Here is a 113,350-nt window from a genome sequence, read left to right as displayed (position 1 = left end):
CCCGGCCACGTAGTTTTACCCGGGCCCGCTCACCATCATGAAGGTCCTAAATGATCGTGAGCAGAGGGTCAGGGACTCCGAAAGCACGAAGAACAACCCAGAGCCCAGGCCTACTGATGGTATCATCGGCCTTGACCAGGTCAATAAAGCAGAGATGTAGGTCTTGTTGGAATTGCCTACACCTCTGCTGTAGCAGACGGACAGAAAATATGGCATCTGTGCAGGACCGCCTTTTCCTGAAACCACATTGGGGCTCCGCAAGCCTCTCCTCAGCGTGCCTAGCAAGGCGATGTTGAATAATCCTTGCCAGGACCTTTCCCGGCACACTGAGGAGTGAGATGCCCCTGTAGTTGTTACAGTCTGTGCGGTCCCCCTTCTTAAAGATGGGGACCACCAGGGCATCCTTCCAATCCTGCGGAACCCATCCAGTGGTCCAGACTGTTGTTATGATGTCACGTAGGGCAGTCTGTGCACAAACGCCACCGTCCCTCAGCATTTTGCTTGGGAGATCATCTCTGCCCGGTGCCTTTCCTGGTCTCAGACTGGATCGCCTTCAGTATTTCCTCAACAGATGGCACCTCAGCCAGCCACTCACAGGGGGTGACTTCTTCTTCAAATGTTTGAGGCACCGCAGCCTCAGCAGGGTCATCCCACTTTGTGCCACGACTTTTCCTGGGCTGAGGGATTTCCCCTCCCCCAAGACTTCACATAAATGCTCAGGAAATCTGAAAACCTGTTCCTGGGAGTTGGAGATTGGATCATATTTATTTCCCTTAATGAAGGTGATAGGTGTGGTGCTGCAAGTAACTTTTTTTATGGAGTTAAAGAGTGATTTGTGATGGCGGGCCACTGAGGCAGACTCCATCTCCTCAGCAACCCGCGACCACCACCCATCCTTGCAGCGCCTCACGGCTCTCCGAACCTCCGAGCGAAGGCTGCGGTAAGCCTCCTCATTCTGTAGACGATGAGAGTGGGCCTGTCGCTTTTTTCTCAGCCAGCCTGAACACCTCCTCTGTCAGCCAGGGTCTCTGGGGAGGTCTGGACCATGTACCCAAAGTAGCCATTGCAGCTGCATGAGTCACAGTCCTAAACCTCGCCCATTTCCCCTCGGCATCAGGAAGAGTGGGGGACGATGCCAACCCCAGCCGCAAGCGATGATGAAATTCTCGTTTGCAACTTTCATCAGCTAACTGAGACCAGGCCACTGTCGGTCCTGGGTGTCCACCCACCACCACCGGAGTGGAAGAATGGCAGGCGCATCTTACAGATGACAAGTCGATGGTCAGAGGGCAGATCAGCTCCACGGTAGGTCCTGGTGTCAAGGACATGGGCTCGCATCCGCTGTTCCGTCACTATGTAGTCCAGCAGATGTTCTTGCTTGGACCCGGCATGCATCCATGATGTTGTGTGGATGCGCCGATGCCGGAACAGCGTGTTGGTAATTACAAGCCCATGGGCTGCACAAACATCTAGCAACCTCCTACCGTTGTTATTGAGCTGATCTGGCCCATGCCTTCCAATCAATCCAGACCAGGTGCTAACATCATGACCAACTCGGGCATTAAAGTCGCCCAACAAGATGAATCTGTCCCGAGGGGCCACTTTAGACAGCACCTGTGACAGGAGGTCATAGAAGCCACCTGACTCATCGGCTTTGCCTGCATCCCTCCGCTGATGTTCATCTTCGATGGGGGCATAAGTAACCACTACCACCACTCCTCGCCTTTGGTTGATGGGAAGGCGAGCCCAAAGTAGCCTGGGGCTTACAGCTTCCCACACCTCACCGCCACGCTCCCACGCCCCCTTCATTCTTTTGTTCAGAAGAGCCACACCCTGTTGTTTAGCAGTCTCCTGCCCCGAGTAGAAGCCAGAGCCGGTCCACCGGACCTCCTGAATACCACAGAGATCCAGGCGGTACCGGTCCAGCTCCCGACAGAGGAGTGGCAGCCTCTCCTCCGCAGTGAGCGTTCGAACATTCCACGTGGCCATCCGTAGTGGTTTTTTGCTGTTTCTGGAGGAGCCCCGAGGGTGAAGATTCAGTCTCCTGGCTCCGCCAAATGGGGTTTGGCCAGGAGACGTCATAGACGCCTGTCCCCCCGGGGCTTCCCACACCACTGCCTCCACTCCCACCACCTCCACCATCTCCACCACCTCCACCACCATGACCACTCTCACTCACCGCCACCACCACCTCCACCATCACAACCAGCATAACCACCATCACCTTCTCCACCACTCACACTCACCGTCACCACTGCCACCACCTCCACTACCACCTCCACCACCTCCACCACCTCCACCACCACCACAACCACCATCACCATCAACACCGTCACAACCACCTCCACCACCACCACAACCACCATCACCACCGTCACCACTGCCACGACCTCCACCACCACCGCCACCACCACCACCGCCACCACCACCATCAACACCACCACCATCAACACCACCACCATCAACACCACCACCACCACTACCGCCACCACCACCATCAACACCACCACCATCAACACCACCACCACCATCACCACCACCATCAACACCACCACTACCGCCACCACCACCATCAACACCACCACCACCATCACCACCACCATCAACACCACCACCACCATCACCACCACCATCACCGTCACCACCGCCACCACCACCGCCACCACCATCAACACACCACCATCAACACCACCACCATCAACACCACCACCACCGCCACCGCCCCCACCACGTGACCGGTGACGAGAGTGCTGTAGGCACCGTCCCGCTGTAGGTCCGCTCCGTGGTAACTCTCCGGCGTCTGCCCGGCGTCTGCAGGACCCAGCCGGTGCCGATCTTTGCCGAGCCGGAACCAGAGGAGGAGGCGCCGGAGGAGCCGGCCTGGAAGAAGAAGAAGATCTGAAACGTCGGACAACTCACCAACCCTACACTCACCACACTCACCACACTCACCACACTCACCACGTGACACTCACCACTCATACACTCACCACCCCCACACTCACCACCCCCACACTCACCACCCATACACTCACCACCCCCCACACTCACCACCCCCACACTCACCACCCCTACACTCACCACGTGACACTCACCACGTGACACTCACCACCCCACACTCACCACGTGACACTCACCACCCCACACTCACCACCCCCCACCTCACCACCCCCACACTCACCACCCCCACACTCACCACCCCACACTCACCACCCACCACTCACCACCCCCACACTCACCACCCCCACACTCACCACCCACACATTCACCACTCATACACTCACCACCCATACACTCACCACCCATACACTCACACACCCACACACTCACCACCCCCACACTCACCACCCCCAACACTCACCACCCACACACTCACCACCCATACACTCACCACCCACACACTCACCACCCCCACACTCACCACCCCCACACTCACCACCCCCACACTCACCATCCCCACACTCACCACCCCACACTCACCACCCACACACTCACCACCCATACACTCACCACCCCCACACTCACCACCCCCACACTCACCATCCCCACACTCACCACCCCCACACTCACCACCCCCACACTCACCACCCACACACTCACCACCCATACACTCACCACCCCCACACTCACCACCCCCACACTCACCACCCCCACACTCACCACCCCCACACTCACCATCCCCACACTCACCACCCCACACTCACCACCCACACACTCACCACCCACACACTCACCACCCCCACACTCACCACCCCACACTCACCATCCCACACTCACCACCCACACACTCACCCCTTACTTAGAGGGTGGTGATGGTGGTTGTGATGGTGGTGGTGGTGATGGTGGTGGTGCTGGTGGTGATGGTGGTGATGGTGGTGGTAGTGGTGCTGGTGATGGTGGAAATGGTGGTGATGGTGATGGTAGTGGTGGTGATGATGGTGGTGATGGTGGGGAGTGGTGGTATAGTGGTGCTGGTGGTGATGGTGGTGATGGTGGGGAGTGGTGATGGTGGTGAGTGGTAGTGGTGGTGGTGATGAAGGGGAGTGGTGGTGCAGTGGTTAGCGCTACGCTGCGCTATGAACCTGTTGACCCGGGTTCGATTCCCGCTCACGGCCAACAGCAGCAGTGACGATTATCTGAACCGGTCCAGGGCCTCCCCTAGGTCGACTCAGCCTCAAATGAGTACCTGGTGTAGCGGTGGTGGTGTAGTAAACATCGCAGCACTGTGGAGAGACAAAGGCCGGCCGGGCGTAGTGGCGGCCTTCGTAGGTGCTGCTACTCGCTCGCCGCACTTGCCTTCGACATTGTCCAGGCTACCCGGGGGATCTTTGTCTTCGGTGGCAATCTTCAGGACGTTTTATACGGAGTGCATCCATAATAAACTAAGAGGCTCTGCTGATTTGTTATCCCTTTTCAGCGTGTGTCACTGTGTGTGTGTCACTGTGTGTGTCCGTGTGTGTCACTGTGTGTGTCACTGTGTGTGTGTCACTGTGTGTGTGTGTCTGTGTGTGTGTCTCTCTGTGTGTGTGTCACTGTGTGTGTGTGTCACTGTGTGTGTCACTGTGTGTGTGTCACTGTGTGTGTGTCTCTGTGTGTGTGTGTCTGTGTGTGTCACTGTGTGTGTGTGTCTGTGTGTGTGTCTCTGTGTGTGTGTCACTGTGTGTGTGTGTCTGTGTGTGTGTCTCTCTGTGTGTGTGTCACTGTGTGTGTGTGTGTGTCACTGTGTGTGTGTGATTTGTTCGGCAAAATTGGCCTTTCCCCTCAGGGCGTTTGTGACCACCGCAGCAGCCAAATGGGGGCTCTGGACGGGTGCGAGGGGCTGGTAACCCCTCCACCTTCAATTAACTACCACTAAACTACGATGTGAAAAACTATAATTAAGCTTGTGCTGGAAGCCACGGGGGGACAGGCGTCTATGACGTTTCCTGGCCAAACCCCATTTGGCGGAGCCAGGAGATTGAATCTTTACCCTCGGGGCTCCTCCAGAAACAACAAAAAGCCACTACGTGTGGACACGTGGAATGTTCGAACGCTCACTGCGAAGGAGAGGCTGCCACTCATCTGTCGGGAGCTGGACCGGTACTGCCTGGATCTCTGTGGCATTCAGGAGGTCCGGTGGACCGGCTCTGGCTCCTGCCACCATGAGGGGTGGACAGTCCTCCAATCTGTTTCAGTTTCTTTTATTAGGTGTAGCCCTGTGAGCCATTCGGCTCTTGAATCGGGTGCAACCGCAACAAACAAAAACATGAACAAGAAAACACCTTAATGTGACTGAGTGCAAACATAAAAATCCAGGAAAAAACTGCAAAGTCTTCCAGAACAAAAGCACCGTACACCAACGCTGTGTGCAAAAATCCCAGTGCGATGCAAGTCAAACAAGAACAACCATAAGACAACTTAGATTAAAGCCATCATTCTAACTCCGTACTACAACAAACAAACATGGCCAAACCAAAAAAACTTTTCGAAATCACCAAAATAAATCCATAAAAGCAACGAACCAGTGATCATAGGAACTGTGACCGAAATTTCACAATAAACGACATAAACAACATGTACTACCAAACCCTGCAGCCATAGCTGGCTGCATGAGTCACTCCACAACAGCAGGAGCATCAATAGGAGTATCAACATTTTTCAAATGTACCTTTAAGATCAGCACACTAAATCAAAACACAGATCATACTTTGCAGCAGTCATCCGGAACAATAACATTTGATTTTAGGCCACTGAATAGCAGTGGCAGCTCGGGGTGTACAACTCATCTAGAGCAGTTTGGAGTGAAGATCTCATAGGTAGTGATTCAAGTTGCAGTTTATTGGCAATTGCATTCCAGACCCTGGGGGCCTCAATAGCAAAGGCCATTCCTCCGGTATTTGTACGGCAATAAGGAAAGTGAAGCTGGTAAATGAGCGAAGACCTTAGGTCACATTTGTTCTTCGAAACAGAGAGGAGATCCAGCAGGTAGTCTGCGGTACATTGTGAATAAATAAGATCTGGTGCACAAGCCGTCGAACATTGAGAGAGATGTTAAGTTTGACCCAATGTAGAGATCACAGTGGTGAGTTTCCTATATGGGCAGTGTAATGCAAATCTTAAGGCCGAGTGATAAATTGAGTTAAGCTTTCTAAGTACAGTGCTTGGGGCTGATTTGTATACGATGTCACAGTAATCAAGTAGAGGCAGTATCTTCTTGGTTCTTTCGGTAAAGTCCCTTCTACGTGACTTTACCGAAAGAACCAAGAAGATGGATCTCTGCAGTCACGAAAGCTTTAAATAGAGGCAGTACGGTAGCTTTTATCAATTCCAAACGGAACATAGGGGGGAAGCAGTGCTTGTGTCGATACAGAAAACCAATTTTTATTTTTGTCTGTGTTTGAATCCAGGATAACCCCAAGATACTTATAGATCTTGACTTGCTCTATTTGATCATTATTTAAGGAATGTAATGGGGGAAAAATAACTTCCTGCTTTAGTCCTGGTGAGAAGCATAGTACCTTGGTTTTGGAGGTATTCAGGACTAGTTTAAGAGCAACCAGCTGATGTTGTAGTTTGTTGAAATCACTGGAGCTTAGCAATCACGTCATCCAGAGAGCAACCAGCGGTAATCAGTATCGTGTCATCTGCAAAAAGATTAACCCTGGAATGATCCAGGTCAGTGCACAAGTCGTTGACATAAAGATAGAACAAGAGGGGCCCGAGGATTGAACCCTGTGGAACCCCTTTTGTTATCTTGACACTGTTTGACCTCCAACCATCTGTGAATACAGTTTGGGTGCGAAAAGAGAGGTAATTTTTAACCATTCTACTGCGTGTTTGGAGAAACCGACGCATGTTAGTTTACTAAGCAGGGTGCTGTGGTCTACTGCATCAAAGGCTTTGGATAAGACAAGAAAAAGACTGGTGCAGTACTGCTTATTATCAAGGCTACTGTAAATGTGATTCAGAGAGTCTAATACAACAGATATTTTAGATGTAATAGATTGTTGTCGGACAGGAAACTGCTAATTTGGTAATTCCATAATTTTTCTAAAATTTTCATCAACGGGGACAAAATTGAGATAGGTCGGTAGTTATTTGGATCATCTTTAGGGCCCCCTTTATGAAGTGGACGAACATAGGAATGTTTCCATTCTAAAGGTACTGATGCTTCTATGATGGACAGGTTGAAAATATGGGCTATAGGTTTGTATATTAGGTGACCAACAGTTAGCAGAGCAAAGACGGGAATACTATCTGCTCCGGTAGAGGAAGACCCTTTGAGGTAGGACAGTTGTTTCAGAACATTACTTCGTGGATTGGCTGAAAACTAAATTCGTTTAATGTTCGGACAGGGGTGTAGGAAATTGCATGGGCAGGGGTGACTCCCAATACATTGTCAAAAAGGTTTCCAGCTTCAGACAAATGAAGGTTAAAATTGTCAACTATTTTTTTGGGCTCTGAAAAATATTCCCCGTTTTGGTTAAGCTGAACGGGCAGATTATCTGTGTTGGATGCCTTTTCGATACATTTGATTGTTTTCCAGAAGGTCCTGGCATTGCCATGTAATTCCAGGAGAGTGGAAGAGAAGTACTCATTTTTTGCATTCCGTATTTTTTTGACGCATCTATTCCTTAAAAACCTGTGTTCTAGCCAGTCATTGACCATATTCTTAGGTTTTTTTCGGTAAAGTCACGTAGGTAAAACATTAAAATTAATAAAAGTAAAATAAAAATCACGACGTTTCGGAGGCAACACAAGCTTCCGTCTTCAGGTGGAACCGTCACAGCCACGACAGCTGTATCAAGTAAATGAGAGATTACAAGAGCTACCACTCCGTATATATAATGGTTGGAGAGGGGGGAAGGGCCAAGTACGGCACACTTTTTATTCATATGGTAAGGTGAGGCTTAAGAGGGTGAGCCTTTGTTATGGAGAGGTACGGTTTGTGACTAAGCCTGGCCTACATAACAATAGTGTGAAAAAAGAAACAACTAAACATGGTAAAACAAGCCTGGCTGTCTATCAATAACCTGTAATAGTTGTCTGTCAAATAAGATGGTCCAAATAAGTGTAGTTAAATCTTTTTTGCATGGTTAATCACATATTTCCAATGATTACTCAGTAGTCATTGACCAATTACTTTTCTGAGCACATGCCCAAGCCTTGTCCCTAGTTGTCATGAGCTTAGTAATCAAAGTATCAACCCATGGTGGACGGTTGCCTTTAGTTGTAAATCTAACCAACGGAGCATGTTTGTTAAGAATTTGGAGAAACGTGTAACCTGAAGGTCTCCCAAGCCGTAGCCAGGTTGGGGACATCACAGACCTTGCCAATATCCGAGTGAAGCACATCATTAGTAGATGCCTGAGAGCTGAAGTATCTCATGGAGTGCTTCTCAACCAATTTCGGGGGGGGGGGGGGCTTTGGGTTTAGCTGATGATCTCACCCCAACTATGAAGGAGTGATCACTAAGAAGGTTACTACCCAGAACACCAGTCAGCGTGAAATCGTGAGGGGCATTCGTCAATAGGACGTCAAGCAGAGATGACTGTCCCGGATTTTTAGGTTGGGTCTTGTGGGGACATTTATTAATTGAAACAGCATTAGAACCTCATTTGCCAGCAAAAAATATGATAATTGTTTTTTTACCATTCTATCTGGCAACAAAACTGACAATGGTGCATTGTCTTTTGAGTTGTGCGCCTTTTGGCGTCATCTGGTCAAACCCATGTGAGACTAGGCTCTAAGGAAAGCTGTCTCTGGTGTTGACCAATCAACTTCAAGGACAGTGCACATTATCAGAGTTGTGTTTTTTGTTTGCATTATGACTGCAGGTATTGTGGTCTATGCAAACACGACTCCTTGTAAAAAAAAAGGTGTCAGTTTTGTTGCCAGATAGAAGGGTAAAAAAACAATTATCATAATTGAAACAGGTTACATTCATCTGCAAAATGTGTGGCCACGGCCGGCAGGTTTAACCAATTTCAATTGAGATCCCCCACTAAGACTAGTTCACCTTTAGGGCAGCCCCCAAGAAGCTCTCTCAGTGCAGATGCAGCTTCAACATCCTTCCCACTTGGCGGCCTGTAGCAGCACACCACCAACATCTGTTGATTATTAGGGAGAGTTATTCTGAGAGACAGACCTTCAAAGCAATAACTTTTTAGAGAAGGAGTGAGCTGGTGAACATGCAAGAGTACTACGAACATAGATGGCAATTCCACCTCCTTTAGACCCTCGGTCAAGCCGTAAGAGGCTGTAGTTGCCAATCGTAATCTGCAAGTCATTGACAGCAGGAGAGAGAAATGTTTCTGTTAGGCAAAGAAATGTCTGGGTCCAGATGTGCCACTTCTAGTTTTAGTTGACTTCATGTAATCACGAGCCCTCTGATGTTGACGTGTAGAACACCGACACTTTTCTGCCAGTGAAATCTAAATAATTAAACCCAGCTTAAATATACGCTGCCAAGCCTGGTGGTGTTCATTCAGACGCTGTCTTTCTGACAGACCTGTTCTTCACCTGAGGACGGATGCTTGCGTTGTGGCCGAAACGTCGCGAGAATTATTTTATTTTGTTTTATTTTTATTATTTTATTACTTCCCTTCTACGTGACTTTACCGAAAGAACCAAGAAGATGAATCCCTGCAGTCACGAAAGCTTTAAATCGAAAATTAAACGAGTTCTTTACATTTTGGCCAGGATGAAGCTCAATACCTCCCAGAAATAAGAAAAGAAGAATTAACAGTTTGCACAGGAACAGCAGCAGCTCACAGATGGTGACGTGTTAAAGAGCAGCATGCAGTCTGGAAGGAGTGCTGGTGAAGTAATGGGGGGACAGAGAGAGGGTTTGAAAGGATACAACGATGGAGTGTAGAAGTGTCTATAAGCTGTTTCACTAGCAGGCGTAGCTGCAAATTTAGCAACAAGTATTGACGCGAAGTAACGCGGGTAGCCGGTGGTAGAGTTGGGTGTGGCACTGGAGGGACAGCAGGAGGATGCACAGCAGGAGAATTGGCATCTCTAACACATCAGCGTTACACAGTTTAACACACAGGCGAGAAGAAAATAAAATATTTAAAAATACTTTTTTTAAACACGCTTTAATGATTATTATTTGGTTCTTTCGGTTAAGTCACGTCTAAAGATAAAATAATAAATTAAATTAAATAATAGCATACGACGTTTCGATTGCAACAAGCAATCATCATCAGGTATAATGAAATAGCAACATAAAATCTAACCAGAAAACTATAGACAGACATATTAGCAGACAGATATCACCAAGATACATAGAGAGAGCTGTTGTATCCTAACCCTTCTTCCAAATTGAGATTTTTATATATTATCTTTTTACTTGTTTTTTTTAATGAGTGGAACACACCAAAGCGCACCAAACTGCAAAACACCAGGTGTTGTTAAGTAATGAACCGGAGGAGGGCTAGGATGGCAGAATTTGCAACCTTGCTTCAAGGCAAAGGCAATGAAAGAAAGCAGAGGCGCCTTTGTCTACATCACAACCACAGAAAGCCAGGAATCATCACTGAGTGTGTGTTCAGGGATTCCGAACTAGTTAGAACATGCAGCTGAGGAGACAAAGATAAAGATAAGTGGGTCAGCTCAAGGCTGTGTGCACAGGGGGGGGGCTGATGTAAACAACCCTGCGCGTCTGAACGTGAGGGGGCCTTGGACCTGAAATTAAGAATAACACTCCCAGAGCAGAAGGTTGGACAGGGGAGAGAGCTGATTTAAAAGAGTGTTGTATATCTCTCAAGGCGGGCAAGACCCAGCTGAATAACAAGGCTGCGGGGGTCACCAGAAGTTCGCATTCGCCTAGTTAAGACAAAAAGCTCAATTATTCTGTATTGCTATTAAAGTAACGTTAAAGTCGGAATTTAACAACAGGGTAGGCTAAAGTTATTGATATTCACACCCACTCCAATTAAACCAGGCCACAAGTTACGCCTACTGAACCATCACCATCATTAAGTCAATATGAAATGTTATTTCCATACTTTAATACTGTCTATACAACTCGACCCGAAGCATATGACAATCAGAACCTTCCTAAGTCAAAATTGAATCGCACCCAGACAGGAGCGAATAGTCGATATAAGGTTGAAGAGGGAAGGAAATTAAGAGCACGGCGAACTGCAAACGTAAGCAAAAAGCCGGGAACAACACCAGCCCAGCAACAGCGAGTGGGGCTTCGACAGGCCATAAAGTAGAATAATAACTCCCGGGGTCAGGGGACACAAGAAGAAGCAGGCAGACAAAAACCAGAACTGACTCCAAGGTTCAACCGCCCTCACCTACTCAGGAGTGACGGAAATTAATGAGGCCTTGAGTTAACGGCTCAGCTGGACGGCAACAACCACGGCGAGCAGAGATAGGGTGGGGCAAAGACTGCGGGGCTATGAAATGCAACTTCGTGTCAGTAAAGCTCTGACAAACAAGTTAAGTTAAAGACATCACAATACATATCGCACATAACATCAATGTTAACGCTATTCACCGTAAACTATATTCCGCTTATATAACCATGCAGGCACCAAGGAATACGAATTCCTAGGATCAAGAAACTTACCCCTTAACCTAAGATATCGGAAATAAATTAATAGTAATAAGCATATGCATGAAAAGACAAAAGTAAAACTTATGGAAAAGCCAGGATAACGGGATGAATCACCACCAGGTCGAATATGAATACATAATAAAAAAAAACGATGTTAAACCCAGGGTCGGAGAGAAAGGGAGATCCCGGCCGTCTTTGTATCCCCGCAGCGCGGGATAGGAGTGTGTATACGCTCGGGGAAACACCTCCACTTGAGTCAAGCACCACGATGGGAAACGACAGACCTTAGGTTACAGACAGAATCATAACTGTGAAATAGTAAGGGACAAATGTTAACTTAAAACTTTTTAACCATTTCTTTGTGCGCCGGGTCGGAGAGAGTGTTGCCCCTCCCTCCAGGTTGTGCAACACGAACAAAGACGCCTATGAGACGATTTGTAACGTCTGTGTTTTGGGTTCATGAAGAAGGCCAGACAAGAGATAATATTGCACCCAGACAGAGAGACGACTTCGAGGCAATTTGTAACATCTGATTGTTTGCTCGTGGGTTTATGGAGGGAGTGTGACAACGGAATATATCGTGGGTGATGCACACAAGGACATACGGACGTACGGACACACACATGGACACACCTGCCTACGGACAGATCCTGACACAGCAAAAATCGAAAGAAGTCCCGCCTTGTGGGCGGGATCCAGGGAGATTTTTCGGCATAAAGGAACGGATCCTGAGCATTGGAAACCAGTGCGACGGGAGGGTCGACTCAGGAGCGAGTGCGACCAGCGGGTCCACTCAGGAGTGCGACGGGAGGGTCGACTCAGGAGCGAGTGCGACCAGCGGGTCCACTCAGGAGTGCGACGGGAGGGTCGACTCAGGAACGAGTGCGACCAGAGTGGGTCCACTCAGGAGTGCGACCAGCGGGTCCACTCAGGAGTGCGACCAGAGGGTCGACTCAGGAGCGCGACCAGCGGGTCGACCCAGGAGCGAGCTCGACCGGGAGGGTCGACTCAGGAGCGAGCTGCGACCAGCGGGTCGGCTCGACTCATCTTCAGCTCGTCAACCTCTGCCGAGCCGGAGGTCTCCGCTGCCGCCGGAGTGGTGAGCGTCGCGGTTTGGCGACGATCCAGCGCTGCACGCTACGAGCGAGTTGTGGGCGCCACCTACCGACCGAGTTCCGAACTGCGACAGCGTATCAACAGCCGTCCGACAGGGGAGCGACTGATACGTATGACGCGCACCGCCCCCTCACCACACGACCACCAGGCGTCTGTTTGACATAAAGAATCGACTCCGAACTCTGACTGTTCAAGACAACTCTTACCACTCAAACACACTCGAACCCATAAGCCATCCGTGGCTGGGAAGGCATCACAACGAGACCGAGTGATGGCCATCCGTCGTTCCGTCGTTTATAAGAGTATTCGTAATTTTTATCTTTAATATTTAGTGGGCTGTACTCTTAATCGCATAAATTCCCAACAGATCCATCAATACGAACTGATTCTTGGCACCTCCTTCCGCCGAGCCACGCTCACGTGGGGAGTGGTGGCCCACCGGATCCTTAGCAGGTGATCTGGTCCCCAATTAGTAAACTTGGTATAAGATAACGATCTTCGGAAAAGGAGCACCGTCGCAGGCCCTCACTCCGAGCCGTTCTGTGGTCAGATAACCTGCCGATGTATCTGTTGAGATTGGTGCCTTTAAGAATAATAACTGTTTTTGATTGTGTTTTCTTATCGCCGTATAATCTTTCAAGTATCTTTCAGTCATAATCGCCGCACGTACTCGCATCCTCTACAGAATATTCAACTGTTCCGTGACCCAAGGTGTTAACAACGTGATAAGGGTTGCGTATGATCAATAAGGAGTGCGGTACTGCGTGAACAATATTGAGTATAATCATTCATTAACGTTAAGGTTTTCTTAGCATAGTATTTGCATATTTTAACGACTCTCTCTCTCACTAACAACCATCGCGTTATGAACAATATTGAGTATAATCATTCATTAACGTTAAGGTTTTCTTAGCATAGTATTTGCATGTGTTAACGACTCTCTCTCTCACTAACAACCATCGCGTTATGCGGGATCCATGTGCCGTTGTCAAAGTGAAATCAGACAATCGTTGATGATACTGTATTGATGCCGTGTTGACGTTCCGGGATTGAGAGTTCGCATACTATATCATAGTTAAGGTTGAATTAGTAATAAATTGATCAATACAGAAGTGGTTGTGTGATTCTTTCCTGAAATCTATGCATAAGATCTGCTTCCGCGTTGAGATCTGAACTTGGTGACCTTAATAAACACACTAATACATACTCAGTAAATGTTAAAGCGATAACGGGGTAAACTTGGTGACCTAAATATAACCACGAATACACACTCTGGGAATGTTAAAGCGAGAATGAGACGAACCTAGACAACGATGCCGAGTTAATCTAAGTTAATCTTGCATACTTACACCACACCTGCATAACCGCATACGATTAATTGCCTTATTCCGATCATAACCCACCCTCGTCACCGAGGCGGGGTCTGGTTATCATAACGACTTGCATTATCATAATTACACCCACTCGCATAATTAATACGATTACCTCTCGAATTGGCATAATTAAAATGTGCGTAATTACATAAATTAACATATTTCCGGATAATTACACATTTGGCCAAATTTCATTTAATTATTATTATTTTCACTGAATATTCATAACCCACATATACAACATAATAATTTCACCCACGCACGCATACAACATAACAAATTTCATAACCCAACATATACAACAGAGCAACACAGGTACAGAGAGGGGTGATCGTCTCTGTGGGGTGGCCTTAAATAGACAGAGGGGGGCGGAGGCAGAGAGAGGGAGGGGGTTGGAGAAAAACTTTGCATATCAATGAGTGGACAACAAACATGATGCTGGCAAGTGCGATGACACGCTTTAATGAAATGTCCTGTCCGAGCTGCCCCTCCCCCTGTGCCCCTCCCCCCATCGCCCCTCCCCCTGTCCCCATCGCCCCTCCCCCCACACGCCCCCCCCCCTGGGCGTGGCTCCCCGAGGCTCCCCGTGACGTCAGGGACCACGTGGTGATTTACAGGCAACGTCAGTTGAGCGTCGACAATTAGAGCCGTTAAAAAGATTGTTTATAAATAAATATTTTTATATTTTTAATGATAGAATATCGTGTTGTCATCAGTATGACATCGCTATACCAAGTTTGCAGTCGACACGACGTTGGGAATACGGTTTAAATTGAGTTACAATATTTTTGGATACAACACATACCGTAAAGTTAGATAAACGTGTGTAAAAAGTTTTAACATATATGTTTTGGACTGTTCATGATAGAATATCGTGTTGTCATCAGCGTGGCACAGCTAGACCAAGTTTGCAGTCGATGTGTAAAAAGTTGAGTTACAAGATTTCTTTTTGAGGATACAACAGACGAAGTGAGTTCAATCTTCTTCCTAGCGTTGTTCCCGCTGTGGCGCAGGGTCCGCTTTTCGGCATTGTCTTCTCCATTTGGCTCGGTCCAGGGCATCTTCAGGGGATGCGTTGACCGTCTTCATGTCTTCCTTTATTCGGTCCATTCATCGCTTCTTCGGACGTCCGCGTGGACGGCGGCGAAGTGAGTTCAATAAAAGCGTGAAATAAAACAGGTCCCTGCGGGGTGGGCTGGTAGGAACGAATAACCAAAGAATATAAACATAATGTATTATTACACTTGTTTAGCCAGGAAAGCCTCACTGAGTGTAAAGGTTTTTGTAGGGTCCTGCCAAGTGTTTGAGGTAGGGGGCGATGTTGCTACACCTAATCGAACGATACGAAGGGAGAGTTTGAGGCCTAGTTCTAGGCTTTAAGCCTAGCTGTAGGCTTTAGGCCGCTGTGAGTTAATTTGTAATTTAAATGTTGTAATTATTTATGTAAAAGCTTTAAATGTAAATGTTTCTATTTAAAAACATGAGGGAATGTAACATTGTTAAACATTAACTCCCTTTCACACACGCGGGGGTACGATACGAAGGGAGAGTTTGAGGCCTAGTTCTTGGCTTTAGGCCTAGCTGTAGGCTTTAGGCCGCTGTGAGTTAATTTTTAATTTAAATGTTTTAATTAAAAACTGATTCTTCGGCCGTTGCCGATCATTGCTACAACTCGGTGGGCTCTCAAGAAAATTGTCTTTTCCGAGACCAAGGTTCTCTGCAAACCTCCCGGCTACCATCAAAGGTTTGTACACGAAGCCATACAAATATACAAACACAGGCATAATTTCAACCGTGATGATGGGTACAAACTTAGTAATCATTGGAAAGATGTTATCAACCACGCAAAAAAGACTTAATTACACTTTTTTGGACCATCTTATCTGACAGGCACTATCTTACGTTACTTTACCGAGTGTTAACATCCCCAGTGTTTAACAGTACTCTCTTCATTGTTCAGCCAGCATTGGTATAAACATGGGCATTTTCGTTCTTTTCTATCATGTGTATCAGGCCTCCCCTCCCCCTCTCTGCCCAATGCGTTGGCGTTGTGCAACAGCAACCGCGTCCACGCCGTCGTGCATCCTTTTGGCCCCGCCCCCCCCTCCCCCTCCCGATGCGTTGTACGTTGGCACTCCGTGCCGTCTTTGAGCCCCGCCCCCCCTCCCGATACGTTCCATTCATTGGCTACCACATTCTGATGAGCCCCCCCCTCTCCTCCCCCCTTCAACTTGCTTATAAGGGATTACATCTTGAATCATTGCCTCACTTGATGCAGCTAATCCGGCTGTGACGGTCCCACCTGATGACGGAGACTTGTGTTGCCTCCGAAACGTCGTGATTTTTGTTTTATTTTATTTATTTTTATTAATTTTGATGTTTTACCTACGTGACTTTGCCGAAAAAACCTAAGAATATGAATCCTTGCAGTCACGAAAGCTTCAAATCTAGAATTAATTAAAAGCTAACTCAGGGAATTATAAGGGAATGTTACACTTGTTTAGCCAGGAAAGTGTCACTGAGTCTAAAGGTTTTTGTAGGGTCCTGCCAAGTGTTTGCAGTAGGGGGCGATGTTGCTACACCTAATCGGACATCGGACGGACGGACGATATAATCTTTTTTAGGCTGGTTCACTTCGTTCCTACCAGTATCAATAATGATGCACTTGTAGGCCGAGCGCGAGAAAACGTCTAGGCAAGCAGAGGGGGAGCGTGAGGACGGGAACACCGCTTGGGGTCCGCGGCAATGTTGCCTTGGCAGGAACACCGCTTGGGGTCCGCGGCAATGTTGTCTTGGCAGGAACACAGCTTGGGGTCCGCGGCAATGTTGCCTTGGCAGGAACACAGCTTGGGGTCCGCGGCAATGTTGTCTTGGCAGGAACACAGCTTGGGGACCGCGGCAATGTTGTCTTGGCAGGAACACAGCTTGGGGTCCGCGGCAATGTTGCCTTGGCAGGAACACAGCTTGGGGTCCGCGGCAATGTTGCCTTGGCAGGAACACAGCTTGGGGTCCGCGGCAATGTTGTCTTGGCAGGAACACAGCTTGGGGACCGCGGCAATGTTGCCTTGGCAGGAACACAGCTTGGGGGTCCGCGGCAATGTTGTCTTGGCAGGAACACAGCTTGGGGACCGTGGCAATGTTGCCTTGGCAGGATCACAGCTTGGGGACCGCGGCAATGTTGCCTTGGCAGGAACACAGCTTGGGGGACCGCGGCAATGTTGCCTTGGCAGGAACACAGCTTGGGGACCGCGGCAATGTTGCCTTGGCAGGAACACAGCTTGGGGACCGCGGCAATGTTGCCTTGGCAGGAACACAGCTTGGGGACCGCGGCAATGTTGCCTTGGCAGGAACACAGCTTGGGGACCGCGGCAATGTTGCCTTGGCAGGATCACAGCTTGGGGACCGCGGCAATGTTGCCTTGGCAGGAACACAGCTTGGGGACCGCGGCAATGTTGCCTTGGCAGGAACACCGCTTGGGGACTGCGGCAATGTTGCCTTGGCAGGAACACAGCTTGGGGACCGCGGCAATGTTGCCTTGGCAAGAACACAGCTTGGGGTCCGCGGCAATGTTGCCTTGGCAGGAACACAGCTTGGGGTCCGCGGCAATGTTGCCTTGGCAGGAACACAGCTTGGGGGACCGTGGCAATGTTGCCTTGGCAGGAAGACCGCTTGGGGACCGCGGCAATGTTGCCTTGGCAGGAACACCGCTTGGGGTCTGTGGCAATGTTGCCTTGGCAGGAACACCGCTTGGGGACCGTGGCAATGTTGCCTTGGCAGGAACACCGCTTGGGGACCGCGGCAATGTTGCCTTGGCAGGAACACAGCTTGGGGACCGCGGCAATGTTGCCTTGGCAGGATCACAGCTTGGGGTCCGTGGCAATGTTGCCTTGGCAGGAACACAGCTTGGGGTCCGTGGCAATGTTGCCTTGGCAGGATCACAGCTTGGGGTCCGCGGCAATGTTGCCTTGGCAGGAACACAGCTTGGGGTCCGTGGCAATGTTGCCTTGGCAGGATCACAGCTTGGGGACCGCGGCAATGTTGCCTTGGCAGGATCACAGCTTGGGGACCGTGGCAATGTTGCCTTGGCAGGATCACAGCTTGGGGACCGTGGCAATGTTGCCTTGGCAGGAACACAGCTTGGGGACCGCGGCAATGTTGCCTTGGCAGGAACACAGCTTGGGGACCGCGGCAATGTTGCCTTGGCAGGATCACAGCTTGGGGACCGCGGCAATGTTGCCTTGGCAGGAACACAGCTTGGGGACCGCGGCAATGTTGCCTTGGCAGGAACACCGCTTGGGGACTGCGGCAATGTTGCCTTGGCAGGAACACAGCTTGGGGACCGCGGCAATGTTGCCTTGGCAAGAACACAGCTTGGGGTCCGCGGCAATGTTGCCTTGGCAGGAACACAGCTTGGGGTCCGCGGCAATGTTGCCTTGGCAGGAACACAGCTTGGGGGACCGTGGCAATGTTGCCTTGGCAGGAAGACCGCTTGGGGACCGCGGCAATGTTGCCTTGGCAGGAACACCGCTTGGGGTCTGTGGCAATGTTGCCTTGGCAGGAACACCGCTTGGGGACCGTGGCAATGTTGCCTTGGCAGGAACACCGCTTGGGGACCGCGGCAATGTTGCCTTGGCAGGAACACAGCTTGGGGACCGCGGCAATGTTGCCTTGGCAGGAACACCACTTGGGGTCCGTGGCAATGTTGCCTTGGCAGGATCACAGCTTGGGGTCCGTGGCAATGTTGCCTTGGCAGGAACACAGCTTGGGGACCGCGGCAATGTTGCCTTGGCAGGAACACAGGTTGGGGACCGCGGCAATGTTGCCTTGGCAGGAACACAGCTTGGGGTCCGTGGCAATGTTGCCTTGGCAGGATCACAGCTTGGGGTCCGCGGCAATGTTGCCTTGGCAGGAACACAGCTTGGGGTCCGTGGCAATGTTGCCTTGGCAGGATCACAGCTTGGGGACCGCGGCAATGTTGCCTTGGCAGGATCACAGCTTGGGGACCGTGGCAATGTTGCCTTGGCAGGATCACAGCTTGGGGACCGTGGCAATGTTGCCTTGGCAGGAACACAGCTTGGGGACCGTGGCAATGTTGCCTTGGCAGGATCACAGCTTGGGGTCCGCGGCAATGTTGCCTTGGCAGGAACACCACTTGGGGTCCGTGGCAATGTTGCCTTGGCAGGAACACCGCTTGGGGACCGTGGCAATGTTGCCTTGGCAGGAACACCACTTGGGGACCGTGGCAATGTTGCCTTGGCAGGAACACCACTTGGGGACCGTGGCAATGTTGCCTTGGCAGGAACACCGCTTGGGGACTGTGGCAATGTTGCCTTGGCAGGAACACAGCTTGGGGACCGCGGCAATGTTGCCTTGGCAGGAAGACCGCTTGGGGTCCGTGGCAATGTTGCCTTGGCAGGAACACAGCTTGGGGACCGCGGCAATGTTGCCTTGGCAGGAACACAGCTTGGGGACCGCGGCAATGTTGCCTTGGCAGGAACACAGCTTGGGGACCGCGGCAATGTTGCCTTGGCAGGATCACAGCTTGGGGACCGCGGCAATGTTGCCTTGGCAGGAACACAGCTTGGGGACCGCGGCAATGTTGCCTTGGCAGGAACACCGTTTGGGGACCGCGGCAATGTTGCCTTGGCAGGAACACCACTTGGGGTCTGCGGCAATGTTGCCTTGGCAGGAACACAGCGAACCAGGTGACGTGTAGTAAACATCACCACTGGGGAGACAAACGGGCCAGGCGTGGTGCTGGCCACCCACCCCCTCGTGCGCTGTGCCGACCTGTATAAGTGCTCGCTAACAGCACTTGCAACCTGCAGTCTATTAAGGCGATACGGTGGATATTTGTTTCTTTTTTGCCGAGACGTGTTCCATGTGTGTGTGTGTACGCGTGTAGCCCACGTTTCGCTGGAGGCTACAGCCGGCATATTAACTAGGCCTCACTCAGGCTGTGTCACGTGCACTATTAACTAGGCCACACTCAGGCTGTGCCACGTGCACTATTAACTAGGCCTCACTCAGGCTGTGTCACGTGCACTATTAACTAGGCCTCACTCAGGCTGTGTCACGTGCACTATTAACTAGGCCACACTCAGGCTGTGCCACGTGCACTATTAACTAGGCCTCACTCAGGCTGTGCCACGTGCACTATTAACTAGGCCACACTCAGGCTGTGCCACGTGCACTATTAACTAGGCCACACTCAGGCTGTGTCACGTGCACTATTAACTAGGCCTCACTCAGGCTGTGTCACGTGCACTATTAACTAGGCCTTACTCAGGCTGTGCCAGGTGCACTATTAACTAGGCCACACTCATGCTGTGCCACGTGCACTATTAACTAGGCCACACTCAGGCTGTGCCACGTGCACTATTAACTAGGCCTCACTCACACACACAGCTCACTCACACTCAGTCACACACACAGCTCAATCACACTCACAGCTCACTCACACACCGCCGCTGGCCGCCATCTTGTTGGTGGATGATGATGATACCAGTTAGGAGACTGAAGTTTACACTATGGGAGCCCTGATGAGGAGACTGCCAAACAACAGGGAGTGGCTCTTCTTCTGAACAAAAGAATGAAAGGGGCGTGGGAGCGTGGCGGTGAGGTGTGGGAAGCTGTAAGCCCCAGGCTACTTTGGGCTCGCCTTCCCATCAACCAGAGGTGAGGAGTGGTGGTCGTTATTTATGTCCTCACCGAAGATGAACATCAGCGGAGGGATGCAGGCAAGGCTGATGAGTCAGATGCCTTCTATGACCTCCTGTCACAGGTACTGTCTAAAGTGGCCCCTTGGGATAGTCATCCTGTTGGGTGACTGATTGAAAGGCATGGGTCAGATCAGCTCAATAACAACGGTAGGAGGCTGCTAGATTTGTTGTGCAGCCCATGGGCTTGTAATTACCAACACGCTGTTCTGGCATCGGCGCATCCACACAACATCATGGATGCATGCCGGGTCCAAGCAAGAACATCTGCTGGACTACATAATGACGGAGGTGCAGATGCGGGCCCATGTCCTTGACACCAGGACCTACCGTAGAGCTGATCTGTCCACTGACCATCGACTAGTCATCTGTAAGATGTGCCTGCTATTCTTCCACTCCGGTGGTGGGTGTACACCCGGGACCTCATTCAAACCCACAGTGGCCTGGTCTCAGCTAGCTGATGAAAGTTGCAAGCGAGAATTTCGTTATTGCTTGCAGCTGGGATTGGCATCGTCCCCCACTGCTCCAGATGTCGAGGGGAAATGGGCGAGGTTTAAGACTGTGGCTCATGTAGCTGCAATGGCTGCTTTGGGTACACGGTCCAGACCTCCCCAGAGACCCTGGCTGACAGAGGAAGGAGATTGAATCTGCCTCAGTGGCCCACGATCACAAATCGCTCTTTAATTCCATGAAAAAGTTGCAGTGCCACACCTATTACCATCATTAGGGTAAAGAACGATGATGCAATCTCTGACCCCCAGGAACAGGTTTGCAGATTTGCTGAGCATTTGAGGTCTTGAGGGAGGGGAAATCCTCCAGCCTGGAAAACATCGTGGGGAAAGTGGGGATAACCCTGCTAAGGCTGCTGTGCCTCAAATGTAAGTAGTCACCCCCTGTGAGTGGCTGGCTGAGGTGCCATCTGTTGAGGAAGTACTGAAGGCAATCCAGAGTTTGAGACCAGGAAAGGCACCGGGCAGAGATGATCTCTCAAGCGAAATGCTGAGGGAGGGTGGCGTTTGTGCACAGACTGCCCTACATGACATCATAACAGTCTGAACCACTGGACGGGTTCCGCAGGATTGGAAGGATGCCCTGGTGGTCCCCCTCTTTAAGAAGGGGGACCGCACAGACTGTAACAACTACAGGGGCATCTCACTCCTCAGTGTGCCGGGAAAGGTCCTGGCAAGGATTATTCAACATGGCCTTGCCAGGCACGCTGAGGAGAGGCTTGCGGAACCCCAATGTGGTTTCAGGAAAGGGAGGTCCTGCGCGGATGGCATAGTTTCTGTCCATCTGCTAGAGCAGAGGTGTAGGGAATTCCAACAAGACCTACATTATTGCTTTATTGACCTGGTCAAGGCCTATGATACAATCAGTAGGCCTGGGCTCTGGGCTGTTCTTCGTGCTTTCGGAGTCCCTGACCCTCTGCTCATGATCATTAAGGACCTTCATGATGGTGAGCGGGCCCGGGTAAAACTACGTGGCCGGGAGTCAGAGCCTTTCCCTGTACACCTTGGGGATGTCTGCTGACTCCCACATTATTTAACATCTATTTTGACCACATAGTTCGTGAAGCCTTCAATAGCTGTACCGGGGGAATTTCCATTTGGTACAGATATAATGGGAGGCTGATCGACGCCCAGGTGCGATCAAGGGATGGCTCCCTATCGGTCAACCACGTTACGTATGCCGATGATTTGGTAATAGCTGCTCATTCAGAGGAGTTGGAGACGCTGCTGCTGAGACTGGAGCGTGCCACTAAGAGGTGGGGCCTTACCATCAACCCCACCAAAACTAAGCACCTGCCTGGGTATTTTGTACCATCGGGCACCCCCACAACTCCCAATCGGTGATGGGGCAGTTGTGGAGAGAGTGGAGAGTTTCCCATACCTGGGCAGTGTGCTTATGACTGGCTCCAGTTTAACAGCAGAGGTCTCACTCCGAATCAGTCGAGCGGCAATATCTTTTCATTGGTTGCATAACGCTGTGTGGAAGCTACCTGGTCTGACGCTCCGCACGAAGCTTCAGGTCTTCTCGGCCACAGTCATTCCCACCCTTCTCTACGCTTGCGAAACGTGGACCCCCCTAATGGCGAATCTTCGCCGGTTGGAAACATTTAGGCTGGCCTGCCTACGATCCATCCTGGGTTTAACTTGCAGGCTGGATTGTGTGAGGAGCTCACAAATCCTTAAAAGATCTGGTCAAAGTCCCATCGGTGAGCTCCTCCGGCAGGCAAGGCTGCGTTGGCTGGGTCATGCAGCCCGCATGCCCAGCCACCGCATGCCTAAACAGCTTTTGTTCGGCCGGATCTAGGGGGCTAAATGGGCGCGGCACAGGCTAGAGAAGAGATGGAGTGACGTGGTGCAGGAGGACATGGAGCTGAGTGGACTTGCCGATGACCGGTACCAGCGGTGCCAAGATCGGCCTCTGTGGAGGAGGCTCGTGAAGGACGCTACTGGGCAGTTGGAGGTGTCGAGGTCGCTGGCCCCCGAGATCCCTCCCTCGATAATGCTAACGGCCGGGCTGACATCATTACTCGCCCCCCCGCTGCTAGGCGAACCGTTGCTGGGTTCCTCACCCGTGGGGTGGGAGCCGTCGCTCGAGGATTCCCCTCCAGCGCGGGTCCGGGTAGTAGGCATGGTTAGTTAGTTACCGAGTGGTATTACGTCCCCTTCACACTACCACGATACTTCCCTTTCCTAGTCGCGCACCTGTATCCTCCACGTAGTGAACGTACGCGCACACACGCAGCACCCTCTCCACACCTACACACAGCTCCACACGCGACACACCTCTCAACGAGATCACACGAGGCCACGATCAGCTATTAAGGATTTATTGTTTGCTACCTGGGAATCGATGTTAAATCAGTATGAATCGACGAGGCTGGCCTATTCTACTACCCCTGGACCTATTTATCGGCTATGATCCTAATTCACCTTCTTACTCACTGTTAGGTGCCCACGGCGGTCCGTTGATCCCGTGCTCGCAGCGTAACTCGATGCGTCTCACGGACGTCCGGGTCGCTGGGCTGGAGAGCGTCTTGTCGCCTGGTGCTGGAGTAAGGGAGGCAGATCTCCCGTTTTTGCCCCCTTTTATCCTAATTCCCGGACTCAGGCCCCCCCCCCCTTTTCCCACGCACTCTCCACTCCCCCTCCTACCATGTGTGGGGCAGGTGCCGTTCAATCGCTTTCTTATGCAGGATTGTCGCAGTTATGCACATTATGTGGCGGCGTTTCCTCCGACTAGGCTCCTATTCTTGCCCTGTCGATCCTTGCGTGTGTGTGGTGTGCAGGATTGTCGTAGTTATGCACATTATGCGGCGGCGTTTCCTCCGACTATGCTCCTATTCTTGCCCCGTCGATCCTTGCGTGTGTGTGGTGCGTTTCACCCGCGGTGGCCGAAGGGCCCCTCGCTGCGACCTTGCAATCTTAATGCCGGTCGCAGCGCCGCGAAGTAGCATCGGGGGAGGTCGTCCAATTCCCTGGTCACCGGAAACCGTGAAAGTTTATCCCGATAAGGGTTTCTCGGATTAAAACCGGTCGGCCAGGTGACTTCCCCTCGGAGCTCTATGGGGGGGGGAAATGCGTGCGTGTGTGTTCATGTGAGGTGAGGGGGACGCGGGGTTGGCTCCGTCGCTTGGTGGTGGCGAGGTCGTAGCTAGGGCGCCTGCTGAACGGCTTCGTGGCGGCGGCATCACAGAGGCAGTCGGCCTCCAACAACAACGGAGGGAGGAGGAGCGACGCTTACAACAGCGAGCGGAGCGCCGGGTGGCTAAGGCACAGCAAGTTGGTACAGTGGGGGGCACAGGTGGTGCATCAGCCAGTCATCTCGGTCAGTCGACCCATGGCACCTGCTGGGTCTGCCCCGTGACCTCCTGCCAGCGGGCGTTCGACACTTCACGTAGCCTCAAGGTGCACTTGGCCTGGCACAAGCGTCGTGGTGACGTCACTGCCACTTAGTGGCGAATGGCGGTTGTTGTTGTGGGTTGGTGAGCTGGGCGGGTGTGGGTTAGTAAGTTGGTGAGTAAGTTGGTGAGCTGGGTGAGTGTGGGTTGGTGAGCTGGGCGGGTGAGTGAGCAGCTCACGAGGTCTGCACCACGAAGAAGCTGAGCCCAGCCAGGTGCCCTGTGACTCGTCGCGTTTATTTTAACAAAATTCACTCCACCCCCCCCCCCCCACGGAGTAACAACAACAGCAACAGCCTGTCTTGTGGGTGTGTGTACTGTGTGTGTACTGTGGGTGTGTGTACTGTGTGTACTGTGGGTGTGTGTACTGTGTGTGTGTGTACTGTGTGTGTACTGTGGGTGTGTGTACTGTGTGTGTACTGTGGGTGTGTACTGTGTGTGTGTGTACTGTGTGTGTACTGTGTGTGGGTGTGTGTACTGTGTGTGGGTGTGTGTACTGTGTGTGTGTACGTGTCTGTGTGTCTGTACGTGTATGTGTGTCTGTACGTGTCTGTGTGTGTGTACGTGTCTGTGTGTACGTGTCTGTGTGTGTGTACGTGTCTGTGTGTGTGTACGTGTCTGTGTGTGTGTACTGTGTGTGTGTGTACTGTGTCTGTGTGTGTACATGTCTGTGTGTGTACGTGTCTGTGTGTGTACGTGTCTGTGTCTGTGTGTACGTGTCTGTGTCTACGTGTCTGAGTGTATACGTGTCTGTGTGTGTGTACGTGTCTGTGTGTGTGTACGTGTCTGTGTGTGTGTGTGTCTGTGTGTACGTGTCTGTGTGTGTACGTGTGTGTACGTGTGTGTGTGTGTGTACGTGTCTGTGTGTGTGTACGTGTCTGTGTGTGTGTCGAATAACAACAACGACGACAACAACGGTGGTGAGGGTGGTGGTGCCACCACCCTCACCACCACCACCACCATCCGCTCTCATTACCAAAGTAGGGCGGAACCAGAACGGGATCGTGAATGGGAACAGGATCCCCAACGGGATTGGGAATTGGAACTTGAACGGGATTGGGATCCGGAACGGGATCACGGAACGGGATCCGGAACGGGATCACGGAACGGTATCCGGATCAGGATCACGGGACAGGATTGGGATCCGGGAACAGGATCATGGAACGGGATCACGGAACGGGGATCATGGAACGGGATCCGGAACAGGATTGGGATCACGGAACGGGATCATGGAACGTGATCCGGGAACGGGTCCTGCCAGCGAAGGCGATGCCGGGGGGGGGGGGGGAGTTTGTTGCGCTCCATGCCCCCCCCCCCTCGCTCCCCCCGTGGTGCTCAGTCGAAGGCCGCTGTGGGGTCACGCGGGGGGGGGGGGGGGAGACAGCAGTGGATCACCTTGCAAAGAGACGCAGCGCACCACTCACACTCACCACTCTCTCACTGTCAGTGCGCTCGCCGCCGCCACCACCACCACCCCCCCCCCGTCCCTCCACCATCCTCCACTACAGGCCTCGCTCACTCAGCCACGCTCATGCAGCCACATGCTCACTCAGCCGCTCGCTCACTCAGCCACTCACTCAGCCACTTGCTCACTCAGCCACTCACTCAGCCACGCTCACTCAGGCACTCACTCGCTCACTCGCTCACTCACTCAGGCAGCTCACTCAGGCAGCTCACTCAGCCACTCTCTCTCAACCACTCACCCACCCACCCGCTCACCCACCCACCCGCTCACCCTCACATCTACCAGCTAAGGCCCCACTGGCTCCATTTCAGGAGCGACCTGGCCACCAATGACGGCTCTCTCCCTTGCGGCGGCTTCCTGTGCACCAGGCGAGGTCGTCAACATCTCCAGCAGAACCTGCTGCTGCTGCCGCCGCCGCCGCCGGAGAGCTAATCTCTGGCCAGTGGACACCGCACCAAGGCAAAGGTCCCCCCTAGCCCCGTGTAGCCTTCACAGATTTTTTGGGCAAGTGCTGTGAGCGTCTGTGAAGGCTGCCGGCACTGTGGCACACACAGAGGGGGTGGGTGGCCCCAGCACCACCACGCCCGGCCACCTTTGTCTCCCCCAGTGCTGCGATGTTTACTACACCACCACCGCTACACCACCACCGCTACACCACCACCACACCACCACCGCTACACCAGGTACTCATTTGAGGCCGATTCGACCGAGGGGAGGGCCAGGACCGGTTTCAGATAATTAATCGTCACCGGTGGTGGTGACCGTGAACTGAACTCGGATCGCCGGGTTCGTAGCGCTAACCTGTGCCACCGCTCCCCACACACGTGTTCACACACACGTGTACACACGCACGTGTACACACACACACGTGTACACACGCACGTGAACACACGCACGTGAACACACGCACAGATACCCAATCACACACGCGCTAACACACACAAGACACACACGCACAGACATACGCGCAGACACGCCGATACACACAGAGACGCACGCAGACACTGGCATGCACACACACACACGCACGCAGACACACACGCACGCAGACACGCATGCAGACACGCACGCAGACACACACGCAGACACACGCACGCAGACACACACGCAGACACACACACAGACACCGTACACAGACGACGCACACAGACACGCACACACGCAGACACGCACGCACGCAGACACGCACGCAGACACGCACGCACGCAGACACGCACGCACGCAGACACGCACGCACGCAGACACGCACGCACGCAGACACGCACTCACCCTGGATCTCGACTACCTTGACTATTGGGTCGACCTCTGCAGACCCAGCTACAGGCACAGGCAGACACACAGCCAGTCACTTAGTCACTTAGTCACTTACACAGTCACTCGGTCACTCAGTGACTGAGTGACCAAGTGACCGAATGACCGAGTCAGTCACTCAGTCACTTAGTCACTCAGTCACCGAGTCACTGACAGTCACTGACACACAGTTACTGACACGCAGTCACTGACACAGTCACTGCGTCACAACTATTTCAGTGCACACACACACAGTCACGCGTCGCGACAGCAGATACAAGGGCAATGCGCAGGCACCATGTACGTTGATCACAATGCAACCCAACCCGGCAGTGGACACCCAGGGCCATGTATCTGCTTCCACCCCCTCTGCTCAAGGAGCGGAACAGGAGGAGGAGGAGGTCTCCACGGCTGCTGTCTGCCTGATGATGTCGGTTGCAATTACCGACGAATCGTCGCACTCGGCACCGCAAATGTTGTGGATTTGCTTTCCAACACGCAGCCACCGGTGTGGTGCTGTACTAGTAGACTACACTACACTATACACTACTATACACTACACTCTAAACTACTACACTATACAATACACTACACTGCTATACACTACACTACTACACTATACAATACACTACACTACTATACACTACACTACTACACTATACAATACACTACACTACTATACACTACACTACTACACTATACAATACACTATACACTACACACGGGCGCTGTATTAGTAACGAATTGTGAATGTTGTAGTGGGTTAACTCTCCAACACACAGCCAACCAGTGTGGTGCTGTACTAGTAGACTACACTACACACACTACAATGCACACACTACACTTCACACACTATACACTGCACTATACACTACACTATACACACTACACTGCACACACTATACACACTACACTCTACACACACTACACTACACTGCACACACTATACACACTACACTCTACACACACTACACTCTACACTGCACACACTACACTACACACTACACTCTACACTGCACACACTACACACTACACTGCACACACTACACTGCACACACTATACACTACACTCTACACGACACTACACACCACACTGGCGCTGTATTAGTAACGAATTGGCACGTTGACGTGACAACCTCCCCCGACTCTCTACGGAAGCCATCGAACCCCAACACAGTCTCTACGATGGCGGCACTTTGTCACTGACAAAACAAAGGTCCCCCGTGTAGCCTTCACGGACTGCTGGGGCAAGTGCTGTTAGCAGCAGCAGCAGCGCCGCCTGTGAAGGCCGCCGGCGCTGCGACACACACAGAGGGGTGGGTGGCCAGCACCACGCCCGGCCGCCTTTGTCTCCCTCATGCTGTGAGGTTTACTACACCACCACTACACCAGGTACTCAGTTGAGGCCGAGTCGACCTAGGGGAGGCCCAGGACCGGTTCAGATAATCGTCACCGGTGGTGTTGGTGGCTGTGAGCGGGAACGAAACCCGGGTCGCATGGGTTCGTAGCGCTAACCGCTGCACCACCACTCCCCACTTACACAGTCACTGACACAGTCACTTACAATCCGCTGCAGATCGTCACACACAGGATAGTCACTTACGGATGGTTACACACAGACAGTCGCAGAGAATCACACACATTTAGTCAGTCACACACACACACGCGCGCGCGTGTGAATACAGGCATCATATAACACACACACGCGTGTGATTACAGGCATCATATAACACACACACACGTGTGATTACAGGCATTATATAACACACACACGCGTGTGATTACAGGCATCATATAACACACACACGCGTGTGATTACAGGCATCATATAACACACACACACGCGTGTGTGAATACAGGCATCATATAACACACACACACAACAGTCGCCATTTGCCACGAAGTGACGGTGACGTCACCACAGCACCTGTGCCAGGCTAGGTGCACCTTGGGGCTGAGTGAAGTGAGGTGGTAGTGGTAGTAGTGGTGGTGGTAGTAGTGGTGGTGGTAGTAGTGGTGGTGGTGGTATTAGTGGTGGTGGTAGTAGTGGTGGAGGTGGTAGTGGTGGTGGAAGTGGTGGTAGTGGTGGTGTTGGTAGTGGTGTTGGTAGTGGTGGTAGTGGTGGTGTTGGTGGTAGTGGTGGTGGTTGTGGTGTTGGTGGTGGTAGTGGTGGTGGTTGTGGTGTTGGTGGTGGTTGTGGTGTTGGTGGTGGTAGTAGTTGTGGTTGTAGTGGTGGTTGTGGTGGTGGGAGTGGTGGTGGGAGTGGTGGTGGTGGTAGTGGTGGGAGTGGTGGTAGTGGTGTTGGTAGTGGTGGTGGTTGTGGTGGTGGTAGTAGTAGTTGTAGTGGTTGTGGCTGTAGTGGTGGTTGTGGTGTTGGTGGTTGTGGTGTTGGTGGTGGTAGTGGTGGTGGTGGTAGTTGTAGTGGTTGTGGCTGTACTGGTGGTTGTGGTGTTGGTGGTGGTACTGGTGGTTGTGGTGGTAGTGGTGGTTGTGGTGGTGGTTGCACCCACCGAAGTTGCTGTAGCTGCTGTCGTAGTCGTCGCCTGCGGCGCGCTTGGCACTGCCGCCGCTGCTGCCGCTGTGGCCGTGCGACGATCGCTCCCTAGGCAGGGCAACCACACGCACACACACGCACACACACACGCACACACACACACGCACACACACACACGCACACACACGCGCACACGCACACACACACACGCACACACGCACACGCACACACACGCGCACACACGCGCACAGACACACACACCACACACACACGCACACACACACACGCACACACGCACACGCACACAGACACACACGCACACAGACACACACGCACACAGACACACACGCACACAGACACACGCACACAGACACGCACGCACACGCCACACGCACACACACGCGCGCGCACACACGCGCGCACACATGCCACACATGCACGCACACACGCACGCACACACGCGAACACACGCACACGCGCACACACGCACACGCGCACACACACGCACACGCGCACACACACACACACACGCCGCACACGCGCATGCACGCAGACACGCATGCACGCAGACACGCACACACACACCCACGCACACACACGCGCACACACACACGCACGCACGCAGGCACACAGGCACACAAACACACGCGGTGAGCTGGTGGTGAGCTGGTGGTGGTGAGCTGGTGGTGGTGGTGAGGTGGTGGTGGTGAGGTGGTGGTGGTGGTGGTGAGGTGCTGGTGGTGGTGGTGAGGTGGTGGTGGTGAGGTGGTGGTGGTGAGGTGGTGGTGGTGGTGGTGAGCTGGTGGTGGTGGTGGTGAGGTGGTGGTGGTGAGCAGTGAGGTGATGGTGAGGGGCAGGGGATGAGGGGTTGAGGGGGGTGCTGGTGAGGTGGGGTACTAGTGGGGGGTATTAGTGGGGGGTGTGGGGGGTACGAGTGGGGGGGTGGGGGGGGTACCCGTCTCTGCGGCTGCTGCGTTCGTAGCTGCCCCCCCCTCCGTCACGGCCCCTCCCCCCCCGGGACGAGGACGACGACCCTCGAGTCCGGCCACGGGATTCGTAGCCTGGGTCACATGACATCACGACGTTATCACATCGTCGTCATCATCACATGACGTCATCATCACATGACGTCATCATCACATCATCATCACATCGTCGTCACATCGTCATCACCACCACCACTAGCCTCACATCGTCATGATCACATCACCTCTGGGGTCATATTGTCATCATAACATCGTCACTCTCTCTCTCTGTGCCACCAACCCACCCACTCTCTCTCTCTGTGCCACCCACCCACCCACTCTCTCTGTGTCACCCACCCACCCACTCTCTCTCTCTGTGCCACCCACCCACCCACTCTCTGTGCCACCCACCCACCCACTCTCTGTGCCACCCACCCACCAACTCTCTCTCTCTTTGTGTCACCCACCCACCCACTCTCTCTGTGCCACCCACCCACCCACCCACTCTCTCTCTCTCTGTGCAACCCACCCACCAACTCTCTCTCTCTCTGTGTCACCCACCCACCCACACTCTCTCTCTCTGTGCCACCCACCCACACTCTCTGTGTCACCCACCCACTCTCTCTGTGTCACCCACCCACCCACTCTCTCTCTGTGCCACCCACCCACTCTCTGTGTCACCCACCCACTCTCTCTGTGTCACCCACCCACCCACACTCTCTCTCTCTGTGCCACCCACCCACACTCTCTGTGTCACCCACCCACTCTCTCTGTGTCACCCACCCACCCACACTCTCTCTCTCTGTGCCACCCACCCACACTCTCTGTGTCACCCACCCACCCACACTCTCTCTCTGTGCCACCCACCCACACTCTCTGTGCCACCCACCCACCCACCCACTCTCTCTCTCTCTGTGCAACCCACCCACCAACTCTCTCTCTCTCTGTGTCACCCACCCACCCACACTCTCTCTCTCTCTGCCACCCACCCACTCTCTCTGTGTCACCCTCCCACTCTCTCTGTGTCACCCACCCACCCACTCTCTCTCTCTCTGTGCCACCCACCCACTCTCTGTGTCACCCACCCACTCTCTCTGTGTCACCCACCCACCCACACTCTCTCTCTCTGTGCCACCCACCCACACTCTCTGTGTCACCCACCCACTCTCTCTGTGTCACCCACCCACCCACACTCTCTCTCTCTGTGCCACCCACCCACACTCTCTGTGTCACCCACCCACCCACACTCTCTCTCTGTGCCACCCACCCACACTCTCTGTGTCACCCACCCACCCACTCTCTCTCTCTCTGTGCCACCCACCCACACTCTCTGTGTCACCCACCCACTCTCTCTGTGTCACCCACCCACCCACACTCTCTCTCTCTCTGTGCCACCCACCCACACTCTCTGTGTCACCCACCCACCCACTCTCTCTCTCTCTCTGTGCCACCCACCCACACTCTCTGTGTCACCCACCCACCCACACTCTCTCTCTCTCTGTGCCACCCACCCACCCACCCACTCTCTCTCTCTCCGTGCCACCCACCCACTCTCTCTGTGTCACCCACCCACCCACCCACTCTCTCTCTCTCTGTGTCACCCACCCACCCACACTCTCTCTCTGTGCCACCCACTCTCTCTGTGTCACCCACCCACACTCTCTCTCTCTGTCACCCACCCACTCTCTCTCTCTCTCTGTGCAACCCACCCACTCTCTCTGTGTCACCCACCCACCCACTCTCTCTCTCTCCGTGCCACCCACCCACACTCTCTCTCTCCGTGCCACCCACCCACACTCTCTCTCTCTCTGTGTCACCCACCCACCCACCCACACTCACTCTCTCTGTGTCACCCACCCACCCACTCTCTCTCTGTGCCACCCACCCACCCACTCTCTCTGTGTCACCCACCCACCCACTCTCTCTCTCTCTGTGCAACCCACCCACCAACTCTCTCTCTCTCTGTGTCACCCACCCACCCACACTCTCTCTCTCTGTGCCACCCACCCACACTCTCTGTGTCACCCACCCACTCTCTCTGTGTCACCCACCCACCCACTCTCTCTCTCTCTGTGCCACCCACCCACTCTCTGTGTCACCCACCCACTCTCTCTGTGTCACCCACCCACCCACACTCTCTCTCTCTGTGCCACCCACCCACACTCTCTGTGTCACCCACCCACTCTCTCTGTGTCACCCACCCACCCACACTCTCTCTCTCTGTGCCACCCACCCACACTCTCTGTGTCACCCACCCACCCACACTCTCTCTCTGTGCCACCCACCCACACTCTCTGTGTCACCCACCCACCCACTCTCTCTCTCTCTGTGCCACCCACCCACACTCTCTGTGTCACCCACCCACTCTCTCTGTGTCACCCACCCACCCACACTCTCTCTCTCTCTGTGCCACCCACCCACACTCTCTGTGTCACCCACCCACCCACTCTCTCTCTCTCTCTGTGCCACCCACCCACACTCTCTGTGTCACCCACCCACCCACACTCTCTCTCTCTCTGTGCCACCCACCCACCCACCCACTCTCTCTCTCTCCGTGCCACCCACCCACTCTCTCTGTGTCACCCACCCACCCACCCACTCTCTCTCTCTCTGTGTCACCCACCCACCCACACTCTCTCTCTGTGCCACCCACTCTCTCTGTGTCACCCACCCACACTCTCTCTCTCTGTCACCCACCCACTCTCTCTCTCTCTCTGTGCAACCCACCCACTCTCTCTGTGTCACCCACCCACCCACTCTCTCTCTCTCCGTGCCACCCACCCACACTCTCTCTCTCCGTGCCACCCACCCACACTCTCTCTCTCTCTGTGTCACCCACCCACCCACCCACACTCACTCTCTCTGTGTCACCCACCCACCCACTCTCTCTCTGTGCCACCCACCCACCCACTCTCTCTGTGTCACCCACCCACCCACCCACTCTCTCTCTCTCTGTGTCACCCACCCACCCACACTCACTCTCTCTCCGTGCCACCCACCCACACTCTCTCTCCGTGCCACCCACCCACCCACTCTCTCTCCGTGCCACCCACCCACTCTCTCTGTGTCACCCACCCACCCACACTCTCTCTCTGTGGCACCCACCCACCCACTCTCTCTCTCTCCGTGCCACCCACCCACCCACTCTCTGTGCCACCCACCCACCCACTCTCTCTCTCTCTCCGTGTCACCCACCCACCCACACTCTCTCTCTGTGCCACCCACCCACCCACTCTCTCTGTGCCACCCACCCACCCACTCTCTCTCTCTCTGTGCAACCCACCCACTCTCTCTGTGTCACCCACCCACCCACTCTCTCTCTCTCTGTGCCACCCACCCACCCACTCTCTCTCTCTCCGTGTCACCCACCCACTCTCTCTGTGTCACCCACCCACCCACACTCTCTCTCTCTGTGCCACCCACCCACACTCTCTGTGTCACCCACCCACTCTCTCTGTGTCACCCACCCACCCACACTCTCTCTCTCTGTGCCACCCACCCACACTCTCTGTGTCACCCACCCACCCACACTCTCTCTCTCTCTGTGCCACCCACCCACACTCTCTGTGTCACCCACCCACCCACTCTCTCTCTCTCTCTGTGCCACCCACCCACACTCTCTGTGTCACCCACCCACCCACACTCTCTCTCTCTCTGTGCCACCCACCCACCCACCCACCCACTCTCTCTCTCTCCGTGCCACCCACCCACACTCTCTCTCTCTGTGTCACCCACCCACCCACTCTCTCTCTCTGTGTCACCCACCCACCCACTCTCTCTGTGTCACCCACCCACCCACCCACCCACTCTCTCTCTCTCTGTGTCACCCACCCACCCACACTCTCTCTCTGTGTCACCCACCCACCCACACTCTCTCTCTCTCTGTGTCACCCACCCACCCACTCTCTCTCTCTCTCCGTGCCACCCACCCACACTCTCTCTCTCTGTGTCACCCACCCACCCACTCTCTCTCTCTGTGTCACCCACCCACCCACTCTCTCTCTCTGTGTCACCCACCCACTCTCTCTCTCTCTCCGTGCCACCCACCCACCCACACTCTCTCTCTCTGTGTCACCCACCCACCCACTCTCTCTCTCTGTGTCACCCACCCACTCTCTCTCTCTCTCCGTGCCACCCACCCACCCACTCTCTCTCTCTGTGCCACCCACCCACCCACTCTCTCCGTGCCACCCACCCACCCACTCTCTCTCTCTCTGTGCCACCCACCCACCCTCTCTCTCCGTGCCACCCACCCACCCACCCACTCTCTCCGTGCCACCCACCCACCCACTCTCTCTCTCTCTCCGTGCCACCCACCCACCCACTCTCTCTCTCTCCGTGCCACCCACCCACTCTCTCTGTGCCACCCACCCACCCACTCTCTCTCTCTCTGTGCCACCCACCCACTCTCTCTGTGGCACCCACCCACCCACACTCTCTCTCTCTGTGCCACCCACCCACTCTCTCTGTGTCACCCACCCACCCACACTCTCTCTCTCTGTGCCACCCACCCACTCTCTCTGTGGCACCCACCCACCCACACTCTCTCTCTCCGTGCCACCCACCCACCCACTCTCTCTGTGTCACCCACCCACTCTCTCTGTCTCTCCCCCCGTGCGTGTGCCACTCACCGTCTCCCCTGTAGGAGGAGGAGGAGCGGGAGCTGTCGTCTGCCGAGCGTTTCGCTGGGGGGCTCCCCTCCACGTAGCCGGACGAACTCCTCTTGCCATGGCTCCAGCCTAGGGTGGTGGGTGGGGTGAGACGACACTTACTCGCCCGCCCACTCGTCGACTCGCTCGCTCGCCCGCCTGCCGTGGGCGATCGCTCTGGCGGCGACCACGGCTCTGCTCCTTGCTGGGCCCCGTGGAGATGCTGCGGCTGTGTGGGCAAGGGGTGGGGGGGTCGCGGCGGTGGCGACGGCCGGGGGGCTTCTTGCCGGCGAGCCTCTCTCCTTGCCGCTCGTCCTCCGTGGCACGGCAAACATCGATTTGCCGTCGGGAGCGTGGCAACCACCCCCTCCACCCCCCCACAGGGGACACTCCCCCCCCCCCCCCCGGTCTGCGGTGGTGCCGACGCGGCCACTTCTTGATCTTGACGACGCTCACCGCCACGTCCACGTCGTCCTTGTGAGCGGCCGCTTCTTCTGTTCTCCGTGAGGGGGGGTGGGGGGCAGCCGCTGTCGTCCTGCGTCTCAGCTGGGAGCATCGCGGGGGGGGGGGGGGGGGGGAGGGGGTGGGGGCCGAGTTGGAGCATCCTGACGAGGCGGCCGCTCCCATCCGAGGCCGGCGTCGTCGGGCGATGCCGGCGATGTCCGCCCCCCCCCCCACCTCCAGGACCGCCGGCGTGCCCCCCTCCCTCTTCCCGAGCGATCGTCGCGACTTCGTGCGAGTTGCCTTCTTCTTCGTCGCCGTCGCGACTCCCACCCAAAGCGTGCCCCCTCCCGCACGTGGTCCGGGTTTTATTTTTGTGTTGACCTGGGCACGTCGCCGCCATCTCGAAGGGCTCCTTGTCCTCACTCGGGCGAAAGCTCTGCCGGCAACGGCTCCGGCAGAGGCGGCGTGTCGGTGGCGGTGGTGGTGATGGTGGTGGCGGTGTTGGGGGCGGTGGGGGTGGTGGTGGCGGTGCGTTCCCGCGGCGATGTCGGCTTTAGGGGGGGGTGGAAGACAGACGGCCGCCGAGGGTAGGCGGGCGAGGGGGTGGCCGTCGTCAAGAGCGCATCGCTGGGGCCGGCGTTGTGTCGTCTGGTGGTGGTGGCTGGCGGAGGATTTGCGTCTTTATCCCCAACCCACACGGCGTAACGCCGCATTCTGGTACGGGGAAATTTGAGTTTTCAGGTCCATACGGCGTACAGCCATTAAAGTCTCCCATAGACTCCAATGTCAAAGTCTCCCATAGACTCCAATGTCAAAGTCTCCCATAGACTCCAATGTCAAAGTCTCCCATAGACTCCAATGTTAAAGTCTCCCATAGACGCCAATGTCAAAGTCTCCCATAGACTCCATTGTTAAAGTATCTACCCATAGACTCCAATGTTAAAGTCTCTACCCATAGACTCCAATGTTAAAGTCTCCCATAGACTCCAATGTTAAAGTCTCTACCCATAGACTCCAATGTTAAAGTCTCCCATAGACTCCAATGTTAAAGTCTCCCATAGACTCCATGTTAAAGTATCTACCCATAGACTCCAATGTTAAAGTCTCCCATAGACTCCAATGTTAAAGTCTCCCATAGACTCCAATGCTAAAGTCTCTACCCATAGACTCCAATGTTAAAGTCTCTATCCATAGACGTCAATGGTAAAGTCTCCCACATACTACAATGTTAAAGTCTCCCATAGACTCCAATGTTAAAGTCTCTAGCCATAGACTCCAATGTTAAAGTCTCTACCCATAGACTCCAATGTTAAAGTCTCTACCCATAGACTCCAATGTTAAAGTCTCTACCCATAGACTCCAATGTTAAAGTCTCCCACAGACTACAATGTTAAAGTCTCCCAAATACTCCAATGTTAAAGTCTCCCATAGACTCCAATGTTAAAGTCTCCCATAGACTCCAATGTGAAAGTATCCCATAGACTCCAATGTGAAAGTATCCCATAGACTCCAATGTTAAAGTCTCTACTGATATACTCCAATGTTAAAATATCCCATAGACTCCAATGTTAAAGTCTCTACCCATAGACTCCAATGTTAAAGTCTCTACCCATAGACTCCAATGTTAAAGTCTCTATCCATAGACTCCAATGTTAAAATCTCCCACAGACTACAATGTTAAAGTCTCCCATGAACTCCAATGTTAAAGTCTCCCATAGACTCCAATGTTAAAGTCTCCCATAGACTCCAATGTTACAAACCGTGTCAACCCACATGGTGTTCCCTGTATTCTTGTACAAGGAAATTTGAGTTTAGGTCCATACGGCATACAGCCGTTTCAATAAGGGAAAAATAAAATAACTTGTTTATTTGTGTTTCTCTCCTTGAGATGGGATCTACGTTGACATTTATACTGGTAGGAATGAAGTGGACCAGCCTACAATAGATTATATCGTCCGTCTGACCGTCCGACCGTGTAGCAACATCGCCCCCTACTGCAAACACTTGGCATGACCCTACAAAAACCTTTAGACTCAGTGACGCTTTCCTGGCTAAACAAGTGTAACATTCCCTTATAATTCCCTGAGATAGCTTTTAATTAAAACGTTTTAATTCAAATTTTACTCACAACGCCCTAAAGCCTACAGCTCGGCCTAAAGCCTCGAACTACGCCTATCACTCTCCCTTCGTATCGTACCCCCGCGTGTGTGCAAGGGAGTTAATGTTTAACAATGTTACATTCCCTGATGCTTTTAAATAGAAACATTTAAATTTAAAGCTTTTACATAAATAATAAAAACATTTAATTTTATAATTAACTCACGGCGGCCTAAAGCCTACAGCTAGGCCTAAAGCCTAGAACTAGGCCTCACACTCTCCCTTCGTATCGTCCGATTCGGTGTAGCAACATCGCTCCCTACTGCAAACACTTGGCAGGACCCTACAAAAACCTTTAGACTCAGTGGGGCTTTCCTGGCTAAACAAGTGTCATAATACATTATGTTCATATTCTTTGGTTAATCGTTCCTACCAGCCCACCCCGCAGGGTCCTGTTATGGCTTTATTTTGGTGATTTTTGAAAAGTTTTTCGGTTAGCCATGTTTGTTGTAGTACAGAGTTAGGCTGATGGCCTTAATCTAGGTTGTCTTGTGGTTGTTTTTTGACTCGCATCCCACTGGGATTTTTGCACAGTGTTGGTGTACGGTGCTTTTCTGCAATATTTTGCTGTCTTTTCTTGGATTTTCTGTTTGCACATAGTCACTTTAAGATGTTTTCTTGTTCATGTTTTTGTTTTTTTGTTTGTTGTAGTTGCACCCGATTCAAGAGCCGAATGGCTCACAGGGCTATACCTAATAAATGAACTTGAACTTATAAGGGCCACGGGGTGACCAATAAGGTCTGAGATGGTCTCTAATAAGGTAGGGCACCGATGATAAGGGGGTTGACGGCGTTGCCATACACAGGAGCTTGCGATGCCTTTGTGAAGGCATCCAGGATGCACTGCGGCTCTTCCTCCGAGCGGGCAGCGATGGCATTGTCATCGGCATGCCCGGAGGAGCCTCACAATGGAAGTGGTGGAGACTTTGCTCTTTGTGCCATGACTCTGTCGGGGGAGAAGATTCTTTCCCCGTCTGTTCTGGACAGGAATTTGGACTCCCTCGAGGCAGATTTTTTTTTGCCTGCGAGGTGGAGGATTGGCTTTGCGAGGTAGGCGCAATGACGCAGCCCTGTTCAACCTCACCCAGCCACCCACCCAGCCACCCATCCACCCACCCAGCCAGCCAGCCAGCCACCCATCCAGCCAGCCAGCCACCCATCCAGCCAGCCAGCCACCCACCCAGCCACCAACCCACCCAGCCACCCACCCACCCAGCCACCCACCCACCCAGCCACCCACCCACCCAGCCACCCACCCACCCAGCCACCCACCCACCCAGCCACCCACCCACCCAGCCACCCACCCACCCACGCAGCCACCCACCCACGCAGCCACCCACCCAGCCAGCTACCCACCCAGCCAGCCACCCACCCAGCCAGCCACCAACCCACCCAGCCAGCCAGCCACCAACCCACCCAGCCAGCCACCAACCCACCCAGCCAGCCAGCCACCCACCCAGCCAGCCACCCACCCACCCCGCCGCCCCAGGTATCCACCTCCCAAGGGTTTCCGTTTACCGCACCGCTGCTGCCGAGCACCGCGTCACGCAGCAGTCGCGGTGGCCCTCGTCAACTTGCCCGGGGGCGGTCGATCGTTTTTTGACAGAATCAGCCGGAGGGGGGGGGGGGGGCGTGACGGTTCACAGAGTCGGAGGCTCTTTGTCAAGGGTGGACAAAGAGGCGCGTGTAAAACCGGTTTGCGTTTGTTCCCGGCATGTCGCTTGAGCTCGCCGTACCGTGAACAGCACCGTCTGTCGTGCCTCTGCACGGGCCGCACGTCGTGAGATTCTGGGAGGGTATCTTCTGACGGGGTAGGAGTCCGTTTGCCGGGATGCGGGTAAAAGTATTTGTTCCCGGCGGTGGACAGGACAACCGCGGCCAGTTGGTTGTTAGCAAGCCTCGGACGGACGGTCACGAGGCGGTCGTTGATGTCCACGGAGAGTCCGGAGTGGTGGCCGACGATTCCGTTCTTAATCAGCGAAACCTTCCGTGGGGGCGGACGCCTTTTGCCGTTGTTCTCTGGTCCGACCAAAGTAGTGGTGGGTGGGTGGTGGTGGTGGTGGCGGTGGTGGTGGAGGTGGTGGCGAGACTCGGCCCTGAAGAAGGCTGCCGTCTCTGGTGCAGGCCAAACAGTTTCAAGGACAACGCCCAGATATTCCCGGAGCACGTTTAGTTGTTTGCACGTTCACCGCAAGGACTGTGTGTGGTGAACACGCAGTAACTCGACTCCGTTTGCTGTTTAAACATCTCAGTACACCTGCTGTCTCATTGCCACAAAGGGGGTAAACATCGTTTTTTTCTGTTGTCTCCATACGTGGGGCGACTGACGCACGGGCAGCCGCCAACCCGGACGGTCCGATGACGAGAGAGGAGGGATCAGGCTCCAGCGGCACGGAGGCCACGACGGACTGGCGACCTCCCCCTTCTGTGGCCTCCACAACCGTCGGCTCGTCGTTAACCATCCGGCCCCACGCGTCGCCCCCCCCCACGCGTCACCACCCCCCACGCGTCACCACCCCCACGGGCCACAACTCACCCTGGCTGCGATCGTCGTCCCCTCCTCCGCGCCGGTATCCACCACCGCCGCCACTGCTGCCACGGGAGCGGCTGTAGTCCCCGTATCCGCCACCTCCTCCCCCGTATCCGCCGCCTCCTCCCCCGTATCCGCCACCGCCACCTCCGTATCCGCCGCCGCCTCCGCTGTAACCGCCGCCGCCTCCTCCGCTGTAACCGCCGCCGCCGCCGTTACCGGCCCAGTCGGTGGGGCGGCCGGTGGCTTGCTCCACGGTGATGCTGCGGCCATCCAGGGACTGCCGGGCAAAGACCGCACGCACAACAGACAAAGGTCCCCCGTGTAGCCTTGGCACAGACTATTGGTGGGCAAGTGCTGCAGCGGCGCCTGTGAAGGCCGGCAGGGCTAACAGAGGGGGTTTGGTGGGCAGCGACCACACACACAGGTCCCCCGTGTCGCCTACACAGACTCGTGGGGCAAGTGCTGTTACAGCGAGCAGCGCTTATGAAGGCCGGCACAGCTCACAAGAGGGGGTTAGGGAAGCCTGCACCAGGCCCGGCCTCCCAGCCACCTTTGTCTCCCCCCTCGTGGCAATATTGACCAGAGCCCGCACCAGGCGCTCGTTTATAGCCACGTCGACCGAGCGGAGGCCCCAGGACCGGTTGTCATGTTCACTCGTGAACCGTTGTCGGTCGCCAGCGGGAATCGAACCCGGGTTCACCTCCGTCTCCCAGCGGGAGTCTGGTGCTGAATACACCGGCTCACTCCGTTGAGGGCCGAGTCTGCCGAGGGCAGTCCCAGCGAATCTCCCCCGAGACTAAACCGCTACAGCAGGGATTCACACACGCCAGTACCCGCAGACCACCACCACCACCACCGCTACCAACCACCACCACCATCACCACCGCCAACACCACCACCACCACCGCTACCAGCCACCAGGCTGGGTATTTGTGCATCCCCGTGTCGAGTCTCCCAACCGCTGGGCGGTGGCCCTGCGATGATGACGCTTGTGCCTCACAGCAAGTACCGCGCCTGGGTTTGATTTCAGACCCGTTTGTACGATCTCCCCCTGTTCTACACAGTGAGTGGAGTTTGTGCGATCTCCCCCTGTTCTACAGAGTGAGTGAGTGAAGTTTGTGTGATCTCCCCCTGTTCTACACAGTTAATGAGTGGAGTTTGTGTGATCTCCCCCTGTTCTACAGAGTGAGTGGAGTTTGTGTGATCTCCCCCTGTTCTACAGAGTGAGTGGAGTTTGTGTGATCTCCCCCTGTTCTACACAGTGAGTGGAGTTTGCGTGATCTCCCCCTGTTCTACACAGTGAGTGGAGTTTGCGTGATCTCCCCCTGTTCTACAGAGTGAGTGGAGTTTGCGTGATCTCCCCCTGTTCTACAGAGTGAGTGGAGTTTGTTTGATCTCCCCCTGTTCTACAGAGTGAGTGGAGTTTGTGTGATCTCCCCCTGTTCTACAGTGAGTGGAGTTTGTATGATCTCCCCCTTGTTCGACAGTCAGTGTAGTTTGTATGATCTCCCTTCATGAAAAATATTAGTCGTGAAAGCCTACGTGTTATACATAATGTGAATGCACAATGCGCATGCGTGATGCACGCACACCATGCATGCACATCCTGACGTATTTGGGTGTAAAAGTAATAAAATCGCAAGACGGACAGTCCCCGGGTTGCGGAAGACGCGACTCACGGGAAATCCCACCCGACGGAAATGCTCCCGTAAACGGTGTCAAAACAATTTCAACGCGCGGCAAGTCATGCGGCGCGGGGCGGGGTCGGGGGTTGCGGATGAATACCGTGGAAGGAGGGAGGAGGCGTAAGGCCGGGGGGCAGCCTCACGCCTCAATCGAGCTACACGAGGATTCAGGCAAATGGGGATCTCATCTTGATTCTGGGGGGAAATTGTTCAGTTTCCGACATACGGAAAATTCGGATCGTTCCTGGGAACCTAACCCCCCTTCCATAACCGGGGACTGTCCGTCCTGTTATTGGCTGCTCACAGTAAATCACCACGAGGTTTCGGCATGCAGCTAAACAGAGCGGTAGAATCACTTGATACTCCGCTTCAAAGCAGCACTACGCCTGCAGCTGTCACAACGGTTTACACAATTGTTATTTCTCTCAATTTCAATAGATTCTCTAATTAGTCTTGGCCAGTAGTAACCAGTTTTGCACAGAACTTTTACATTATCAAAATCAATTGGGTGTCCTCGTTGGCACGCGTGTTCTGCCACTCACCCACCGCTGTGTTTGGGAGTATTTAATATTCCTTTGGTGTTCGTTTAGTCTCGCGCTGATCATTTGTCCCGCCTGACCAACACAGCATTTTCCGCAGGAGCAATTAATCCGGTACACACCTTCTGTTTATAGCTTCTGTAATACATATGTAGTACCAGATATTAGTTTTTGTATTTTATGTACCATGCTAAGTCTCACTCGGATGTTTTGTTTTTAAAAAAATGTGGCTAGTTTATCAGTTACTCCCGCAATGTACGGTATTTTAATCGTTGTAATTGCTTTATCAGGTTTCAACGCTTGTGCTATTTGATTGGGTTTTGCCATTCAGTGCCTTGTTGATTTGTGCATCATTGTAACCGTTCAATTGCAGCGCTTCTTTAACGTGTTTAATCTCACTCCTCAGACTTTCACCCACTCACTCCACAGACTTTCACCACCTGACACTTTGTTTGCCCGATGTATGAGCGTCTTGATGAGAGAGGATTTCCTGCGGGGTGATGGTGTGACTGCATTCGGTAAACGCTGTGTGTTATTTTACCGTTTCGGTCGCACCCAAGCAAAATATCAGGAAATGGGAGAGTTCTATCAACCTCCACTTCCATGGTGAACTGGAAGGATGGGTTTTGCGAGTTGAGATGAGTGAGTGGAGTTTGTGTGATCTCCCCATGTTCTACAGAGTGAGGGAGTGGAGTTTGTATGATCTCCCCGTGTTCTACAGAGTGCAGTTTGTATGATCTCTCCATTCTACAGAGTGAGTGAGCGGAGTTCGTATGATCTCCCCCTGTTCTACAGAGTGAGTGAGCGGAGTTCGTATGATCTCCGCCCTGTTCTACAGAGTGAGCGGAGTTTGTATGATCTCCCCCTGTTCTACAGAGTGGAGTTTGTATGATCTCCCCATTCTCAAGATTAAAAGGGAGGGGAGTTTGTACAATATCGATGGCGCTACTACTACTACTACGCCTTTCCGGGTAAAAATCAACGCCGAGCCGCTTTGCGTGTTCCGAGATATGACGGTGAACGGGAGCCCACCCCACCCTGCGTCTTGCAGACGTCTGGGAATGGGTTAGGGTGCAGAGACGTTCAGCTGCCGTAGTTTCAGCGGCCGTTCGTTTAGCGATGGTGGCGGCGACCATGGCGGTGGCTGAACCTGGCCGGATCGAGAATGAACCGAAAGCATCCGGGCGAGGTAGGTGACCCCTTGGGAAATGAATTCAAATGGATCAGCAGGAGCCACGTTTTGGGAAATTGCGATCCTTAGGAATTGAGAAACGCTTGGAACGTCATGGACCATGAGAATTGAGAGACCCTTGGAACATCATGGACCAAGAGAATTGAGAGACCCTTGGAACGCCATGGACCAAGAGAATTGAGAGGCTTGGGATGCCATGGACCATGAGAATTGAAAGACACTTGGGATCCCATTGATCACGAGAATTGAGACGCTTTGGAACGTCATGGACCATGAGAATTGAGAGACTTTGGACATCATGGACCATGATAATTGAAAAGCTTGGGATGCCATAGACCAAGATAATTGAGAGACCCTGGAACGCCATGGACCAAGAGAATTGAAAGACACTTGGGATGCCGTGGACCATGAGAATTGAGAGGCTTTTGGACATCATGGACCAAGAGAATTGAGAGACACTTGGGACATCATGGACCAAGAGAATTGAGAGACACTTTGGACATCATGGACCAAGAGGATTGAGAGACGCTTGGGATGCCATGGACCAAGATAATTGAGAGACCCTTGGGACGTCATAGACCAAGATAATTGAGACGATTGGGACGTCATGGATAAAGAGAATTGAGAGACTTGGGACATCATGGACCAAGAGAATTGAGACACTTGGGATGCCATGGACCATGAGAATTGAGAGACTTTGGACATCATGAACCAAGATAATTAAGAGACCCTTGGAACGTCATGGACCAAGATAATTGAGAGACTTTGGACATCATGGACCAAGAGGATTGAGAAGCTTGGGATGCCATAGACCAAGAAAATTGAGAGACGCTTGGGATGCCATGGACCAAGAGAATTGAGACGCTTGGGACATCATGGACCAAGAGAATTGAGATGCTTGGGATCCCATTGATCACGAGAATTGAGACACTTTGAGACGTCATGGACCAAGATAATTGAGAGACGCTTGGGACGTCATGGACCAAGAGAATTGAGAAGCTTGGGACACCATGGACCAAGAAAACTGAGAGACATGGCATGTCATGGACCAAGAGAATTGAGACGCTTTGGATGCCATAGACCAAGAGAATTGAGAGACCCTTGGAATGCCGTGGACCATGAGAATTGAGACACTTGGGATGCCATAGACCAAGAGAATTGAGACACTTGGGATGCCATTGATGAGAATTGAGAAGCCATGGACCAAGAGAATTGAGACGCTTTGGACGCCATGGACCAAGAGAATTGAGAGACCCTTGGAATGCCGTGGACCATGAGAATTGAGACACTTGGGACGCCATAGACCAAGAGAATTGAGACACTTGGGATGCCATTGATGAGAATTGAGAAGCCATGGACCAAGAGAATTGAGACGCTTGGGACGTCATGGACCAAGAGAATTGAGAGACCCTTGGAATGCCGTGGACCATGAGAATTGAGACACTTGGGATGCCATAGACCAAGAGAATTGAGACACTTGGGATGCCATTGATGAGAATTGAGAAGCCATGGACCAAGAGAATTGAGACGCTTGGGACGTCATGGACCAAGAGAATTGAGACGCTTGGGACGTCATGGACCAAGAGAATTGAGACGCTTGGGACGTCATGGACCATGAGAATTGAGAGGCTTGAGACGCCATGGACCAAGAAAACTGAGAGACTTTGGACGTCATGAACCAAGAGAATTGAGAGGCTTGGGATGTCGTGAACCATGACAATTGAGAGACTTGGCAGGCCATGGACCAAGAGAATTGAGACCTTTGGGATGTCAAGACCCATGACAATTGAGAGACTTGGGACATCGTGAACCAAGAGAATTAAAGACGTCCGACGGTAAAAGATATTTCTTAAATGAACAATTTCAATTGTCCCACGCAGGGTACGGCTTCCGAAGGCATGAACGGGTGGGGCGAGCTCCGCTTCGACGTTCGCCGGATGTTTGCGAGCGAGACGACAACAGGCTTTCGGAATGGACGCGAAACATTTGAAACGAGGTCACGTGGTCGGCGGGAACACAACTGCGGGAGCGCGACCGTGACCCGGAGACGCCGATTAAATGAGAACCACCGACGTTCCACCGACGTTCTACCGACGTTATCGTCGTTTTCGAGTGGCCGTCAAGGCAGACCCCCTGGTGGGGGACACCCCCCCGCCCCATCGCCTCGTCGCCAACGGGCAGGCAAGGCCGGAGGGGAACAATGGACGGACTGGCCGGCTACAACGGTTCCGCAGGGCATCCCACGCCCGAACGTGGCGCCTTCCAACCACCGCGTCCGGAGGAGGGGGAGGTGAGGGGCAGGGGCGGGTGGGGGGGGTGAGAGACGGACGGAGGTCATCCACGCGCCGAAGCGTTGTTTGAACGACGGAGACGGACGACGGACGAGAGAATGAAATCGACGGCGAGACGTACTTTTCCGTTCAGGTCTTTGGCGGCGTCTTTGGCATCGTCGGGATTCTCAAAAGTGACGAAAGCGAAGCCTCGGGACCTGTTAGTCTCGCGGTCCTTCAGCAACAGCACTGATGGAGCAGATCAACGAGAACAAGGTGCGCAGAGACTCATCACGACGGGGGACCGCCGGGGGGTCTCTCATGGCGCCGCCACCACCACCACCATTGCTAACACTACCACCACCATCACTAACACTACCACCATTGCTAACACTACCACCATTGCTAACACTACCACCGCCACCACTAACACACTACCACCACTGCTAACACTACCACCGCCACCAACACCGCCACCACTAACACTATCACCTCCACTAACACCACCACCATCGCTAACACTACCACTACCATCGCTAATACTACCACTAACACCACTACTAACACCACCACTGCTAACACTACTACCGCCAAAAAAACCGCCACCACTAACACTATCACCTCCACTAACACCACCATTGCTAACACCACCACCATCGCTAACACTACCACCATCGCTACCACTACCACCAACACTGCTAACACTACTACCGCCACTAACACCGCCACCACTAACACTATCACCTCCACTAACACCACCACCATTGCTAACACTACCACCGCCACTAACACCACCACTGCCACAACCACCGCCATCATTAACACTACCACCACCGCTGACACTACCACGAACACCACCACAGCTAAGACAACCACCACCGCTAAACACTACCACCACCGCTAACACCACCGCTAACACCACAACTACCACTACCGCCGCCGCTAACAACACCACCACTGCCACGAACGCGAACACTACCACAACCACTAACACCACCACTGCCACAACCACCGCCATCATTAACACTACCACCACCGCTAATACTACCACCACCACCGCTAACACTACCACCACCACCGCTAACACTACCACTAACACCACCACAGCTAAGACAACCACCACCGCTAAACACCACCGCCGCCGCTAACACTACCACCACCACCGCTAATACTACCACCACCACCGCTAACACTACCACTAACACCACCACAGCTAAGACAACCACCACCGCTAAACACCACCGCCGCCGCTAACACTACCACCACCACTGCTAATACTACCACCACCACCGCTAACACTACCACTAACACCACCACAGCTAAGACAACCACCACCGCTAAACACCACCGCCGCCGCTAACAACACCACCACCACTACAACTACCACCACCACCGCCGCCGCTAACAACACCACCACCACCGCCGCTAACAACACCACCACCACTACTACCACTACCACCACCGCCGCCGCTAACAACACCACCACTGCCACGAGCGCTAACACTACCACCACCACTAACACCACCACTGCCACCACCACCGCCAAGACTACCACCACTATGAACACTTCCACCACTACCGCTAACGCTACCACCATCACCATCCCTAACATTACCACTAACACTACCACCGCTAATACCACCAACACTGCCACCACCGCTACCACCACAAACACTATTATGACTAACACTACCACTAACACTCCCTCCACTGTCACTACCGCTAACACTCCTTCCACCATCACTACCGCTACCGATATCGCCACTATCACCACCACAAACAATACCACAACACTACCAACACCACTACCTCTAACACTACCACCACCACCACCGCCGCCACCACCGTCGCCACCACCTGGTGCACCGTTGCCGTGAGCTGTGCCTCCTGGCTCCATGGTCTCCACACGTTCCTTGAAACATGGGACGCTTTCTCAGAGACGGTTAATTGCACTGGTTGAACTGGCTGCACTGATTGGACTGGTTGCACTGATTGGATTGGTTGCACCGACTGGACTGGTTGCAATGACTATAGGAAGAGTTGACGGGAGTGAGATGCCTGAATGGAAGCCAAACATCCAAGGATGCGAAATAAGAATCATCTTGTTCTTCAATTTGATAGAGACCCACAGACTCACACAGGGAACCACACTCACACAGAGACCCACAGACGCCGATAAACTCACACGGATAACCGATGTTTGTGTTTAGCTCGTTGTCCTTCCCCCGCACCTCCGATTAGCACGGTTGGTTCAGTATGGTGCGAAAGACGTTCCAAATGCATAGACACCCGCAGACTCACACAGAAACCCACAGACTCACACAGAAACCCCAAAACACCCAGACTCACACAGAAACCCACAGACTCACACAGTGATGCACAGACTCAGTCAGACAAATCTATAAATTCACACAGACTCACAGAGACCCACAGACTCACAACAAAAAGACCCAGACACACACAGGGGCCTAGAGGGTGGCATGGTTGGCATGGTTGGCATGGTTGGCATGGGACGAGAATTGAGATGGGCTCCACCCCTGCCCAGTGTCTTTCTTCTTAGCCCGGGCACCTGGGGGGGCCTCTCCACCTGGGGGGGCCTCTTCACCCTGGGGAGGTGGCGCTTCGGTGCAGTTGCACCGCCTGCGCACTGCGTGAGCTGCGTGCACTGGGCTGGGCATGGCCTTGCTAGGGCCCCTCTCCTGTTAGTGTAGCCGCCAGGCCCGGTGTGCTTTGTGTATATACCATACGTGTATATGCTGCGTGTATATGCTGCGTGTATATGTTGCGTGTGTATATGGTGCGTGTGTGTATGCGGTATGTGTGTATATGCGGTGTGTGTATGCGGTGTGTGTATATGCTGCGTGTGTATATGCTGCGTGTATATGCTGCGTGTATATGCTGCGTGTATATGCTGCGTGTGCATGCTATTTACATATGATATGTGTATGTATGCTATGTGTGTGCTATGTGTAGGCTGTGTGTGTATGCTGTGTGTGTGTATGCAACCTGAGCGAGGTGAGCGAGCAAGCGAATGGGAGAGGTTAGCGAGGTGAGGTTAGTGAGTGAGTTAGTGAGGTGAGGGTAGCGAGTGAGTGAGGTGAGGTTAGCGAGTGAGGTGAGGGTAGCAAGTGAGTGAGCGAGGTGGTGAGTGAGTGAGTGAGGTTAGCGAGTGAGTGAGTTAGCGAGTGAGTGAGCGAGGTGGTGAGTGAGGTTAGCGAGTGAGTGAGTGAGTTAGCGAGTGAGTGAGCGAGGTGGTGAGCGAGGTGGTGAGCCAAGTGGTGAGCGCTGCCTCCACTCACCCTGTGCCACGCGGCCGTATTTCCCGAACACGTCCTGCAGCGAGCGCTCGTCCGTGCCAAAGTGCAGCCCGCCCACAAACAGCTTTCCGTGGTTCTCCTGCTCCGACATCTTGGTCAGTCTACACACACACAGCACGCACACACCTAGTATACACACACAGCACGCACACACCTAATATACACACACACCACGCACACACCTAGTATACACACACAGCACGCACACACCTAGTATACACACACACTAGTATACACACACACAGAATGCACACACATCGTATATATACACACAGCATGCACACACCTAGTATACACACACACAACACTCACACACATCGTATATATTACACAGCACACACACACCTAGTATACACACACACAACTAGTATACACACACACAGCATGCACACACATCATATATATACACACAGCATGCACACACCTAGTATACACACACACAACACTCACACACATCGTATATATTACACAGCACACACACACCTAGTATACACACACACACAACTAGTATACACACACACAGCATGCACACACATTGTATATATAAACACACAGCACGCACACAGTATACATACACGTAGTATACACACACCTAGTACACACACACACACACACGTAGTATACACACGTAGATAGTAAAATAATAAAAATATCACGACGTTTCGATCGCAACACAAGCAATCGTCATCAGGTACAAAAATAGGGGGAGAGCTGCCGAGGCAGGATGTTGACAAGGTTTGAGATGGGTGTAGCCCAAGGGTCAGAAGCGAAGTGGGCGGGGCTAGTGATGAAATCTGCATGTCAATGTAAGATCGGGTAAATCGGAGAGCTACCTCCACGACGAAGAAGCTGTGGTTGTGGCCATTGTATTGTGAGAGATTAGCATGTCAATGTAAGATCGTAGAGCCACGGTGGTGGTGTTAGTGAGACATTTAACCTGTTAATGTAACACCAGATGGTCGAAAATAACTACTAACATCGGCAGGTAGGATGGAAACACACAGCCAGTTATGACTTAAACTGGTAAATAACGTCCTTCAAATGATTGCTCGGTTTGTGCCCATCTTCTCGGTTTAAATTGTGTTTATAGATCTGGATGGCTTCATGAACGAATCTTTGCTGATAGCCAGTGGGTTTGCAGAGTGGAAAAATCAATTTAGTGTGAGCCAGCCGCATTAAAACAATAATCAGCCACGGCCGAGGTATTGGTCCTACCGTGTTTCAGATCTGCCTTGTGTTCACAAACACGGTCCGAGACATAATTTCAACCGTGATGATGGGTACAAACTGAGTAATCATTGGAAAGATGTTATTAACCATGCAAAAAATATTTAACTACACATATTTGACCATCTTATTTGACAGGCAACTATTCTTTAGTTACCGTACAGTTTACTGATAGACAGCCAGTTTTGTTTTATCATGTTTAGCTTCTTTTTTCACACACTGGTTTCCTGCTTTAACTTTTACCCACCAGCAACATAGCAAAGGGCTGTTTCATCTACATGACAAAGGCTCAGTCCCATTTACAGCAGACGCACCTTAACAACTCTGGCACCTCCCAGTTCAACGAGTCTACACAACAAAGGCTCATTCCTAAAAGCAGCCTCAGCCGCACCAACCTCACAATAATAATACACAACTACGATCCAGGTGCCTACCTAGGCTCCTCCCACCTAAACCAGTATATATACAAGGACGGGTCTCTTAGAATTTCTCTTTACTTGATACAGCAATCGTGCTGTGACAGTTCCGCCTGAAGACGGAAGCTTGTGTTGCCTCCGAAACGTCGTGATTTTTATTTTAATTTTATTAATTTTATTTTTTACCTATGTGACTTTACCGAAAACACCTAAGAGTATGAATCCGAGACACGTCGCTTAGTTTCCCCAATGTAACTACTGCGGCAGACACAGCTTAGTTTGTAGACGCCGGGGTATTGCATGTCAGGGATTACATCCTTCAGAGAAGGGCTCAGATCACGAATTGTATGTACTGTGTTGAATTGAACCTGCATCTTGTGTTTGCTCATGATTTTGGAAATCTTATTGGTGACCTCCGCTATGCATGGCAACGTGATGGTTTTGATTGGGTCCTCAGATGGTTCTTTCCCAACGGTTGTTGTGTTGCAATCGAAACGTCGTGATATTTTTATTATTTTTTCTATCTCCGTGGCTTTACCAAAAGACTCAATGAATATGAATTCCTGCAGTCACGAAAGCTTAAAGTCAAGACTTACACCTAGTATAGACACACACACGTCATATACATAGTGTATACTGTATACACACATAGCACACACACAGAATCCAAAGAGCATACATACAGCATACACACAAATATGCGCATAGCATGCACTAAACTATGTTTACACTAAACCTACTGGACGCGTGAAAAAGAGCTTCATAGCTCATCGGATTTCTCCAGGATAAATGATTTGCATTGTATCGGCTGTCAGGCCCCACTGAGCTGCCGTGTAGCTGTCAGAGGCGACCACCTGGCCATCACAACTGATAGCTCAATGAAGCTTAGGCCCACAGAGACCCATACTCAGAGAGACCCACACAGATCCACACAGACACATACTCAGAGACCCACACAGACACATACTCATATAGACCCACAGAGACCTACACACACCCACACAGACCCACACTAATAGAGACTCACAGAGACCCACACAGACCCACACTTAGAGAGACCCACACAGACCCACACTAATAGAGACCCACAGACACCCACAGAGACCCACACTCAGAGACACCCACACAGACCCACACTCAGAGAGACCCACACTAATAGAGACCCACACAGACCCACACTCAGAGAGACCCACAGAGACCCACACAGACCCACACTCACAGAGACTCACACAGACCCACACGCATAGAGACCCACAGAGACCCACACTAATAGAGACCCACACAGACCCACACTCAGAGAGACCCACAGAGACCCACACAGACCCACACTCACAGAGACTCACACAGACCCACACGCATAGAGACCCACAGAGACCCACACTAATAGAGACCCACACAGACCCACACTCAGAGAGACCCACAGAGACCCACACAGACCCACACTCACAGAGACTCACACAGACCCACACGCATAGAGACCCACAGAGACCCACACTAATAGAGACCCACACAGACCCACACTCAGAGAGACCCACAGAGACCCACACAGACCCACACTCACAGAGACTCACACAGACCCACACTCATAGAGACCCACAGAGACCCACACTAATAGAGACCCACACAGACCCACACTCACAGAGACTCACACAGACCCACACTCACAGAGACTCACACAGACCCACACTAATAGAGACCCACAGACACCCACAGAGACCCACACTCAGAGACACCCACACAGACCCACACTCAGAGAGACCCACACTAATAGAGACCCACACAGACCCACACTCAGAGAGACCCACAGAGACCCACACTCACAGAGACTCACACAGGCCCACACTCATAGAGACCCACAGAGACCCACACTCACAGACTCACACAGACCCACACAGACCCACACTCATAGAGACTCACACAGACCCACACTCACACAGACCGACACTCACACAGACCCACACTCACACAGACTCACACAGACCCACACTCACAGAGACCCACACAGACCCACACTCACACAGACCCACACTCACACAGACCCACACTCACAGACACCCACACTAATAGAGACCCACAGAGACCCACACTCACAGAGACCCACACAGACCCACACACACAGACACCCACACACAGACCCCCACACACAGACACCCACACACAGACCCCCACACACAGACACCCACACACAGACCCCCACACACAGACACCCACACACAGACCCCCACACACAGACACCCACACACAGACCCCCACACACAGACACCCACACACAGACCCACACTCACAGACACCCACACTAATAGAGACCCACAGAGACCCACACTCACAGAGACCCACACAGACCCACACACACAGACACCCACACACAGACCCACACACACAGACACCCACACACACAGACACCCACCCACAGACCCCCACACACAGACACCCACACACAGACCCCCACACACAGACACCCACACACAGACCCACACTCACAGACACCCACACAGACCCACACACACAGACACCCACACAGACCCCACATAGAGACCCACATTAATAGACACCCACATTAATAGACACCCACACAGACCCACACACACAGACACCCACACACAGACCCCCACACACAGACACCCACACACAGACCCACACTCACAGACACCCACACAGACCCACACTCACAGACACCCACACAGACCCACACACACAGACCCCACATAGAGACCCACATTAATAGACACCCACACAGACCCACACACACAGACACCTACACACGGACCCCACCGCCCTCTCAGTTCGATTCCCGCTCACGGCCACCAACACCGCGAGCAGCGGCGACACGACGCGGTCGTGGGCCTCCCCTAGGTCCACTCGGCACGCAGCGGCGGCAACAGCAGCGCGAGAGAGAGAAGAGCGAGCGACAGGGCGAGGAAAGAGAGGAGAGCGGGGAGAGAGAGAAGCGAGAGAGAAGTGAGAGGAGTGAGATGGGAGAGAGAGATGGGAGAGAGAGATGGGAGACACACGCGAGAGAGAGGAGGCGAAATCGGCAGCCATTAGTGAAGGCCGCGATGGCGCTGTTACGACGGTGGCGTCAGCCCCAATCTGAGGCGATGGGACCCGCAGCGAAGCGAGTTGGGGGGCTCCGGGAGGGGGGGGGGTAGTTTGTTGTGGGTACAGCGACAAGGGGCTGGGGGGGTGGGGAGACTCACCTCGAATCGGCGTCTTCCTGCGAGTTCTGTGCTGCGTCTCTCGCTCGGTTCCTTCAGCGATGGCGTCGCGTGGCGATTCTCGACTCCGCGTCGATTCTCGGCGCTATCGACTCGCGGACGATTCTCGATTCTGCGTGGCGGTTTTTTTTCCCTCTCAAAATCCACTCGCGATTCGGTGCCCCGCCCACTCAGACCCGGGCCCCGCCTACTGAGACTCGGGCCCCGCCCACTCAGACCCGGCCCCGCCCACTCAGACCCGGGCCCCGCCTACTGAGACTCGGGCCCCGCCCACTCAGACCCGGCCCCGCCCACTAAGACCCGACCCCGCCCACTGAGACCCGGCCCCGCCCACTCAGACCCGACCCCGCCCACTGAGACCCGAGCCCCGCCCACTGAGACCCGGCCCCGCTCACTAAGACCCGACCCCGCCCACTGAGACCCGAGCCCCGCCCACTAAGACCCGACCCCGCCCACTGAGACCTGGCCCCGCCCACTAAGACCCGACCCCGCCCACTGAGACCCGGCCCCGCCCACTAAGACCCGGCCCCGCCCACTAAGACCCGGCCCCGCCCACTGAGACGTGGCCCCGCCCACTCAGACCCGGCCCCGCCCACTGAGACCTGGCCCCGCCCACTGAGACCACGCCCACTGAGACCCGGCTCCGCCCACTGAGACCCGACCCCGCCCACTGAGACGTGGCCCCGCCCACTAAGACCCGGCCCCGCCCACTAAGACCCGGCCCCGCCCACTGAGACGTGGCCCCGCCCACTCAGACCCGGCCCCGCCCACTGAGACCTGGCCCCGCCCACTGAGACCACGCCCACTGAGACCCGGCTCCGCCCACTGAGACCCGACCCCGCCCACTGAGACGTGGCCCCGCCCACTAAGACCCGGCCCCGCCCACTCAGACCCGGCCCCGCCCACTCAGACCTGGCCCCGCCCACTCAGACCTGGCCCCGCCCACTGAGACGACGCCCACTTCTGCAGTGAGCGCCGCTCAGCTGTCGCTTCTGGCTCAGCGCGACGCCTCAACAGCGGTGGGTGGCATCGTCTATTGTCTATTGTCTATCTAGTGTCTGTCTATTGTCTATCTATTGTCTGTCTATTGTCTATCTATTGTCTAGTCTCTGTCTATTGTCTAGTGTCTATCTATTGTCCATTGTCTATCTATTGTTTATTGTTTCTTGTCTATATATTGTCTATTGTCTGTCTATTGTCTAGTGTCTATCTATTGTCTAGTGTCTATCTATTGTATGTTGTCTATCTATTGTCTATCTATTGTCTATATATTGTCTATTGTCTATCTATTGTCTAGTGTCTATCTATTGTCTAGTGTCTATCTATTGTATGTTGTCTATCTATTGTCTATCTATTGTCTATATATTGTCTATTGTCTGTCTATTGTCTAGTGTCTATCTATTGTCTAGTGTCTATCTATTGTATGTTGTCTATCTATTGTCTATCTATTGTCTATATATTGTCTATTGTCTATCTATTGTCTAGTGTCTGTCTATTGTCTAGTGTCTATCTATTGTCTAGTGTCTATCTATTGTCTAGTGTCTATCTATTGTCTATTGTCTATCTATTGTCTATTGTCTATCTATTGTCTAGTGTCTATCTATTGTCTAGTGTCTATCTATTGTCTAGTGTCTATCTATTGTCTATTGTCTATCTATTGTCTATTGTCTATCTAGTGTCTGTCTATTGTCTAACTATTGTCTGTCTATTGTCTATCTATTGTCTAGTCTCTGTCTATTGTCTAGTGTCTATCTATTGTCCATTGTCTATCTATTGTTTATTGTTTCTTGTCTATATATTGTCTATTGTCTGTCTATTGTCTAGTGTCTATCTATTGTCTAGTGTCTATCTATTGTATGTTGTCTATCTATTGTCTATCTATTGTCTATATATTGTCTATTGTCTATCTATTGTCTAGTGTCTATCTATTGTCTAGTGTCTATCTATTGTATGTTGTCTATCTATTGTCTATCTATTGTCTATATATTGTCTATTGTCTGTCTATTGTCTAGTGTCTATCTATTGTCTAGTGTCTATCTATTGTATGTTGTCTATCTATTGTCTATCTATTGTCTATATATTGTCTATTGTCTATCTATTGTCTAGTGTCTGTCTATTGTCTAGTGTCTATCTATTGTCTAGTGTCTATCTATTGTCTAGTGTCTATCTATTGTCTATTGTCTATCTATTGTCTATTGTCTATCTATTGTCTATCTATTGTCTATCTATTGTCTATTGTCTATGTATTATCTAGTGTCTATCTATTGTCTAGTGTTTATCTATTGTATATTGTCTATCTATTGTCTATCTATTGTCTATATATTGTCTATTGTCTATCTATTGTCTAGTGTCTATCTATTGTCCAGTGTCTATCTATTGTATATTGTCTATCTATTGTCTAACTATTGTCTATCTATTGTCTATTGTCTTTCTATTGTCTAGTGTCTATGGTTTATTGTCTATCTATTGTCTAGTGTCTATTGTCTCTTGTCTATCTATTGTCTAGTGTCTATTGTCTCTTGTCTATCTATTGTCTATTATGTATTGTCTATTGTCTATCTATTGTCTAGTGTCTATCTATTGTCTATTGTCTATTGTCTAGTGTCTATTGTCTCTTGTCTATTGTCTATTGTCTATCTATTGCCTATTGTCTATTTATTGTCTATTGTCTATCTATTGTCTATTGTCTATTTATTGTCTATTGTCTAGTGTCTATCTATTGTCTATTGTCTATCTATTGTCTGTTGTCTATATATTGTCTATTGTCTAGTGTCTATTGTCTATCTATTGTCTATTGTCTATCTATTGTCTATTGTCTAGTGTCTATCTATTGTATATTGTCTATCTATTGTCTATCTATTGTCGATTGTCTATCTATTGTCTAGTGTCTATGTATTGTCTAGTGTCTATCTATTGTATATTGTCTATCTATTGTCTATCTATTGTCTATTGTCTATCTATTGTCTAGTGTCTATCTATTGTATATTGTCTATCTATTGTCTATCTATTGTATATTGTCTATCTATTGTCTATCTATTGTCTATTGTCTATCTATTGTCTATTGTCTATCTATTGTCTATTGTCTATCTATTGTCTAGTGTCTATCTATTGTATATTGTCTATCTATTGTCTATCTATTGTCTATTGTCTATCTATTGTCTATTGTCTATCTATTGTCTAGTGTCTATCTATTGTCTAGTGTCTATCTATTGCATATTGTCTATCTATTGTCTATCTATTGTCTATCTATTGTCTATTGTCTAGTGTCTATCTATTGTCTAGTGTCTATCTATTGTATATTGTCTATCTATTGTCTATCTATTGTCTATCTATTGTCTATCTATTGTCTATTGTCTAGTGTCTATCTATTGTCTAGTGTCTATCTATTGTATATTGTCTATCTATTGTCTATCTATTGTCTAACTAGTGTCTATCTATTGTCTATTGTCTGTCTATTGTCTATTGTCTATCTATTGCCTATTGTCTATTTATTGTCTATTGTCTATATATTGTCTATTGTCTAGTGTCTATTGTCTATCTATTGTCTATTGTCTATCTGTTGTCTATAATGTATTGTCTATTGTCTATCTATTGTCTATTATCTATATATTGTCTATTGTCTATCTATTGTCTATTGTCTATCTATTGTCTATTGTCTAGTGTCTATTGTCTAGTGTCTATTGTCTATTGTCTATCTATTGTCTATTGTCTATCTATTGTCTATTGTCTATCTATTGTCTATTGTCTATCTATTGTCTAGTGTCTATCTATTGTATATTGTCTATCTATTGTCTATCTATTGTCTATTGTCTATCTATTGTCTAGTGTCTATCTATTGTCTAGTGTCTATCTATTGTATATTGTCTATCTATTGTCTATTTATTGTCTATTGTCTATCTATTGTCTATTGTCTATCTATTGTCTAGTGTCTATCTATTGTCTAGTGTCTATCTATTGCATATTGTCTATCTATTGTCTATCTATTGTCTATTGTCTAGTGTCTATCTATTGTCTAGTGTCTATCTATTGTATATTGTCTATCTATTGTCTATCTATTGTCTAACTATTGTCTATCTATTGCATATTGTCTATCTATTGTCTATCTATTGTCTATCTATTGTCTATTGTCTAGTGTCTATCTATTGTCTAGTGTCTATCTATTGTATATTGTCTATCTATTGTCTATCTATTGTCTAACTAGTGTCTATCTATTGTCTATTGTCTGTCTATTGTCTATTGTCTATCTATTGCCTATTGTCTATTTATTGTCTATTGTCTATATATTGTCTATTGTCTAGTGTCTATTGTCTATCTATTGTCTATTGTCTATCTGTTGTCTATAATGTATTGTCTATTGTCTATCTATTGTCTATTATCTATATATTGTCTATTGTCTAGTGTCTATTGTCTATTGTCTATCTATTGTCTATTGTCTATCTATTGTCTATTGTCTATCTATTGTCTATTGTCTATCTATTGTCTAGTGTCTATCTATTGTATATTGTCTATCTATTGTCTATCTATTGTCTATTGTCTATCTATTGTCTAGTGTCTATCTATTGTCTAGTGTCTATCTATTGTATATTGTCTATCTATTGTCTATTTATTGTCTATCTATTGTCTATCTATTGTCTATTGTCTATCTATTGTCTAGTGTCTATCTATTGTCTAGTGTCTATCTATTGCATATTGTCTATCTATTGTCTATCTATTGTCTATCTATTGTCTATTGTCTAGTGTCTATCTATTGTCTAGTGTCTATCTATTGTATATTGTCTATCTATTGTCTATCTATTGTCTAACTATTGTCTATCTATTGCATATTGTCTATCTATTGTCTATCTATTGTCTATCTATTGTCTATTGTCTAGTGTCTATCTATTGTCTAGTGTCTATCTATTGTATATTGTCTATCTATTGTCTATCTATTGTCTAACTAGTGTCTATCTATTGTCTATTGTCTGTCTATTGTCTATTGTCTATCTATTGCCTATTGTCTATTTATTGTCTATTGTCTATATATTGTCTATTGTCTAGTGTCTATTGTCTATCTATTGTCTATTGTCTATCTGTTGTCTATAATGTATTGTCTATTGTCTATCTATTGTCTATTATCTATATATTGTCTATTGTCTAGTGTCTATTGTCTATCTATTGTCTATTGTCTATCTATTGTCTATTGTCTATCTATTGTCTATTGTCTATCTATTGTCTATTGTCTATTTAATGTTTATTGTCTAGTGTCTATCTATTGTCTATTGTCTATCTATTGTCTATTGTCTATATATTGTCTATTGTCTATATATTGTCTATTGTCTAGTGTCTATTGTCTAGTGTCTATTGTCTATTGTCTATCTATTGTCTATTGTCTATCTATTGTATATTGTCTATCTATTGTATATTGTCTATCTATTGTCTATTGTCTATCTAGTGTCTATTGTCTCTTGTCTATCTATTGTCTATTGTCTATTGTCTATTTATTGTCTATTGTCTATATATTGTATATTGTCTATCTATTGTCTATTGTCTATCTAGTGTCTATTGTCTATCTATTGTATATTGTCTATCTATTGTCTATCTATTGTCTATCTATTGTCTAGTGTCTATCTATTGTCTAGTGTCTATCTATTGTATATTGTCTATCTATTGTCTAGTGTCTATCTATTGTCTAGTGTCTATCTATTGTCTATTGTCTATCTAGTGTCTATTGTCTATCTATTGTATATTGTCTATCTATTGTCTATCTATTGTCTATCTATTGTCTAGTGTCTATCTATTGTCTAGTGTCTATCTATTGTCTATTGTCTATCTATTGTCTAGTGTCTATCTATTGTCTATATATTGTATATTGTCTAGTGTCTATTGTCTCTTGTCTATCTATTGTCTATTATGTATTGTCTATTGTCTATCTATTGTCTAGTGTCTATCTATTGTCTATTGTCTATCTATTGTCTATTGTCTGTCTATTGTCTATTGTCTATCTATTGTCTATTGTCTAGTGTCTATTGTCTATCTATTGTCTATTGTCTAGTGTCTATTGTCTATCTATTGTCTATTGTCTATCTAGTGTCTATTGTCTATCTATTGTATATTGTCTATCTATTGTCTATTGTCTAGTGTCTATTGTCTATTGTCTATCTATTGTCTATTGTCTATATATTGTCTATTGTCTATTGTCTATCTATTGTCTATTGTCTAGTGTCTATTGTCTATCTATTGTCTATTGTCTATCTATTGTCTATCTATTGTCTATGTATTGTCTATTGTCTATCTATTGTCTATCTATTGTCTATCTATTGTCTATTGTCTATCTATTGTCTATTGTCTATATATTGTCTATCTATTGTCTATTGTCTGTCTATTGTCTATCTATTGTCTATTGTCTATCTATTGTCTAGTGTCTATCTATTGTCTATCTATTGTCTATTTTCTATCTATTGTCCATTGTCTATCTATTGTCTATCTATTGTCTATCTATTGTCTATTGTCTATCTATTGTCTATTGTCTATCTATTGTCTATTGTCTGTCTATTGTCTATTGTCTATCTATTGTCTATTGTCTATCTATTGTCTGTCTATTGTCTATTGTCTATCTATTGTCTATTGTCTATCTATTGTCTATTGTCTATCTATTGTCTATTGTCTGTCTATTGTCTGTCTATTGTCTATCTATTGTCTGTCTATTGTCTATCTATTGTCTATTGTCTATCTATTGTCTATCTATTGTCTATTGTCTGTCGTCTATTGTCTCTCTATTGTCTATTGTCTATCTATTGTCTATTGTCTATCTATTGTCTATTGTCTAGTGTCTATTGTCTATCTATTGTCTATTGTCTGTCTATTGTCTATTGTCTATCTAATGTAAATCTATTGTCTATTGTCTATCTATTGTCTATTGTCTAGTGTCTATTGTCTATTGTCTCTCTATTGTCTATTGTCTATCTATTGTCTATTGTCTATCTATTGTCTATTGTCTAGTGTCTATTGTCTATCTATTGTCTATTGTCTGTCTATTGTCTATTGTCTATCTATTGTCTATTGTCTATGTATTGTCTATTGTCTATCTATTGTCTATCTATTGTCTATCTATTGTCTATTGTCTATCTATTGTCTATCTATTGTCTATTGTCTGTCTATTGTCTGTCTATTGTCTATCTATTGTCTAGTGTCTATTGTCTATCTATTGTCTATTGTCTATCTATTGTCTAGTGTCTGTCTATTGTCTATTGTCTATCTAATGTAAATCTATTGTCTATCTATTGTCTATCTATTGTCTATTGTCTATCTATTGTCCATTGTCTATCTATTGTCTATCTATTGTCTATCTATTGTCTATTGTCTATCTATTGTATATTGTCTAGTGTCTATTGTCTATCTATTGTCTATCTATTGTCTATTGTCTATCTATTGTCTATTGTCTATCTATTGTCTATTGTCTATCTATTGTCTATCTATTGTCTATTGTCTATCTATTGTCTGTCTATTGTCTATCTATTGTCTGTCTATTGTCTATCTATTGTCTATTGTCTATCTATTGTCTATCTATTGTCTATTGTCTGTCTATTGTCTATTGTCTATCTATTGTCTATTGTCTATCTATTGTCTATCTATTGTCTATTGTCTATCTATTGTCTGTCTATTGTCTATTGTCTATCTATTGTCTGTCTATTGTCTATTGTCTATCTATTGTCTATTGTCTATCTATTGTCTATCTATTGTCTATTGTCTATCTATTGTCTATCTATTGTCTATTGTCTATCTATTGTCTATCTATTGTCTATTGTCTATCTATTGTCTGTCTATTGTCTATCTATTGTCTATTGTCTATCTATTGTCTATCTATTGTCTATTGTCTATCTATTGTCTATCTATTGTCTATTGTCTGTCTATTGTCTGTCTATTGTCTATCTATTGTCTGTCTATTTTCTAGTGTCTATTGTCTGTCTATTGTCTATTGTCTATCTATTGTCTATTGTCTATCTATTGTCTATCTATTGTCTATTTATTGTCTATTGTCTGTCTATTGTCTGTTTATTGTCTGTCTATTGTTTATTGTCTGTCTATTGTCTATTGTCTATCTATTGTCTATCTATTGTCTATCTATTGTCTATCTATTTTATGTCTATTGTCTATTGTCTGTCTATTGTCTATTGTCTATCTATTGTCTATCTATTGTCTATTGTCTGTCTATTGTCTATCTATTGTCTGTCTATTGTTTAGTGTCTATTGTCTGTCTATTGTCTATTGTCTATCTATTGTCTATTGTCTATCTATTGTCTATCTATTGTCTATTTATTGTCTATTGTCTGTCTATTGTCTATATATTGTATGTCTATTGTCTATTGTCTGTCTATTGTCTATTGTCTATCTATTTATGTCTATTGTCTATTGTCTGTCTATTGTCTATATATTGTATGTCTATTGTCTATCTATTGTCTATTGTCTATCTATTTTATGTCTATTGTCTATTGTATGTCTATTGTCTATCTATTGTCTATTGTCTATCTATTTTATGTCTATTGTCTGTCTATTGTCTATCTATTGTATGTCTATTGTCTATTGTCTGTCTATTGTCTATTGTCTGTCTATTGATGGCAAGGAGTCTTTAGGAGAGAAATCGTCGTCTCGTGTTCACGGCGCTCGGTGGGAGGGCGCCCCATCGCCCCCTAGTGGACGAACCGCGCCAGGCCACTGCTGCTGATGATGATGATGCTGATGGTGCTGATGATGGTGCTGATGGTGCTGATGATGGTGGAGATGGTGGTGATGATGGTGGTGATGATGCTGATGGTGGTGATGATGCTGATGGTGGTGATGATGATGAAGCTGATGATGCTGATGATGGTGGTGATGGTGCCGAAGGTGGTGCTGATGATGGTGTTGATGATGGTGCTGATGGTGCTGATGATGGTGGAGATGGTGCTGATGATGCTGATGGTGGTGATGATGCTGATGGTGGTGATGATGATGGTGCTGATGATGCTGATGAGGGTGGTGATGGTGCCGAAGGTGGTGCTGATGATGGTGGTGATGGTGCTGATGGTGGTGATGATGGTGCTGATGGTGGTGATGATGGTGCTGATGGTGGTGATGATTCTGAAGATAATGGTGCTGATGCTGATGATGTTGCTGATGATGATGGTGCTGCTGCTGATGATGGTGCTGATCGTGCTGATGATGCTGATGATGGTGCTGATGATGGTGCTGATGGTGCTGATGCTGATGATGCTGATGGTGCTGATGCTGATGATGCTGATCATGCTGATCATGCTGATCATACTGATGGTGCTGATGATGCTTCTGCTGATGATGCTGCTGCCTACAGAGCCATGCACGAGGAGGCATTGCTGCTGCAGTTCAACTCTCTGCACTTCTGGAAGCTGCCGCTCCCGGAGATCGGCTCCGACGACCTCCAGACAATCAGTGAGAGGGAGGGAGGGTGGGAGTGTGTGACAGAGAGAGTTTGTGTGGGGAGCGGTGGCTAGGAGATGTTCACTACCTCGCCTGGTGTACAGGAGGTCGTGGGTTCAATACCGACCCTGACGATGCCTGCTGCTGTATATTTGGAGTTTGCATCTCTCTTTCTCATCATCATCATCATAGTGGCTATGAGATGTTGACTACCTCGCCTGGTGTACAGGAGGTCGTGGGTTCGATTCCGACCCTGACGCCTGCTGCTGTATATTTGGAGTTTGCGTGTCTCTCTCTTATCAGCACAATAACAACGGTAGGAGGCTGCTAGAATTGTTGTGCAGCCCATGGGCTTGTAATTACCAACACGCTGTTCTGGCATCGGCATATCCACGAAACGTCATGGATGCATGCCGGGTCCAAGCAAGAACATTTGCTGGATTATATAGTGATGAAACAGCAGATGCGGGCCCATGTCTTTGACACCAGGACCTACCGTGGAGCTGATCTGCCCACTGACCATCGACTTGTCATCTGTAAGATGCGCCTGCCATTCTTCCACTCCGGTGGTGGGTGTACACCCAGGACCCCATTCAAACCCATAGTGGCATGGTCTCAGGTAGCTGATGAAAGTTGAAAGCGAGAATTTCATCATCACTTGCGGCTGGGGTTGGCATCATCCCCCAGTCTTGATGTCGAGGGGAGATGGGCGAGGTTTAGGATTGTGGCTCATGTAGCTGCAATGACTGCTTAGGGTACACGGTCCAAACCTCCCCAGAGACCCTGGCTGACAGAGGAGGTGTTCAGGCTGGCTGAGGAAAAGCGACAGGCCCACTCTCATCGTCTACAGCATCCCACGTCAGAGAATGAGGAGGCTTACCGCAGCCTTCGCTCGGAGGTTCGGAGAGCCGTGAGGCGCTGCAAGGATGGGTGGTGGTTGCGGGTTGCTGAGGAGATGGAGTCTGCCTCAGTGGCCCGCGATCACAAATCGCTATTTATATCCATCAACAAAAGTAACCTGCAGCGCCACCCCTATCACCATCATTAGGGGAAAAAATGGTGATCCAATCTCTGACCACCAGGAACACGTCTGTGAGGTTTTTGGAAAACATGGGGCAAAGTGGGGATGACCCTTCTGAGGCTGCGGTGCATCAAACGTTGGAAGAAGTTTTCACCCCTTGTGAGTGGCTTGCTGAGGTGCCATCTGTTGAGGAAGTACTTAAGGTGATCCAGAGTCTGAGACCAGGAAAAGGCACCGGGCAGAGATGATCTCTCAAGCAAAATGCTGAGGGAGGGTGGCGTTTGTCCACAGACTGCTCTACATGACATCAAAACAACAGTCTGGACCACTGGATGGGTTCCGCAGGACTGGAAGGATGTCCTGGTGGTCCTCTTTAAGAAGGGGGACCGCACAGACTGTAACAACTACAGGGGCATCTCACTCCTGAGTGTGCCGGGAAAGGCCCTGGCAAGGATTATTCAACATTGCCTTGCTAGGTACGCTGAGGAGAGGCTTGCGGAGCCCCAATGCGGTTTCAGGAAAAGGCGGTCCTGCACAGATGCCATATTTTCTGTCCGTCTGTTACAGCAGAGGTGTAGGAAATCCCAACAAGACCTACATCTCTGCTTTATTGACCTGGTCAAGGCCGATGATACAATCAGTAGGCCTGGGCTCTGGGTTGTTCTTCGTGCTTTTGCAGTCCCTGATTCTCTGTTCACAATCATTAAGGACCTTCATGATGGTGAGTGGGCCCGGGTAAAACTACATGGCTGGGAGTCGGAGCAATTCCCTTTTCACCTTGGGGTGCGACATGGATCTCCTCTGGCTCCCACATTATTTAACATCTATTTCGACAACGTAGTTTGTGAAGCCATCATTTGCTGTACCGGAGGAATTTCCATCTGTTACAGATACAATGGGAGGCTGATAGATTCCTGGGTACGGTCAATGGATGGCTCCCTATTTGTCAACCCTGTTACGTATGCCGATGATCTGGTAATTGCTGCTCACTCAGAGGAGGGGTTAGAAATGCTGCTGCTGAACCTGGAGCATGTCACTAAGAGGTGGGGCCTTATCATCAGCCCCACCAAAACTAAGCACCTGCCTGGGTATTTTGTACCATCGGACACTCCACCCCCACAACTCCCAATCGGTGATGGGGCAGTTGTGTAGAGAGTGGAGAGTTCCCCATACCTGGGCAGTGTAATCATGACCGGCTCTGGTTTGACAGCAGAGGTCTCACTCCGAATCAGTTGAGTGGCATAATCATTTCATCGGTTGCGTAATGCTGTGTGGAAGCTACCTGGTCTGTCGCTCCGCACGAAGCTTCAGGTCTTCTCGGCCACAGTAATTCCTTTCCTTCTCTACGCTTGCAAAACGTGGACCCCACTAATGGAACATCTTCGCTGGTTAGAAACATTTAGGCTGGCCTGCCTACGATCGATCCATCCTGGGTTTAACCAGGCTGGATTGTGTGAGGAGCTCACAAATCCTTGAAAGATCTGGACAAAGTCCCATCGGTGAGCTCCTCCGGCAGGCAAGGCTGCGTTGGCTGGGTCATGTAGCCTGCATGCCCACCCACCGCATGCCTAAACAGCTTTTGTTCGGCTCGAGGGGGCTATACGGGTGTGATACGGGCTAGAGACGAGATGGAGTGATGTGGTACGGGAGGATGTGGAGCTGAGTGGACTTGCCAATGACTGGTACCAGCGGTGTCAAGATCGGCCTCTGTGGAGGCAGTTGAACGGAGGGCGGAGGAGCGACGCTCATAACAACGAGCGGAGCGCCGGGTAGCTAAAGCACAGTGAGTTGGCACAGGTGGTGCATCAGCCAGTCGTCTCAGTCAGTCGACCTGTGGCACCTGCTGGGTCTGCCCCATGACCTCCTGCCAGCGGGCGTTCGACATTTCACGTGGCCTCAAGGTGCACGTGGCCTGGCACAAGCGTCGTGGTGACGTCACCGCCACTTAGTGGCGAATGGCGGTTGTTGTTGTTGTGTATCTCTCCATCTCTGTCTGTCCCTCTGTGTCTGGATGCCTCTCTCTCTCTCTCTCCCTTCCTGCCCCTCTCCCTACAGGCGACCCCCACCAAGGGACTACCCCCCCCCAATCTCCCCCCCCTCCCCCCGTGCTCCCAGGCCGTGCCCCCCACTCGACTCCGCGGATCGCCGCCTCCGCCCCCCACGACTTCGGCACCGCCACCTACTGGCGGCAACCGCTGCCCGCGGTCGACCCGGCCGAGATGGATCAGCTGCTGGCGGGACGGGGGGCCGGGGGGGGCTCGGGGTGGGGGGCGGGGCTGAGGAGGGAGGGAGTGGGCGCTTAGCGGTGGGCCAGGAGATGGTGACTCCCTCGCCTGGTACGCAGGGAGTCGCCATCGCGCGACACGATCACCGCTCGACGCGTCGTGTACCCCATTGGCGCTGCGAACACAACGCGCAGCGTTAGAAAGAGAACAGCAGACAGAACAGGGTGGGTCCAGATGTCTTGTGCCCCCCCCCATTAATTGGGCCATAGAATTTAATTATTTATTTTAAATTATTTTGCAGTAAATATCTCTCTCATTTTTTCACGGTGACTAAGGGATGTTAACTACCTCGCCTGGTACACAGGAGGTCGTGGGTTTAATCCCGACCCTGACGATGCCTGCTGCTGTATATTTGGAGTTTGCATTTCTCTCTCTCATCATCATCACGGTGGCCAGGAGATGTTAACTACCTCGCCTGGGACACAGGAGGTCGTGGGTTCCATCCCGGACCCTGACGATGCCTGAGTGAATGGGTGAGATGTTAACTACCTCACCTGGTACACAGGAGGTCGTGGGTTCGATCCCGGACCCTGACGATGCCTGAGTGAGTGGGTGAGATGTTAACTACCTCGCCTGGTACACAGGAGGTTGTGGGTTCGATCCCGGACCCTGACGATGCCTGAGTGAGTGGGTGAGATGTTAACTACCTCGCCTGGTACACAGGAGGTTGTGGGTTCCATCCCGGACCCTGACGATGCCTGAGTGAGTGGGTGAGATGTTAACTACCTCGCCTGGTACACAGGAGGTCGTGGGTTCCATCCCGGACCCTGACGATGCCTGAGTGAGTGGGTGAGATGTTAATTACCTCGCCTGGTGTACAGGAGGTCGTGGGTTCGATGCCTGCTGCTGCTGCTGTATATTTGGAGCCTGCGCCTCTCTCCCCGTGGTGGTCACAGCGTGGATTGTTCTCCGAGTCATCCTGTTCCCCCCACTCCACACATTTAGAATCAATGTCTCTACACGATCAGAGGAATTTGGCTGGGGCTATGAATTCCCACACGACCATGATGATGATGACGATGATGACGATGATGATGATGACGATGATGATTGATGATGATGATTGATGATGATGATGATGACGATGATGGTGATGATGATTGATGATGATGATTGATGATGATGATGATGACGATGATGATGATGATGACGATGATGATGATGATGATGATTGATGATGACGATGATGATGATTGATGATGATGATTGATGATGATGATGATGACGATGATGATGACGATGATGACGATGATGATGATGACGATGATGACGATGATGATGACGATGATGACGATGACAATGATTGATGATGACGATGATAACGATGATGATGATGACGATGACGACGATGATGATGATGGTGATGATGACGATGACAATCCACCACTTGGTTGCGCAGATGTCATCTGTGATGACCAGATGGTCACTTCTAAGAGCTACGCAGCAGCCCAGCGGGGCCTTACACCGGCTAACAGGCACACGCACACACACTAGTTCATAGTTTATTATTTTACAGGGAACCTCGGCTCTGTCTGTCTCTCTCTCCATTCCGCACAGCTCTTCTGGGTCTCTGTGGGTCTCTATGAGTATGAGTCTCTGTGGGTCTCTGTGGGTCTCTGAGTATGAGTCTCTGTGGGTCTCTGTGGGTCTCTATGAGTATGAGTCTCTGTGGGTCTCTGTGGGTCTCTATGAGAACGTGACCCCACGTGCCCTGGTACTAGCAAACACAGAGGTGGCGGGCGGGGGGGCGGACAAATGGCGATTGTTTAACTTGCAATGACTCTCAGACAATACACAATAAATTATTAAGAACAATGTTGTCGTCTTACCTTCGATGATGGTGGTGGTGGTGGTGGTGATGGATTTGTCGACGATGGTGAAGGTGGTTGATGGTGGCGAGAAATTCAAGAGGATTACTCTGTCTCTCTCTGCATATCTCTCTCTCGCTATCTCTCTCTTTCTCTCTCTCCTCTCGGGAGATGCCAGAGGTTCGTTTGACGGCAAGCCAGCCGTGCGTGCTGGTTTTCATTAGAAATGCTCCGATACGCGAGGCATTGCCCTTGTACTGGTCGCCGTTTGGAGTTGTTCTCTGGTCTGACGCTGGCGGTGAGACTTGGCCCATAAAGAAGGCTGCCGATGTCTCTGGTGGAGGACGATCAGCTCCAAAGGCAACGGCTGCAGACTATTATCACGGCGTGTTCTGTTTGCTTGTTCACCACGAGCATTAAGTGTGTGTGGTGAACGTAGTCATTTCATTCCTTGCAAAATATAGAATCGATTTCGTGTTTGAACTTCTTAACACAACTCCTGTTGTATTACTGCCCGAATAGGTAAAACATTGGTCGCGAAAGCCCCCGTGTTAAACTGACCTATTATTTGAATTTGTTTTGATACTTTGATACCGGAGAAACGGTCCCGAATCGAACCGATCTGGGCAAGTTTCGTTTACGCGACAATTGGCCGTGTCGGGTGGTGGCGGCCTTCAACGACACGGCACTCATGCAGTGCCGGGCGAAGATAGTGCGGAGCCTGTAGCATGATGTTAGAAAGCGGCCCTAAATAAAAAAAGTAAGTATTAAAACATGTAAAATGTTTCACTTGCACAGTAAAGTAATTGTATTTTTTTCATTTGCTATACAGCCAGATAGTACGACAAATCGCTAACCTTAGACACCCAATCTTGTTTTGCGATCGAAACGTCGTGATTTGTTTTATTTTATTTCTAACTACGTGACTTTACCGAAACAACCAAAGAGCTTAGACACCCAGTACTATAGTAATAGACAGTGGCGGCTCCTGCAAAATCTCTCAGGGGGGGCAAATGTTTGGATGATTGATAAGGATAAGGTCCACCCATGCAATGGATAAATTAACAGCTTAAGCATGTGTAGTAAGTATTTAGGAGGCTTGGACGACGGGGTCGGAGGCACACTTATTTATTAACACCAACTTGTGCACAGTAACGGGTACACACAGTACTTAAGGGGGTATCGTCCCCTTCACTCGGCTACAGGGAGACACAACATCTAACCCCGCTAACCTACGCCCGAGTCCTCCACTACGGAGCTAGGGGAGGCTACCTATCCCAGCCCTGGTCAAGCTGGGATCCCGGCACCCTGAGTATCCAGACCGGCTCTTATAAGAACGTCAGTCTGGGCTCTCGGGGCCACGCCACCGGCTTGCCCTGGTCGGCCCTTACAAGGACAGCGAGCCAGGGGAGTTCCGGGGCCTATTCTAGCTGGTCTTCCGTCTTCGCTGGTTTAAGCTAACACTCGACCTCGAGCCCTCCGGCTCACCACCTTTTATAGTACTCGGCCCCCCCGGGAGGGGCCCGTGGGGGATGAGTGCGGACGTCGGTGTGAGCACCTCCTCTGTGTACAGCTCTAACCACGCCCCTTGTGTTTGTTAGCCATCCGTGCCCATGCATAATTACACCTCTACACATGTAAAGGCAACTTCACTACTTTAATATTAATGAAAAATAAAGTGACTCTTACAATACATCTCCTTGTTTGTTTCTATACTCACTATTATTACACTGCTTACATCACATTACTACTATTACACTGCTTACTTATACTGAAATGTTGCTCTTCTCTCTTTCAAAGTAGCAAAGTGATCAATTACTCTCTCATTGAAAGCAGGCGTGTTCCTGACTAGTTCCCTCTCCATGGAAAGCATAGCCAGTGCATTCAGACGTTCCTGTCCCATTACATTTCTCAGGAATGTCTTGCTTCTCTTTAAGGTTGTAAAACACATTGACAGATGTAAAGGGTGACCAATAGCATTAATTTTTGAAAAAATATGGAGATAAAAAATATGGACACCTCTCAGCTTCAGCAGTTGTCATGGGAGTGGTTATGAGGATGTTCAACAGAGCAACAGTCTCTGAAAAAGTATCCTGAAGGTTGTACTTCAGCAAAACCTGGTACAGCGCCAGTGCACCACAGCAGCCCTTGAATTCTGGACTCTCATAAATGAGAGACAGTTCAGTCTTCAGCTTCGCCTTAGTTAACATTGGGTATGCCCTGACAGTGATGTTCAGAGCCTCAACAGGGAATGTATGGCCATGCTGTTGAAACATCTCTCCTTGTAGCAGCGTGGCACTTACAAGGTGGTCGGTAAAGGAGAACCTTTCTTTGGTGTGGACCAAGATTGTGTCGCAGACCTGACAAAAGAAATACATTTATTTTAGTTATAAAATAAATTATTTATTATAATATAAATATGGAGATACAAGGTTTCCATCCCGACAGCAACAATGTATCAGGCAGAATCCATATTTTATATCTCCATATTTTTCAAAAATTAATGCTATTGGTCACCCTTTACATCTGTCAATGTGTTTTACAAATATTTAACCAATGAAAAGCATTAAAAGAGCTTGGAAATTATTTTGGGGAAAAAACAGGTTTTCTTTCGTTTCCTGAAAAGTAACAGTTTTGGACATACAAGGCTTCCGTCCGACAGCGATGATTTGTGTGTGTGTGTTATTACGTTAATTAACATTTTACCAAAATTCAAGCTCAAATGGAGTTTGACAAGGTTTTTGACCAGTAAATGTATTTTCAATCCACTCAGATAGTTTCTTTTATTAAATATTCCACTAGGTGGCGACAAATAATATTGTTGACTGAAACGTGCTTATGTATGATGACGTAAGCACGTTAGTGCGAGCCCTCCCGGAACCCATAGAGAATGCATTGCAGCGCCTGCCGTTCGAAAAAAAACATCTTTGAATGTAAGTCTATGGGAACACTTTGGGCGATTCTCAGCCGGAGTGAAATCGCCCAAAAAGAGGCGGTACTCCACAGAACGTGACATGACGCTGATTGGACTATATCCAGAGGCACAGTGACGGCTAGCGTAACTCTGGTTGAATGACATTGTGAATGTGATTGAAAAAGTCCCTTTCACACTTTGGTGGTGCGTCGCCCAATCGCCCTAATGAAGAAACCGCCCCTGGTAATAGAGCAAGTGCAGAATCACTATACCGGAATTGATAGCTTGAAAGCGTTAAGCACGGGGCCTTTGAAAGTTCTGGGCCCGTAGCTACTACTACATATGTAGTAGTACATATGTAATATGTACTACGACATATGTACTACTACATATGTGCCACTAAATATGTGTACTACATAGTAGTACATATATGTAGTAGCTACTACAAATATGTACTACTACATATGTAGGAGTACATATATGTAGTAGTACATATGTAGTAGCACATATGTAGTAGCTACCAGGATCATCCGAAACTACATTTATGCCTCACGTGATGTAACCCAAAATAACTCCCCTTGCCCCCCTCTATCATGGATCATCAACCACGGCATGATGCTTCATGGTGGTGGTTGTTGATGCTCCGGTGTTCCTCGCAGTAGCCCATCACGGACTGTGGGGCCACGTGGTGTTCGTAGCGAGTCGCGAGCAGCACCAATGTCATGGCGACTTCCGCGACACGTCGTGGAGAGGGAACTCTTCTTGATTTCACAGACGGGCACAACACAGGCCAACTCACACAGAGCACAGACTCACACAGAGACCCACAGACTGACACAGAGACCCACAGACTCACAGAGACCCACAGACTCACACAGAGACCCACAGACTTATACAGATATCAATAGAATCACACAGAGACCCACAGACTCACACAGAGACCCATAGACTCACGTAGAGACCCATAGACTCACATAGAGACCCATAGACTCACATAGAGACCCATAGACTGACACAGAGACCCACAGACTCACACAGAGACCTATTGACTCACATAGAGACCCATAGACTCACACAGAGACCCACAGACTCACAGAGACCCACAGATTCACACAGAGACCCATAGACTCACACCGAGACCCACCACACAGAGACCCACAGACTCACATAGAGACCCATAGGCTGACACAGAGACCCACAGACTCACACAGAGACCCACAGACTGACACAGAGACCCACAGACTCACACAGAGACCCACAGACTCTCACAGAGTTCCATAGAATCGCACAAAGACCCACAGACTCACACAGAGACCCATTGACTCACATAGAGACCCATAGACTCACACAGAGACCCACAGACTCACAGAGACCCACAGACTCACACAGAGACCTATGGACTCACATAGAGACCCATAGACTCACATAGAGACCCATAGACTGACACAGAGACCCACAGACTCACACAGAGACCCACAGACTCTCACAGAGTTCCATAGAATTACAGAGACCCACAGATTTACACAGAGACCCACAGACTCACACAGAGACCTATGGACTCACATAGAGACCCATAGACTCATATAGAGACCCATAGACTGACACAGAGACCCACAGACTCACACAGAGACCCACAGACTCTCACAGAGTTCCATAGAATCACAGAGACCCACAGATTTACACAGAGACCCATAGACTCACACCGAGACCCACCACACAGAGACCCACAGACTAACATAGAGACCCATAGGCTGACACAGAGACCCACAGACTCACACAGAGACCCACAGACTGACACAGAGACCCACAGACTCACACAGAGACCCACAGACTCTCACAGAGTTCCATAGAATCACACAGAGACCCACAGACTCATACAGAGACCCATTGACTCACATAGAGACCCATAGACTCACACAGAGACCCACAGACTCACAGAGACCCACAGACTCACACAGAGACCTATGGACTCACATAGAGACCCATAGACTCACATAGAGACCCATAGACTGACACAGAGACCCACAGACTCACACAGAGACCCACAGACTCTCACAGAGTTCCATATAATTACAGAGACCCACAGATTTACACAGAGACCCACAGACTCACACAGAGACCCATAGACTCAGTAGAGACCCATAGACTCACATAGAGACCCATAGACTCACATAGAGACCCATAGACTGACACAGAGACCCACAGACTCACACAGAGACCTATTGACTCACATAGAGACCCACAGACTCTCACAGAGTTTCATAGAATCACACAGAGACCCACAGACTCATACAGAGACCCATTGACTCACATAGAGACCGATAGACTCACAAAGAGACCCACAGACTCTCACAGAGTTCCATAGAATCACAGAGACCCACAGATTTACACAGAGACCCATAGACTCACACCGAGACCCACCACACAGAGACCCACAGACTAACATAGAGACCCATAGGCTGACACAGAGACCCACAGACTCACACAGAGACCCACAGACTGACACAGAGACCCACAGACTCACGCAGAGACCCACAGACTCTCACAGAGTTCCATAGAATCACACAGAGACCCACAGACTCATACAGAGACCCATTGACTCACATAGAGACCCATAGACTCACACAGAGACCCACAGACTCACAGAGACCCACAGACTCACACAGAGACCTATGGACTCACATAGAGACCCATAGACTCACATAGAGACCCATAGACTGACACAGAGACCCACAGACTCACACAGAGACCCACAGACTCTCACAGAGTTCCATATAATTACAGAGACCCACAGATTTACACAGAGACCCACAGACTCACACAGAGACCCATAGACTCAGTAGAGACCCATAGACTCACATAGAGACCCATAGACTCACATAGAGACCCATAGACTGACACAGAGACCCACAGACTCACACAGAGACCTATTGACTCACATAGAGACCCACAGACTCTCACAGAGTTCCATAGAATCACACAGAGACCCACAGACTCATACAGAGACCCATTGACTCACATAGAGACCCATAGACTCACAAAGAGACCCACAGACTCTCACAGAGTTCCATAGAATCGCACAGAGACCCACAGACTCACACAGAGACCCATTGACTCACATAGAGACCCATAGACTCACACAGAGACCCACAGACTCACAGAGACCCACAGACTCACACAGATACCTATGGACTCACATAGAGACCCATAGACTCACATAGAGACCAATAGACTGACACAGAGACCCACAGACTCACACAGAGACCTCTGGACTCACATAGAGACCCATAGACTCATATAGAGACCCATAGACTGACACACAGACCCACAGACTCACACAGAGACCTATGGACTCACATAGAGACCCATAGACTCATATAGAGACCCATAGACTGACACAGAGACCCACAGACTCACACAGAGACCCGCAGACTCTCACAGAGTTCCATAGAATCACAGAGACCCACAGATTTACACAGAGACCCACAGACTCACACCGCGACCCACCACACAGAGAGCCACAGACTCTCACAGAGACCCACAGACTCGCACAGAGATCCATAGACTCACACAGAGACCCACAAACTCACACAGAGACCCATAGATGCACACAGAGACCCACAGACTCACACAGAGATCTGCAGACTCACACAGAGACCCACAGACTCACACAGAGACCCACAGACTCACACAGAGATCCATAGACTTGTAATATGAGGATATATGCGGCTCACTGACGTATCACAACTCGTCATGGTGATTGGCTCTGCCGGTCCTGGTTTACAGCCAATGGGGGGAAGCCTAGGGGCATGGCCCTGACGTGATGGAGAGGTGACAGCTGTAAGGATTGGTTCTGCTGGCTTTGGCCACAGCCAATGGGGAGACGAGTCAGGGGCGTGGTCCCGGGAGATGACGAGGGAGCCTCGAAGATTCCATGCAGGCTAACGAGGATTGGCGGAAACGTACCACGTGACCCGGGTATTAAATAGGGGTGGAGACGAACGACACGTGGTCAGAACGGGAACGAACAGAGGGGGGAGGCCACCCGGGAGCTGAGCTCCGAGTTGCCACGTGGCAGTGCGTTTCTCTCTATATATCTGTCCCTCTCATGCTGCCTATCAGCAGCGTGAATTAAACTGTAAGATAAGTTGAATAAAAGACGAATTTCAGAAGTCGCCTCAACGAGCTTTATTACAGACTCACACCGTGACCCACAGACTCACACAGAGAGACCCATAGACTCATACAGAGACCCGCAGACTCACACAGAGACCCACAGACTCATCACACAGAGACCCACAGACTCATCACACAGAGACCCGCAGACTCACACAGAAACCCACAGACTCATCACACAGAGACCCACAGACTCATCACAGAGAGACCCATAGACTCACAAGATACCCACAGACTCATCACAGAGAGACCCATAGACTCACACAGAGACCCACAGACTCTCACAGAGACCCACAGGCGCTCACAGAGACCCACAGCCTCACACAGAGACCCACAGACTCTCACAGAGACCCACAGACTCATCACACAAAGACCCATAGACTTACATAGAGACCCACAGACCCACACAGAGAACCACAGACTCTCACAGAGATCCACAGACTCTCACAGAGACCCACAGACTCACACAGAGACCCACAGACTCACACAGAGACCCACAGACTCACAAAGAGACCCACAGACTCACAAAGAGACCCACAGACTCACACAGAGACCCGCAGACTCACACAGAGACCCACAAACTCACACAGAGACCCGCAGACTCACACAGAGACCCACAGACTCATCACACAGAGACCCACAGACTCATCACAGAGTGAGCCAATACACTCACACAGAGACCCACAGACTCCCACAGAGACCCACAGACTAACATAGAGACCCACAGACTCACACAGAGACGCACAGACTCACATAGAGTCCCACAGACTCTCACAGAGACCCACAGATTTACACAGAGACCCACAGACTCACACAGAGACCCATAGACTCAGTAGAGACCCATAGACTCACATAGAGACCCATAGACTCACATAGAGACCCATAGACTGACACAGAGACCCACAGACTCACACAGAGACACACAGACTCACATAGAGTCCCACAGACTCTCACAGAGACCCACAGACTCACACAGAGACCTATTGACTCACATAGAGACCCACAGACTCTCACAGAGTTCCATAGAATCACACAGAGACCCACAGACTCATACAGAGACCCATTGACTCACATAGAGACCCATAGACTCACAAAGAGACCCACAGACTCTCACAGAGTTCCATAGAATCGCACAGAGACCCACAGACTCACACAGAGACCCATTGACTCACATAGAGACCCATAGACTCACACAGAGACCCACAGACTCACAGAGACCCACAGACTCACACAGATACCTATGGACTCACATAGAGACCCATAGACTCACATAGAGACCAATAGACTGACACAGAGACCCACAGACTCACACAGAGACCTATGGACTCACACAGAGACCCACAGACTCACACAGAGACCCACAGACTCACACAGAGATCCATAGACTTGTAATATGAGGATATATCCGGTTCACTGACGTATCACAACTCGTCATGGTGATTGGCTCTGCCGGTCCTGGTTTACAGCCAATGGGGGGAAGCCTAGGGGCATGGCCCTGACGTGATGGAGAGGTGACAGCTGTAAGGATTGGTTCTGCTGGCTTTGGCCACAGCCAATGGGGAGACGAGTCAGGGGCGTGGTCCCGGGAGATGACGAGGGAGCCTCGAAGATTCCATGCAGGCTAACGAGGATTGGCGGAAACGTACCACGTGACCCGGGTATTAAATAGGGGTGGAGACGAACGACACGTGGTCAGAACGGGAACGAACAGAGGGGGGAGGCCACCCGGGAGCTGAGCTCCGAGTTGCCACGTGGCAGTGCGTTTCTCTCTATATATCTGTCCCTCTCATGCTGCCTATCAGCAGCGTGAAGTAAACTGTAAGATAAGTTGAATAAAAGACGAATTTCAGAAGTCGCCTCAACGAGCTTTATTACAGACTCACACCGTGACCCACAGACTCACACAGAGAGACCCATAGACTCATACAGAGACCCGCAGACTCACACAGAAACCCACAGACTCATCACACAGAGACCCACAGACTCATCACAGAGAGACCCATAGACTCACACAGATACCCACAGACTCATCACAGAGAGACCCATAGACTCACACAGAGACCCACAGACTCTCACAGAGACCCACAGGCGCTCACAGAGACCCACAGCCTCACACAGAGACCCACAGACTCTCACAGAGACCCACAGACTCATCACACAAAGACCCATAGACTTACATAGAGACCCACAGACCCACACAGAGAACCACAGACTCTCACAGAGATCCACAGACTCTCACAGAGACCCACAGACTCACACAGAGACCCACAGACTCACACAGAGACCCACAGACTCACAAAGAGACCCACAGACTCACAAAGAGACCCACAGACTCACACAGAGACCCGCAGACTCACACAGAGACCCACAGACTCACACAGAGACCCGCAGACTCACACAGAGACCCACAGACTCATCACACAGAGAGACCCATAGACTCACACAGAGACCCGCAGACTCACACAGAAACCCACAGACTCATCACACAGAGACCCACAGACTCATCACAGAGTGAGCCCATACACTCACACAGAGACCCACAGACTCCCACAGAGACCCACAGACTCACATAGAGACCCACAGACTCACACAGAGACCCACAGACTCACACAGAGACCCACAGACTCACACAGAGACCCACAGACTCACATAGAGACCCACAGACTCACACAGAGACCCACAGACTCACACAGAGACCCACAGACCCACACAGAGACCCACAGAGACCCACAGACTCACACAGAGACCCACAGACTCTCACAGAGACCCACAGACTCACACAGAGACCCACAGATTCACACAGAGACCCTTAGACTCACACAGAGACCCACAGACTCACACAGAGACACACAGACTCACATAGAGTCCCACAGACTCTCACAGAGACCCACAGATTTACACAGAGACCCACAGACTCACACAGAGACCCATAGACTCAGTAGAGACCCATAGACTCACATAGAGACCCATAGACTCACAGAGACCCATAGACTGACACAGAGACCCACAGACTCACACAGAGACACACAGACTCACATAGAGTCCCACAGACTCTCACAGAGACCCACAGACTCACACAGAGACTGGTTTGCAATTCAACCAGCTTCCTGGCAACCCGCTACTAATTTGAGGCTGAGTCGACCTAGGGGAGGAGGCCTCAGATGACGATCGCTCCACGTGGTTCGTGGTGGTGGCCGTGGTATATTTTTACACGCTTTTGATTAACTCACTCTGTCTGTTGTTGTATCCTCAAATCTTGTAACTCAATTCTAACCCACTTCCCAATGTGGTATCGACTGCAAACTTGGTACACTTATGTCATATCGATGGCAATACTATATTCTATCATAAAAAATAAATATATTTTTTCAAATATTCTTTTTATATGTTATGTTTCGGCTTGGCTCTAATTGTCCACGCTCAACTCACGTTCACTGTAATTGCCCTTACGTTATGGCAAGCTTCGTGGCCACTTCCTGGAGTCGTGGAGTTCCACCATTACTCGTACATTTCATAAAAGCGTCTTTTAAAAAAGTGTTTTAAATGTCACTTATTTTCCGGGTTCCTGCTACGCAGACACAAAAGCGGCAGTGCGCTCACCGCTGCACCACCGCTCCTCGTGAGAGGGTGGGGGCGGAAGGGGTGTGAGCGGGGAGGGGGTCCACTATACAATGGGCGTGCAAAAATTTGCATAAAGATAATTTGCATAACGTGTCAGCCAATCACGGGCGCCGCTGCTATATTTAGACCCCCTATATAACCCACACCCCCCTCCTCTACCCTCCCTCACGCTCGCGCCTCGCGCAGCCGCATGCCACGTGACCTGTGCAGCGGCACGCGAGTTCGAATCCCGCTCGGAGGACATTAAACATATTTATTATTTAATATTTATTTGATGGTGATGTCTCTACCGCGTCTCTCAGTGTCACCACCACCAGCAGTGGATAGACCCTGGTGGTGGTGGTGACACGATGGTGATGTCTACCGCGTCTCTCAGTGTCACCACCACCAGCAGTGGATAGACCCTGGTGGTGGTGGTGGTGACACGATGGTGATGTCTCTACCGCGTCTCTCAGTGTCACCACCACCAGGGTCTGTCCACTGCTGGATGGGACATCAGTGTGACGGTGATGCACTCTGGCTCTACAAATAACACCACCACCACCGATTCAACACGAAGAAGGACCATTGCCTGAAACGTCGAATGCCCGAATGCTCTGAGCGGTATTTTTGTTTAAAGGTTATAGTGTAACTAGCAATTGTGCGTTTTATTGGCGTATTTTGGGGAATTTATAGACTTTGGGGAGTCGTAAATAGAAGCATAGGAACTTTGAACTTTGAACTTTGGAACCCAGGACATGGCTGACCGTCATAATCCAGCACCTCCGACGTCTGGCCACGGGATGTTTTACTTTCACGTGAATTGTCCATCGCAGGCACGAGATGATGAGGCCCCTGAGTGCAGTCCAGACCTTCCGAGGTGATGAATTAGCCACGAAAAACTGTCCCCGCACCGTGGCAACCCACACGGCGCAACCCCGTAGGGTTGAAGTTGTTTGACTTGCATCCCACTGGGATGTGTGCAACGCGGCGGTGAGATGCGGTGCTTTCTCTGGAAGACGTTGCTGTGTTTTCCTGGATTTTTCTGTGCGCGCATAGTCACTTTTTGTTCAAGAACTTCATAAATGAAGCTGAAACTGAACTGTATTCTTCTTGTTCAGGGAAGTTAGAGTTTCAGGTCCGTACGGCGGTCAAGACCTTCCGATGCGGGAGGCATAAAATAAATTGTCGATTTGTTTGTGTTTCTCTACTTATTATGGGACTCTGTCGCGTGAACTTTGAGATTCGTGAGGGGCACGGAGTGACCAATGAGCTCTGAATTGGTCTGTAATAAAGTAGGGCACTGATAAGGGGTTGACAGCCATGTTGAAGTCTCTACCCATAGACCCAATGTCAAAGTCTCCCATAGACTCCAATGTTGAAGTCTCCCATAGACTTCAATGTTAAAGTCTCCCATAGACTCCAATGTTGAAGTCTCCCATTAACTGCAATGTCAAAGTCTCTACCCATAGACTCCAATGTTGAAGTCTCCCATAGACTCCAATGTTAAAGTCTCCCATAGACTCCAATGTTAAAGTCTCCCATAGACTCCAATGTTGAAGTCTCCCATTAACTGCAATGTTGAAGTCTCTACCCATAGACTCCAATGTTAAAGTCTCCCATAGACTCCAATGTTAAAGTCTCCCATAGACTTCAATGTTAAAGTCTCCCATAGACTCCAATGTTAAAGTCTCCCATAGACTCCAATGTTAAAGTCTCCCATAGACTCCAATGTTGAAGTCTCCCATAGACTCCAATGTTAAAGTCTCCCATAGACTCCAATGTTAAAGTCTCCCATAGACTCCAATGTTGAAGTCTCCCATAGACTTCAATGTCAAAGTCTCCCATAGACCACAATGTTAAAGTCTCCCATAGACTTCAATGTTAAAGTTTCCCATAGACTCCAATGTTAAAGTCTCCCATAGACTTCAATGTTAAAGTCTCCCATAGACTCAAATGTTAAAGTCTCCCATAGACTCCAATGTTAAAGTCTCCCATAGACTCCAATGTTAAAGTCTCCCATAGACTCCAATGTTGAAGTCTCCCATAGACTTCAATGTCAAAGTCTCCCATTAACTCCAATGTTGAAGTCTCCCATAGACTCCAATGTAACAAAATGTAGTTCTTGTCTACGTGTTTGTGTTTCTCTCCTCGTGATGGGACTTGATTAATTTGTCACAAAACGAACAATTTACTCATCAATTTGTGATGTTTTTCCACAAATCCACCCCCCACCCACCCACCCATTGCAATGCATTGGCGGCACTACTTTCATCGCGGAGGGCGGCGGAAGGTTTGAGGGCGCGCGCGCGCGCTCGCCAACGGACGCATCACCGCCCGCTGCTCCGCCCAACTTCAGAAACTATTTTCTTTAAAGGTTCTAAACACCGCGGGGCCAGTCGCGGTCAAGTTTCGCCGGCGGCTTCCCGTCGATAATTGTCGGATTTTAAACAAAAAAAACACCACGAAAATATTCCGTTGCCGGCTTCGTTCCCGCATCGACAGTCGCCTCGCGTTAATTTGCTTTTTTAAAATATTCGCGGATTTATTTTAATCACCACCCTCGTCTCTCCAACCCCCTTACGGCCTAGTTAACCCGGCGGGGAAAGCCTGCGCCTAGCCCCACCGGAAAAATAGGCGAGGCCGCTATCTTCCTTCGGGGTGGGGGTCCCGTCATAAAAAAAAAAACCATTAAGTTAACAACAAGAACGGGGATATGGCGCTGCTGGCGAAAGCACTGAACGTGCAGGTGAGTGCTGTGTGCGCGCCTTTAATCGCTGTCGTTTTAATCCGTTACAATTTAGTTTAATTTAATAGTCGTGGAGTTCGGGTCGTTGGATTTCGGACTTCCGGGTTTTCCCCGCCACCCCCCGAGATTCCGGCTCCGGGAGTCGGAGCTCGTTGGGGTTGGCGTCTCCCGCGACAAATCCCGGAACGGATTCCCGTGAAGTGGATTCTTCGACAACATTTTAATTCTATGTTTCGTATTATCCGCAGTAGTGTGCTTTGAGAACTTAACAGGCGCCAATGTGTCTCCTTGCGAGATTCCCGGCTCTTCTCACGAACAGACGTGTATTTTACACATCGCATCAGCCTTCCACCAGCATTGGTTCAACACAACACTTCTCATCAGCAGCAGTCGGGCTGAGATTGAACCAATGTGGTGGTGGTGGTTGTGGTGGTGGTTGAACACAGGGTGGTGGTGGTGGTGGTTGTGGTGGTGGTTGAACACAGTGTGGTGGTGGTGGTGGTTGAACACAGTGTGGTGGTGGTGGTTGTTGAACACAGTGGTGGTGGTGGTGTTGAACCGTGGGTGGTGGTGGTGGTTGTTGAACACAGTGTGGTGGTGGTGGTTGTTGAACACAGTGTGGTGGTGGTGGTTGTTGAACACAGTGTGGTGGTGGTGGTTGTTGAACACAGTGTGGTGGTGGTGGTTGTTGAACACAGTGTGGTGGTGGTGGTTGTTGTTGAACACAGTGTGGTGGTGGTGGTTGTTGTTGAACACAGTGTGGTGGTGGTGGTTGTTTGAACACAGTGTGGTGGTGGTGGTGGTTGTTGAACACAGTGTGTGGTGGTTGTTGAACACAGTGTGGTGGTGGTGGTGGTTGTTGTTGAACACAGTGTGGTGGTGGTTGTTGAACACAGTGTGGTGGTTGTTGTTGAACACAGTGGTGGTGGTGGCGGTGGTTGTTGAACACAGTGTGGTGGTGGTGGTGGTAGATGTTGAACACAGTGTGGTGGTGGGTGTGTTGTTGTTGAACACAGTGTGGTGGTGGTTGTTGAACACAGTGTGGTGGTTGTTGTTGAACACAGTGTGGTGGTGGCGGTTGTGTGTTGAACACAGTGTGGTGGTGGTGGTTGTTGTTGAACACAGTGTGGTGTGGTGGTTGTTGAACACAGTGTGGTGGTGGTGTTGGTTGTTGAACACAGTGTGGTGGTGGTGGGTGTTGAACACAGTGTGGTGGTGGCGGTTGTTGTTGAACACAGTGTGGTGGTGGTGGGTTGACACAGTGTGGTGGTGGTGGTTGTTGAACAGTGTGGTGGTGGTGGTGGGTTGTTGACAGTGTGGTGGTGGCGGTTGTTGTTGAACACAGTGTGGTGGTGGTTGTTGTTGAACACAGTGTGGTGTGGTGGTTGTTGAACACAGTGTGGTGGCGGTTGTTGTGAACACAGTGTGGTGGTGGTGGTTGTTGAAACACAGTGTGGTGGTGGTGGTGGTGTTGTTGAACACAGTGTGGTGGTGGTGGTGGTTGTTGTTGAACACAGTGGTGGGGGTGGTGGTGTTGTTGAACACATGTGTGGTTGGTGGTGGGTGTTGAACACAGTGTGGTGGTGGTGGTTGTTGTTGAAACACAGTGTGGTGGTGGTGGTTGTTGTTGAACACAGTGTGGTGGTGGTGGTTGATGAACACAGTGTGGTGGTGGTGGTTGTGTTGTTGAACACAGTGTGGTGGTGGTGGTTGATGAACACAGTGTGGTGGTGGTGGTGTTGAACACAGTGTGGTGGTGGTGGTTGATGAACACAGTGTGGTGGTGGTGGTTGTTGAACACAGTGTGGTGGTGGTGGTTGATGAACACAGTGTGGTGGTGGTGGTTGTTGAACACAGTGTGGTGGCGGTTGTTGTTGAACACAGTGTGGTGGTGGTGGTTGTTGAACACAGTGTGGTGGTGGTGGTGGTTGTTGTTGAACACGTGTGGTGGTGGTGGTGGTTGTTGTTGAACACAGTGTGGTGGTGGTGGTGGTTGTTGAACACAGTGTGGTTGGTGGTGGTTGTTGTTGAACACAGTGTGGTGGTGGTGGTTGTTGTTGAACACAGTGTGGTGGTGGTGGTTGTTGTTGAACACAGTGTGGTGGTGGTGGTTGTTGAACAGTGTGGTGGTGGTGGTTGTTGAACACAGTGTGGTGGTGGTGGTTGTCGAACACAGTGTGGTGGTGGTGTTGATGAACACAGTGTGGTGGTGGTGGTTGTTGTTGAACACAGTGTGGTGGTGGTGGTTGATGAACACAGTGTGGTGGTGGTGGTTGTTGAACACAGTGGGTGGTGGTGGTTGATGAACACAGTGTGGTGGTGGTGGTTGTTGAACACAGTGTGGTGGTGGTGGTTGTTGAACACAGTGTGGTGGTGGTGGTTGTTGAACACAGTGTGGTGGTGGTGGTTGTTGAACACAGTGTGGTGTGGTTGTTGTTGAACACCGTGTGGTGGTGGTGGTTGATGAACACAGTGTGGTGGTGGTGGTTGTTGAAACACAGTGTGGTGGTGGTGGTTGTTGAACACAGTGTGGGTGGTGGTGGTGTTGAACACAGTGTGGTGGTGGCGGTTGTTGTCGAACACAGTGTGGTGGTGGTGGTTGATGAACACAGTGGGTGGTGGTGGTTGTTGAACACAGTGTGGTGGTGGTTTGTTGTCGAACACAGTGGTGGTGGTGGTTGTTGAACACAGTGTGGTGGTGGTTGTTGAACACAGTGGTGGTGGTGGTGTGTTGTTGAACACAGTGTGGTGGGGGTTGTTGTTGAACACAGTGTGGTGGTGGTTGTTGTTGAACACAGTGTGGTGGTGGTGGTGTTGTTGCACACAGTGTGGTGGTGGTTGGTTGAACACAGTGTGGATGGTGGTTGTTGTTGAACCACAGTGGTGGTGGTGGTTGTTGTCGAACACAGGTGTGGTGGCGGTGGTTGTTGAACACAGTGTGGTGGTGGTGGTGGTTGTTGAACACAGTGTGGTGGTGGTTGTTGTTGAACACAGTGTGGTGGTGGTTGTTGTCGAACACAGTGTGGTGGGGGTGGTTGTTGTTGAAACACAGTGTGGTGGTGGGTGGTTGTTGAACACAGTGTTGGTGGGGTTGTTGTTGAACACAGTGTGGTGGGTGGTTGTTTTGAACACAGTGTGGTGGTGGTGTTGTGAACACAGTGGTGGTGGTGGTGGTTGTTGAACACAGTGTGGTGGTGGTTGTTGTTGAACACAGTGTGTGGTGGTTGTTGTTGAACACAGTGTGGTGGTGGTGGTTGTTGAACACAGTGTGGTGGGGTTGTTGTTGAACACAGTGTGGGGTGGTGGTTGTTTGAACACAGTGTGGTGGTGGTGGTGGTTGTTGTTGAACACAGTGTGGTGGTGGTGGTTGTTGTTAACACAGTGTGGTGGTGGGGTTGTTGAACACAGTGTGGTGGTGGTTGTTGAACACAGTGTGGGTGGTGGTGGTTGTTGAACACAGTGTGGTGGTGGGGTTGTTGAACACGTGTGGTGGTGGTGTTGTTGAACACAGTGTGGTGGTGGTTGTTGAACACAGTGTGGTGGTGGGGTGTTTGTTGAAACAGTGTGGTGGTGGCGGTTGTTGTTGAACACAGTGTGGTGGTGGTGGTGTTGTTGAACACAGTGGTGGGGTGGTGGTTGGTTGTTGAACACAGTGTGGTGGTGGTTGTTGTTGAACACAGTGTGGTGGTGGTTGTTGTTGAACACAGTGTGGTGGTGGTTGTTTGAACACAGTGTGGTGGTGGTGGTTGTTGTTGAACACAGTGTGGTGGTGGTGGTTGTTGAACACAGTGTGGTGGTGGTTGTTGTTGAACCACAGTGTTGGTGGTGGTGGTTGTTGTTGAACACAGTGTGGTGGTGGTTGTTGTTGAACACAGTGTGGTGGTGGTGGTGGTTGTTGAACACAGTGTGGTGGTGGCGGTTGTTGTTGAACACAGTGTGGTGGTGGCGGTTGTTGTTGAACACAGTGTGGTGGTGGTGGTTGTTGTTGAACACAGTGTGGTGGTGGTGGTTGTTGAACACAGTGTGGTGGTGGTTGTTGTTGACACAGTGTGGGGTGGTTGTTGTTGAACACAGTGTGGTGGTGGTTGTTGTTGAACACAGTGTGGTGGTGGTGGTTGTTGTTGAAACACAGTGTGGTGGTGGTGGTTGTTGAACACAGTGTGGTGGTGGTTGTTGTTGAACACAGTGTGGTGGTGGTGGTTGTTGAACACTGTGTGGTGGTGGTGGTGGTTGTTGAACACAGTGTGGTGGTGGCGGTTGTTGTTGAACACAGTGTGGTGGTGGTGGTTGTTGAACACAGTGTGGTGGTGGTGGTTGTTGAACACTGTGTGGTGGTGGTGGTGGTTGTTGAACACAGTGTGGTGGTGGCGGTTGTTGTTGAACACAGTGTGGTGGTGGTTGTTGTTGAACACAGTGTGGTGGTGGTGGTTGTTGAACACAGTGTGGTGGTGGTTGTTGTTGAAACACAGTGGTGGTGGTGGCGGTTGTTGTTGAACACAGTGTGGTGGTGGTGGTTGTTGAACACAGTGTGGTGGTGGCGGTTGTTGTTGAACACAGTGTGGTGGTGGTGGTGGTTGTTGAACACAGTGTGGTGGTGGTTGTTGTTGAAACACAGTGTGGTGGTGGCGGTTGTTGTTGAACACAGTGTGGTGCGGTTGTTGACAAGTGTGGTGGTGTGGTTTGAACACAGTGTGGTGGTGGTGGTTGTTGAACACAGTGTGGTGGTGCGTTGTTGTTGAACACAGTGTGGTGGTGGCGGTTGTTGTTGAACACAGTGTGGTGGTGGCGGTTGTGTTAAACACAGGTGTGGGGCGGTTGTTGTTGAACACAGTGTGGTGGTGGTGGTTGTTGTTGACACAGTGTGGTGGTGGTGGTGTTGAACACAGTGTGGTGGTGGTGGTTGTTGAACACAGTGTGGTGGTGGTGGTTGTTGTTGAACACAGTGTGGTGGTGGTGGTTGTTGTTGAACACAGTGTGGTGGTGGTGGTTGTTGTTGAACACAGTGTGGTGGTGGTGGTTGTTGTTGAACACAGTGTGGTGGTGGTGGTTGTTGAACACAGTGTGGTGGTGGTTGTTGAACACAGTGTGGTGGTTGTTGTTGTTGAACAGTGTGGTGGTGGTTGAACACAGTGTACTGGTGGTGGTTTGTTGTTGAACACAGTGTGGTGGTGGTGGTTGTTGTTGAACACAGTGGGTGGTGGGGTGGTTGTTGACAGTGGGTGGTGGTGGTTGTTGAACACAGTGTGGTGGTGGTGGTTGTTGAACACAGTGTGGTGGTGGTGGTGTTGTTGAAACACAGTGTGGTGGTGGTGGTTGTTGTTGAACACAGTGTGGTGGTGGTGGGTTGTTGTTGAACACAGTGTGGTGGTGGTGGTGGTTGTTGAACAGTGTGGTGGTGGTGGTTGTTGAACACAGTGTGGTGGTGGTGGTTGTTGAACACAGTGTGGTGGTGGTGGTTGTTGAACACAGTGTGGTGGTGGTGGTGGTTGTCGAACACAGTGTGGTGGTGGTGGTTGTCGAACACAGTGTGGTGGTGGCGGTTGTTGTTGAACACAGTGTTGTGTGGTTGGTTGTTGTTGAACACAGTGTGGTGGTGGTGTTGTTGAACACAGTGTGGTGGTGGTTGTTGTTGAACACAGTGTGGTGGTGGTTGTTTGTTGAACACAGTGTGGTGGTGGTTGTTGTTGAACACAGTGTGGTGGTGGTGGTTGTTGTTGAACACAGTGTGGTGGTGTGGTTGTTGAACACAGTGTGGTGGTGGTTGTTGTTGAACACAGTGTGGTGGGGTGGTTGTTGAACACGTGTGGTGGTGGTGGTTGGTTGAACACAGTGTGGTGGTGGCGGTTGTTGTTGAACACAGTGTGGTGGTGGTGGTTGTTGAACACAGTGTGGTGGTGGTGGTTGTTGAACACTGTGTGGTGGTGGTGGTGGTTGTTGAACACAGTGTGGTGGTGGCGGTTGTTGTTGAACACAGTGTGGTGGTGGTTGTTGTTGAACACAGTGTGGTGGTGGTGGTTGTTGAACACAGTGTGGTGGTGGTTGTTGTTGAACACAGTGTGGTGGTGGCGGTTGTTGTTGAACACAGTGTGGTGGTGGTGGTTGTTGAACACAGTGTGGTGGTGGCGGTTGTTGTTGAACACAGTGTGGTGGTGGTGGTGGTTGTTGAACCAGTGTGGTGGTGGCGGTTGTTGTTGAACACAGTGTGGTGGTGGCGGTTGTTGTTGAACACAGTGTGGTGGTGGCGGTTGTTGAACACAGTGTGGTGGTGGCGGTTGTTGAACACAGTGTGGTGGTGGCGGTTGTTGTTGAACACAGTGTGGTGGTGGCGGTTGTTGTTGAACACAGTGTGGTGGTGGCGGTTGTTGTTGAACACAGTGTGGTGGTGGTGGTTGTTGTTGAACACAGTGTGGTGGTGGTGGTTGTTGAACACAGTGTGGTGGTGGTGGTTGTTGAACACAGTGTGGTGGTGGTGGTTGTTGTTGAACACAGTGTGGTGGTGGTGGTTGTTGTTGAACACAGTGTGGTGGTGGTGGTTGTTGTTGAAACACAGTGTGGTGGTGGTGGTTGTTGTTGAACACAGTGTGGTGGTGGTGGTTGTTGAACACAGTGTGGTGGTGGTTGTTGAACACAGTGTGGTGGTTGTTGTTGTTGAACAGTGTGGTGGTGGTTGAACACAGTGTACTGGTGGTGGTTGTTGTTGAACACAGTGTGGTGGTGGTGGTTGTTGTTGAACACAGTGTGGTGGTGGTGGTGGTTGTTGAACAGTGTGGTGGTGGTGGTTGTTGAACACAGTGTGGTGGTGGTGGTTGTTGAACACAGTGTGGTGGTGGTGGTTGTTGTTGAACACAGTGTGGTGGTGGTGGTTGTTGAACACAGTGTGGTGGTGGTTGTCGAACACAGTGTGGTGGTGGTGGTGGTTGTCGAACACAGTGTGGTGGTGGCGGTTGTTGTTGAACACAGTGTGGTGGTGTCATTGTTGTGTTGTTGTTGTTTATTCGCAGAGGACCAAGGCAGACCCAGAGGAGTTGTTCACCAAGCAGGAGAGGATTGGCAAGGGCTCGTTTGGGAAGGTGTTCAAGGGCATCAACAATCACACGAAGGAGGCAAGGCGGCGTCATCACCATCATTGTGCTTGTGGTCACGCACGACGCCATCGTCACGGACAGTGTCATTGTCATCGTCACACACGGTGTCATCATCACACACAGTGTCATTGTCATCATCACACACGGTGTCATCATCACACACAGTGTCATTGTCATCGTCACACACGGTGTCATCATCACACACAGTGTCATTGTCATCATCACACACAGTGTCATTGTCATCGTCACACACGGTGTCATCATCACACACAGTGTCATTGTCATCGTCACACACGGTGTCATCATCACACACAGTGTCATTGTCATCATCACACACAGTGTCATTGTCATCATCACACACAGTGTCATTGTCATCGTCACACACGGTGTCATCATCACACACAGTGTCATTGTCATCATCACACACAGTGTCATTGTCATCGTCACACACGGTGTCATTGTCATCATCACACACAGTGTCATTGTCATCGTCACACACGGTGTCATCATCACACACAGTGTCATTGTCATCATCACACACAGTGTCATTGTCATCATCACACACAGTGTCATTGTCATCATCACACACAGTGTCATTGTCATCATCACACACAGTGTCATTGTCATCATCACACATCGTCACACACAGTGTCATTGTCATCGTCACACACAGTGTCATTGTCATCGTCACACACAGTGTCATTGTCATCGTCACACACAGTGTCATTGTCATCATCACACACAGTGTCATTGTCATCGTCACACACAGTGTCATTGTCATCGTCACACACAGTGTCATTGTCATCGTCACACACAGTGTCATTGTCATCGTCACACACAGTGTCATTGTCATCGTCACACACAGTGTCATTGTCATCGTCACACACAGTGTCATTGTCATCGTCACACGCAGTGTCATTGTCATCATCACACACGGTGTCATCATCACACACAGTGTCATTATCATCGTCACACGCATTGTCATTGTCATCGTCACACACAGTGTCATTGTCATCATCACACACAGTGTCATTGTCATCATCACACACAGTGTCATTGTCATCATCACACACAGTGTCATTGTCATCATCACACACAGTGTCATTGTCATCATCACACACAGTGTCATTGTCATCATCACACACAGTGTCATTGTCATCATCACACACAGTGTCATTGTCCATCATCACACACAGTGTCATTGTCATCATCACACACAGTGTCATTGTCATCATCACACGCAGTGTCATTGTCATCATCACACACAGTGTTATTGTCATCATCACACACAGTGTCATTGTCATCATCACACACAGTGTCATTGTCATCATCACACACAGTGTCATTGTCATCATCACACACAGTGTCATTGTCATCATCACACACAGTGTCATTGTCATCATCACACACAGTGTCATTGTCATCATCACACGCAGTGTCATTGTCATCATCACACGCAGTGTCATTGTCATCATCACACGCAGTGTCATTGTCATCATCACACGCAGTGTCATTGTCATCGTCACACGCAGTGTCATTGTCATCATCACACACAGTGTCATTGTCATCATCACACGCAGTGTCATTGTCATCGTCACACGCAGTGTCATTGTCATCATCACACACAGTGTCATTGTCATCATCACACACAGTGTCATTGTCATCATCACACACAGTGTCATTGTCATCATCACACACAGTGTCATTGTCATCATCACACACAGTGTCATTGTCATCGTCACACACAGTGTCATTGTCATCGTCACACACAGTGTCATTGTCATCATCACACACAGTGTCATTGTCATCATCACACACAGTGTCATTGTCATCGTCACACGCAGTGTCATTGTCATCGTCACACACAGTGTCATTGTCATCGTCACACACAGTGTTATTGTCATCATCACACACAGTGTCATTGTCATCATCACACACAGTGTCATTGTCATCATCACACACAGTGTCATTGTCATCATCACACACAGTGTCATTGTCATCATCACACGCAGTGTCATTGTCATCATCACACACAGTGTCATTGTCATCATCACACACAGTGTTATTGTCATCATCACACACAGTGTCATTGTCATCATCACACGCAGTGTCATTGTCATCATCACACACAGTGTTATTGTCATCATCACACACAGTGTCATTGTCATCATCACACACAGTGTCATTGTCATCGTCACACGCAGTGTCATTGTCATCATCACACACAGTGTCATTGTCATCATCACACACAGTGTCATTGTCATCATCACACACAGTGTCATTGTCATCATCACACACAGTGTCATTGTCATCATCACACGCAGTGTCATTGTCATCATCACACACAGTGTCATTGTCATCATCACACACAGTGTCATTGTCATCATCACACGCAGTGTCATTGTCATCATCACACACAGTGTCCATTGTCATCGTCACAACGCAGTGTCATTGTCATCATCACACACAGTGTCATTGTCATCATCACACGCAGTGTCATTGTCATCATCACACACAGTGTCATTGTCATCATCACACACAGTGTCATTGTCATCATCACACACAGTGTCATTGTCATCATCACACGCAGTGTCATTGTCATCATCACACACAGTGTCATTGCCCATCACACACAGTGTCATTGTCATCATCACACGCAGTGTCATTGTCATCATCACACACAGTGTCATTGTCATCGTCACACGCAGTGTCATTGTCATCATCACACACAGTGTCATTGTCATCATCACACGCAGTGTCATTGTCATCGTCACACACAGTGTCATTGTCATCATCACACACAGTGTCATTGTCATCATCACACACAGTGTCATTGTCATCATCACACGCAGTGTCATTGTCATCATCACACACAGTGTCATTGTCATCATCACACACAGTGGTCATTGTCCATCGTCACACCAGTGTCATTGTCATCATCACACACAGTGTCATTGTCATCATCACACACAGTGTCATTGTCATCATCACACACAGTGTCATTGTCATCATCACACACAGTGTCATTGTCATCGTCACACGCAGTGTCATTGTCATCATCACACACAGTGTCATTGTCATCATCACACACAGTGTCATTGTCATCATCACACACAGTGTCATTGTCATCATCACACGCAGTGTCATTGTCATCGTCACACACAGTGTCATTGTCATCATCACACACAGTGTCATTGTCATCATCACACGCAGTGTCATTGTCATCGTCACACACAGTGTCATTGTCATCATCACACACAGTGTCATTGTCATCATCACACGCAGTGTCATTGTCATCATCACACACAGTGTCATTGTCATCATCACACACAGTGTCATTGTCATCGTCACACGCAGTGTCATTGTCATCATCACACACAGTGTCATTGTCATCATCACACGCAGTGTTATTGTCATCATCACACACAGTGTCATTGTCATCATCACACACAGTGTCATTGTCATCGTCACACGCAGTGTCATTGTCATCATCACACACAGTGTCATTGTCATCATCACACACAGTGTCATTGTCATCATCACACACAGTGTCATTGTCATCATCACACACAATGTCATTGTCATCATCACACGCAGTGTCATTGTCATCATCACACACAGTGTCATTGTCATCATCACACACAGTGTTATTGTCATCATCACACACAGTGTCATTGTCATCATCACACACAGTGTCATTGTCATCATCACACACAGTGTCATTGTCATCATCACACACAGTGTCATTGTCATCATCACACGCAGTGTCATTGTCATCATCACACACAGTGTCATTGTCATCATCCACACACAGTGTCCATTGTCATCATCACACACAGTGTCATTGTCATCATCACACACAGTGTCATTGTCATCATCACACGCAGTGTCATTGTCATCATCACACGCAGTGTCATTGTCATCATCACACACAGTGTCATTGTCATCGTCACACACAGTGTCATTGTCATCATCACACGCAGTGTCATTGTCATCATCACACGCAGTGTCATTGTCATCATCACACACAGTGTCATTGTCATCGTCACACACAGTGTCATTGTCATCATCACACACAGTGTCATTGTCATCGTCACACACAGTGTCATTGTCATCATCACACACAGTGTCATTGTCATCATCACACGCAGTGTCATTGTCATCATCACACGCAGTGTCATTGTCATCGTCACACACAGTGTCATTGTCATCATCACACACAGTGTCATTGTCATCGTCACACACAGTGTCATTGTCATCATCACACGCAGTGTCATTGTCATCATCACACGCAGTGTCATTGTCATCATCACACGCAGTGTCATTGTCATCGTCACACGCAGTGTCATTGTCATCATCACACGCAGTGTCATTGTCATCATCACACACAGTGTCATTGTCATCATCACACGCAGTGTCATTGTCATCATCACACACAGTGTCATTGTCATCGTCACACACAGTGTCATTGTCATCATCACACACAGTGTCATTGTCATCGTCACACACAGTGTCATTGTCATCATCACACACAGTGTCATTGTCATCATCACACGCAGTGTCATTGTCATCATCACACGCAGTGTCATTGTCATCGTCACACGCAGTGTCATTGTCATCGTCACACACAGTGTCATTGTCATCATCACACACAGTGTCATTGTCATCATCACACGCAGTGTCATTGTCATCATCACACGCAGTGTTATTGTCATCATCACACGCAGTGTCATTGTCATCATCACACACAGTGTCATTGTCATCATCACACACAGTGTCATTGTCATCATCACACACAGTGTCATTGTCATCATCACACGCAGTGTTATTGTCATCATCACACGCAGTGTCATTGTCATCATCACACACAGTGTTATTGTCATCATCACACACAGTGTCATTGTCATCATCACACACAGTGTCATTGTCATCATCACACACAGTGTTATTGTCATCATCACACGCAGTGTCATTGTCATCATCACACACAGTGTCATTGTCATCATCACACGCAGTGTCATTGTCATCATCACACGCAGTGTCATTGTCATCATCACACGCAGTGTCATTGTCATCATCACACACAGTGTCATTGTCATCATCACACACAGTGTCATTGTCATCATCACACGCAGTGTTATTGTCATCACACGCAGTGTCATTGTCATCATCACACACAGTGTTATTGTCATCATCACACACAGTGTCATTGTCATCATCACACACAGTGTCATTGTCATCATCACACACAGTGTTATTGTCATCATCACACACAGTGTCATTGTCATCATCACACGCAGTGTTATTGTCATCATCACACGCAGTGTCATTGTCATCATCACACACAGTGTCATTGTCATCGTCACACGCAGTGTCATTGTCATCATCACACACAGTGTCATTGTCATCATCACACGCAGTGTCATTGTCATCATCACACGCAGTGTCATTGTCATCATCACACGCAGTGTCATTGTCATCATCACACACAGTGTTATTGTCATCGTCACACGCAGTGTCATTGTCATCATCACACACAGTGTCATTGTCATCGTCACACGCAGTGTCATTGTCATCATCACACACAGTGTCATTGTCATCATCACACGCAGTGTCATTGTCATCATCACACACAGTGTCATTGTCATCGTCACACACAGTGTCATTGTCATCATCACACGCAGTGTCATTGTCATCATCACACGCAGTGTCATTGTCATCGTCACACGCAGTGTCATTGTCATCGTCACACACAGTGTCATTGTCATCATCACACACAGTGTCATTGTCATCATCACACGCAGTGTTATTGTCATCATCACACGCAGTGTCATTGTCATCATCACACGCAGTGTTATTGTCATCATCACACGCAGTGTCATTGTCATCATCACACACAGTGTTATTGTCATCATCACACACAGTGTCATTGTCATCATCACACACAGTGTCATTGTCATCATCACACACAGTGTTATTGTCATCATCACACACAGTGTCATTGTCATCATCACACGCAGTGTTATTGTCATCATCACACGCAGTGTCATTGTCATCATCACACACAGTGTCATTGTCATCGTCACACGCAGTGTCATTGTCATCATCACACGCAGTGTCATTGTCATCATCACACACAGTGTCATTGTCATCATCACACGCAGTGTCATTGTCATCATCACACGCAGTGTCATTGTCATCATCACACGCAGTGTCATTGTCATCATCACACACAGTGTTATTGTCATCGTCACACGCAGTGTCATTGTCATCATCACACACAGTGTCATTGTCATCATCACACACAGTGTCATTGTCATCATCACACACAGTGTCATTGTCATCGTCACACACAGTGTCATTGTCATCATCACACACAGTGTCATTGTCATCATCACACGCAGTGTCATTGTCATCATCACACGCAGTGTCATTGTCATCGTCACACACAGTGTCATTGTCATCATCACACACAGTGTCATTGTCATCATCACACGCAGTGTCATTGTCATCGTCACACACAGTGTCATTGTCATCGTCACACACAGTGTCATTGTCATCATCACACACAGTGTCATTGTCATCATCACACACAGTGTTATTGTCATCATCACACACAGTGTCATTGTCATCATCACACACAGTGTCATTGTCATCATCACACACAGTGTCATTGTCATCATCACACACAGTGTCATTGTCATCATCACACGCAGTGTCATTGTCATCATCACACGCAGTGTCATTGTCATCATCACACACAGTGTCATTGTCGTCATTGTCATCGTCACACACAGTGTCATTGTCATCATCACACACAGTGTCATTGTCATCATCACACACAGTGTTATTGTCATCATCACACACAGTGTCATTGTCATCGTCACACACAGTGTCATTGTCATCATCACACGCAGTGTCATTGTCATCATCACACACAGTGTCATTGTCATCATCACACGCAGTGTCATTGTCATCATCACACACAGTGTCATTGTCATCGTCACACACAGTGTCATTGTCATCATCACACGCAGTGTCATTGTCATCGTCACACACAGTGTCATTGTCATCATCACACACAGTGTCATTGTCATCATCACACACAGTGTTATTGTCATCGTCACACGCAGTGTCATTGTCATCATCACACACAGTGTCATTGTCATCATCACACACAGTGTCATTGTCATCATCACACACAGTGTCATTGTCATCGTCATACGCAGTGTCATTGTCATCATCACACACAGTGTCATTGTCATCATCACACACAGTGTCATTGTCATCATCACACACAGTGTCATTGTCATCATCACACACAGTGTCATTGTCATCGTCACACGCAGTGTCATTGTCATCATCACACACAGTGTCATTGTCATCGTCACACACAGTGTCATTGTCATCATCACACACAGTGTCATTGTCATCATCACACGCAGTGTCATTGTCATCATCACACACAGTGTCATTGTCATCATCACACGCAGTGTCATTGTCATCATCACACGCAGTGTCATTGTCATCATCACACACAGTGTCATTGTCATCATCACACACAGTGTCATTGTCATCATCACACACAGTGTTATTGTCATCATCACACGCAGTGTCATTGTCATCATCACACACAGTGTCATTGTCTTCGCACACAGTGTCATGTCTATCACACACAGTGTCATTGTCATCATCACACACAGTGTCATTGTCATCATCACACACGGTGTCATTGTCATCATCACACACAGTGTCATTGTCATCATCACACACGGTGTCATTGTCATCATCACACACAGTGTCATTGTCATCATCACACACAGTGTCATTGTCATCATCACACACGGTGTCATTGTCATCGTCACACACAGTGTCATTGTCATCGTCACACGCAGTGTCATTGTCATCATCACACGCAGTGTCATTGTCATCATCACACACGGTGTCATTGTCATCATCACACACGGTGTCATTGTCATCATCACACACAGTGTCATTGTCATCATCACACGCAGTGTCATTGTCATCATCACACACAGTGTCATTGTCATCATCACACACAGTGTCATTGTCATCATCACACACAGTGTCATTGGTCATCATCACACGCAGTGTCATTGTCATCATCACACCAGTTCATTGTCATCATCACACACAGTGTCATTGTCATCATCACACACAGTGTCATTGTCTCATCACACACAGTGTCATTGTCATCATACACGCAGTGTCATTGTCATCATCACACACAGTGTCATTGTCATCATCACACGCAGTGTCATTGTCATCATCACACGCAGTGTCATTGTCATCATCACACACAGTGTCATTGTCATCATCACACGCAGTGTCATTGTCATCATCACACGCAGTGTCATTGTCATCATCACACGCAGTGTCATTGTCATCATCACACACAGTGTCATTGTCATCATCACACGCAGTGTCATTGTCATCATCACACGCAGTGTCATTGTCATCGTCACACACAGTGTCATTGTCATCATCACACGCAGTGTTATTGTCATCATCACACGCAGTGTCATTGTCATCATCACACGCAGTGTTATTGTCATCATCACACACAGTGTCATTGTCATCATCACACGCAGTGTTATTGTCATCATCACACACAGTGTCATTGTCATCATCACACGCAGTGTTATTGTCATCATCACACACAGTGTCATTGTCATCATCACACGCAGTGTCATTGTCATCATCACACGCAGTGTCATTGTCATCATCACACACAGTGTCATTGTCATCATCACACACAGTGTCATTGTCATCGTCACACGCAGTGTCATTGTCATCGTCACACGCAGTGTCATTGTCATCATCACACACAGTGTCATTGTCATCATCACACGCAGTGTTATTGTCATCATCACACGCAGTGTCATTGTCATCATCACACACAGTGTCATTGTCATCATCACACGCAGTGTCATTGTCATCATCACACACAGTGTCATTGTCATCGTCACACGCAGTGTTATTGTCATCATCACACACAGTGTTATTGTCATCATCACACGCAGTGTCATTGTCATCATCACACGCAGTGTCATTGTCATCATCACACGCAGTGTCATTGTCATCATCACACGCAGTGTCATGTCATCATCACCGCAGTGTATGTCATCATCACACACAGTGTCATTGTCATCATCACACGCAGTGTTATTGTCATCATCACACACAGTGTCATTGTCATCATCACACACAGTGTCATTGTCATCATCACACACAGTGTCATTGTCATCATCACACACAGTGTCATTGTCATCATCACACACAGTGTCATTGTCATCATCACACGCAGTGTCATTGTCATCATCACACACAGTGTCATTGTCATCATCACACGCAGTGTCATTGTCATCATCACACACAGTGTCATTGTCATCATCACACGCAGTGTTATTGTCATCATCACACACAGTGTCATTGTCATCATCACACACAGTGTCATTGTCATCATCACACACAGTGTCATTGTCATCATCACACACAGTGTCATTGTCATCATCACACACAGTGTCATTGTCATCATCACACGCAGTGTTATTGTCATCATCACACACAGTGTCATTGTCATCATCACACAGTGTCATTGTCATCATCACACACAGTGTCATTGTCATCATCACACGCAGTGTCATTGTCATCATCACACAGTGTCATTGTCATCATCACACACAGTGTCATTGTCATCATCACACACAGTGTCATTGTCATCATCACACAGTGTCATTGTCATCATCACACACAGTGTCATTGTCATCATCACACACAGTGTCATTGTCATCATCACACAGTGTCATTGTCATCATCACACACAGTGTCATTGTCATCATCACACGCAGTGTCATTGTCCATCCCGCAGTGTCATTCAGCTCACACGCAGTGTCATTGTCATCGTCACACGCAGTGTCATTGTCATCGTCACACGCAGTGTCATTGTCATCATCACACACAGTGTCATTGTCATCATCACACGCAGTGTCATTGTCATCATCACACACAGTGTCATTGTCATCAGTCACACGCAGTGGTCATTGTCATCATCACACACAGTGTCATTGTCATCGATCACACGCAGTGTCATTGTCATCATCACACACAGTGTCATTGTCATCAGTCACACGCAGTGTCATTGTCATCATCACACACAGTGTCATTGTCATCATCACACGCAGTGTCATTGTCATCATCACACACAGTGTCATTGTCATCGTCACACGCAGTGTCATTGTCATCGTCACACACAGTTGTCATTGTCATCATCACACACAGTGTCATTGTCATCATTCACACACAGTGTCATTGTCATCATCACACACAGTGTTATTGTCATCATCACACAGCAGTGTCATTGTCATCATCACACACAGTGTCATTGTCATCATCACACGCAGTGTCATTGTCATCATCACACACAGTGTCATTGTCATCATCACACACAGTGTCCATTGTCATCATAACACGCAGTGTCATTGTCATCATCACACGCAGTGTCATTTGTCATCATCACACACAGTGTCATTGTCATCATCACACGCAGTGTCATTGTCATCATCACACGCAGTGTCATTGTCATCATCACACGCAGTGTTATTGTCATCATCACACGCAGTGTCATTGTCATCATCACACAGCAGTGTCATTGTCATCATCACACACAGTGTCATTGTCATCATCACACACAGTGGTCATTGTCATCATCACACGCAGTGTCATTGTCATCATCACACGCAGTGTCATTGTCATCCATCACACACAGTGTCATTGTCATCATCACACACAGTGTCATTGTCATCATCACACGCATTGTCATTATCATCATCACACGCAGTGTCATTGTCATCATCACACACAGTGTCATTGTCATCATCACACGCAGTGTCATTGTCATCATCACACACAGTGTCATTGTCATCATCACACACAGTGTCATTGTCATCATCACACGCAGTGTCATTGTCATCATCACACGCAGTGTTATTGTCATCATCACACGCAGTGTCATTGTCATCATCACACACAGTGTCATTGTCATCATCACACACAGTGTCATTGTCATCATCACACGCAGTGTCATTGTCATCATCACACGCAGTGTTATTGTCATCATCACACGCAGTGTCATTGTCATCATCACACGCAGTGTCATTGTCATCATCACACGCAGTGTCATTGTCATCATCACACACAGTGTCATTGTCATCATCACACGCAGTGTCATTGTCATCATCACACACAGTGTCATTGTCATCATCACACACAGTGTCATTGTCATCATCACACGCAGTGTCATTGTCATCGTCACACGCAGTGTCATTGTCATCATCACACGCAGTGTCATTGTCATCATCACACGCAGTGTCATTGTCATCATCACACGCAGTGTCATTGTCATCATCACACACAGTGTCATTGTCATCATCACACACGGTGTCATTGTCATCATCACACACAGTGTCATTGTCATCATCACACGCAGTGTCATTGTCATCATCACACACAGTGTCATTGTCATCATCACACGCAGTGTCATTGTCATCATCACACACAGTGTCATTGTCATCATCACACACAGTGTCATTGTCATCATCACACGCAGTGTCATTGTCATCATCACACACAGTGTCATTGTCATCGTCACACACAGTGTCATTGTCATCATCACACGCAGTGTCATTGTCATCATCACACGCAGTGTCATTGTCATCATCACACGCAGTGTCATTGTCATCATCACACGCAGTGTCATTGTCATCATCACACACAGTGTCATTGTCATCGTCACACACAGTGTCATTGTCATCATCACACACAGTGTCATTGTCATCATCACACGCAGTGTCATTGTCATCATCACACGCAGTGTCATTGTCATCATCACACACAGTGTCATTGTCATCATCACACGCAGTGTCATTGTCATCATCACACGCAGTGTCATTGTCATCATCACACACAGTGTCATTGTCATCGTCACACACAGTGTCATTGTCATCATCACACACAGTGTCATTGTCATCATCACACACAGTGTCATTGTCATCGTCACACACAGTGTCATTGTCATCGTCACACACAGTGTCATTGTCATCATCACACACAGTGTCATTGTCATCATCACACGCAGTGTCATTGTCATCATCACACACAGTGTCATTGTCATCGTCACACACAGTGTCATTGTCATCATCACACACAGTGTCATTGTCATCATCACACACAGTGTTATTGTCATCATCACACACAGTGTCATTGTCATCATCACACACAGTGTCATTGTCATCATCACACGCAGTGTCATTGTCATCATCACACGCAGTGTCATTGTCATCATCACACACAGTGTCATTGTCATCGTCACACACAGTGTCATTGTCATCATCACACACAGTGTCATTGTCATCGTCACACACGGTGTCATCGTCACACAGTGTCATTGTCATCGTCACACACGGTGTCATCGTCACACACAGTGTCATTGTCATCATCACACACGGTGTCATTGTCATCGTCACACACAGTGTCATTGTCATCGTCACACACGGTGTCATCGTCACACACGGTGTCATTGTCATCGTCACACACAGTGTCATTGTCATCGTCACACACGGTGTCATCATCACACACAGTGTCATTGTCATCGTCACACACGGTGTCATCATCACACACAGTGTCATTGTCATCATCACACACAGTGTCATTGTCACACACGGTGTCATCATCACACACAGTGTCATTGTCATTGTCACACACAGTGTCATTGTCATCGTCACACACGGTGTCATCATCACACACATTGTCATCGTCACACACGGTGTCATCATCGCACACAGTGTCATTGTCATCGTCACACACAGTGTCATTGTCATCGTCACACACGGTGTCATTGTCATCGTCACACACGGTGTCATCATCACACACAGTGTCATTGTCATCGTCACACACGGTGTCATCATCACACACAGTGTCATTGTCATCATCACACACAGTGTCATTGTCACACACGGTGTCATCATCACACACAGTGTCATTGTCATTGTCACACACAGTGTCATTGTCATCGTCACACACGGTGTCATCATCACACACATTGTCATCGTCACACACGGTGTCATCATCGCACACAGTGTCATTGTCATCGTCACACACAGTGTCATTGTCATCGTCACACACGGTGTCATCATCACACACAGTGTCATTGTCATTGTCACACACGCTGTCATCATCACACACAGTGTCAGTGTCATCATCACACACAGTGTCATTGTCATTGTCACACACGGTGTCATCGTCACACACAGTGTCATTGTCATCGTCACACACAGCGTCATAAGCTGGTACAGGCCGTGTGAGTGTGTGGTTCGTGTGTATACGAGCATGTTTGTGTGTCTGTGTGTGTATGCTGAGGCTGCCGTGCCTCAAATATTGGAAGAGGTCACCCCCTGTGAGTGGCTGGCTGAGGTGCCATCTGTTGAGGAAGTACTTAAGACGATCCGGAGTCTGAAACCAGGAAAGGCACCGGGCAGAGATGATCTCCCAAGCGAAATGCTGAGGGAGGGTGGCGTTTGTGCACAGACTGCCCTATATGACATCATAACAACAGTCTGGACCGCTAGACGGGTACCGCAGGATTGGAAAGATGCCCTGGTGGTCCCCCTCTTTAAAAAGGGGGACCGCACAGACTGTAACAACTACAGGGGCATCTCACTCCTCAGTGTGCCGGGAAAGGTCCTGGCAAGGATTATTCAACATCGCCTTGCTAGGCACGCTGAGGAGAGGCTTGCGGAACCCCAATGCGATTTCAGGAAAGGGCGGTCCTGCACAGATGCCATATTTTCTGTCCGTCTGCTACAGCAGAAGTGTAGGAAATTCCAACAAGACCTACATCTCTGCTTTATTGACCTGGTCAAGGCCTATGATACCATCAATAGGCCTGGGCTCTGGGTTGTTCTTCGTGCTTTCGGAGTCCCTGACCCTCTGCTCACGATCATTAAGGACCTTCATGATGGTGAGCGGGCCCGGGTAAAACTACGTGGCCGGGAGTCGGAGCCTTTCCCTGTACACCTTGGGGTGCGACAGGGATGTCCTCTGGCTCCCACATTATTTAACATCTACTTCGACTGCGTAGTTCGTGAAGCCTTCAATAGCTGTACCGGGGGAATTTCCATTTGGTACAGATATAATGGGAGGCTGATCGACGCCCGGGTGCGATCAAGAGATGGCTCCCTATTGGTCAACCACGTTATGTATGCCAATGATTTGGTAATAGCTCCTCATTCAGAAGAGGAGTTGGAGACGCTGCTGCTGAGACTGGAGCGTGCCACTAAGAGATGGGGCCTTACCATCAGCCCCACCAAAACTAAGCACCTGCCTGGGTATTTTGTACCATCGGACACTCCACCCCCACAACTCCCAATCGGTGATGGGGAAGTTGTGGAGAGAGTGGAGAGTTTCCCATACCTGGGCAGTGTGCTTATGACCGGCTCCAGTTCAACAGCAGAGGTCTCACTCCGAATCAGTCGAGCGGCAATATATTTTCATCGGTTGCGTAACGTTGTGTGGAAGCTACCTGGTCTGTCGCTCCGTACGAAGCTTCAGGTCTTCTCGGCCATGGTCATTCCCTCCCTTCTCTACGCTTGCGAAACGTGGACCCCCCTAATGGAGCATCTTCGCCGGTTGGAAACATTTAGGCTGGCCTGCCTACGATCCATCCTGGGTTTAACCAGGCTGGATTGTGTGAGGAGCTCACAAATCCTTGAAAGATCTGGGCAAAGTCCCATCGGTGAGCTCCTCCGGCAGGCAAGGCTGCGTTGGCTGGGTCATGTAGCCCGCATGCCCAGCCACCACATGCCTAAACAGCTTTTGTTCGGGCGGATCGAGGGGGCTAAACGGGCTCGGCACGGGCTAGAGAGAGATGGAGTGATGTGGTACAGGAGGACGTGGAGCTGAGTGGACTTGCTGATGACTGGTCCCAGCGGTGTCTTGATCGGCCTCTGGAGGAGGCTCGTGAAGGACGCTACTGGGTAGTTGGAGGCAGTCGCCCTCCAACAACAACGGAGGGCGGAGGAGCGACGCTCACAACAACGAGCGAAGTGCCTTGTGGCTAAAGCACAGCAAGTTGGCACAGTAGGGGGCACAGGTGGTGCATCAGCCAGTCATCTCGGTCAGTCGACCCGTGGCACCTGGGTCTGCCCGTGACCTCCTGCCAGGTGCACTTGGCCTGGCACAAGCGTCGTGGTGACGTCACCGCCACTTAGTGGCGAATGCGGTTGTTGTTGTTGTTGTTGTGTGTATGTGTGGTACAGGGTGTGTGTGTGTGGTACTTGCTTTGAGTGTGAGGCTATAAGGGGGCGTCTGTCTTTGTGACCCCCCCCCCGCCCCGCCAGGTGGTGGCCATCAAGATGATCGACCTGGAGGCGGCTGAGGATGAGATCGAGGACATCCAGCAGGAGATCACGGTGCTGAGTCAGTGCGACTCTCCCTTCGTCACACGCTACCACGGCTCCTACCTCAAGGTGCACACGCACGCGCACACGCACGTACACACGCACGTACACACGCACGTACACATGCACATACACACGCACATACACACGCGCATACACATACACACGCGCACACACATGTACACACACATACGCGCACGCACATACACATGCACGTACACACGCAACCACCCGGCGCTCCGCTCGTTGTTGTGAGCGTCGCTCCTCTGCCCTCCGATATTGTTGGAGGGCGACTGCCTCCAACTGCCCAGTAGCATCCTTCACGAGCCTCCTCCACAGAGGCCGATCTTGACACCGCTGGTACCAGTCATCGGCAAGTCCACTCAGCTCCACATTCTCCTGTACCACATCACTCCATCTCTTCTCTAGCACATTTAGCCCCCTCGATCCGGCCAAACAAAAGCTGTTTAGGCATGCGGTGGCTGGGCATGCGGGCTACATGACCCAGCCAACGCAGCCTTGCCTGCCGGAGGAGCTCACCGATGGGACTTTGTTCAGATCTCACACAATCCAGCCTGGTTAAACCCATGATGGATCATAGGCAGGCCAGCCTAAATGTTTCTAACCGGTGAAGATGCTCCATTAGGGGGGTCCACGTTTTGCAAGTGTAGAGTGACTGTGGCCGAGAAGACCTGAAGCTTCGTGTGGAGCGACAGACCAGGTAGCTTCCACACAGCATTACGCAACCGATGAAAAGATTTTGCCGCTCGACTATCGGAGTGAGATCTCTGCTGTCAAACCGGACCCGGTCATGAGCACACTGCCCAGGAATGAGGAACTCTCCACTCTCCTCACAACTGCCCCATCACTGATTCAGAGTTTTGGGGGTGCCGTGTTTTATGGTACAAAACACATTCCTGCGGAGGGAGCTGGTAGGAACGTTGGGTTGCTCGGTCAATGGCCAGGGTCAACGGCGGCGTGGTGTATTCCGCAAATTTGCCCGACTGTGAGGGCGGGCACAAGCCGGCGTGAGTAGGTTAAACGTTGAGTTTTATAAGGGCACCACGGGGTGATCAGCCCCTCTCCACCCAGCCCCTCCCCACCCAGCCCCTCCCCACCCAGCCCCTCCCCACCCTCTTCTCCCCACCCAGCCCCTCCCTCCCTCCCCACCCAGCCCCTCCCTGCACGACGGACACAATAATCCCCTGTGGGCTGGTGTAACCAGGAGGTTCCTACTAATAATACCCAGGCAGGTGCTTAGTTTTGGTGGGGCTGATGGTAAGGCCCCACCTCTTAGTGGCACGCTCCAGGTTCAGCAGAAACGCCTCCAAATCCTCCTGAATGAGCAGCAATTACCAGATCATCGGCATACATAATGTGGTTGACCAATAAGGAGCCATCGCTTGACTGCACCCGGGCATCGATCAGCCTCCCGTTGTATCTGTATCAGAAGGAAATTCCTCCAGTACAGCCATCGAAGGCTTCACGAACTACGTGGTCGAAATAGACACACACACAGACACAAACAGACACGCACACACAGATTCACAGATACACACACACAGACACACAGACACAAAGACAAAGATCCCCCGTGTAGCCTTAACAAACTGTACGGGCAAGTGCTGTTAGCGAGCACCTATGAAGGCCGGAAGGGCACACGAGGGGGTGGGTGGCCAGCACCACGCCTAGCCGCCTTTGTCTCCCCAATGGCGATGTTTACTACACACCACTACACCAGGTACTCATTTGAGGCCAAGTTGACCTACGGGAGGCCCAGGACCGGTTCAGATAATCGTCACCGGTGGTGTTGGCCGTGAGCGGGAATTGAACTTGGGTGGCCAGGTTCGTAGCGCAGCGTAGCGCTAATCACTACACTACCGCTCACCACACACATACTCACGTATACACACGCAAACACAGGCACCTACACGCACGTATGCACACACACGCACGCACCTACACGCACGTACGCACGCGCACGCACATCCGGGCGGTCCCCGATTGTACGACGTTACGATGCCGTTCCCAGTCTCACACCGGGGAGGGAGATGCCCCGAAGTTGAGCTGCGAACCAGGAATTCTTCCCACCGGAGCCCCCTCCTGCAGTTCCAGACTGTGTCACACACTGGGCAGCCTTGCCAGAGCTCCTCCTGCAGTTCCAGACTGTGTCACACACAGGGCAGCCTTGCCAGAACTCCTTCTGCAGTTTCAGACTGTATCACACACAGGGCAGCCTTGCCGGAACTCCCTCCTGCAGTTCCAGACTGTGTCACACACTGGGCAGGCTTGCCGGAACTCCTGCGGTTCCAGACTGTGTCACACACTGGGCAGCCTTGCCGGAACTCCTGCGGTTCCAGACTGTGTCACACACTGGGCAGCCTTGCCGGAACTCCTCCTGCAGTTCCAGACTGTGTCACACACTGGGCAGCCTTGCCGGAACTCCTCCTGCAGTTCCAGACTGTGTCACACACAGGGCAGCCTTGGCGGAACTCCCTCCTGCAGTTCCAGACTGTGTCACACACAGGGCAGCCTTGCCAGAGCTCCCTCCTGCAGTTCCAGACTGTGTCACACACAGGGCAGCCTTGCCAGAGCTCCCTCCTGCAGTTCCAGGCTGTGTTCACACACAGGGCAGCCTTGCCGGAACCACTCCTGCAGTTCCAGACTGTGTCACACACAGGGCAGCCTTGGCGGAACTCCCTCCTGCAGTTCCAGACTGTGTCACACACAGGGCAGCCTTGGCGGAACTCCCTCCTGCAGTTCCAGACTGTGTCACACACAGGGCAGCCTTGCCAGAGCTCCCTCCTGCAGTTCCAGACTGTGTCACACACAGGGCAGCCTTGCCAGAGCTCCCTCCTGCAGTTCCAGGCTGTGTCACACACAGGGCAGCCTTGCCGGAACCACTCCTGCAGTTCCAGACTGTGTCACACACAGGGCAGCCTTGCCGGAACCCCTCCTGCAGTTCCAGACTGTGTCACACACAGGGCAGCCTTGCCGGAACTCCCTCCTGCAGTTCCAGACTGTGTCACACACAGGGCAGCCTTGCCGGAGCTCCCTCCTGCAGTTCCAGACTGTGTCACACACTGGGCAGCCTTGCCGGAGCTCCTCATGCAGTTCCAGACTGTGTCACACACAGGGCAGCCTTGCCGGAGCTCCCTCCTGCAGTTCCAGACTGTGTCACACACAGGGCAGCCTTGCCGGAGCTCCTCATGCAGTTCCAGACTGTGTCACACACAGGGCAGCCTTGCCGAGCTCCCTCCTGCAGTTCCAGACTGTGTCACACACTGGGCAGCCTTGCCGGAGCTCCTCATGCAGTTCCAGACTGTGTCACACACAGGGCAGCCTTGCCGGAGCTCCCTCCTGCAGTTCCAGACTGTGTCACACACAGGGCAGCCTTGCCGGAGCTCCTCATGCAGTTCCAGACTGTGTCACACACAGGGCAGCCTTGCCGGAGCTCCTCATGCAGTTCCAGACTGTGTCACACACAGGGCAGCCTTGCCGGAGCTCCTACATGCAGTTCCAGACTGTGTCACACACAGGGCAGCCTTGCCGGAAACTCCTCCTGCAGTTCCAGACTGTGTCACACACAGGGCAGCCTTGCCGGAACTCCCTCCTGCAGTTCCAGACTGTGTCACACACAGGGCAGCCTTGCCAGAGCTCCCTCCTGCAGTTCCAGACTGTGTCACACACAGGGCAGCCTTGCCGGAACTCCCTCCTGCAGTTCCAGACTGTGTCACACACAGGGCAGCCTTGCCGGAGCTCCTCATGCAGTTCCAGACTGTGTCACTCACAGGGCAGCCTTGCCAGAGCTCCCTCCTGCAGTTCCAGACTGTGTCACACACAGGGCAGCCTTGCCGGAACTCCTCATGCAGTTCCAGACTGTGTCACGCACTGGGCAGCCTTGCCAGAGCTCCCTCCTGCAGTTCCAGACTGTGTCACACACAGGGCAGCCTTGCCGGAGCTCCTCCTGCAGTTTTCAGGCTGTGTCACACACTGGGCAGCCTTGCCGGAACTCCCTCCTGCAGTTCCAGACTGTGTCACACACAGGGCAGCCTGCCGGAACTCCTCATGCAGTTCCAGACTGTGTCACACACTGGGCAGCCTTACCGGAACTCCTCCTGCAGTTCCAGGCTGTGTCACACACAGGGCAGCCTTGCCGGAACTCCTCATGCAGTTCCAGACTGTGTCACACACAGGGCAGGCCTTGCCGGAACTCCTCCTGCAGTTTCAGGCTGTGTCACACACTGGGCAGCCTTGCCGGAACCCCTCCTGCAGTTCCAGACTGTGTAACACACAGGGCAGCCTTGCCGGAACCCCTCCTGCAGTTCCAGACTGTGTCACACACAGGGCAGCCTTGCCGGAGCTCCCTCCTGCAGTTCCAGACTGTGTCACACACTGGGCAGCCTTGCCGGAGCTCCTCATGCAGTTCCAGACTGTGTCACACACTGGGCAGCCTTGCCGGAGCTCCTCATGCAGTTCCAGACTGTGTCACACACTGGGCAGCCTTGCCGGAGCTCCTCATGCAGTTCCAGACTGTGTCACACACTGGGCAGCCTTGCCGGAGCTCCTCCTGCAGTTCCAGACTGTGTCACACACAGGGCAGCCTTGCCGGAGCTCCTCATGCAGTTCCAGACTGTGTCACACACAGGGCAGCCTTGCCGGAACTCCTCCTGCAGTTCCAGACTGTGTCACACACAGGGCAGCCTTGCCGGAACTCCCTCCTGCAGTTCCAGACTGTGTCACACACAGGGCAGCCTTGCCGGAGCTCCTCATGCAGTTCCAGACTGTGTCACACACAGGGCAGCCTTGCCAGAGCTCCCTCCTGCAGTTCCAGACTGTGTCACACACAGGGCAGCCTTGCCGGAACCTCCTCATGCAGTTCCAGACTGTGTCACGGCACTGGGCAGCCTTGCCAGAGCTCCCTCCTGCAGTTCCAGACTGTGTCACCACAGGGCAGCCTTGCCGGAGCTCCTCATGCAGTTCCAGACTGTGTCACACACAGGGCAGCCTTGCCGGAACTCCTCCTGCAGTTCCAGACTGTGTCACACACAGGGCAGCCTTGCCGGAACTCCCTCCTGCAGTTCCAGACTGTGTCACACCACAGGGCAGCCTTGCCGGAGCTCCTCATGCAGTTCCAGACTGTGTCACACACAGGGCAGCCTTGCCAGAGCTCCCTCCTGCAGTTCCAGACTGTGTCACACACAGGGCAGCCTTGCCGGAACTCCTCATGCAGTTCCAGACTGTGTCACGCACTGGGCAGCCTTGCCAGAGCTCCCTCCTGCAGTTCCAGACTGTGTTCACACACAGGGCAGCCTTGCCGGAGCTCCTCCTGCAGTTTCAGGCTGTGTCACACACTGGCAGCCTTGCCGGAACTCCCTCCTGCAGTTTCCAGACTGTGTCAACACAGGGCAGCCGTTGGCCGTAACTCCTCATGCAGTTCCAGACTGTGTCACACACAGGGCAGCCTTGCCGAACTCCTCCGCAGTTTCAGGCTGCTGTCACACACTGGTCAGCCTTGCCGGAACCCCCTCCTGCAGTTCCAGAGCTGTGTCACACACGGGCAGCCTGCCGGAACCCCTCCTGCAGTTCCAGACTGTGTCACACACAGGGCAGCCTTGCCGGAACCCCTCCTGCAGTTCCAGACTGTGTCCACACACAGGGCAGCCTTGCCGGAACCCCTCCTGCAGTTCACAGACGGTGTCACACACAGGGCAGCCTTGCCGGAGCTCCCTCCTGCAGTTCCAGACTGTGTCACACACTGGGCAGCCTTGCCGGAGCTCCTCATGCAGTTCCAGACTGTGTCACACACTGGGCAGCCTTGCCGGAGCTCCTCATGCAGTTCCAGACTGTGTCACACACTGGGCAGCCTTGCCGGAGCTCCTCATGCAGTTCCAGACTGTGTCACACACTGGGCAGCCTTGCCGGAGCTCCTCATGCAGTTCCAGACTGTGTCACACACAGGGCAGCCTTGCCGGAGCTCCTCATGCAGTTCCAGACTGTGTCACACACTGGGCAGCCTTGCCGGAGCTCCTCATGCAGTTCCAGACTGTGTCACACACTGGGCAGCCTTGCCGGAACTCCCTCCTGCAGTTCCAGACTGTGTCACACACTGGGCAGCCTTGCCGGAACTCCTCATGCAGTTCCAGACTGTGTCACACACAGGGCAGCCTTGCCGGAGCTCCTCATGCAGTTCCAGACTGTGTCACACACAGGGCAGCCTTGCCGGAACTCCCTCCTGCAGTTCCAGACTGTGTCACACACAGGGCAGCCTTGCCGGAACTCCTCCTGCAGTTCCAGACTGTGTCACACACTGGGCAGCCTTGCCGGAACTCCCTCCTGCAGTTCCAGACTGTGTCACACACAGGGCAGCCTTGCACACAATCGATGAACGCTCATCTCTGCCCGGCGCTTTCAACTGATCCCGGACTCCGAGTCGCCGCTTCGTGCGTCCTCAGCAGACTGCGTATCAGCCGGCCACTCCTCCAGTAGTTGAACTGTAAAACTAAAGATGATCAGCGCGCCCCTTGTTTTCCGGCTGCTTCCAACACTTATCCGGCTGCGTTCCTGGGTCTGATCCGGCAAAACCGCTCCAAAGATTGTAACCAAATCGGGCGATCGGCACCACAAAGTAGCTCCACTTGTATTCTTGGTTCTTTCGGTAAAGTCACGTAGAAGGGAAATAATAAAATAATAAAATATATAAAACAATAAAATTCTCATGACGTTTCGACTTGTGAGAATTGTATTGTTTTTATTTGTATTATTTTATTATTTCCCTTCTACGTGATGACTTTACCGAAAGAACCAAGAATATGAATCCCTGCAGTCACGAAAGCTTTGAATCACAAAGTAGCTCCACTTGGTTTCAGTGTTGAATATTACGTAGAGCACAGTGGAGTCCCTCTGAACGAGCACCCCTCGCTTAACGACGGGCGTCCATATAGCCCAATGTGTAATGTATAGTGTAGTGTAAAGTAGCGTAGTGTCTAGTAGTGTAGTGTATAGTGTAGTGTGCAGTGTGTAGTGTAAAGTAGTGTAGTGTATAGTGTAGTGTGTAGTGTATAGTAGATTCCAAGAACACAGGATGAGATGTTACTATCCTTTGTGCAAGCACTTCCAAGAGTTCATGAACAGTGAGCCTGGTGACATTTGGGGAGCGCATCGTCAGTAGTGTACCTTTGGTTCCTAGGGTGTTTCGGCCTTTCACACGATACACCCTCCCCAAAGGCGGCCAGCGACAGGGTGATCAATCCTACGCTTGCGTCCCATTCCCAATTAGTCATAGGAGTTGCCTTGTTGTTGATAGCCAACATCCCATGGGACTATGCATGGCAGGGGCGTCCTCCTCCCTGAGTCAAGCATTGTTGACCGCATACCTCCTGGCCCTCTCACTTCGGGGCCCAGCTGGGGTCTTTCCTCTTCATCCAGAGCCACTGACTGCTGCCTTCTGCCGCCTCCGATATGGCTCTGATTGCCGAACGCTGGCTCTGGCCCTTAATTCCCAGGTCTCTAAGCAGTCTGGTTGTAGATGTTGCCACAAAACCTCTGCAGCCCACCTCCACTAGTCTCATCTACTGAGTCCTCCCAGGGTACTGTGAGCTCAATGAGTAGTGTAAAGTAGCGTAGTGTCTAGTAGTGTAGTGTATAGTAGCGTAGTGTATAGTGTAGTGTGCAGTGTGTAGTGTAAAGTAGTGTAGTGTATAGTGTAGTGTGTAGTGTATAGTAGATTCCAAGAACACAGGATGAGATGTTACTATCCTTTGTGCAAGCACTTCCAAGAGTTCATGAACAGTGAGCCTGGTGACATTTGGGGAGCGCATCGTCAGTAGTGTACCTTTGGTTCCTAGGGTGTTTCGGCCTTTCACACGATACACCCTCCCCAAAGGCGGCCAGCGACAGGGTGATCAATCCTACGCTTGCGTCCCATTCCCAATTAGTCATAGGAGTTGCCTTGTTGTTGATAGCCAACATCCCATGGGACTATGCATGGCAGGGGCGTCCTCCTCCCTGAGTCAAGCATTGTTGACCGCATACCTCCTGGCCCTCTCACTTCGGGGCCCAGCTGGGGTCTTTCCTCTTCATCCAGAGCCACTGACTGCTGCCTTCTGCCGCCTCCGATATGGCTCTGATTGCCGAACGCTGGCTCTGGCCCTTAATTCCCAGGTCTCTAAGCAGTCTGGTTGTAGATGTTGCCACAAAACCTCTGCAGCCCACCTCCACTGGTCTCATCTACTGAGTCCTCCCAGGGTACTGTGAGCTCAATGAGTAGTGTAAAGTAGCGTAGTGTCTAGTAGTGTA

The 113,350-nt window shown here is 50.3% G+C and overlaps 2 protein-coding genes and 1 long non-coding RNA gene across 4 annotated transcripts; 2 read left to right on the top strand and 1 right to left on the bottom strand.

The window, feature by feature from the left end:
- Positions 1 to 25,153: 25,153 nt before the first annotated feature.
- LOC133360947 (uncharacterized) lies at positions 25,154 to 54,657 on the bottom strand. 2 transcript variants are annotated; one of them, XM_061579833.1, is made up of 9 exons: positions 54,510 to 54,657; positions 49,652 to 49,770; positions 46,495 to 46,601; positions 40,670 to 40,943; positions 35,515 to 35,622; positions 30,874 to 30,979; positions 29,935 to 30,026; positions 27,404 to 27,451; positions 25,154 to 26,018 (listed from the first exon to the last, which is right to left on the bottom strand). In XM_061579833.1, the coding sequence occupies exons 2-9, from the start codon at positions 49,758 to 49,760 to the stop codon at positions 26,005 to 26,007; spliced, it is 858 nt and encodes a 285-aa protein (XP_061435817.1). In that variant the 5' UTR covers positions 49,761 to 49,770; positions 54,510 to 54,657; the 3' UTR covers positions 25,154 to 26,004. The 2 variants fall into 2 exon arrangements, with proteins under 2 accessions (XP_061435817.1, XP_061435819.1); XM_061579835.1 differs by lacking the exon at positions 27,404 to 27,451.
- Positions 54,658 to 55,464: 807 nt separating this feature from the next.
- LOC133360959 (uncharacterized) lies at positions 55,465 to 69,050 on the top strand. The gene is made up of 3 exons (XR_009757323.1): positions 55,465 to 55,546; positions 63,853 to 63,950; positions 67,015 to 69,050. It is a non-coding gene; the product is annotated as an uncharacterized LOC133360959 (long non-coding RNA).
- Positions 69,051 to 82,104: 13,054 nt separating this feature from the next.
- On the top strand, positions 82,105 to 106,393 carry LOC133361013 (serine/threonine-protein kinase 25-like). Its single transcript, XM_061579898.1, has 4 exons — positions 82,105 to 82,491; positions 89,493 to 89,594; positions 104,993 to 105,141; positions 106,363 to 106,393. Exons 1-4 carry the CDS (start codon positions 82,459 to 82,461, stop codon positions 106,391 to 106,393), a joined length of 315 nt encoding a protein of 104 aa, XP_061435882.1. The 5' UTR covers positions 82,105 to 82,458.
- The last annotated feature ends 6,957 nt before the right edge of the window (positions 106,394 to 113,350 follow it).

This window comes from Lethenteron reissneri, chromosome 70 (assembly GCF_015708825.2).
Source record: "Lethenteron reissneri isolate LAM-NWPU_2019-01 chromosome 70, ASM1570882v1, whole genome shotgun sequence".
Classification (NCBI taxonomy): domain Eukaryota; kingdom Metazoa; phylum Chordata; class Hyperoartia; order Petromyzontiformes; family Petromyzontidae; genus Lethenteron; species Lethenteron reissneri.
Note: the sequence above shows the minus strand (reverse complement) of the source record. Positions and strands in the feature narration are given on the sequence as shown.

Excerpts from the sequence above, each read along its gene's own strand:
- LOC133361013 (XM_061579898.1), top strand. The coding sequence starts at position 82,459 with ATGGCGCTGCTGGCGAAAGCACTGAACGTGCAG. Across the intron at positions 89,595-104,992 it reads TCAACAATCACACGAAGGAG|GTGGTGGCCATCAAGATGAT; the intron begins GCAAGGCGGCGT and ends CCGCCCCGCCAG. Across the intron at positions 105,142-106,362 it reads GTGCACACGCACGCGCACAC|GTTCAGCAGAAACGCCTCCA; the intron begins GCACGTACACAC and ends GGCACGCTCCAG.
- LOC133360947 (XM_061579833.1), bottom strand. The coding sequence starts at position 49,760 with ATGTCGGAGCAGGAGAACCACGGAAAGCTGTTTGTGGGCGGGCTGCAC. Across the intron at positions 35,623-40,669 it reads GGACGACGATCGCAGCCAGG|GCTGGAGCCATGGCAAGAGG; the intron begins GTGAGTTGTGGC and ends CCACCACCCTAG. Across the intron at positions 30,027-30,873 it reads CGCAGCAGCCGCAGAGACGG|GGAGCGATCGTCGCACGGCC; the intron begins GTACCCCCCCCA and ends TGCCCTGCCTAG.